General features: G+C 40.1%; 2 protein-coding genes across 6 annotated transcripts in view; one reads left to right on the forward strand and one right to left on the reverse strand.

The window, feature by feature from the left end:
* The window catches only part of MTFR1 (mitochondrial fission regulator 1), a 35,995-nt gene extending 23,214 nt beyond the window's left edge, over positions 1-12,781 (forward strand). For both annotated transcript variants that reach the window (XM_075213582.1, XM_075213583.1), the window contains 3 exons: positions 1,073-1,331; positions 3,557-3,725; positions 8,623-12,781. In XM_075213582.1, coding sequence (XP_075069683.1) covers positions 1,073-1,331; positions 3,557-3,725; positions 8,623-8,703 — 509 coding nt within the window. In that variant the 3' untranslated portion in view covers positions 8,704-12,781. The remainder of the gene's footprint in view (positions 1-1,072; positions 1,332-3,556; positions 3,726-8,622) is intronic.
* A 6,574-nt stretch (positions 12,782-19,355) lies between these two features.
* Positions 19,356-94,198, reverse strand: PDE7A (phosphodiesterase 7A). Of its 4 annotated transcripts, none has more exons than XM_075213584.1 (14): positions 92,823-94,198; positions 46,274-46,334; positions 38,050-38,082; positions 37,578-37,661; positions 34,180-34,331; positions 33,004-33,067; positions 29,550-29,645; positions 27,305-27,405; positions 26,704-26,835; positions 25,486-25,577; positions 24,281-24,425; positions 23,422-23,518; positions 22,773-22,853; positions 19,356-21,358 (listed from the first exon to the last, which is right to left on the reverse strand). In XM_075213584.1, the coding sequence occupies exons 1-14, from the start codon at positions 92,958-92,960 to the stop codon at positions 21,189-21,191; spliced, it is 1,446 nt and encodes a 481-aa protein (XP_075069685.1). In that variant the 5' UTR covers positions 92,961-94,198; the 3' UTR covers positions 19,356-21,188. The 4 variants fall into 4 exon arrangements, with proteins under 4 accessions (XP_075069685.1, XP_075069687.1, XP_075069686.1 ...); XM_075213586.1 differs by lacking the exon at positions 92,823-94,198 and adding an exon at positions 50,388-50,526; XM_075213585.1 differs by lacking the exon at positions 38,050-38,082 and having other exon boundaries at positions 92,823-94,197.
* Positions 94,199-144,179: the final 49,981 nt, after the last annotated feature.

Consider the following 144,179-nt stretch of genomic DNA (forward strand, 5'->3'; position numbering starts at 1 on the left):
GGGCACAGTAATAGCAGAGCTATATGATATGTGCTTATCTACAAGCCGCAGACAAGTTCTAAGGATTCTCAACCAGTACCGTGAATAGGCCGCTATGTTCCAGAGTGCGCGTCTCAATCGCCATAGCGACCTGGTCACTGGGATTTATCCGGCCATTTCTATATTTTGTACAGACTATTTCTAGTTGATTTTTAATTTATCAATTATACACTCTTTGGGAGATTATATCTAAGAGGTACCTAGTAACAGGGTCTCAGCATCAGGTTGCCAGTCATATGCAGTTTTATGAAATACAGATGCTGCTGCATACTATAAGCACTAAGACCATATTTATACTAAGACCATATTTATACATAATTAGAGCCAGATATATATTAAACTCTGGAGTAATATAAACTCTTTTTTACATTTACTAGAATAAACATAAGGTTCTTAATGCACATGTTGCTCAAACTGTGGATGCCCATCTGCCACCTAAAGGTGACCTCTATCAGATATGTATCTACACTAGCAATTTATAATATGGGACTTACCCCATTTAGTGTCTCTGCATTACAAGTAGTATTGGTAGGGACCGGACTGCTCTGATTAAAAACCCCTAAGGATAGATGGGTGGTTTGCTGGGACAAAAAAAAGGCATTTGCAACCTTCAAAATATACAAAATTCCACGGTGGGATGGTCAAATACATTAAATGTGCTACATTACTGTGACTGAAAGTGCAATACACAATCCAAAATATAGATGCAGGTGTACATTATAATATAGATATATATAATCTATGTATATGTAGTCCCTCAGCACTACCTTATACATTGTGACTGAAACCATACCTCCCTCACCCGTAAATGTTGGTCTCTTGTGATAGCGCCTCATTTTCAGCTCACTGATTTCTTGTTATGGCGAGCTTGAGTGTGTTTATAAGTTTTGCTCACCTACCAGTGGCACCAAGAGAGTGAAGGCTTAAGAAGCGAATATGCCTCTTCAAGGCTGCCAGTAAGGAAACAATTGGCTATTTTTAACTCCCATATCACGCAACAGACAATTGAACGGTTTTCTTTATCACATCTTAGGTTCAAGTCCATCATCTTCTGTTGTTCCCGGTAGTGCTCCTCTTCCATCTGCAGCTGTGCCTCCACCTCCACCTCCACCTCCTCCACCTCCTGCTCTTCAGCGAAGTTTCTCTGCAATTGATCTTATTAAAGAGAGGAGAGGAAAGAAAAGCATCTCAGAATTAACTGTTCTAGATGGCACACCAAAGAAGCCTGAGATGCCAAACATGTTGGATGTCCTTAAAGACATGAATAGAGTAAAGTTACGCTCTGTGAAAAGGTAACTCATGTTAATCCATATTTATGTGATACTCTGGACTTATTTAAGATCTGGTTTATGTGTAACATTGGAATCATACACACACGTGTTTCTATATTCGTGGAGAGTGAGTGCTCATTGACTGTTTCCTTTTCAAGCAGTTTAGACTTCTTATCACTTGCTGTTGAATCAGTGGCACAGTGCTGGATTGTCAGGTACCTTGTGCTGTGAATTCTGTGTCATCCACATTGTGGTCAGCTAGGACATCTTATTATGTCTCCTTACATTCCTAGGAACGTATAGTGGATGGGATATACCTTTGGTGCAATTTAACTCATTTCTGCTTAATAAAATGATAGTACTTTAGGAGATATGACAGCCATCACTGAAAATATTACAGTTAAAATGATTTTCCCCAATTATGCTTCCTGTGTGTTAATACTGGACTGGAGAGGTACCACGATGCACAAATTTGTATTTGTAACTATTATTAAAGGGTAGCTCCCATTGAAAGCAAATCTCTCCCCCTCCACCAATAGCCTTTACAGTTATAGAATGGGCTGTGCCCCCATTCTACCTGCCCTATTCAGCACTGGCTGTAGAGAAAAGCAGAGGACTTCTGGTAGGCTCTCCCCTGCCTAACAATGACCGATCTGGACAAGACGCTGCCTGTCTGTGCCTGCCTGATTATTATGTGCTATATGTGATATCACAGTATAGTAGCGTCATATAGTGTGCCATCACATATAGCACATTACCATTTGACTGATATGGACATTTGTGTCTCCGTGGTGCTGCCCCCTGTCTCCGTATTGTGAGGTAGTCCTGTTCCCTCTTCTGCTATGTAACATCTCATCCAGCAATTAACAGAGTAGATAGGAGAGATCGAAGGCACAATTAGGTTTCCACTTTATATTGGGGGTTACCCTTCACATCAAGCGATAGGCATACTATCATTTTATCAAGCAGGACGAGACGGTTTTTAAATGGAAGGGAAATTAAACGTAAAATACAAGTTGCTATATGTAAAATATCCTAATATTCACAAATATATGTAAATGTATTGGGTTCTTATCAAAACTAAGGACAACATACTTTAGTCTGAAAGGACAGTAGAGAGCAATAGCTTGCACTTATCTGCATAGCAAATGTATATGACATTTTTTAAAAATCTCAGGTGTTGTCATGGTATGGAATCCTTTACATATGTATTTGTTCATATTAGTGGATCTTGTATATAAAGCAACTTGAATGATATTGAAGTTATCTCAGCTTGCTCTGAGCACTTCAGTCTGTGTGCTGTGCCTTGTGTGCTTGCTGCCGCTTCATTTTTATGGCTGTGTTCTCACTGACCAAGCAATGTTCTATAAAGTATTCTAATGGGAGGTGATTTATATGTGTTCTGTGCACACTAATGGTTTGACTTGGACAATTTAGTACTGTGAAGGGTTAAATATCTTATGTGTTCTTAGGGGGTCAGACATTGCACATTTCGGTTGATGCGATGTTTGCACATGTTAATTGTGAGGAATTGTTACAGAATTATGAGGGGGTGGGGGGGGGGGGTAAACAAATAGTGGAGAATCCTAAATTTGGCAGTAGTAACCACGGTGCTGCAGCCTCTGCTTGGACTCGGTGCTGTTCTGAAATGATCCGGTAGAAGGGGGACCATTAACTCTACGTTTCAGGCTGAAGCTGTCTAGTAGACTATTCCTTCCTCTGCACAGGATTAGCTGGTGATATTCTCATGAATGGCAAAGTCTTATTGCAGGACCAGTTCTCTTAGGAGTCAACATACCAAAAATATTTTAAGAAAACGTTTCCTCTCTGAGACACAATATGAAAGCATTCTGTTACTAGCACTTTCTATGCAGCCATACAGATGAAGTGCAGGGAAAATAACTTCACTTACTAAATAGTAATATAATAGAAAATTGCTGTTTTGTATAGTTAATGTGGTGGTTTATAAAGAAATGCACAGAGGATTCCAAGCGGTTTTATTCTCCTAATACAGTTCAGGGAGATAATTTGAATTGACACATGGATTAGTTATGAAGTTAGTTTGGCAGAATGTGCACATTTAGCAGTTACACGTACGCTAACACTGACAGACATTGTAATTGCGTTGCCCTTTTGTGAGAATTGTCTACAATTCAGTTCTATGCTGGTAATGTTATCCACCATTTCTTCATGAGAAGACTTTTAATAATCAACATTTTTGCATCTGTTCCTCTATCTTCTTACAGGACACCTGAAGAGCTAAAATGTAAACAAAGTGACCCATCTGACCCAGCAACACTCATTGCAGAAGCACTAAAGAAAAAGTTTGCTTACAGATATCGAAGCGATAGCCATGGGGAATCTGAAAAAAGTCTGCCTAAAATAGAACACAAGAAGGTTATAGAAACTCCTTTGGTATGTGCAGAATAATATAAATATAATCTTTATGGAATGTGGGAACTTAACGATTTTTGTGTATATTGTAATTTTAAAGTAAACTGATTACTGCATTCTATAATTGGAGCAAAGCTGATTCTATGAAATTAGAGACATTGAAGCTTCTGTGCAGAATTGATGTTCTAGATCCACTAAATGCAGCATAGTCTCTGATGTCGGCATGCAATGGGGAAAGGAGGTTGGGTGCACAGTGGAAACCCTCTTAATAAACGGATTTGTCTGAAGAAGCAAAACGTAGGGGTGGCGATTCACCATGCAATATAACATATCAAAAAGAATGCTTTGTGTTTAGATCTAGAGCATAAGTATCCTGCAATTCTGGTAAGAAAATATAGAGCTGTGGGTGTTCTGGCTATCTCTGTAAACTAAAGAAATGCAGGTTGTGTGTGCTGTGGCATTGCCTCTTCCAGAAGTGACACAGTACTATTCTCCCTCAATAAGGTCACTCAGCTGATGGTTGAAAACCCTATCGCAGGTGTCATTGCACAATGTCACATAAATGCTTTTCTCTTTCATCCAGTCTGGGGGACACTGCTTACCATGGGTTGTGGAGTGGAGCACAGGAGTTGGCAACTAGCTTGTTAAGTTTAGCACTGCTGACAGACCCCTCCTCTCTACAATCCCCCTGCCCCTTCCTGTTCAGTTAATTAAAAAGCCCAAGGAGAAAAGGCCAATCAAACAAGAACACACAGAAGAAAAGCAGAAGGGAGGGATCGCAGTGTCCCCCAGACGGAATCAGAGAAACGGATTTAACGTAAGTACATAAATCCTCTTTTCTCTTTCATCCAGCCTGGGGGACACTGCTTACCATGGGGACGTTCTAAAGCAGCCCCCTAAGGGTGGGACCACTCTGAAAGCCCCGCTCGTAGTGCAATACGAGCAAAATTTGCATCCGCAGATGCAATTACATTAAACTGATAAAATTTTGTAAAGGTGTGGACAGAGGACCAGGTGGCTGCCCTGCAAAGCTGGTCTGCAGAAGCCCCATTTCTCGCTGCCCATGACGCCCCTACTGATCTGGTTGAATGGGCCGTAAGTCTCTCTGGCACAGGACGGTTAGCCTTTATGTAAGCTTGCTTAATGGTTGCCGTAATCCATCTTGTAATGGACTGTTTTGAGGCTGGCCAGCCTCTTTTATTAGAATCATAGAGAACAAACAGAGAATCTGTACGTCTAATCTGAGAAATTCTTTTGACATAAATGCGGAGAGCCCTAACCACATCTAACTTTTCCATAGACTGTTGATCAGAATGGGAAGTAGATGAAAAGACCAGAACTACAATTTCCTGGTTCAGATGGAAAGCCGAAACTACTTTAGGAACGAAGGAAGGGAGGGTTCTCAACACCGCTCTGTCCTCGTGGAAAACCAGATATGGTTCCCGGCAAGACAGAGCTCCCAATTCTGAAACCCTACATGCAGATGCAATAGTTAAAAGAAAGACGACCTTCCATGTAAGACACCTAAAATCAAGGAGGTAAGGAGGTCCCCCGAAAGGGCTGACGAAAGGAGCTGACCCGAGGGTTCCGGCCCCTACTAGAGAATATTGTGTATTAGTACTAATATGTATTATTAGTACTAATATGTGTATTAGTACTGCTAGTGTTTTTTTTATTTTATATTCACTTAATTTTATTTTATTAGATTCCTTTTTTAATAGGAAGCTCTTCTTTTGGTGGCAGACAGGGAAGTGTGTTCTATTATAGAGAACACACTTCCAGAACAGCAGCGCAGGCACTGCTCTGTCAGATGAGAGCCAGAGGCTGCGCAAACCCAGCATATTCAAGCCCCACTGACAGAGGAACCGGCCTGGGTGGCCTCCCTGACACAGTTTCCTCTTTAGCACAGATGATATCACAATCTACTCAGTTGCTATCTAGTGTGGCAGCCTCGGCGGCTAATAATGCTAGTTCATTGGACCTCCCTGCTACCACAGGTTCTATTGGAACGTCTATACCAGGACCTTCCTCATTGCTTACGAACCAGGCCCCTGTTCCCACAGAACCGGCATGGTCCGCAGCATCTATAAAGGGTTTGGACAAACTTAAACCAGTTACTTGAATCCCCAAACACCCCGCCTGCTAAAAGGAAGCGGACTAGATCTGCTAATCCCCTTATGGTCCTTTCAGACTCAGAGGGGTTTTCAGAGGAGGAGGGGGAAATAAATTCTGATCCTGACCAGGTTCAACCTTTGGAACAGAAAGAGAACACTAAAAACCAATTTATAAATGATTTGGTTTTAGCGGTGAGACAGGCGTTGGACCTCCCAGAACCGGAGGATCCTACCCCTAGAGACAGAAGTCTGTTTAAGAAGGCCAAGAGGAAGGCTATCCGTTTTCCCCCTTCTGTAGAACTCGGAGATATTGCAGAGGGAGCCTGGAAACAGCCTGATAAACGGCTCTCTGTTCCCAGGAGATTCTCTTCCCTGTATCCATTGCAGGAGGAAGACGTGGCTCGCTGGGAGAGTATTCCGAAGGTAGATATTCCAGTAGCCCGTTTGGCCAGACACACTTTACTACCAGTCCCAGGTTCAGCAACTCTGCAAGATGCCACTGATCGCAGAGTGGAATCACAGCTGAAATCTATATTTGTGGCAGCGGGTTCTTCCTTTAGGCCCACATTTGCTTCAGCTTGGGTTGCTAAAGCCATGGAAACATGGGCAGACCAACTGGCAGAGGTCTTACAGGACTCTGATTTACTTCCCCTGGCTTTACATTTGAAAGAGGCATCAGGGTACCTTTATGAGGCGGCCCAGAACTCAGCGTCTGTGTCCTCCTCTATTCAAGCTGCATCCATTTCAGCTAGAAGAACGTTATGGCTGAAATCCTGGGAAGGAGATTCGGAATCAAAAAAGTCCGTTGAAACCATTCCTTTTTCAGCAGCAGGTTTGTTCGGCCCGGAATTGGATACTATGATCTCACAGGCAACAGGGGGCAAAAGCACTTCCTTGCCGGTATTCTCTAGTAGGGGCCGGAACCCTCGGGTCAGCTCCTTTCGTCAGCCCTTTCGCGGGACCTCCTTACCTCCTTGATTTTAGGTGTCTTACATGGAAGGTCGTCTTTCTTTTAACTATTGCATCTGCACGTAGGGTTTCAGAATTGGGAGCTCTGTCTTGCCGGGAACCATATCTGGTTTTCCACGAGGACAGAGCGGTGTTGAGAACCCTCCCTTCCTTCGTTCCTAAAGTAGTTTCGGCTTTCCATCTGAACCAGGAAATTGTAGTTCTGGTCTTTTCATCTACTTCCCATTCTGATCAACAGTCTATGGAAAAGTTAGATGTGGTTAGGGCTCTCCGCATTTATGTCAAAAGAATTTCTCAGATTAGACGTACAGATTCTCTGTTTGTTCTCTATGATTCTAATAAAAGAGGCTGGCCAGCCTCAAAACAGTCCATTACAAGATGGATTACGGCAACCATTAAGCAAGCTTACATAAAGGCTAACCGTCCTGTGCCAGAGAGACTTACGGCCCATTCAACCAGATCAGTAGGGGCGTCATGGGCAGCGAGAAATGGGGCTTCTGCAGACCAGCTTTGCAGGGCAGCCACCTGGTCCTCTGTCCACACCTTTACAAAATTTTATCAGTTTAATGTATTTGCATCTGCAGATGCAAATTTTGCTCGTATTGCACTACGAGCGGGGCTTTCAGAGTGGTCCCACCCTTAGGGGGCTGCTTTAGAACGTCCCCATGGTAAGCAGTGTCCCCCAGGCTGGATGAAAGAGAAAAGAGGATTTATGTACTTACGTTAAATCCATTTCTCTGATTCCGTCTGGGGGACACTGCGATCCCTCCCTTCTGCTTTTCTTCTGTGTGTTCTTGTTTGATTGGCCTTTTCTCCTTGGGCTTTTTAATCAACTGAACAGGAAGGGGCAGGGGGATTGTAGAGGGGAGGGGTCTGTCAGCAGTGCTAAACTTAACTAGCTAGTTGCCAACTCCCGTGCTCCTCTCCACAACCCATGGTAAGCAGTGTCCCGCAGACGGAATCAGAGAAACGAATTTAACTTAAGTACATAAATCCTCTTTTTTGGGTTCAGTGCTGGTGACTGAGAATGCAGTGTGATGCTCCTCAAATCATTGGGCCCAGCATAACGGAACCACCAGTACCCCTCACTGTTAGAAATAAGCGCTTGTGGCTGTAGGGTTTGTTCAGATTGGCACCACACGTGTACTCATCTGTTTGTCAAAAATATGACAGATGAATCTGAACCTACTGCCTTGCTCAACTATGATATCCTGTTTCTTGGAGTTCTTGTTGGATTGTTTTTTGATGGAATGGACTGTCTGTGCCAATTAATCTGTGGTTTCTCGCCTGTCTTGCATTGCATTTGAACTAATGCACAGATATCGCAGTCCTGGAGTAGGTGGTGCTTCCAGTAACTATTGCCCTTGCCCTGTTGCTAGTGGTGTTTTTCCCTTTGAGTTTTATGCTGACATCGACTTAGACACCATTGCTTGTGAAACATTAGCAAGTAGAGCTGTCTTTGACATGGAAACATTCAACAAACGTACCCCGACTATCCCCCCTCTATCAAAATCATTAAGATCTCTGGATGCTGCCATGCTAACCAATAATTCTAGGCAATTAGGGCAGTCCATCATATTTATATATGACCCTAAACTGTGCTGGGATGTTGTTTGCTTAATTAACACATGAACACTTGCTTTCAGTATACTTGGTGTCCCTAATTTACCCAGGTCTTTCCATTTTTGTCCATCATCTGTATTTGTCACCTGTGTCCTCTTGTACAGGTTTTGTTAGGTTATTTTGTCTACAATAGGAAGTGCTATGGACCATGTTGAATTATATACACACTATAACTTTTACATTTATTGATACATATTTATTTTCTTTTTCAGTTTGGACCCCATATGCTGAAATCAACAGGGAAAATGAAGAGCCTTATTGAATCAACAAATCCATGCACAGAATTGTTATAGCAGAGAATCAATCACCTGTAATCTACAGTAATGTCCCTTAAGGGAACTTGTGAACGGTTCACAATCAATGTAACACTAACTCTTGCTATACAGAATTGTTTTAGTGCTTAATAATTAAGTGCTAGTTGTACTAGTAATATATATTTGCAGATTTTGGTTTTACTGGTACTATTTAAGCGATAAGATATACACTGTTCCTGTTACGATAGGGGAGCGAACTTTCCTGTAGATATTTTGTTTGGACAGATGTCTTTCCTTTTAAAATAAGGCACTTTGTGAGGTGAAGTCTTAAGAAGTGTATTGAAGACGCTTAAACATTTTAGGAGATATGTGGCTGTGTACAAGTCATTGAATCTGGATTTTAGAGGATAGTGAAAAGGAATAATTTATATATGGCCTTTCTCCAAAAAAGGCAGAAAGTCTTGAACCACATATATGTATTGTGGAAACTCTGGAAGTATCCAAACAATGATCACTTCTAAACACATACTTGGGGTATAGTTTATTTGTTTTCCCCAACAAAATCCATTACTCTTCGCAATCCAACGCTAGACATAGTGGTGTTTTGCCTGCCGGTTCTGTTACACATCTTATGTATTAGGTTACATATCTATATAAATGAGAAAATACAGCAGTATTTGTTTTAAATAGCAATGCAGGAACCCTGATGTGTTGTTAGATTAACCTTGTTATAATGTAACACATTACCTGCATAGTCTTGTTTTAGTTTAAGGTCTTCTATCAAATGTTTTTCTCAACATCATATCCTGATTTTGATCTGTCATTTTCATTGTGTCCATGTAAAATTGGTCCTCACATCCCCATAGGCTGCACATGATACATTGGGGTCTGAACGTCCTCTTGGTGGCCCGGCCCAGGATTTACCTAAAATAGGTATGTTTCCACAGGTGAAACCTAACAATGCCAGACCTGTAGCTGGGCTTTCTAGGGGATGGAGATACGAGTAGGGATATCACACATGGTCTATAACACTATATGAGGTAGGAAATCCCTTACATGTACACATAGAAATACCAGCAATGTTCACAAAGTTATATAGGATATTGTTTTCTATTTGTTTTTGTCTACTGCTATTTGATGCCTATCCATTGGTGACACTTATACCAATTTCAAGCCATTTAAATGTATTATATTAAGGGCTTAAAACCTTTTTAAAATATCCAAAACACAAACATCTGTTTTCTGCCTACTGTATTTTACAGGTTCATTTATCTGTTGTTGGGTAAAGGGAACAGATACACAAAACATTGACACGTAGTTTGATGTGGCCGATCTCAGAACTCTTATAATAATCACACATGTCGCCATATCTATTGAATGATTACATCCCATAATAAACACTTCTGTTATACTTCTTTTCTATCATGGAACATTTGTTACTGTATGAAATGTGAATGATACATATCAGTGTAAAACCAATACTTATCTTATTCTTAGCTGCTTAGAGACTTGTTCTATTGAAATACAATACAAATAGATATTGTTTTGGGTCCTCCAGACTATTACACCAGGCTGCAGCTCAGTCCAGTAAAGCCAAGGTGTCATCATGTCACCTGTGTGTTCCAAGTAATGTCAGATTGGGCGTTCTACATGGGAAACCGCACACAACTAATGTACTATGAGTTAAGGAAAGCAAAAGTAGGATGTGCCATTAAAAATGTGCATTGTGCGCAAAGATAACTGCTCCCTAATGGTAATACTATTGGGGAATGTTAGTGAGCACCATTAGGTCCATATACCCAATGTATTACATATAATGGCTGCAATGTTTGCTAAATAGGGTGATACCAGTCACTATAAGCAGGTTGTATTCTGAAAAGCTGGGTCTGAAACCGTATGTACTGCCACCCTTTTAAATGTAATTCAAAGTACCTCAGCACATAACCTAAATTTATTCCTATATTTATTTATTTAATGAACATGCTGGGGAGCTTGGCAAACATTTAAAGGGGTTGTGTAATAAAACCGTTACAGACCAGTAAAGTGTTTAGAAACTCTGATGTAATAAAGGCTTTATGAGGGTGGTATTTGGAGTTTAGTAGAGAGATGTGTAAAAGAAGGTGTTGTATGTTACCAGGAAGGACTAATGGATGTGGAGCAATATAAGTAACTTGCTTGCAAGATGGTGCATATACCTGATAATAGTATAGTGGGTCTTATGATATGTAATTACAGATGCAGCAATAACATGACTCAGCTTGAAGATAAAACATTGAAGTCCCCACTGGCATATTAACAAATGTGCGCATTTAAATTATAGCCTGAAAACTATTACGCTTGAACTGAATACATCCGTATATATGAGCTATGGAATTAAATGAGTAAGAAAATAGCCCCTTGGGAGTATAACGTTCCCTGTAATGGTACTTATGGATGTATATTGCAGTGATTATGGGCAGCAGGTGATTGATAGATTACAGACTTCTGTTGAGGGAATTGCAAAATATTGTATACATGGAGTGGTGAAATTAATTACATGGTATTAAAACTTTTTGACTTATTTAAGTGTTAACATAGTAACACTGAAAGCACTTGGATATATTTTCCCTAACTTGCAGCGTTACTGTTATCTTTAGCGTAAGTACAGAATTGCCTTTTCGTTATACTGCAGAAAAGATGTGGAGTGTTGTAAAATCGTGCACATTTATACTTAAACACTGTTATACATTTTACATATTTCTTCCATGCTAAAACATTGCAGAAACTAGTGCTAGTTGCATTAGAACAGTGGTTGTAAACCCTTCATGTCTACACCTCATTTCAGTTTTGGTAAATGTTTAAATATTACATTATATTGTGGGGGGGGGGGGGGAGAGAGATGTTCCTGGGCACCTGCCTTGGACCTCAGAGTGTCATTGACAGCCAGCTTCTGGGTATGAGCTTGTGAATATCAGCACTGGGACCACCAGCTGCCAAAGTAAATTTACCATTGGCAGTCGGCAGCAGGTTAATATACAAAATAAATACTGTAATGCTTTGTGCTGATACTTTGGATAAAGTTGTGTTTTCAGTATATGCTTTGGAGGGATGAGAGATTCTCACTTCATAAAGTCAAAACACTGCGTGACCCAACATGATCATCAGCCTGGCTGATGACTTGTTACAGGTAATAGAATCTAGCAGCCGCATGGACATGAATGAAGCGGTGTGTAAAAGATCTTCTGTATATACAGTAGGTTGTGGTGTTTGAACTATAGACTTATTTTTTGTTTCCCCACAAAATGTAAACTATAAAACTCAGATTGTAATAACTCTAATAAAGGCATCTCCCAGCCTGGTGGAACTGTGCTGGAAAATGTGTAAATGCAAAGATTGCAGCAGAGCCAAGTTCTTGCTGAGGAAATGAAAATTTCTCTCCACTCAAAGCACCTTAAACTTAAACCTCTTAGATCCCGTTGCACACAGTTTGGTTACAATGGCTTAATTGTTCAAAAGCTTATGTATGATTAAATCACTGGTAGTATAAAGATGCCTTTCATATCAATCTCAGAAAACATATTTTCAGTGCACTTAAAGGTTTATTATATTAAGTAAACATTAAAAGAACTTAACTCGTGGAAGTAACACATAAATAATTGGTACCAAATATCTATTTTGAGAGGAAAATTGTAGTTAAAATACCATTTCATGTGACCTGCACAACGTGTGCACCCCATTCACATAACAAGCTGATTTAATAACTTTCTATGGTTTTTACAGTGAAAATAAATAAATATTTTTGTGTCTCACTGGTAGATCAGATAAATGAATGGGTTAAATGGCCTCTAGCAATATAGCCGATTGCCGAATAAGTCAAACTTGTATATGAACTGGTTTGGAGCACATGTTTATATACAGATGACCAGTTGTTTGTTTATTGCTGGCACTTTATAAAACACTACAGTTTGTGATTTTACTTTTACAGGAAAAGAAACTGGAATATTTTTACATATTTTCTTTCACACATTTAGTATTATGTATATTGAGCTTTGTATAGACTGTATAATTTGAACACTGTATGTATGGATTACAGGTACCATGTAGTTTGAAACAATAAAATATTGCAGACTTCATATAATCTGAGTGATTGGAAAAATTTTGTACAACTTGTGAAAGTGTTTTAATTTAGACCAGACAATGTGAAAGCAACAGGGGGGGGGGGGGGGGTGTTATAATTTTTATATATTTATATTTTAATGTGGAGACAATTATGCCATGTTTTGAAGGGGGTTTCAAACAATCGATGCAAACTGTGCCTGGAGCTTCTCAGGAAGGAAGTTTCACGGAACACTAAGACAATGTAGCTCATACTCCTCCATTCCATTTAATTCAGACTGGTCTTACACTGTTCACTTCTGGAGAACTGCTGCTATTTATCCAGGGCCCTCTGCCTCCCATGTAGTCCTGTAGTGGGGTCTGTATTGTATGTGGCAGATGATAAGATGGTCACGGCTCCTGTCTAATTAGCTATAGTACATATCCACAGAGCTGGCATTTGTGATTTTTTCTCTCTAGTCATGTTGACAGCTCTCTAATACAATCTGTCATCGGGGTTCCAGCATAAGCTGAATACAACTACTGGTGGGAGTTCCAGTGTGGGATCCCTACTGAAGGACTACTTTGGGGATAAAGTAGCAGGGGTTGTACAAAAGAAGGAAATCTCAAAGCGCTCTCAAAATCCAGTCACCGCATCTTAAACAAAAAAAGAGGCCTTGCACTCACCATGTCCTTATTAAAGACAACTGAACTATTAGCACGTGCATTCAAGTCTCATCTGCTGCCTCTTTCATTATAACCGTTGATAACAGGCATACTTCATTTAATTCTATTCGGCATGTGTCCATTAGCTAATCACTTAGTAATGCTGTCATTGCACTGGAGGCCTGTTTCTTCCAGGACTTCTTTCAAAAGCCTTAGTCCTTAACAATACAGCACCCGCCTGATCCTCTCTTCTTGTGTCTTACATCTTCCCCCATCTGCCAATGATTATTTAAAAAATATATTGAGGAATCTAAAAGTGTGTTTAAAATGGTCTTTGATAGAATGACTACCAAATGTTACTCTTCTATTTTAAAAGTGCTTAGAATATAAAAATGTCCATTTTGGATCTTAAACGTATTTCTCTAGAAAACGTGGGAGGAAATTACGTTTTTATAGTTATTCTCTATTCACTTCAGCTAACTGTACATTGTAAAATGTAGACAATTAAAACCACACCCATGTTTAATCCTTGTTGGAAGAGGCCAAAACAATGGCAACAGAATATGGAGGACAATTCTAAAGGAAAAATTGCAGTTACTCCTCTTTTATAGACTTATCCCATGAGAAAGGAAGGATTATATTGGTTTCTGAGCAGCAACATGTCTAAGTAGTCACAACATCAAAGATGCACCACCACTTTGATAAAGAGAAAAGTATAACTTTGCATACTGTTTGGGCCGCATGAACCATTCAACTCTCTTTTTCTTGGAGTCCCTATACTAGGGTTTTATTTTACTGTGGAGGGGGCTGTGGTCATACCAGGCTGGCAATTTCATATTGTACAAAAAAAGTCTTAAAAAAGGGCCATTTAAAGTTTGTGGGTTTTTTTGTTTGTATATGTGTATATATATATATATATATATTTTTTTTCTTTATTGAATACTGTGGTTGTCAATATAAACTGGTACAATAAATTCATTAACAAATATTTAGATATAGAAACCATTGAATATTAACAAAATAACATTAGGAACACCAGAGCATTCCCTTTAATATAAAACATAAGAATAATTTAGAGCCAGAGACCAGAATCTGAGAAGTGACTTGCAGGTGATAGGAAGGGAAGGAGTTTAGGCACTCTGGATGGATAGGAGAGATTGGAATTTAAGGAATGACATGACTATATAGATGCAACCACCTGAACCTTATGGACATGAAAACTGACCTTTGTCAATGGATAATATTTAATAGTTTAATAGTTATAATAGTTTGAGGCGCAGAGGATCTCAAATTGAAATAAATGCCTACCAAAAGTCCTTACTCCTCCAGCAGACCTAAGGAAATGCTGCAGCTAGATATAGCTCAAGAGCTCCTGTTCCTTATGAGGGTATTTTACCTCTTCAGGAACCAAGTTACCTGGGCAGATGCAGGTGTCATAAAACTATCTTCTGAAAGTCTCCTGAAAGAGGCCAGGAGGGAAGTCTAGATTGAGCAAAATGGGGACTAAAAGGGAAATTTGTTTCAAGCATCAAGTGGGGGACCTATAGTTGGGTATTTTGGAAAGCCATAAATAAGATGTGTAGTGGGGGTTCCAGAGTAGAGTAACATGTAACTGATGAATGCAGGAAAATAGTGCAAAGTAGGCAGAGCACTGCAAAATAAGCAACGTTATTTTTTTTTTTTTAAAGTTTTATTTTTGCAAGGTCATAATAACAAAAGAACGGTCAGCAAAGTGAATACACTTAAGACAATAATAAAGCGAAAATCACAGCAGGTTATCGAATCTACGACCAGCGTAGAGCATGTAAGACATTAAGTCAACCGAACTATTAAACTAAGAAGTAACAAATGACCTGAGTTTTGTAAAAGGAATAAACGAGAAAAGAGAGTGGACAGAAAAAGGAGCAAAAGAAGAGAAAGAAAAAAGAAAGAAGGTAAGAGGTGACTAGATCCAGTGAAGGAGGAGGGAGAGGTCCTAAGAAGAGCTGTGATATTAGAATTGGATTATAAAAAAGGTGGACACGCCTGAGAGTGTAATAACCACAGGTCCCAAACCCTGGTGAAGGCTTTCGAGGTATTCCGAATAATACTGGTCATATATTCCATCCGTTGCGTTTGCCAGACTATTAATTATAGACTGCATGAAGGGAGGGGATTGCGTGCGCTAATCTGCCGCTATTTGGCAAGTCGCTGCCGAGACAATGTGTCTGATCAATTTGTGTTGATGTCGGGTTACCGAGGGAGCCCCCACAGGGAGAAGAAAAAAAATGTAGGTTCCAGTGGTATGTCCACCTGGAGGATTGAATTAATCAAGTCTCTAATCTCAACCCAGAAGCCTGACAGTTTTTGGCACAACCACCAAATGTGGAGGACTGTGCCCTCATGGGAGCACCCTCGCCAGCACCGATCAGACGAGTCAGGAAGAATTTTGGACAGGCGCGAAGGCACATAGTACCATCGGTATAAGATGTTATAAACATTCTCTTTGATTCTGACGCATATGGAGCTAGAGGCCGCATTCTCATAGATCTCGGACCACTCCTCATCTAACAGGTCTTCACCAAGGTCCCATTCCCAGGCTAGTTCATGGGGAGCCCTAAGAGTTGAAGAGGGGGAAGCAAGCTCGTAGTAGAGCGATATTAAACCCTTAGTTGATGATTGGCGTAAACAGAGGGCTTCGAAGGTAGAAAGAGGTCGGGATAGAAGGTGATCTTTAACCACATTATGAAAGTGGCGAAGTTGCAAAAACTGGTAAAAGGAGCAACGTTATTTCATATGAAGCCAAGCCGGTCAGTACACACCAAGAATATGTCCTGACGCAGCTGAGCACAACTCAGAGCAACAGACTGGTGCGGAGAAAGTGCCTTGTGTGTACCCTAAATGTGGTCAAATGATGACATCGTACCTTGGCAGTGGTCAGCCACCACAGGTGGATGCAATCAGGAAGCCAATCGTAATAGGGATCAATGATGCCTATGGCATATTTACAATAGAGATAATTTATCCATAATAATAAGCTCTCACTGATTCCAGTATATGTTTAATGCAGCTAACTGCACTGGAGGTAAAACAAAATACACTTTAACACTGAAATTTCCTTTGAACCTCATTTTATCTCACATCGCAATAAAAAGGGGGTTGTGGTTGCTCTTTGAATTGTAGTACAAATGGGCAAACTACTGCATACATTTCAAACTCCTACATGACACCTATTCTTATCAGCAAGTTCTCCATAGCAAGTTTCCAGGTAGCAAAGATAGGGAATTTATTTTCACTATACACACCATTTTTTACTAAGTTTGTGGCACTCCTGCACGACGGGAGCATTCTTGAAGATAGTTTGGACAGCTCTGGAGAAAGTTGCACACTCCTGAAGACTTCCTTCACTTTAAGTTCATACTTGTCTCTTACATAATAGTCTCTTACAGTTCTGCTCTCTCATTCTCTAAACAATCCTCCTTTAAGGCTCTCATTTCCCCCCAATCTTTCAAACCCCTGTTGCCTTTTTTTTTTTTTTGACAACTATAACTCCCTCCTCTCCCCTCCCTCACTCACCTCATCACTCTTTGCTACCCACTTACTTCCAAAATTGAGTCAATACATCAGGACATCTCCCATTAGTCCCTTCTTGCTCCTTCCTCCCTACCTATTTTCTCCCTACTTATCCTTCAACCTCTACTGCCTTCGATACCTTAACCACACCTCATTTTGCAAACTCAAATCTATAGATCTCTGTAACATTGTCCTCTCCTGGTTTTCCTCTTACCTCACCAACTGCTACTTCTCAGTCTCTACACAATACTTCACACCCCCCCCTCTCCCCTTACCTGTCAGAGTTCCCAAGGTTCCATTCTTGGCCCCCTGTCATTCTCCTTGTACACCTCCTCCCTTGGCCTCCAGTACCACCTCTATGCTGAAGATACCCAAATCCATCTTTCATCCTCTGATCTCTCGCCTTCACTGAGGTCTCGTGTCTCCTGCGGTCTCATGACCATTTCATCTTGGATGTACCAGTGCCTTCTTAAACTCAATATTTCAAAGACTGAACTAATAGTCTACCCCTCCCCCTCTATTTCTGCTAATACTACTACCCTCCTTTCTGTCCTTCAAGTCTGAAGGAGAGGGAGATGTCTGATGACCCCGAGGCATCAAACCTCACATTCTGTCCCTCTCAAAATCCTGCTGCTGCCACCTTTGAAACATATCAAAGATATATATATATATATATATGCCCTTTTACACCTCGGAAGCCACCAATACTCTTATTTACTCACTTGTAATCTCTCACCTTGATTACTGCAACCTCCTTCTCTCTGGGCAACATGACTCTCTCATTTTGCCCCTCTTAAGTCTATCCTCAATGCTGCTTCCCACCTTTTTTCTCTCCCACCATTCGCTACATTGGCTAGCTGTGGCCAACAGAAATAAACTTCTCATCCTCACCTTAATCACCTCAATCAATCCCCCCCCCCCACATCTCCAAAAACCCATCTCTATCTACACTGCTTGCTACCACTTCTGCTCAGCCAATGACCGCCTCCTACTCCCACCTCCAGGACATCTCCCTCTTCCTATACAGTGTAAGCTCTCACAAGCAGAACCCTCTTTCCTGGTGTTTTCCATCTACTACTCATTCACCCTCTGCACCTCATGGGCTGCTTCTCTAGCCCTGTTTTCTTAAGCTCAGGCCTACATCATGCTGGTAATTGCCATCACTTTCACCGATTGCCCTGTAAATAATTTGATCTGCATTAACGTCTTATCTGTACATTTGTTTATTCAGTAGGTCTGGTCTTTGTATTTTGTTCTTTATGTGTCATGTAAATGTGTAATGGATCACTGCTTTCTGTATATGTCATGTACGATGCGGTTGACCTTTTGTGGCGCCTTATGAATGAAAAAAAAAAGCATATTTATAAATTTGTCGTTTTACAAGTAAATGAAATATAAAATACATCTTTCTTTGTATGTTAGCCATTTTCCTTATTAATTTTTAATGTTGGCCTCAAACATGCAAAATAATCTGGATAATTTGAATCGGATTTGGACTATGTGACCAGTCATTAAGTTCCAAATTACACATATCTGGACAGACAGCAGTGATCCAATCCAATCAGGCTAATGGAAACTGCTGCACACGTAAAGTCATCACTAACGTTTAAATAGTAAGATTATATGTGCCAATGGGAGAGACAAAGTGGTAAATCAAGTTCAATGAAACTGTAATTATTAAGATGGGTCTGCACACAGTGCAATGGCTGGTTAAGTAAGAAGGTCAACTTTGCACTATGTACAAGGACCGGTTAGAGAATGCCAGCTATGTGCAAATAGTTAGAGAACACAATGGTTTCAGTCTGAAGTTTGATCATAGTGTATCTTATTTGTGCACAGTAGCATCCTAATACTTCTATTTGGGATATTCCAGTACCCTCCATCATGTACATGCAAGGCCACTTTAATTCTCAATCTTGAGCTGAAGGACAGTTTAATGTCTGTGCAGCTTGGGACATGCTGTGATGTTTTAAATTTCAGTCCCTAGAAAAAGCTTTTGGACTGTTATGACAAAAGACCCAATGTATGTTTGGACATGGTATTAAAAACTTTCCATATACATCAGTGAATTCAACAAGCTGCATAAATTTATCCTGAGGACGTTAATGTGGGAAAAATAAACCAAAACAGTTTACTTCTCGATTGACACACTATAATATGCAGGAGACAATTCCTACATGGTTCTTCAACAGCTCGAAAGTATTTTACCACGTTGGTGAATTAGTTGTGGTGGGTGAATATGATGGGAGTTGTGCTTCATGAGCAATTTGTCACCTGTGTTTTTCCACTTGCAATAAATAAATATATGATAAAGATAACTGTCCGTCATAAGTGATGGTGGAATCGACAACCGAGAAACAGCCCTCGTTAAATATGGATAGTAAGACACAAAATAAAGATTTGTTTTGGTTTTATTTTTATTCATCAAAACTAAACCAGCAACAGGCACGTATTAAAATGAGTATAGCAAAGCCGTGTACAAATGGCTTTACGCCTAAGCCATCTCCCCCCTCCCACCCAAAAAAATGTCTGTTGCAACAAACTGTAAACAGATGATAAACAGTCTTTAAACAGCAATAACAAAGAAAATACAAATTGGCTAAAAAAGCACCAGTTTTTTTCTTTTTTTATCTAGATAACAGTTGTGCTCACTATACTTAAAACAAATTACTAAATAATGGAATGTTTTAAGTTTAAAATTAGTCCTGGAACTGGTCCTAAAAACAAAGTTATCGTACAACAAAATCCCACAAAACTATTTCACTAAAAGAAAGAATAAAAAAGGGAGAACAAAAAAAATAAAAATGCACATATCCAGAGAAAAATAAAAACAACACGTTTGGTCACTTAGCTTTGTGCATAGATTAAGGCATTTTAGCAATTTGTTACAATTCACTAATCCTTTAGCTGTGACAACTGAACCAAAGTTATAGACCACGGGTGGCTGAGCCAGCACGCCGGCTGCTGCTAACCTACAACTCCCACTATCTAGAAAAGATTGGTAAAAATAATGGAAGCGGTCGTCCAGCAGAAGCTTTTGTGTGGAAACTTCCAAACCTGTGGTAATAGACACATAATCTATCGCATGCACACACGCACACAATATAGGCCTCTCACTCAAACAAACAGGCACACTGCAGCAAAAAAAGGCATTTGTACCCTTGTCCGAACGACAATTTCCTTCCCTCTTTATTTCAGATTGGCAAATACCCTGAGCTGAATATGGTGTTTACATTAAATCCACCTTTTCCGTGCAGTTCAAGTGTTCAGTAGTGGAAAAAGAAAATAAAAAAATCCCAGCATGCAATGCGTTTCACGGTAGCTTTGCAAAAACAGCCTGGACACAGTCCTCGCATTCTGCCTTATAAAATAAAAATGATGAAATAAAAACGCTGCTGAATATTCCACCTGACTCTGGATTGAAGCCTAGCTGTGAGCTAGTGGAAATATTGCAAAATGCGAAAAGATCTGTGATATCCAAAATGGAGTTTTGTAGCATTAAGGGAGAGGAAGGATTGCAGTCAACATTTGTTCTCTTAAATAACCATACAAAAAACAAAAATCCAGTTAGTGGTTCCTTCACAACCATGCTTCAAGGCAAGTTTCAGTCAGTATTTTCAGTGTATTTGTAAACAGCATTCCTTGCCGAGGCAGCAAAGCAGTGTGGGAGCTTCACATTTCCAAACAAGAATTCAACACAAAGTGGAAGTTATTAGTCATTAAATTCTGGCAAATTCCCACCAGTAGCTAGAAAAAAAAAAACATTTTTTCCAATTCTAACAAAAATGTTTCCTTTAATGTTTAAAGAAAAAAAAAAAAGTTCTCTTAAAAACAAAAAAACAAAATCTCAAACCTGTGGCACATGAAGAAACTTCCTGCAGTTTTCAGACAGACAGTCATTGCTGTGCTTTGCATATTCAAGCTTTGATACAAAAGCCAACTGAGGTATGTGCATATTGCTCTATGTTCAGGTCTTCTTGTGTAAAGGAAAAAAAACAAACCCCCCCCCCCCAAAAAAAAAAACAGAAGTAAAAGAATAATAACAAAAAAATGAATAAAGAACATTAAAGGAAATCTTGGAGATCAATAATGCTGGCATTATTTTTTTTTCTAAAATATGTAACCTTGGCAATCAGGATCAATTTCTCTCTCACCAAGACCTTTTGTGATCACTCACTGCTATGATACATGCCCTAGGTTCATGGTGCACAATCTTCCTGAGGTAAAATAGGTCAGTCATCAAACCCAGGGTCGGCCTCTTCGCTACTGGACCGTTCCTGCAGCATTCCCTTCCAGCTGGCTTTATTCAGCCCCACGTGGCCTAGCATGGTCTGTGACAGCCTGGTGTTGCTTAATCGGGCCCATTCTACAAACAATGGTTCCACCAGATAGGTGATGAAACCTTGAGAAACAAAAGGAAGGAAAGATGTAAGATACAGCCCACCAGAGTCCAAGAATATTGTCTACAGATATATAAAACATTTTGGGTGTAGAAGTAACTAGTTCGTGCATATAGAATTTTTTATTTAATTGCAGCAGTTATGTAGGATCTGTCACACATAACAATACACTTACCTATTCCCTCCACTATTCACTAAGCTTGCTGGTCTTCAATGTATTCCTTTACTAAAGCTATACACTGAGTGGTATAGCGAGCTACCACGTTTCAGTGGCGTCTACAGAACACTCTATTGTTAGCAAATTGCACCAACACGTGTGTGTGGACTATGCAGAAAATACAATACTTAACCAGACCACCCACCGCAATAAAATACACATCATTGTGTTGGGGGAATAACTTGCTAGCAGAATACTTGTTAATATGGTATGAAGCCAAACTGCATAGATTACACTTGTCTAATACAGATTTAATTCTTTCTGGCTCAGACCACTACATATTATCAAGAAGGTAATACATTCTGTATTGCAAAATCTAAGGATTTTTATCACCATTAAAAAGCACAAGGTCACAGGAAAACTGAATACCTCCCAAAGGATATTAAAAATCATCAATTACTCGCGATGTCCTATCAAACATCACGGCTGTGCAAATTTTCAGGTACTACAATACCTCAACATCACAGCAGAGTGCTTTTGCGACCATTCTGGGGCATCCGCGACTAATTGAATATCCCCTTTTTAAAATAGACGGATCATTATTCCTTCTAATAGTGTACACAAGCAGCAGTTTGACAAATATATTATGCTACCAGTTAATAAAAATTCTATTTCACAACAATTATTTTTTTTGTGCTCAATTTTTGCTCATGTATTTTAAATGAGAGGAAAGAAGTTGTCACAAAATTGTGCTGACACAATAGGAGGTAGCTGTGGTAGGTTCAAATCAGAGTGTACAGGACTTTAATGTGGGTTGGAAGTTACTCCTTAGCAGACCACTTGCTGCCTGGCCTTAGAGTGCATTTTGATTGGCGTGTGTTTTAGGTGGAGTAAAGTCCATGACAAAAGTAAATCCTGCTTTTTCAACTTTACTTTATAACTTGCTCCTGAAATTCTGTGTACTAAAGCAGAGAAATGGTAAAAAACCCTCTGCATGAACAATATATATATTATCTTTGTAACTCTCAGACATGGACGAGTTATGCTCTAAAACACACACCATAGTGGAGGATAATACCATCTATGGAAATCAGAGAGTGACAAAGATGAAGATACATCTATATTTATACAAGTATTTACACCATTCATGTATTTTATTCTTATTTCAGCTACTCCATGCCTGCTTGGATGCCGGGGTAATAACGCATATTCTGCAGTGTAATGTACTACACACATTCATCCATCAAGGTGATTCTTACCAATCTGGATGTTGGCTTTGTTTGATGTATTCCGATCACACAGAGGACTGAGGTCCAGATTACATTTCCTTTCTACATCCCCTAATAAAGAAATTCAAATATCATTAGTCTTTCTTCATTGATCCATTTGTATAATGCATAAAATATATACAGGTAATGGACACATTTCAGACTTCACCTTCTGCAAAGTACAAGAATAAAGAGCCATTATTGTCTGCTAAACGCCTTCATCTGCAATGTGCTGATACCACTATTAGCCAACTGGGGACCACATTCCCATATACTAAACAAAAGGAATAACTTGGACATTGTTGCGGAAAGGGTACTTTTGACTTTCTATCTAAATTTTATAAACTACGTACCTCCAGAGCAGTCACAAATAATTTCGAATGATCTCTTATCTGCACCAAGTTCCATTTCAGGGAATATTAATATCAACACAAAGGTTACAAGAGAGTTAGGGTGTGATATGTATAAATATGTTCTCGGTGTATGCTTTCACTGGTTGAAATAGATAAGATAGCCAAGGCCATGTCCTCTATGTTCCTTCAGTGATCCCCTGCATGCCCATACTCTGTGTTCCATTTGACCACAATGAATATTGTAACAACGTTCCACAAGGTCTAATTACACCTTGCCATTTACTTGCCTTGGTAGAAGAATTCTTCTGTTACTTTCTCGCTCCACTGCTTGCTGAGCTCCCAGGTTCGGCATGGGTTAGAGATGTCCGCACACTTTAAGGCCATCTATCAGAGAGACACATACTTGAAACACACAGGAATGTTTTAGGACATTAAAAAAAGCTTTGTAATGGCAACTATGGTTCTCACATTCACATATTGGTCCATATGTACAGTCAAGCTCTGCCCATTTAGATAATATGACGTGTGTGTGTGTGTATGTATGTATGTATGTATGTATGTATGTATGTATGTATGTATGTATGTATGTATGTGTATGGGGAGGGGGGAATGGGAGTTTTTTTTCTTCTTTATAACTTTTCAATAAGACTACTGCTGTAAATAAAGAGCTTTAAATTCCTTTTATTAAAATAAAAAAAAAAAAAAAAAAAAAAAAAAGACAAAAACCACAAAGGCTTTAACTAATTTGCCGATTTCTCTTCTTGAAATATGTCAGCAGCATACTAACCCTAACTGGATGGAATGTAAGGAACATAAATGTATCTATACAGCGGTCTATGCTGTGCTGCACTTGTTCTCACGGCCTGCAGCCATGTATGCGTTACAGAGTCCTCCGTCTCCTCTTCCAAGCCCAATATACCACGGCTGCCTATGATGTGCCACATTTGCAGCCTAATATAAAAGATCAATGGATCTCTATACAGCACTATTTCCCCAGTGATTTTTCGCATGTTGCGCATTCTTTGGAATGCTACTAATAGCAGCTCGTTTGTGGACGTGACCAACGTGTGAGGACTAGATGCGAGTCTATGAATACAAGCACTTTCAGATCACACTCATTACTCAATGTATTACACGCCAACATACCTGCAAAATAAAATGGCGATCTCCAGCATTCTCCAGGCATAAGTCCTCTCTGTCCAGATGGGTTCTGAACTGCGACAGGTATTCATTTTGCCGACTAATGTCTGTAGCAAGAATGATTGAGCCCAACTGGCTTTCCATACGTTGCCTAGAATACAATGATGTATTAAGTTTAGTGTTGACATGAGAGAGATTAAAGCCATTATGAAACTACATTGCATTTTTGAGCTGTTGTCACTCACACAGAGCTATATAAATAACATTGTGTGATCAACTATATAAAATATTTTTTTCTTCCAAAAGTATAAATGTTCCTAAAATAAGTGCTCCAAAATAGCATACTAAGTTGTACCAGAAAATGTGTGTATAAATCATATACCAAGACAAACTTGCTCCATGACATATAGACTGATATTAAATTTATGATAATATATTTTAGCATTATAATAGTAGGTTTGTTCAGTATACAGACCACAGAGGCCAGAATAGGAGAAATGTAACTGGCAGACGCAAGGGAATTGGTCACTCCATATATTAATACGGAATCAAAGTTTGCATTAAATCTGTCTGCTTTCAAGACTAAAGGCCCAATTCATTAAGGATCTTAAATGAAGAGGTATCTTATTTCAGTCTCCTGGACAAAACCATGTTACAATGCAAGGGGTGCAAACTAGTTTTCTGTTTTGCACATAAGTTAAATACTGACTGTTTTTACAAAGTAGCACACAAATATCACCTTTAGATTTCAGTGTACAAATAAGCTACCAAGTATTTGTGTGTTACATGAAAAAACAGTCAGTATTTAACTGATGTGCAAAACAGAAAACTAGTTTGCACCCCTTGCATTGTAACATGGTTTTGTCCAGGAGACTGAAATAAGATACCTCTTCATTTAAGATCCTTAATGAATCAGGCCCTAAATCACTTATTAGTCTTCTCCCCAATTCTGGTTTCTGTAAGTTCAGAAAGTGAAAGTAGTACTAGTCTCAAAAATATAACAGAGGATTGTATACTTCAAGCAGATGATTGTCCATGGATAAGAAGGTAACACCCTTGTAGTTTTGATTTTTGCTTGACACATTCCATAAGATACTTGGCAGATTGCATTCAGACTGTCGGTGATAGTGGATTGCTATACGTCACATAACATTGAGACACCTAAACATTTCCGATTGACCAATGGGGGTCCAGCATAAGGCACCACCTACCTCTCCTCCATACTCAAGTGTGTAAACAAACCAGATTCTCGCAACAAGCCCACTGCGGATCTCCAGTGGTGGTTTTCTAATACTGAGGTATTCTACAAAGCAATAAATTAACAGCATCACTAAGGAGAATTTGCCAAGTAAATTGGCATTACTGAAAAATCATTGATCTACTGACAACATAACTGAACGTATTCTGGAATTAATAGTCAACAGCACGTAAGGAGTATGTTAAAATATAGCCCCATGTTACATATATATTAAATCCATTTAGACATACCTGTCAGTATTTAAAGATAAACAATAAACCTAAATGTAATAATTATCTAACCATGTGTAAAATGATGTTACACAGGCTTAGACGCTGTATAAGACTTGCAGTGCACAGACACGGGCAGTTGTACATCCGCTAATGGAGTGCTGGATTGCACCAAGTAAATGCTGCAGGTAAAAACTAGGCATTGACGATGCCATTATTAAATGCAGCAGCTATAGGACCTATACCTTTAGTAGACTTCTCCCAGGACAAAAATAAAACAGCAGCGTTCATTATACACCAGGCAATTGCAAAAGTACAAACAGAATAATTAATTAATGCATTTATCAGATGGTTGCATCATCAGATAAATATCCTTAATCATACTTGCCAACTCTCTCGGAATGTCCGGGAGACTCCCGAAATTCGGGCAGGTCTCCCGGACTCCCGGGAGAGTAGGCAAGTATCCCGCATACGGTAACTTGCTCCTCAAAATGACGCAATTCGCAGTGAATCACGTCATTTTGGCCCTGCACCCCATGACAATAGAGCGTTTTGTCGCGGGGGCGGGGCCAAAATGAGGCGATTCACCGCTCCACGCCCCTCCCGCCCTCCAACCATGCCCCCCCCGCCCGGGATCTCCCAGAATTAAGTTTCCAAAAGTTGGCAAGTATGTCCTTAATATGTTCACTGTGTCTGGAAGAGGCCTGGCCAATCTGTGGCTCTCCAGTGAAACTACAGGCCTCAGAATGCTTTGCCAGTAGATAGTCAGCAAAAAGTTAGAAGGGCATGCTGGGACTTGTAGTTTGACAACACCTGGAGAGCCACAGGTTGGCCAGGCCTACTCTAAAAGTTGCCCGGTTTCTAGATGTTAGTAAGAGGTTAGTATCCATTAATCAGCATTTGGAAGGTTCTCTTTAATTCTCAATATCTTAAGATATGGCTATATAAAGTCACACTGTTACCTTGTATAAAGTTGCTAAGTAGTGGTTTGTTTTTATTAAAAAAGACTGATTTACACCGGGATGATCCAGGTCGTGCGTTGCAGCTGCAATTAAACCCAATAGGACATCCCACGACGTGAGAGCCTTGGCAAGCTGGAAGAAACAATAGTGACAGATAATGGTTTGCAGCAAATATCATTTTGATGGTGCTGTGTTTACAGCTCTATAATAAAGGCAAAGATACAGTATCCTCAGGCTGGCAAAAAAGTTACAATTAAACTGATCAGGCACATTAGCCATCATAGATCCCGAACAGATCAGTGCAAAACTGAGAGTGCGAGTACAAATCTCCAGTCCCAAATCTTTATTTTCGCAATAAGGTTTAAGCCTTTTTGTAGCTGATCAGGAGAGTCCCAGTTTTCTCAAGTAGTTGTCTGAAGTCCCTACTATCCCCAAAACCGTTATTTTTCCCATTCATATTTTGTTAATTTTCTTTTAGTAATTTAAAAAAAATGTACAAACAAGGAAGGAGTCAGCAAAACTATATTGCGAGCCAACACAATGATACATTGTGTGTGTGTTATTTTCTCCAAGTCTCGCAATATCCAGCAGGTGCACTTACCTTGGGTTCTTTTAAATAACAGTACATGGCCTGAGTCACATCTGCAGCGTGCACCGCATTGTGATATGGATTCTGACTGTGGTAGTCTTCTTGAACCATAACTACAGAAGAAAAAAAAAAAAAAAGGAGAGATGACCAATGACCTGGTGAAGCACTGGAAGGTTTAAATGTATTTTGTTTTTATTATAGGGCCACTAAACTAAAAGATGTTGCTTTAAAACTTTGCTGAGTTTATCAGATCACCATTACATGGAGAACATAGGGGGTAGCGTAGCTATATACACACACAACTTCCCCTCATTCTGGTGCACCCAGGCAGCAGGGAGGATAAGAGGAACGCATACAACATATTCACATGTTGCAGGTTTAGGTTAAAGCATCTCTCGGAACTTGGGAGCGACCTACTTACTAAAGACAATATAAAGGGACTTTAAGGAATTAGAACACCCTCACAATTCTGCTGCAAAACATAAAAATTCCTTGTTACATCTAAACATAGGAATACTTGTTTTCTATGCGCAACAGGTATCGATTCTACAGGTCTAACAAAGGCCGTTCTGCAGATTCTTAACTGGTGGTGGGCAACAGGTGGAAGCATTTCCCAAGCTATAGTGATAGCTAGCTTTATAGCACAGAATATATATATACTATAGCTATAGTGATAGCTAGCTCTATAGCACAGAATATATATATACTATAGCTATAGTGATAGCTAGCTCTATAGCACAGTATATATATACTATAGCTATAGTGATAGCTAGCTCTATAGCACAGAATATATATACTATAGCTATAGTGATAGCTAGCTCTATAGCACAGAATATATATACTATAGCTATAGTGATAGCTAGCTCTATAGCACAGAATATATATACTATAGCTATAGTGATAGCTAGCTCTATAGCACAGAATATATATACTATAGCTATAGTGATAGCTAGCTCTATAGCACAGAATATATATACTATAGCTATAGTGATAGCTAGCTTTATAGCACAGAATATATATTATAGCTATAGTGATAGCTAGCTCTATAGCACAGAATATATATACTATAGCTATAGTGATAGCTAGCTCTATAGCACAGAATATATATACTATAGCTATAGTGATAGCTAGCTCTATAGCACAGAATATATATTATAGCTAAAGTGATAGCTAGCTCTATAGCACAGAATATATATACTATAGCTATAGTGATAGCTAGCTCTATAGCACAGAATATATATACTATAGCTACTTACTTTACTTGTTTCTCAAGTTGACAGAATAAGGAATTTGACATTTTTGGTACATATAGTTTTTAGTTTTTTTTCAAAATAGGCGTATTTCACATCTTTTTGCAAATAAACACGCTACAAACTAGATGCTGTGCTTTGAAGTAATAAAGATATTTTAGACTTTTACAGGCACAAAAAGAAAGTAACACAACCCTTCCTTTTCAATGCAGTTTCACCTCCTACATACAGCTATACAGATAACCCAAAAAAAAGTGAAAGGATAATTGGCGCCTACATAAATGGAAGCACTTAGAAGAAATATGCAACACAATGTCAATATAAATATATCCTTGTCTCAATTCCAAGACAGTGAAGGGCCATGGATGAACTTTGTAGACCATCTACAAAGAATATTTATTCTATGTGCTTCAATTTAAGTAGGCGCCTATAATCCTTTTACCTTATTTATATAAATGCCGCGATTTGTACAATATACTGATCTACAGACATTCACCAACACATTCAGGATACTGGTCCAGGGCCATCTTTTCCATTGGGCATGATGGGCAGCTGCCCGGGGGCCCCACGGGCAAGGGGGCCCCATAGGCACAGCTCTTAATGAGAATAAATAATCCTGCAAAAGAAAAAAACCTACAAAAAAACCTACAAGGGTCACTGAGCAAGTACATTTATCTATCTCTATATATCTATATCTGTATCTGTATACATCTATATTTAGGGGCCCTGGTGCACTGCTTTGCCCTGGGGCCCATAACGTTGTTAAGATGGCCCTGTACTGGTCAGGTGGCTTTAAGGAGTCTTATAGAAGGTGATGATGTTAGTTTGTTGTAAGTTTGTTAATGGTTATGCATTAATACAAAATATAAAAATATATATATAGTCCACTGTGTATTTTGCAATCAAAGTTTAGCACCTGTTAATAAAAACCATTTAAAATCTCTTTATAAAATTTCATACAGTATCTTCTTGCAAGAATGGCTGATATTGCAGCATTTATTACTTACCTAAAAATCTCCGTAGTTTCACCATGTCCAAGTGGAAGTGATCTATTAGACCATGATGACTCAAGAGATGAAAGGTTAGGGTGACAAGACTGTTTCCTAAAAGAAAACATAGACCTAATTAGTCTGCACTCCAGGTATTCACCTGGTGGTCAGTGTGAAAAAGTTTGTAGTCTTCAGTCTCACAATATAAATCATGAGCAGGTGCAGAGGTGAAAACCATGGGGCCAGTGGCCCCAATTTACAATATCCATCAACATGTCCACTTCCTGTAGATAAGGCTCCGCCCACACATACACCTGACCAATGCCTCAGCACCTGGTTTCTTTCTGCATGGCAGCACAGTGGCCTAGTGGTTAGCACTTCTGCCTCACAGCACTGGGGTCATGAGTTCAATTCCCGACCATGGCCTTATCTGTGTGGAGTTTGTATGTTCTCCCTGTGTTTGCGTGGGTTTCCTCTGGGTGCTCCGGTTTCCTCCCACACTCCAAAAACATACAGGTAGGTTCATTGGCTGCTATCAAAATTGACACTAGTCTCTCCCTCTCTGTCTGTCTGTATGTGAGTGTGTATCTATATTAGGGAATTTAGACTAAGCTCCAGTGGGGCAGGGAGTGATGTGAATGAGTTCTCTGTACAGCGCTGCAAAATTAGTGGCGCTATATAAATAAATGATGATGATGATGATGATGAAATAACAATTTCCCTCTACTTCTCCCTCTGCCTAAAATGCCACATGACAGGTACAATAGAAACACACGTAATGGACGAATGTTTATATACGAAATACAAACATTAAATAAATGGATATTTAGACGTGGCAGTATGGTGTAACTGAAATGCTGGTTTCAGAAAAATAATTTTAGCCCTAATTTTAGATTATTTTTTTACACTATTTAGTAAAATACAAAAAGCATATTATATGATAGTACTGAATATGTATTTGTACATTGCAAAATAATGGTAAAAAGCATCTAAAATGAGGCCCCCACATCTGAACATGGTTTTGCTAGTCACCTCTTGAGCAGCTCTCTGGACAGACATACACACATTCACTCGCTGACCACCATGGATAACACAACTAGAATCATCATTTATAAGCCATTCTGGGCTGTGGTAATATCTGATCATGCGGGATAATGGTTAAATATGTAAACATGATGAAATAGCATACATGGCTTGTGTTGTACTGTGCTATGCTAGATTGTGTGGAACAGATGTTAGTAAAGTGTTCTCTATGTTTTGTGAGTACTGTACTGTAGTGCTTGTTACTCAAATCTGTTATAGATGTTTTGTAGAGACGAAATATATGGTTTATTGGGATTTTAGTAAACCTGTATTGTGCAGTTTAGTAAGAACCGGGCTTGTTGCTATAGTTACAAAGGTTGCACTGTATGTTTGGAGTTTTAGTATTAATATTGCTAATACTGGCTGTATAGTTTAGTACAGATTATTGTGCAATATACTCAGCCATTTAACAAGCATAAAGGGTTAATGTTATACTGTATTTGCTTATTACTGTATTTGTTCTGCATTTAAAATACTGTGTACTGAATCCACATACCTTGAGTGCTCTGATAGGAATTGCAATGGATTAGCACAGGCAATTAGGACTGAACGGTATAAATACGGCACCAAGTATTGCATAATCTGTGGGATTGTTTTAGATTTCATTTTTTTTATATGCAGACAATACACAAGATGGTCATCAATGGGCCATGTGCTTTGTTAACATGGCAGCGGTAACATTATATTGAGGCAGACAGGTTAGCAGTAATATGGTATTGGTCGCAAGTGATCTGCATTGTATTGGTCATGCTAGGATATCGTTGCTGTGGCCGAATCACTTATAGATAAATTATCGTATACATTTTAAATAGTGCAGTGCCCCGATGGATATGATTGCAAATGTACTGGTTTTTGTATGGATTTCTGAGGCTGCACGCCATGTTGGAGGAAACTTGTTTTTGTAACTTCTGAAGGCAGGCAATTCCATGCTCATTAAGTCTTTTCATCTGCGTCTTTTTAGTCTGAATGCACAGCAGGGGGGGTCATTACATTTCTATATTGTGTAGCTTTTTCATCCTGTGTCTTCGAGAGATGAGAAACCTCTGAATAAGGTAAACAGCAAGTGATTTGGGAAATCACAGATTGATGTAAATTGTATTAAAGTTTAAAACAGCTGTAATATCTCAGACTTTGTGGTGCCAGCTAGAATTAGGGGTCTGGGTTACCCCCTGCCAACATGTGTGTGAAAGGGTTTAAAAAAAAAAAAAAAAAAGCCCTATTGGACCATGTTATTTATTATTCCATCTGTAACTTCTATATGATCACTAGTACCTCAAACTACCGTGTATCAGTCCTTCTTGCGCTAACAAAACAGCACTGCTTAAGGATCCTGTTTTGATGCCTATTTATCTGCTCTGCTGTAATTCCTGTGACCTACAGATTAGAACATCCATTAATCCATTATTGGGCTGTTCTGAGGTTGGGACCCAGCATTTAATAACAATGCTCTACCTCTATCAATGCTCTGCCTTTTACACTGGCCAGTGTAAAAGGCCTGGGGTACCATCCACAGCAACCCTGATCTAAAGGAAGAGGTCAGGGTTACCAGCCCTCGGGCCTAGCAAGGGGGTGCTCTAGAAGAAGCTATACTAGGTGCAGTTGAAGGAGCCTAACAGTGGACCTTCTACTGCATTTAGAGGGGTGCAATTGGGATAAAGAAAGGGGATGGTGGAAAGGAAAGACCAGCCAGTCCCCAGCAACACGGACAGGGTGGCATAGGGGGTCCATCCTGTCACAGCTGCAATCTCCTATAGAAATTCTGAAATAATGTAGCCAACATGGGAATTGTAATGAATTCTGGGAAACACACACACACACGAGTAAAACATACACAATTAGTAATAAAAAGGTATTGTAAACTATTATATGTACTGTGTGTGTAAGATTATGCTATTGAAATGATATTGTTACATTATTGTACAAGTAAAGATTATATTTCATACATATATATCTGTGCTGTGATTCTGAATTATATACTGTCTTGATACAGGAAATATTATATATAGAACTCTGTGTGGAAGTTTATTTAGTATAAAGAACTGGAGGAGTCTCATAAAAGGAAATGGGTAAAAGTGTGTGGTTATTGTATCAAGGAACAAAGTATGAAATTGAGGTGTAAACGTGGAATATTTAACATATAATAACTAAACTACAGTTAGTGTAAGTTTGATGTTATTTAAGTGATAAAGGACTGGAGTGTGTGGTCTAAGTAGAAGTGTTGAAGTGTGTAAAAAACATGTATTTTCTGTGCCACAATAAAATATTTACCATAAGGCTTTTCTCTGGTGAAACAGAAAACCAATTCATCATTGCATTGTTGTTCTCTTATTGGGTGGGGAAGCAACAGGCAGACAAACCATCACAAAAGGCTTAAAAACTATTATCTTACCATTTGTCAACCTATCAAAAAGAAAGATATCGAAATTCCAGTTTCCGACTTTTTCCAGCATACACTGAAATCAAGCAGAGAGAGCGTTACTAGGTCCACCCCATATACACATTCACTTATACAGCAACTGTAATTCAGTATTGAAAAATGTAAGTTTAGTAATCGACTGAGAAACAAAATCTGTGTAACGTTATTAACACACCATTCTCTTAGTGTGGGCTGTCATGTGGGCTGCAGAGTCTCTAAAAGTAATCTCATGTGATCATTCAAAGCTGAAAGATGGCAGACATTCACAGTGGGCATACCCCTGCCAGTGCATGTAATGTTACATTTCCATTCACAGTAAATGAATATTTCTACCTGTCCAGAAGATTAAGTGAATTTAGAGGAAACAATAGGGCTATAATGGATAGTGATTACAATTTATAATAAGTTACTGTTCTGCTTTCACAAAATCACGTCGGCGCTGGCAGTAAATGCAGCATATTGTGTTTAGGAAAATAGAAGTGAAAACATTATAGCAAACGCGTATGTGCATTTTTCATTTATTCAGAGCTATGAAAAAACTTGGGAAAAAAAACATTCAATATGTGTGAATTGATACTTTGTTTTTGTGCATTATAGTTCCTTTTCACTTATACCCCTTTCATACTGAAGCCTCGACACAGGTTTTTGCCGGATCGAGGCTGCAGTATGAATAGCTCCAAGACCAATTCCCGGGTCGGCCGCACTATGAATGGCGAGACCCGGGTTTTTCCACTCCGGTCTACCCGGGGATTAACAGGGTCTACCCGGGGATTTGACAGGTAAGAGCATCTGCCGCCCGGGCAATATCCCGGGTTCATATACCCAGAGCCGCAGTATGAAAACGGTAATAGTCCTGGTAACAGCAGTTTAATACCCTTAAAGCTTCGGTAATGCATTTAAGACACACGCTCCCCAATGTTTCATTTATGGTGAAGGAGTCTAGATGACAATGTAATGGGGCAAGTCATTGTTTATCGAACAGAAAGTAGGAGAGACAACTTTCTCTATCCAACAATGCAAATTAAATATTTGGAGGGTTTGCTTGTTTAAGATGGTATCCCCCACTCTAATTACATACATTTATAATCATTAGGTGTGCACGGGATAAACCAATTGTGAAGAGCACAGAGAAATAACACCTGTACAAACCTTGGCTTGCCCATTGTAATCATCGTCCAACACGTACAATGAATTCTGTGCAGCGACACCGCGGAAAAATCGGGAGGACCTTAGATACCGTTGAAAACTTAACAACCTCCTGATGTTTCTTGCAGACAAGGAGATTTCAATCTCTGAATTAGCTAGGGATGAAAACAAATGGATAATTACAGAAGGATTTAAAATAGTCCATAACTTTAGGTGGGGTAAAATAACCAATTATCTCTAAGGTTAATTACACTGCAGTCGCACCAAAGTATTATTGTCAAAGGTTACTATACACACTGGGCACAAACTTTGTGAAGTCCAGGGAAAATAAAAAAAAAAAATACATGTAGCTTTAAAAATAATAGCTCCTGGGGTAGGAACAAAACACAGAACACCTATTGTTTAATCACTTTCTACTAAGACCCAATAAAACTACTGAAGGATCTATGATAATCGCCATCATTTCACAATACATATCCGCAAATAAAGGCGATTTCCACCCCTCACACAGGTTTTTTTTAGTTAAAAAACAGATTAAACAATCAGCTCCTCTGTAGTATTTAGGGACAGCAGGTTCAATAATGTTTTTCAGTGAGCCTTATTTTCTGTCATAATCAACTTAAAAAGAAAAGGAAGGTACCAAGCTATGTCCCTGACATAGAAGTAGAGAGATTGGTTTAAACCAATAGAAAATAATTTAAAATAAAATACAACGTAACCCACAATGTTTTTTACATATACAAGTAAAATACTGAATTTGTGTTGCTACTAGAAGAGGCGATATATAGATATATATATAGATATAGATATAGATATAGATAGATATAGATAGATATAGATAGATATAGATATAGATAGATATATATATATATATATATATATATTAGAGCCCCATTCCTGGACAACAGGGCTGACGCTCTAGATACATTTTAGTGATTACTCCATGTAATGGGTTTGTAAAGTCAATTGAATGCATGCCATGGTACATTTGAGAAACATAAACAAACACATTAAATATATAGTGAAGTCATAACGCTCTGTACAACAGCATTGTGGAGTTACTTGCGGCCATACCTCTCCTCATCTGTGCTATGGTGTAAGCTGCAAGTCTGCTGAGCACCCACAGAAATCTTACAACCGACAAATACAAGCGGTTAACATGACACCATGACACCGCCACACACCACTCAGGGTCACAGTCACTAATCTGCTCCCTGCACCTTGAAAAATTGTTTTTAAATTAAAATACCATTGTCAAACTGCTAAAACAAAAGCTCAGTCACACAAATCAAAGAGGACTAGACCAACATTGATTTCTATTGTTTTCCTGGTTAATAAAACTACAATAGATGATCAATAGCCGCTCCTGTGGAGAGAAAGGTATGTATGTATGTATGTATGTATGTATGTATGTATGTATGTATGTATGTATGTGTATATATATATATATATATATATATATATAGAATATATATATATATATAGAATATATATATATATATATATATATATATATATATATATATATATATATATATATATATATATATATATATATATATATATATATTTAATATTCATATTCTTTTGGGGGCAATAGAGCTTCTCCATCACCTGACTGTAGACCTCATAGTGAGAATGAGTGACTGTTTCCTCTTATACACACACATGGGTGATGGAAAAACCTCAAAGAGATTTAGTATATTAAACTCATAGCTAATATATATTAGATGAATGCTTTGAAGCCTGGAAGTGACCTATACTTTTAAGATCTAACAGTCAAATAATTGACTGAAGAAAGATCCAATGCGTCTTTGTACATACAAAGCTATGGAAACCAGTAGGACACCAGACCACTTGTGTATACTGGCAATGACAGAAAGGAGAAGTAGTTGGGAGGAAAAAGTGGTTGTTGACCTTTTGCTTTTGTCCCTCACACTCCTCATTTATGGTGTTATTATATTATTATGCCATCTCCTGGACATGCTTCTACCAGCCTACAGATTAGTAGAGTTGTGAGGTGTAGTGGAAGCTGGCCCAGAGTGCGCTCTCTATCCCGACAGCCCGTCTCTTCTTCCAAGTTCAGCTGTCAAACTGCACTACGTTCCCTCCCAGGGTTCCACTCCATGACACAGCTCTACAAATGTGGGGGCTGTAGGAAGTCTGCCCTGGAGAGAGGATGGGCTGGGTATGAATGCCCTTGCCTGGGTGGGCAGGGTTTCAGGGGAACCCTCTTTGGCTTACTACATAATGCACAAGGTACTGATACGATCCCATCGTCACAGAAACTGCACTGGACGACAGTAAATAACTGGTGATCCATAGTAGTCTACATGGCAAAGTAAAATAGCAATAATAGAAACAATATAAGAATAAACGGCAACCATCCAATTACATATCTAGGAGGCATGAAGCCTATTAAAAAGCAATTTGTCAGGGTCTAAGGTTTGCTCCTGCATTCTTGTCCTGTATTATATGAAAAGATGAATCACTGCTGTGTTTATATATCTGACCAATGTGGGTGTGCAGATTAAACCCAGTTTACATATAAAATGATGCCCGTTTTAGACACTCTGATACGGACATGCTCTTGCTTATTACATTGTTTAGCAGTAGGTCTCATTTCTGTGTAAATGACCAGTGGACGAAGTGGAGATTTAGAAGTGGTGGTATGGAAAATGTAACAGGAGTATAAGTGAATGGAATGTGATGGTGTTACAATGAAGGCAGCAGGAGAAGTGGCGGTATGGCGTACCACCGTACATGGACCCAATGTACATGAATAAAAATTGGGGTCTCAGTCCCAAATCTGACCTACCACAGAAATTCTCTCCTCCATCCCACCTATTGCCCCCAAAACAAGTGTTTACACAGGAGATAAATTATTAAATAACACCAGTATGGAGCATGGGAAGAACCCGGAGGAAAACCATGTGATCATTATCGACAAACCTATAAACTACAAACAAATGGAACCCTGGTAGGGACTTAACCCGAGGCCCCAAGTGCTGTGAGGCATCAATGCTAACCTCTGTACCTCCAGTTTCCTCAGTGGTAATTGAACTTTTGATAAAACTTCAATATTAAATAGCTTTTACGCAATAATGTAACTTTTATTCACTTTGCTTGCCTGCACTGAGACTGCAATATTGTTACAACACAAACATTTAACCAGGTTATAGCAATAATCTCCATACAGCAAAATGTCAATGGATGTTGTCACAAAACTGCTTTGTGGTTACTGAATGTAACAGTCTGAAATTAAATATGTATGAAGTTTGAGCTCTGTGCTCCAATATAGCGTCTGGAAGACAGAATCATAAAGACAACAGTGACATCCAGTGGTAAAACAGATGAAGTACATGATATAGGTCTGAGATTAACTGTTTCAAATTACTTACAGTGCAAAATACGAAAATCAATATAAGGGTGAGAGCCTCGTCTTTCAGATTCAAATCCGGCTCTGCTTCTCACTCTGACATCCCCTGTAAAATAAATACATTTTGCAGGAAGAACACATTAATCAGCAATACGGCACACCCGCCCATCACAACCTTGCACAATTCCAACATTGTACTTTCAGACATGCAACTGCATGCTCCTAAATTGTCATTAAAATTACTGCCTGCGCAAACCAGATCAAAGCATGTGCTAAGCATTCAGATGAGCCCAAAACTATATACGCTCCTAGTATAATGGTACAAGGCACCTTATTGCGAAAAACAAGATCACTTCATTCAGTATTACTTGGCCTGCAGGGATGCCCACAAACAGGAGAGTCTGCATAGTGTGCAAGGCTCAGCACCTAGGGATGGCAGCTATTAGCAGGTCAGCAGATCCCACTAAATAATGGCCCCACTAGCATTTACTTACTTGCACTCAGCTGTTTGAATATTACACAAGAGCCTATCAAAATACCAAAACTCAGTATTAACATATTACAGTGTCAAATAGTCAACCACTGCAGGGTAACATGTACTTTTAGAGAAGAATGTTTAGAAATAAAAATAAAATTTTGGTTTAGTTTTTAAAAAAAAAAATCATGTACTATATTACAAATAAAACAAACAATCAATAGTATTACAATGAAAAGTACATAGTTTGTAAGTACACTTTAACACCAATGATTTACATTGTCTAGGTTACAGGCAACTGGCGCACTCAGAAGCCCAGGAAACATATCGCACTTATTGCTTAATATTATGCCTTACTGTGAATGGTAAATCCTGCAGTAAGTTAAAGGAACAAAATTAGAAAGAACAGACTGATTCCCTGCAAGTCTGAGTGTGTCTGTCTCGGTCTGAGTGTGTCTGTCTCGGTCTGAGTGTGTCTGTCTCGGTCTGAGTGTGTCTGTCTCGGTCTGAGTGTGTCTGTCTCGGTCTGAGTGTGTCTGTCTCGGTCTGAGTGTGCCTGTCTCGGTCTGAGTGTGCCTGTCTCGGTCTGAGTGTGCCTGTCTCGGTCTGAGTGTGCCTGTCTCGGTCTGAGTGTGTGTGTGTGTGTGTCTCTGTGTGTGTGTCTGTAAAATTATAAACGGAGGGTTACTAGCTATAGAAAAATATAGACGTCCTATTCAAAGCCAACTGGGTAGAACTCGCTGCCCAAATATGTGCAGGCCATGTGACTCAATTTGGTTGATTTCCACCAAATAAGGGCATTGCAGTATGTATGCCAAAATCACGCAACCAACATCTGATCAAACTGGACAGGGTGGAAAAAAAAAAATCAGGTAAACTGGAGACACATTGATGGCATACTGCAAAATAGATTTAGTGCAATGAGCCAGTCACAAGTATTTATAAACCTGGTATACTTGCACGTGTCAATGGATCCTAAGTGTGTGGTGGTAGTGGAAATAAAAACTGCTGCCAAGATTTGAAAAACCTAGTTTTGCCATCCTTTTGAATGTGGTATAGTAGTTAAGCATTTGTAACTGAAACACAAGGAAACCCAGACTTCAATAAGTGGGCTGCATTCTATAATTAACTAAGGTGCAACTAGGAGTACTACATATACTTTAGGATTATTGTATATAATAATTATTCCATTTTGCTTTTATTTGCTTCTGTTTTAAAGTAATCCTAGGGTTATATTTACTAAAACTTCTAAAAAAGGAAAAAGTGGAGGTGCTGCCCATCGCTACCAGATTCTATCATTTTCGGTGGGCAACAGGCAGTCCCTAGTTTGTCCAGCCTTTACATGCAGCACCCTAGATGGCTGCTCCCAATCATATTCTCTGCAGAGAATGAGGCAAGAATCTGGGCAGCGGGCTTCCATACCACCTTCTCTGCACAGTGCAGGAGGTCATACCTGGAAGAGGGAGTGCAGTGACCTCGCCCTCCTGTGCGGCCCTCTGGAGGGCTGTACGTCCAGTAAATCTACTTTGTATAGGCTGCTGTGTCTGTAAATGATCTAATCCCAGAGCACATAGGATACCTGCTGTGATGCTACCGCCAGTTTTCTTTATATTTGAGAGAAAAGGGACAATTGGGGAAAAAAATTGGAACAACCGAATTTAGATTTAAAAAAAAAAAAAAAAAAAAAAAAAGCGAGCTGCATTTCCCAGCAATCCCAGAGCTCTAGAACTTACTGCTAATGTATGTGCTCCTATTCACTCCCTCCAGGACTAGCGCATACCAGCCAATGTTTGAAATGGTAAAAGTGGGATAATTAAAATGTGAGATAATCTAGTTATAAACCAGTACATGCCTCAAACTTCGTCACATGTTAATTTAAAAACAAGTTACAAAGAACATCAGTAAGAACACCGGAAAACACTAAAGAAACAACTCTACAGGCAGCATGTAGCAAAGTGTTAGGGACAAGAAGATTTATGTCCAAAAGAGGGAAACTGCTCAGACATTCTGTAGTTACATAGTGGATGGGTTGTTTAAACAAAAAAACAAAACAAAAAACAGACACCAGTCCATCAAGATCAACCTATATTGTAGGGTTGGGTACGGAATAATGACACTCATTATTGCAACACTACTTACCCAGAAGTGGAGAGACCGAAGGGCTACTTCCCCGACCAGCGTGCAGGACGACTTCTGTGTAATGCGACTGGAAGTGATGTCGATACCTGAAGAAGGCGGTGCCAGCTGATGACATCACCGATGACTGTGATGTGGTCATCTGTGCTGCGTCGCGGTTATCGGTGAAGTCATCAGCTGGCGTCGCCTTCTTCAGGGATCGTCATCACTTCCAGTCGTAATACACAGAAGTCGTCCTGCACGCTGGTCGGGGAAGGAGCCCTTCGGTCTCTCCACGTCAGGGTAAGTAGTGTCGGGGTAGTCGGCATCGATATGCTGACTACCACCGATTTTGTATCTCCTGTGATCCCCCTCTTATTTGTAATTGATCCAGACAAAGCAACAACAAATCTGTTTCAATTGGGAGAAATCCCTCCTGACCCAATATTGCAGTCCTATTTCTCCCTGGATCCACTACCACACTACCCTTCATTTTAATTAGCGGTCGTAACCCTGGATACCCTTTTCCGCTAAAAAATGTCTAACGCAATGGATTCCAAACTTTTTCAGTTCAAGGCACCCTTAGGGTCTCCATAATTTTTTTAAAGGCACCCTTAAGCCAAAATAGTTACCAAGTAGTCCCCCGCCTTGCTTACCACTGGCCCTGGCCGAGGCACCCTTGTGAGATTGCCGAGGCACCCCAGGGATCCTAGGCGCACAGTTTGGGAACCACTGGTCTAACCTTTTCTTAAGATATGGAATTCACTGCCAGGGAAGTTTCTGATGGCAGATTCAATTTATATGTTTGACTACCCTTTCTGTAAAGAACTCCTTCCTTTGCTGGTCGTGAAACGTCCTTGCCTCTAACCTTAGGGGTTGACAGTCTGTCCTGCGTGCAGTCTTTGGGGGTAAAGTTAAAAGTTCTCTGTATTGACCCTTTATGTATTTGTGCATAGTAATTAGTAAAGAGTCGTCGAAGAGGGGATATAAAGTAAACATGTCTAAACTTTTTCATAACTTAATGACTCCATACCCTTTATCAATTTTGTAGTCTCTCTCTGAACCCTTTCAGGTTCCAAACGGTCTTTTTTTTATAGAGTACTGGCAAGAACTGTACTTCGTATTCAAGATGAGGTCTTACCAACGATTTATATAGTGGCAGATTTACACAGTCTTTCCTTGCATCTATGCCCCTTTTTATTGGCCCTTGCAGCTACTGCTTGACATTGAGCACTGTTGCCAAGTCTACGAGCACTCCCAAATCCTTTACATTTAAATGGGATAAATTTAGGGGACTCTGTAATTGAATAGATTGCATGCTTGTTTTTGATCCCTAAATGCATAATTTTACATTCAATGTAAAATTTCATCTTCCATTTGGCCGCCCAATCCTCAAGTTTATTCAAGTCCCTCTGTAGAGAAACTACATCTTACTCTGATTTTATTACCTTACAAAGTTTAGTGTCATCTGCAAAATTGGAAACTTTACTCTCTAAACCATCACCACGGTCATTAATAATTAGATTAAAAACTGCTTGCGTAATACAAGGCCTAGGGGTATATTTAGCAAGAATGGCAGAGCAGCAGTGAATGGGTGGGATTAGGAAGGGAGAATGGGGCAGCCAAGAACCACCGTGGGTGTGGCTATCCCCCCAGCTTGACATCCACCCCAATGCTGCCTGTCGAAATGTTGGGAGGTGTGACGAAAAGAGTTTGATAACACTTTAACCAGCCTGTCTCTTGTTTCTCACATAACATGGATTATAGCAAGTACTTTTTATAGCCCTTGCTTCTGTTCCCCAGCTCAACAGAGTACAACTGCAGTGTCTAATGAAGTGGATAAGGGGACATTGTAGCTCATTGTAAATATGCATATTGTTTATTGTATATTGTATATTGTTGATGCGGCGGTGAGGTTGTTATTCATTGTCCTTAAAGTGAAGCCGGGGGGTTATGGGTAGGGATCAGGTTGCAAGATACTGGTGATGGGGAAGGCTAATTAGTATCCATTGTTCTCACAAGACCACTCCAGACTTTTGGTCTACAATCTGGCAGAGGAGTTTCTGTGGAAGTACAGCTTATCTCCACTCCTCTCTCCAGCCCCCTAGATCCAGGACTCAATGTTTAACAAGGAGAGGCCCAGGGGTTTGCCCAGGGAGGGGAAAGCACTGTGGAAATTTGACTTTAGATATAAGGAGCCACTCCAGGGAAAAAGGTGGTGGCTCTACCAGTGAAATACATGGGCAGATCCATGGGTCATCAACTCTGGACAAGCCAGGTGACCGTTACTCCTTAAGCTAGTGGCGTAAGGGACAGATCATGTAGTAAACTTGCCTGACATTTATTTAATGCGTGTACATAATATTCTAGTGATGTTTTTATTACAATAAATGAACTGTTGTACTTTTCTAACTGCATTTGCCCGAGTGACTAATAAGAACCTTAGAAGGTACTGGGTAGGCTTCCCTGGCCTAGGAAGGCACCTGTGGGTGGCCAGCCAGAGTGAAGTGGGTAGAATTGGGCCAGAAAACCCAGTATCTTCACAGGAGGCATTAATAAAATACTATGGGTGATATAGATTGTGGGCAGCAAGAGAGCACAAAAGGACTATGTACACTAGGTCCTAAAAAACTACAATGTATTTTCCTTAGTTTTCAACCCCCCTACCCACCCTTTTGTTAAACAGACATAATAATAAAAAACAAAACCATGAAATGTGCACCCCAAACTTGAAAACGGTCTTGGTCATAAATGGGTAGAGAGGGGACCTTCTGATCATCACAGGGTTAATTGTGTGCTATACTTTATATCAGTCACAGTCTGCTCTCTCACTGTAGGTCTTATTTCCAGAACACCGATTATGTCAGTGGTATTTGTGCCCTTCTAGGGCTTGTTCTCACTTGTATTTCTAAGAGCACTTTGATTAGACTGTGCTGTGGTAGTGTGTTGGTCATGTGGTGAATAGGTTTTTGTTTCTACATTAGTAGTTTTCCATACTGATAATTGCATGCTTTATTTTCATTATAAACCTGGAGTATTAACTGGTGTCACTACAGGGATTAAAGAACACTACATAAGGCTCTGTTCCCATGCAAAACACACCACGCCTACAGCTGGCCACTAAAATTATATTATGTCTATATATCTACACATATGCACACACACATACATACCACAATCAGTGAACAATTGATTCCAATTGGATATTTCAGTAATATAAACGGACCAAAACGTGCCTATAAAAATTAACCATGAAGTACTTACAGAAACGAAAAATTGAAGGAGGTTGGAATCGCCTTCATATCTCCACATGAATATTGTTTAACATTTGCACAAGTAACATTCACTTTTTATTTTTTTCCAATCAGTTAAATTTAACAAGTAAACAATTCTACAAATATTAAAACAATGTCTGCAGGATATAAAGTGAAAGATAGTGAAACATGCAATATGAAACAAAGGAGAAAAAGAGGGTGAGTAAAAGGGACACTCTAGGACAAATGGATGGATATATATGTACTCATTAAAACTAAATTTTATTGATAGTCATTAAAAATGAAAATTCATGCCAATAATGGAAAAGCTAGCGAACTATTAAAAACAAAAAACAAACCGTAAAAATAAAATTGCAGATCAGCAGCAAAATTTCTCTGTGGTCATATTCTAGGTGGATAATTAAATAACCTATGTCTGAATATAGCCATCACACTCATGTAGAATTAATAATATAAAAGAGACTTCTATCATAATCTCTAAGTGAGAAAAAATAAAAAGTGAAGTATAGAGTTAATACCCCAGGATGAGTAGAATCTTAAGGCAGTAGTATATATATATATATATATATATATATATATATATATATATATATATATATATATATCACTATAATTATAAATTTGTTCCTTATCCACTGCTCCAGATCGGATCAGAATCAGGTGTTTAAATAATCAACAACACATGACATAACCTCTGAATCTCCTATGATGGTAAAATGAAAGGAGACTGAGGGCTAGATTTACTAAGCTGCGGGTTTGAAAAAGTGGGGATGTTGCCTATAGCAACCAGATTCTAGCTTTCATTTATTTAGTACCTTCTACAAAATAACTAGAATCTGATTGGTTGCTATAGGCAACATCCCCACTTTTTCAAACCCGCAGCTTAGTAAATCTAGCCCTCAGTCTCTTATAAATTTGTGTTTTATTGATGCAAGTGCTAAATGACTAATACTTCAAGCATCCCTAATCTTAATTTGTTAAGTAAATGAATAATAATAATAATGTTTCATTTAATATAAGGGGACAGCAGGTAGAGCGCTATAGAAAGAATAATAAAGAAAATTGTATCTTTGTCCCCAAATAGAGAATTCTCATTTTTAATGACCATCAATAAAATTTAGATTTAATGAATACATATATATCCATCCATTTGTCCTAGAGTGCCCCTTTAACTCACCCTCTTTCTCCATAGTTTTGTATGTGTTTCTGGTACAAGAGTGCACCACTCAGGGATATATATCTATTGGGAAACCTTGTGTAATGAGCTAGATTATTAACTACTTATTATAGGATATATGGTTTTGGATTTACCTAGTGGAGATATGTTTTTTCTCCTTTAAACATGCAATATGACCAGAAGTAACATCTCAAAACAGTTCCTAATTTGGAGGGACTGTCCTAATTTATGGGCCTAGGAAGAGGCACGGCCTGTCATAATGTAGCTACGGTTTGGGCGACTCTGGGCACGGGCTTGGCAGATCATTGGAGGTTGTTTCTGTCCCAATGTTGCCTTCTCAAATGTTGGTAGATACGCAAAATATTCATGTACTGTGTGTCCTTATGCTCAGAAGAACGAGACTATTAATTTCTGGTGAACATTTCTAGGGTTGCACTAATTGGGCAATAGTAACCGAGAGAAGAACCATTGCTAAATTTGTTTGTTTTTCAACATACAACGCAATATATAGGTTTCAAAGGTGTTAAAGGGTCCATCTAGGACAATAACAGTCACTGCAAGCTCTTTATTCCATAATGCTCCCAGGGTGTGAAGGAGCGACCACTCCGTGATGAGATCATGGGGGCATGACTGGCTACAGAAGAATCCAGGATGAGTTATCATGACCAATGTCCACAATGTCCTGTCCAGTGGCGCCTTTTTTCTGCGCACACTCAGTAAGCGATCTGCTCTGCGCAGTACCACATATGGCTTGCAAAGAGTGTCTATGTGTTGGCAATGCAGTCACCCTACACACATGGGCACCAAGGTGTGTTCTTTCTGAATAACTCTTACAGTATGCAGTATTGCATTGGTTATTGAGACTTAGAATACAACACTATTTTGCACTTTATGGTTTCAAATAAGTTTCTGCCTGGCTTAGAACTTCACAAGAGTAGTAGCAATATTGCAACAAACCTTCAAACCGGTTAGTATAACTTGAGGATTTTAGCGTGGTAGGAGGGCGTTAGGCGGGATAATGAACAGTATAAAGTTGTAGAAGAGACACCGGAAGATATCAGTAATGAAAGCTAATGTACCAACACACAGACATTGTATTGTATCATCTATGAGGAACTGTTCTATGTACTGTGTGTAAGATTATGTGAAGGAGAAGAAAATCACAAATGAAGCTCAACATCTGTATGAAATCCTAAATTATGATTTGATTGGAGGAAGTAATGTAATAAACACTTCATACCAGCAGTTAAAAAGAAAATGTAATTTTGGCGAGAGGAGAGAAATAGTAATAGCTTTTTCACTTAAAAACATAAAAAACAAAAACACTTTTGCAAAAAAACTTAAGACTTGTCTAATTGCCAATAACAAATGTAATTATATAATGGAATGAATGGGCCCTTTATATTAAAAGAAAGAAAATTCCAGGCTTAGTTTAATAATAAGAAAAATATTTTAACTAGTGTTCATATACCAAGGGCATTGGGGGTTCTACAAATCAAAGTGTCCCTTCATTTAAAGCAATCATTTTCTGAACCGCTTTATTTGTGACATGGTCATTCTACAGTATAAAGCAGGCATTACTTACTCTGTAGTTATAGGGGAAACAATATGTAATAGTCATTACACATACACACATGTTCATTTTTGCACAATTTCATACTAAAATGTTTGCTTACCTAGCATACGAATGTACAAAGCGGTTTGGTCAGAGCTGTCATAAGAAATTGCCCCGCGCCTCTGCAGAAAAAGATCAGAACAAAAAAAAGTGTAAATTATGCTTAGATTTTACCACAAAAAAATATCACTGAAATAAATGGTGATACATTGCATTAAAGAACAGGATCAAGTAAACCCTTATGGTTTACATTTTAATAAATCAGTTATTTATGCAAATAAACTTTAACCCCATTTCCACCGACCCACCCAGTACAAAAATTCAAGATCTTAATTATATACAGACAGGAGGAATCACTTTAGCTAATGTTGATTAGTCCAGGTAAACAGAGATAGACAGTTAAGGTTGCGCTTAACCTTAAGGCTAGGTACACACTACAGTGTTTATCATCTGATTGGCCCGATAATCTGTTGAAAACGACTGATTGACCCGATATTACAGTAGTGTGTACTCTGGAATAGTGAACGATCATCATTCCAAAGCAAATGAAATTGTTGATCGTTCAGCAATGGAAGACGGTCGTTCCAATTCTGCGGTGTGTACATACGCACCATTAGGATCTCCAAAGAGTGTACAGATGAACAGCACAGATCTGAATGTAAACCATGTATAGTGTGTACACATGAATTGGCATGCTGATCGGGGCTTTTCTTTTGTTAGTCTGTCATTGGTAAAATCATTATCATTCTAAACACACTGGGGAAAAATTTCTGCAGTGTGTACAAAGTTTTACTTAATGAGTCCTTGATAGATTTACTTGTTTGCTATTCAGAGGTAAAAAGGATAAAATGGGATTTCGGCTGTCTTAAAAAAAATAAAAAATAATAATATGGACATGCTGGAAGAAAAATCCTTGTAGAAAAAAAATCTGCCTCTTAGTTCACGGATGACCACCATCTAATTGCTACCTATGTAGGTGTTGTTATAATGCGAGAATACTTGATATTTACACAAGAACACCCGTGTTACAACATATGAAACACATGAAGAACTAATTGCTGCTCCTATACATGTGGAAGTACCAATTACCCGGGTCCCTTTTTTATTAGAAGTGGATCAAGCAGTAGTAAGTACATCAAGGACTTGTTTATCAGAATACAAAGATCAGGCAGAAGACTATTTGTACAGACAGCATAAGAGCACAGATTCTACCAGAAGTGCAAAATGGTTAGAAAAACATGAGTAGTTAGTTGAACATGCACACTGTGTGCTGAGATGTACCAGTATTGTAGACATAATGGTATTGATAATGTGGGAAGGGGAGGGGGGAGGATAGATACAGCCTGGTTATTTAACAGTTTAGTTTGCGATTGATAATCAAATGTCTGGTAATTAAGAAGGAGAAAGCTTTTTACTTCCAGGCCTTGAGTTTAATCTCTTATTAAATCATGCAGTTTGCTTAATCAGCAGATTAACTCTGGGGCACAAACTTTTCACCTTCGAGGTTACAGCGTGAACTGGATTTGACTTGAGATTAGGCCACTTCTGCTTAGCAAATGTTCAGTTTAACAGAACTTTATTTTTTTGTAAAAAGATAGGCTTTTGGTTCTACATTTGTTCTGGGTGTCCCCTGCCAATGGTTTTACAGGGCTGGGTATTTTGAATGCCACAAATTAAGGTGGCACTGACAATAAATTAAATTATGCAACCTCAAAATTGCAAGTTGCTTTGCAGATGTCGCTGCAAAGCAATTCACTATATATATATATATATATATATATATCATATTTTTATAAAATTTATTTTGTAAAATACTATAGCAGGGAGGTCTAGACCAGTGGTGGTCAACAGGTGGCCTGTGGGCCGCCAGGTGTAAGACTCCGCCTGCAGCTCCAACTCTGTGCCCACTTTGACTTATTCTCCGCTTTATAAGAATGCAGAGCAGACCAATCAGGAGCAGCTGATTTCCATGTCACGTGACCTTCTCTGCACACTGCAAGGGAGGTCACACAGCACAACCAATCAGAGCAGGAGGAGGTTTTTCAGTACTTCTTTTTTTTTTTTTATATATTTATGAACCGGTGTTTATATAGTGCCTACATATTCCGCAGTGGTTTATAGAGAATATTTAATCTTTCACATTCGTTTCTATCCCAGTGAAGCTTACAATCTATATTTCCAACCATACGGAGATGGTGGTGGAGAAAACGTGTGCGAGATTTGGTCATACCTCCTTTACCAACGCAAATGTCTTCATGTGGGACAGGTGGCGCTTACCTGTGTATTCCTGTTGTGTCAAAAGGGCGTTATGAAGATGGTGCAGATGGAACAGTATCTGTTAGGGAAAGGGGAACCGTGTTCTCATGTGACCTTCCATTTGTACCCAGATTGACCACAGCTGGTTATTGGGTAATTGGCGTGAATGACCAGATAATTGCACGTTGCCACCTTAAGACAGTCTGTGACTCCACATTGTCAAGTCTGCAGACTTGCACACCATAGGTCTACTGTGCATAATAGATTGTTCAATTATGTGAACTCTAATTTTGCCTAGTTTTAGTTACCAATCACTAAAATGCATATATATATATAATATATATATATATATATATATATATATATATATATATATATATATATATATATATATATATATATATATATATATATATATATATATATATATTTATATTTTTGGTTTCAAATTACAGACACACTTGAAAACAAAATGAATAGTGCTGTAACATTTAAAGATGGCATCAAGAAAAATAACAGCAATAACCTTACAGAAACAAAGGGAATATAATAGTTTAAAACTTCACTTATCACCATGTATAGGCTTTGAACAAAAATATTTCCATCAGCATTTTGATATTTCCAAGTTCATTATAACAATAGTATTGATGGGTGTATAAAAAAAAAGGGAACATTGTACACATATTAAATACGGATTCTGGATTTAACTTAAAAAAAGCAAAACAAAAAACCACCACCACACACACCCCAGAAAAATCCCTGTGGAGGGCTTTCGAAGTATTTTTGGTTATATGAAAAAAAAACAAAGACAGAAATCAGATCAGTGCTCAGGATACCCCCCATACCATTCAGGCTGTTTCCACGCTCTCTACCAGTACTTTCACTATCACTGCTGTTCCTCCTTTACACAGAAACAAGATTCACTTCTCCGATATAGTGATCTCAGTGCCCTAAGGAGGATCCCAGAGAAATTGCAAACTGGTAGTGGTCCCCCCTAGACTCAGACACCACTGCAGTCAGCGGTGATGAGGAAACACTAAAACAGATTTATTGCTCCTATAAATGATAAGTGCAACAGGTGGGGAGCAGTATGGGGGGATTGGAACTTTTCTTCAGTAACATGAAAGAGTTAGATGCCTCCCCTGATCCTGAGGTGGGACCCTGATTACCAACATTAACTATCGATCACCAGACTTATTACCTCTACATTATGCTGGAGGAAGGGGGCAGTACACAAAAGTTAAAGGAATAATAAAATTATTTAATTTAAACGGGGTGGTGTTCTGCCAACCCCCTCATCTGTCTAAAATATATATATATATATATATATATATATATATATATATATATATATATATATATATATATATATATATATATATATATATATATATATATATATTTTAATTTTTTCTTCATTTATTTAGGATATACAATTTGTTTTGATCTGCAGTTCCTTGATTGATTAGTCTTGCAATTCGGATGTACAGGTATCATGATCCTGGAGAATACACTGCCACCCGCTACTGCATGTAGCAGAGTTCCATTCTCTAATCACCATAGCAAGTTACCAAGTCTGCAGCTACAATCACCTCTCTTTTAAAGTCACCTATGTATCCTTATTCAGCCATGCTAGACAATCATAGGCAATAAGAGCAATATAGCTTTTATATAGGACACTGACCATGTTGGTATGTTTATGTTATGGACTTAAGCAACACTGGAACCACACCTATGTGGAAGCCCTTACTTTAAATATGCTTGGTGTACTTTAATTACCCTTTTCTTTTTTGCACATACATACATACATACATACATACATACATACATACATAGAATAAGCACATGTTTCCTTTTTAAGCAAATCCAACAGTTGGCTGCCAAACCACTAGGAGAAAACACTGCATATTTTTGCCTACCTTAGAAGTAATCCACTGCATAAGTATCAAAGCTACTCCCCAGAGTAATGTAATTCCCATCGAATCACACAAAGCACTGCATCATAGTCTGTTTTCGTACCCCAGACAGAGGAACGGGCTTTCAGGGCACTCTAAATAACAAGTAACGTGTGACATTAACCAGAATGGCTCCAAGTGATTTGAGCTCCAAAGCAGCTGCACTAATACTGCAGTCACTTGGTTACTGTGGGCGGTGTCCTTGTATGAAAATGCACCATACTGCACTGAAACTTGCAGTAACACGAAGAGAGAGTACAGACAGTGCTGAAACTAAATGACACTCAGCCAAATAGCTCCATAGAGGTTTAGAGTTTCACACTTGCAGAAAATATTCATTAGCAGCTGGAAAAAAAACAGATGTAAACAAATGTCCCTCATTTACCTAGTGATTCAAATATACCTACCTGATGTACGTAGCCAAATATGAAACAAGCAGCAGATTTTTAGAACAGTTATCTAAACGGCCTGAGCCTTCATTACTGCCAAAGCTTTTTTTATTTTTAGACCTTCGCTGCCCCAAGAAACTCCTTCTCTTCTAATGTAGATTACCTTAACAAGGAGAATTCCACCAAAACTAAAAGAAATGTAGCATGGAGCTGGCACTGGTGAACCGAATCACCCCTACACATATGATCCTCGTTGCTTCCTGACACTGGGAAATGTGTGCCAACAGACATTGGTGACAGACAGGCAGCAGAGGGGCGCAGACAATGGGGTGAGAAGAGGAAAGGACCGACTTCGGGATGATCATCACAGGAGGCAGAGATGGCCGAACGCATGGGTTGGGGGCAGAATTAGTGGAACACAGGCACAAGGGCACTTTGTTGATAATATGGCAGCCACTTGAAACAGTGAACAAAAGTACAAGTTTCGTTTTTGGTGGAATTAGAGAAAGATTTTTAAATAAGAAAAATGTTGCATACCAGCACTCTTCTGATCTGGCAGGTCTCCCAAGGTCTCTTAAAAATGTTGCTTTTTGCCCTTTTGCTTAAGACCCACTACAGTATTGTCTGGTCATAGACAGACTACCTTGGAACTCCGGCCAGATGGCAGACATCCCGAAAGTCTGAGTTGCTAAGTACAACTGGATTTGTGACCCAGGGGTGCCTGAAGTACACTTGGAGCATTGAAACCACACAATTTATTAGGACAGTTTGCACTATACTTTAGTTTTTAGTTGCATTTGAAATCTTTTATCAGACTTCTGACTGGCCAGGGCAATATTTAGAATTTAGGCCAAAGGCTGGGGCTGTATCCTATGAGCCTATATTTTTAGGTCCTCTTGAGGAGGACCCAAGACTAAACTTTGCACTCTGAATGTTTGAGGTAGGTGCAGACAATACACAATTTATTTTATGGGGGTACATAGCTTGTTTGCTGCTGCTGCTAGCATCATAAAACAGAAGCTTCCATCCATCCAATATTTAAGCTGAAACTACAACTCAACTCATCGTAGTCTTAATGGATAAAGCCGAAAAAGCTATGATGATATTTACCAAAAGGCTCTACAAAGTAATGGTAAATTCTAACTCTATGCTAGCATGTAAACTAAGTACAAACACACAACCACAAAACCCCCATCCGTAAACTTAATAAGTCCAATACTTATAAAAGGAAGTAATGAACAATTTTGGCAATTACTCTAGAAAAAGTTAAACTATATACAATGAGGGAAAACAATAAAAAAATATAAAAAAACATCCACCAAAACATCACTCATATATTATCTCATTCCTTTACTCTTGCAAGTTTTTAGCTGTCAACAGAGCTAACTGAAATCCTTAAATTCAACGTTTCTCAAGAGGAAATTCATGAAGTAGCCAAGTCACCCATTTCCCCAAAGTTAACAGTCAAGGTATAGCACTCTTGCAACGTAAGAGTTAATCAAAATAAAGTATTGCACTTTTTTTTAATTAATTACCATACATTAACAATGCCATGGATGTTAGCTATCCTAGGCTACAACCTGACACTAGAGGCACTGTGGAAGAGATGATCTTACTAGGCTCAGATCACAGCATACAGAACACACCGATGAGGACATCACTGGAGTTTCCTGCCCCTTAACAAGGACGCAGTTGCCCATCGGAATGTCATAGCCCACAATTTTTGAAGTTGGGGGAGGGGTTCAGGTATATGTGCCAAATGGGGGGGGGGACGGTCATTCATAACAGGGGTGTGCGGACATCACTTCAAAAGGCATGTTTAGCTCTTGAGAGCTGGCCCACCCCAGTCACCTCCAAAACACAGGTTTAATGCTGCAAACGGGACGAGGACCTTCAATCTGGTCTGTCCCCCTTAAAACTAGTTCAGCTGGAGTTATGGGATGGTTAGATTTATAAAGTTCCCCTTTAATCCAGAACGATACAGTTGTTTCTTATGTAACTTCTGAACTTGTGAGTGGGAGATTTGTTGCTACATGTATCAACGCTGTGCTCTCACTGGCCCCTGCCTTCCCTATTCAGTAAAGTACAACTGGGCAGATAGCCAAGATGACCTTTTTCACACTGTCAGTTCTCTACAAAGCAATTAAACCCTTTGTGCTGCAGATAACCTCTTCAGGTTAAGTCTTCCAACTAAAAGGAGAGAAGAAAATGTATAGATGGAAAATAGTGATTTAAACACAGAAGTGTAAATAGACATCTTTTACCTTTTCCATTCTATCGCTACTCATATTCTGACCAATGGTTCCATTATTCAGTAGCCAAAAGTATGGAAACATTTACTATATAAGACGACAATGTTTACAAATCATTTTCTGAGCTCCATGTAGCACAATTAAAAACAGCAGCACTGGCTACAATTTAAGAGAACACTACCAAAGCTTGATTATATTTTAAGGTTGGTCTGTAGAAAACAGATGTCCGTACATTTAAACAACCTCTGATCTGTTGAAATATATTTCTCTACATTGTGGAACTTCAATTGTCTCCTTTGTAGCTTATCTGCCTTAGTCTTAATAATCTGCCTTAATAGATTTATTAGTAGTAATCTTTCAAGGTGTTGCAGATGGTTAGCTGCATTAGGTATCTATTAGCCAATAGTGTTGCCTATAGCCAAACACCAGGTGAATTAAGATATAAACCAAAACAGCTGCTGGGCATGGCTCAGTAGAAACCGTGTTATACCGCATACACATGGTTTCAAAATCAATTAAACTGGGACCTAGATTAAAAGTTGGCTACACGTCATCTGTTTGCTGGAATAAATTAGCAAGAAGCCGAATGCATGGACTAGTCAAACAGTCTACCGATAGGTTTTAGGACTATGGGAAGAATCTTCTGGAGGAAACCCACACAGATACAGGGAGAACATACAAACTCCACACAGGAATCAAACCCATGGTCCTTGCAATTTGAGTCAGCAATGCAAACTATTGTCCCAACATGCTGATCAATCTGAAGAAAAAAAAAAAAAAAAAAAAAAGAGAAAGTACCCCTAACAGGGTTTCCCCAGCCTCATTTCATCTAGGAAAAAGCATTCTATTAAATACACCATGTTCTGTCCTGGGCAGCTCAGCTATGCAGGCTGGAGGAGGAGTAGAGGGAGCCTGTTCGTGGCATGAATATAGTGTAGTCTCGTAGCTCAAGCCAAGACAGGCAGTCAAATATGTTGGCATAAGGTATTATGTATCAAAACAAACAAGTAACAGAAAAAAAATTAATAAATAAATAAATATGGGGATAGATTCACTTTAAATCTGAAGCTGGATATCCACATAAATCTAATAAAAAAAGTTAGATAGATAATGAGGATTAAATAGTATAAAAAACAGCTTACATGAATAACTTTAGAACAGGCAGCAAGCATTTTATCAATGTGATTTGTCTTGCACTCAAACTTAAATACATTTTACTCTATATTTAGGGTTTTGAAAACATAAAAACAAATGTAATACAAAACACACTAATACACAGCGGAGCAGTTATTTTGTGGGCTGAACTTATTCATCACCCGTTCATTAGGAACCAGTGTCAGTGTGGAATTTTTGAGAACAGCAACAGGAAAGTTTAAAACTGGCAAAACCTTTATATACACCCTCCCCAGTAGGGTGTGTATACACCAAAGTATAGCAGCTAGGCAATTAAGTTCTACTTAAGATTTATTTTTTCTAAAAAAGGAGGACATTCATGAAAACTGCTGAGAGAAAAAAAAAAAGTTTGCTTTGTTCTTTTAGAACAGTTAATGAAAGTAAAATAAACCCGATAGATTGCTATGGACATCACCTTTTTCTTTTCCAATAGTTTTCAGAAATATCCCTTGGAAAGTTAAACGGTGTACAGCTTAGAGAAAAAGAACAAGCGTCTGAAAAACGTGAACAAATGCGACTTACAAGGCAAGGCAAACCAATAGGCTGCAGATGTGCATTATTAAACACAATCCTGGTTAAAATTGTGAATCAGTATCATTGAATGACTGGAGAGGGGGGTGGGGAGTTGATCACTGGGACTGCCTCCCCGCCATCCACAAGGACACCTGTCAGTCTTGGCACCAGTCTTTATCCATGTACAGAAGATTTGCATGTAGAACACTTGCCCAAATTTAGACCAACCTTATTTACGTTGACATCAGTGCTTAGAATTTTGGAATCCAAAACGGACAGAAATAGCTCCACTGCAGTGCATGGTATACAAGCACTGTGGAGAATCTTGTGTGTGATGAGAGACAATACATCACATTAACATAATCATACAGGCTAACACATACAAGAATCGGGAGGGTTACTGTTCAATTGGCTAAGAAAGTACCAAAAAACTTTGTCACAGAACCCAGATTCCCTTGGACTTGCAGAAAAGGTATTTGAGCTGTAAATTTGCAGTCCTTCTCCAACCTTGCTAATTGTGTCCAAATATCATTAAAAAGTTTGATCATGTTAGACATAGATCTGGCAGCTCTATTCAATCAGCTGCATCAGCAAGGAAATCATTAAACATATGAAGTGATTATGTCTACTAAAACATATAACATACTGTAAATTATGGAGCTACCAGGCTGATGTACAGACCATAAGACTTTCTGCCACATCTCTGCAGAATGGCGTCGATAGAATCTGGCGACTGTTTTGTGGATAAAAATGTAGGTTATCATCAGCCAGGGCTCCTACCTGCTTCTCTTCCATAAAAGTCAATTTTTGTGGAATGCCCTTAAGATTGTTGACCAATGTACATCATCCATCATAGCAGCCAACACTTGTAGCTCTTTCAGCATCAGTCTCTGAGAAGTGCCCTTCTTGTTCAGCAACTATAGTCACACTGCCTAGATCAGACCTCCCACCTAAAACTTAGTTCCATACTTCCATTTCTGCACAATAGACTGCACCGAGATGAGGAATGATTACTTATTTATTGGGCCCCAGAGATTCCGTAGTGCTGGATACAGAAGCAAGTAATAGACGAGGTAATACACATAAGTAGCACCGATAAGTGAGTAATGCGATGAAGGTCTCACACGGAGTAGAGCACGATATGACAGGATATACGAGGGAGTCAGACAGAAGACAGACATGGGACAATAGATACAGAGGACCCTGCCCATGAAAGCTTACATTCTAGAGGAAGCAGTGGCGAGAGACCGTAGGAGCAACTGGGAGAAAATGGAGGTGATGGATAAGAAGCTCAGGAGGTGGTAGGATAGGCGAGCTTGAACAATTGGATTTTGAGTAAGCATTTGAAGGACTGAAAGTTGGGGGAAAGTTGAGTGAGGTTAGGTATAAAGTTCCAAAGAATCGGTGCAGCACGGCAGAAGTTTTGGAGGTGAGCATGGGAAGAGGTAATGAAAGGTGAATTGAGACGGTGCGGAGTGGTTGGGTAGGTATGTACCTCGAGACAAGGTCAGAGATGTCAGGGGGAAAAGTGTTGAGAACGGTTTTGCAAGCGAGTGTAAGGAACTTGAATTTAATTCCGAAACTGATAGAGCGCCAATGAAGTTATTTACAAAGAGGAATAGTGGATGAGGAGTGATGAGAGAGGAAAATGAGCCTAGCTGCAGCATTCTGGATGGACTGAAGGTCAGAAAAGTGAGAGGCAGAAAGGCCAGTGAGAAGGAGGTTGCAATAGTCGAGACTAAAAATGATGAGTGAATTGACCAGGATTATGATTGCATCCTGAGAGAGGAAGGGATGTGATGTTACGGAGGAGGAAGTGGCAAGATTTTTTGAGGGACTGGATATGAGGGGTAAAGATGAGTTAAGGGTGACTCCAAGGCAGCAGTCTTGGGTGACAGGAGAGAGAGTAATGTTATCAACCAAGAGGGAGATATGGGGGAAAATAGCAACACTGACAGGGCGAAAGATGAACTCGGATTTAGTTATGTTGAGTTTGAGGAAGCAATGTGACATCAAGAGAGTTACAGCCGAGAGACAGCTAGATACTTGGATTAGGAAGGTGGGGAGGGGTCAGGAGATGAAATACATATTTGTATGTCATCAGCATAGAGGTGGCATTGGAGGCCATATGATTGAAAAAGCTTACTTAGAGAGGTGGTGTAGAGAGAGAAGAGCAGAGGGCCAAGAACAAATCCTTGGGGGGAACTCAAACAGAAAGAGGTCAGAAGCAAAGACGCTAAAAGAGTGGTCAGAGAGGTAGGAGGCAAATCAGGAGAGATGTTATGTGAAGTCCGAAGGGTGAAGAGAGGAGAATGGTCGACGATGTCAAAAGCAGCAGAGAGGTCGAGAAGTATGAGAAGGGAGACGTGACCTTTGGAATTAACGGAGAGTAAGTTGTTTGTTACTTTAGTGAGGGTAGTTTGAGTTGAGTGAAGGGAACAGAAGCCAGGCTGGAGAGGGTGAAGACTGGGAAGAGAGCAAGATGGTCAGATAATTGAAGAAAAGTTGTTAGAGAATTTTAGAAGAAGCAAAGATATGGGGTAATAGTTAGAGAGAGGATGAGTCAATGGGGGATTTCTTGAGAACAGGGGACATGAGAGCATGCTTGAAGGAAGAGGAGAAGATACCAGTGGAGAGAGAGGTTAAAGAGATGAGCAAGGTGACAACAGGCATTGAGAGAGGGACCAGGGTCAAGAGGACAGGTTGTAGAAGAAGAGGAGGGGAGAAGAGAGGATCTCGGGCACAATTACAGGATTGTAGGATCCAAGGGTGGCGGATTGAGTAATAGAGAGGACGGGTGGGGGAGCAGAACAGAGAACAGATATCATTGTGGCTAGAGTAAATTTTGTAGGTGGTAAAGTCGAAAGCAGAGTGACGAGGTGGGGAAGGATACAGAATTAATGATAGCAAAGAGGTGCCTAGGTTTTTGGACAAGGAGTAGATGAGGGATGTGAAATAGGTTTGTTTGCCAAGAGAGAGGGCTAATTAGAGGAGGAGCAAGAGCACTTTTGGAGGATATGAGTAAGAGGGGAGCACCAGGGTTGGGGTTTAGATTGGCAGAGACTAAGTGGGGTGGCTGGGGCTGCAGTATCAAAGGCAGAGTGGCCTTCTTCTCGCTGATTTCTACCATCCCTTTCACCATCTATCCCAGACTTAATCGGATTTGCTTTACCTGTGTTTGTATATATTTTTTGTATCATGTTGTGTCTTGGTTCTGTTTTCTGTATATGTTATGTACGGCGCTGTGGACCCTTTGTGGCGCCTTATAAGTCAAAGATATTATTAAGTAATAATAATAATAATAATAATAATAATAATAAAGAGCGACAGCAGTGTTGAAGCACATTAGGGAGGGAATGGGAGCGAAGAGAGGTTTGAGGAAGGACGCAAAGATGATGTGATGAGTTCAATGCCTATATGTGAATGTGAGCAACCTTGGGAGAGAGGGTAAAGGAAAGGAGATTGTGGTGGTGGGGGGGGGGGGGGGGACAGGATTAGAGAAGTTGGAAATGCCACACAGATGGGAGAACACTAGGTCCAGGGAGTGACCTATCACGGTGGGTGGCAGAATTTATCCACTGGGAGAGGCCATAGGAGGATGTGAGAGTTAGGAGTTTAGAAGCAGCAGTAGTAAGAGTTGGCAGAGATGCTAAAAATCACTGATAATAGAGGGAAGATCAGAAGATAGGAATTGGGAAGATAGGCAGCAAAGTTAACAAGAAATTGTGAGTAAGGGCCAGGGGGACCATAGGTGACAGCAACATATAGGTGGAGAGGGGAGAAGAGGCAATTTGAGTGAACTTCAAATGAGAAGGAAAGTGAGAGTTCAAGGGTGATAACACTGAAGGTGTAGCCAGGAGACAGTATGACACCTACATCACCTCCTTGGCTGCCCCCAGGATGGGGAGTGTGAGAGAAGGAGAGGCCCCCGTGGAGAGATCCATGTTTCACTAAGGACCAGGAGACCCAAGGAATGGGAGAGGATGAGGTCATGAATGGCAGTGAGCTTATTGCAGACAAATCTTGCATTCCAGAGTGTGCAGGACAGGAGAAGGTGTGAGAGGAAGGACGGGAATAAGGGTGGCGGGATTGGATGTCCAGGGACTAAAAGGCGATATGTGGTGTAAGGGACAGTAACAGCAGATAGAGGGGATAGACTTGTACATATAGTATGGAGTAATGATGTGGGGAGCCATGTGGGGAAGTGGGTGGAAGCGTTGAATAGAGAGTAAGAAGAGAGATGTACTAATTGGGGTTTTTGCAGAGTCATGAAATAGGAAAGTGAGCCAAAGTCTAGTCCAAAACCAGTTCAAACTCAGTTTCAACTGATGGCAAGCAAAGCTTTGCGTAGCCTTGAAAATATAATTATTAGATAGAAGACAGAAACAGCTGTTGCTGAAGGAGGGAGGGGCTGAGCAAGTAGTACAGCAGGCTGAGTAAACAGAAGGGATGTTGCAGGGAAACAAATTGACACAATCACATTTTCTTGAGAAGAGAATAAAATAATTTCAAATAATACTTTCTGATCAATGCCTTTCCAATGGTTTGTACCTTTCCCCAGATGTGTGCCTCTCTAGAATATCTCCAACTTATTTGGATCATGCTTTGTCTTCATTTTTAATTTATTTTATCTTAATTTTTTAATAGTTTCTATCATGCTGTAGGACCATGCAGAAAGAGGGATGTTCTTATTTATATACAAGAGAAAAAAAAAAAGTGTAAAAGATCAACAAAGGATTGACTAATTTCTTACATATATGGGGCCAGAGTCATTAAAGGAGAGCAAAGCATAAAAAAAAACGAGTAACTTTGCACCTTGGCAAAACCACATTGCATTGGAGGCGGAAGGTAAATGTACAACGTGGAGAAAGATTTATAGTTGAGGTAGAGTATGTCCTAGATAAACTTTACATTTCAGTGTAAAAATAAAACCATCAAGTATTTGTGTGCTAGATAAAAGCAGCAAGCAGCCTTCTGTGCAAAATAATAAACTAGGGCCTGATTCATTAAGGATCTTAAAGGAAGAGGATCCTTATTTTAGTCTTCTGGACAAAACCATGTTACAATGCAAGGGGTGCAAATGAGTGTTCTGTTTTACACATAAGTTAAATACTGACTGTTTTTTCATGTAACACACAAATACTTGATAGCTTATTTGTACACTGAAATTTAAAGTTGATATTTGTGTGCTACATGAAAAAACAGGCAGTATTTAACTTATGTGCAAAACAGAATACTAATTTGCACCCCTTGCATTGTAACATGGCTTTGTCCAGGAGACTGAAATAAGGATCCTCTTCATTTAAGATCCTTAATGAATCAGGCCCCTAATTTGCACCCCTTGCACTGTAACATGGTTACTCATTTTTTGCTTTGCTCTCCTTAATGACTCAGGCCCATGAAGTCAATGAACAAATAGTTAAACTTTTGAAGTAATGTATTGCACCTGAGCAAATTTGGCAAGCAGCAACAATGGGTAAGAATCCGTTGTGGTTTTTTTACTGTAATGATTTAGTTTCTTTATTTTTAATACTGTGTGGACAGTTTTTCCTGATTTGATATAATACTAAATACGTTTTGTATCAGTGCAAAAAAAATCCTACTTAAATTTAAACAGGAATCTGTGCTGAGAGATGAAAACAGATAGATTATATGTGTAGTATACACAGCCTGCACCAATTATACTAGCCTATGCCCAACATATAAAACGTCTTTGCCCCCAAAACATATATACCCACATGTGCTCCATGAAAAATCCCTGCACACCAAAAAATAATTGTATTACACAGGTCTGTCCCCATAACACAGTACAGCGCATGTGTCTCCATTATAAAGTGCAGCACTTGTACATACAGTGCTTTGTGTAGCAATAAGGGTAGAATTGCTCTTACTGTTCCTATGTCCTATCTTACCTTTTTAAGCACCTTTAAAATCATGGGACTGAAGGGAAACATCTCTGATTGAATTGCACTTTTCTTGCAAGAGCATCCAGTGCTACTACGTCAACCTGAATAACATACTTATTTATTAAGAACATTGGCGAGCCTGTATCCTACCGTTTCATCCCCTGGAGAGAAAATCCTGCTGGTGTCATTTGAAGGTCTAAAGCAGGCCTGTCCAACCTGCGGCCCTCCAGATGTTGTGAAACTACAAGTCCCAGCATGCTCTTCCAGCTATCAATAGGTTGTCTACTGGCAAAGTATGCTGGGGCTTGTAGTTTCACAACACCTGGAGGGCCGCAGGTTGGACAGGCCTGGTCTAAAGGACCCCCGAAAATCCTAATTATTCAAAAAAAGTCTTGAGGTCCCCCGCTAGAGTGTATCTTTTATAACATCACTCTGGTCTGTATATTTTGTCCCTCTATAATTACTATGTGTTTTCCATATACTCAGACCCTCTCAATAAAAACATTAGGTAGCCATCCTGGTTTGTCCCCTAAAACAGAGGACAATGGAATCCAGGTTTTGGACAGAAGAGGTGCTCAATAGGAAGTGACACTAGTCTGCTCTTTGACGAAACATCTACTATCCAGGAGCAGAACCATCATTCATTTATTGAATCCATTGATACCTCAGAAATAAACTCTGATGGTCTTTATATCTTGAACCATCTTCAGTAGATCACGTCTATTAAATTCAATCTTGTATATTTAATGTAAGATAATGTCCGAAACACGCAATGCCCTGGGGGTTCCTGCCATAGCCACTGCAATCACTATAGTTGAAAAAGTATTCGTCTTGTACCAGTTTTAGTCTTCCTACCCACCAATCTTTAAAAGAGTTCACATCTTCTAATGGGATAATAGTTTTCATGGAACTTGCTCTAGTTACATCAAACTAGGGTAGTGGGTGTATCCCAGACTCTGGTTCCCCCCTACCACAAAAGAGAACACATAGCATAAAGAGGATATAAACCACTATATCCTCAAATAGAAGAAAAACAAAACTAGGGGCAGTTTTTCCCTTCAACCCTGCAGTGCAGCAGTTCAATTTCAATGCCAGGTATACAAGAAGATCCATGCTACGTTTGCAGTTAGGAGCTTGCATGTAGCTCTTGCAAAAAAAGCTCCCAGGTTCCAAAAATGCACCAGGGCGGCTTCTAATGGGTGTTGGTGACATGACACGCCCACACTCACAATGTAAAAAGACAACAAAATAAATAAATAAAAAAAAAAAAAAAGGGCAGATGCCTTTCCTATTCTAAACCGCCCTTGAAGAATGGTTCCTAACTGAAAAGAAAATAAAAAACAAACAAAAAATAAAAAAAACAAAACTTGTTGACCCGACTCATTACGAGGACAAGAAAAGAAAGCGCTAGGAAGGAGAAGCGATGACCCTTTACCAGTGATGGGCAACCCGAAACACTCCAGGGAACGCATGGTGCTGCCCTCTAACCTTCAAAAATGCCCACACATTACCCGTAATATCTGTGTTAAAGTAAACCATACATCTAAATCAAAGGAAGAGACACCTATCTGTACAAAATATATCAGGCATTTTAAACAAGTGTTACAAGTTACAACAAAGAAATCTGAGAAAGCAGGAAGGAGCTGGGGCCGCCAGTGAAAGCTCGGCGGGCCGCCAGTGAAAGCTCGGCGGGCCGCCAGTGAAAGCTCGGCGGGCCGCCAGTGAAAGCTCGGCGGGCCGCCAGTGAAAGCTCGGCGGGCCGCCAGTGAAAGCTCGGTGGGCCGCTTGTTGGCCATCACTGCTTTATACCCTCAAGTGTGTGTCTTCTTGCCTGTATATGGACATGGAGGACGAGAAAATTACTTTCCGCCAAGCACTGCCACCTCATACACTTGAGGGAAATCAAGGTGTACGGTGCTACCGAAGAGGATTTTAGTCTTATTTGGAAATGTGCAGCATTAACCCCCTTTACATATTTGTTCACTTTCCTCTTACAGCATTTTAAACTCAAATATACCAGTTGATACTAGAGAGAATTTCCTGGGCATTTCAACAAAAATTGGACTTTGCAGTAGTCTGTGTGTTGTAGTTAAGATGTATGAAATAAATAATTCAATTAATTAGACAGGTAATGCTGCTAGAATGTTAACACAGCTATGTAATAAATGCTGTATATGCTCCTGAGTACTGCAGTCTTGAATACCAGTAGTCCGAGAGCATCCCCAGATATTTCCCGTATTAGAATCTAGGAAGAGGAGCATTAAAGGTTTGCAAACCCTTCTACAAGGCTACAGACATGTTGATTTAGGCTACTTTACCTTCCATGCACTGTGATTGGTCCGATTCTCCAGGGAGTGTACACTTTTTCCCCAAATTTTAGGAAATTCAGGAGTGATTGGCAAATTAATTCTATAAAAATTGGATGAATTCCCAAATCAGCCATCTATGCCTCTCCCTAATCACGAGCATTCAGGAAGACATCAGTGGAAGTTGCTTTCTAGGCAATGAATGATTTAACTGCGGTCTGGACAGTTGTATACACACTTATTAAGTTGTAATATTTACATTAAGCCATAGGGTAAAGCAATGTTATGTGGCCTGTGCTGACCTTGATTATACAAATGTTTGCGCAGTGCACTAAAAGCCTATACACAGTGTTTGTTTACTCTTATGAAATAAGTTGAAAGATGAAGTCTAATATTTGAACCTGTCAAAGCAGCTGTGGAAACTGTAAGAATGTAGTGTACACAAAGCAGGCACTTCAAACATTGCTGCAGGAGAGACATGATTTTTAATAAAAATGCTCTGTAATCATAATAATGACTGTGCTGGCGATCATGGTACGAATCCCACCAGAAATTCTCTCTGAACAAATGACGAGAGTTTGCCTGTGTCCCAGTCACTAAAAATTAAGACGTAACCTCAACTCAACAAGGAAAGTGCGCCAGACACAAGATCACTGTTCTATTGCAGCCAACAAGCACTGCAGTGGCCAAGTAATTCTATAGCTCTGGCTCACAAATAGAGGTTATGTCCATATGTTCTTTTACTGCATGAAAAAAAAAACAAAAAAAAAAAAACACCTTAATTAGGGATGTTATTTTCCAATTAACTCCCATTACTGAATATTTGCTGGAGAATGGAGAGCCTTGTTTTAAAGGGAATATATATATGTCAATCCTCTTAGTAGTACATCTTATAAGAGGTACATGTGAAACAGTTATATCACTGAAATAATGTATTTTTGAGCATCAGCATTATGTTGCAATTAAAACATTGGGGGTCAGGAGACTTTTTGATAAGCACGTTGCTACAGGACACGTGAATCAGGATACCTGTTCTTTTTGTGCTTCTTGTTCACCAATATTTTGTAAGTGCAATCTATTATTTGTAATAATAAGCTTTTAACAGCACTTGATCTATTAGAATCTTTCCTTTCAGTGCTCCACGTTAAGTTGTATTACGTGGCAGTTCTCTACAGGGATTAACTCCCCACTGAAAGTGAAGCGCAACAGATTTCTATCAGAGTGCTGTGACCAGGGCACTCTCCCGGGACTACACACGTCCGCTATATAAAGTTAACAATGATATTTGCCACAATTTGTTTTAAGGGTTTAAGAATTAAAAAAAAAAAATTAAAAAAAAAAATGATAATGCGAAACAACTTCACGACATAAAAATAAATACATCTGTAATTCTAGAAATTGTAATAAGACTGACTGTTCTATGGTGGTCTCCCTCAATGGTATAATTCAACTTTTGTGGAAAATATGGAACTCAAATTATACAAAAAACACGAAAAATTGAAACAAAAGTGGATAATAGGGGAGAGAAAACAAAACAGAACTGAGCCTGAACTCATGATACAGAGTATGTACGTCAATAGTCAATAAGGGACAGATGACTAAGATTATCTTCTCTTGTAATCACTATCATGTTGGATAAAAGCTTAGGATCAGTTGGGTAAACATTACCAGCAGGTTATAACCCCATCTATGATTTATTGACAAAGCGTAAACAAAGCCCATTAGAGAAAAAAAAAAAAAAGTAAAACAAAAAAAATATGTATAATTAAAAATCGATGCAACAAAGTTTTGTCACAAGTATTTACATAAAACACAGACACGTGCCACATGTAAGGAGTTAAATGCATATTAAAATCAAGCAATGCTGCTTGGTTCCCATTTTGATCTAAAATACACCATGTTAAATCAATAAGGACAAGGATTGCCTGCCTCCAGTACATAGGATTGTAGCACATGGCTTAACATAGTCTGGTTTCTTTATATTACAAAATTAACTATTGGGATCTTCTATGTAGGAATATTATAGATCAGCATAACACCAAGCACACCTTTATTCCAAAACCTGCAAAGAAGTGATTATATAAATACAGTGTCATGATAGCCACTCTCTACAAATGGATGAAGTGTTCAGACCTCAAAAAGGTAGACAAATCCTGCAAAGCATGTATCTGATAGGGACGGAAGTCTCATTGCATAGTTTGTTTGCTTTTCTACTTTCTGTAGTTCTACTTGTACAGACAAATTATTTTATCTGCCATGAGCATGTGAAGGAAATGTAGTCGTTTTTGTCAATTATAAAAACTACGTTCTCCCCAGAAAAAATTTGCCAACAGGGTGGGGGCAGTATAATACTTTGCAATAACCTGCCAGGACTGGTCAGACTGGTGGTCAGACACATACACACTGCTGGCTGTAGTGCTCACATAGTGCCTCTTATACTAGGAGAAACAATGGTTTATTCTTTTATAGTAGGACTGTGTTGTGCTGGGGAGAACAGTAAGATAAATCAGCTGTAATTTTCTTATGCAGCTAATAAAATGTAAAACTTAAAAAAAACAAAAAACATTTAGAAGCAGTAGATAGTATCCGTAAGTATATAACACCTTTATACACCATCCCCATGTCAGCATAGCAATGTAAATATGTAATCAAAATTGTACAAGTGCCTACACACTGAGCACGAACCATTATTTGCAGAAAGGCAGCCAGGCTATTCACTAGGAACTTGAGAAGTTACTGATACTCATTAGGATTCATAAGAATCTGGAACTGAATGCTGGATTTGGTCAAAACCTAGTATGAACAGGAACATAATGGTGAAATGACATTACCAAAACTAGTTAGTTAGTTAGTGCTCTTGGATCAGTCCTTCAGATACCCCATGCAAATTAACCCCTTAGTTTGAGCTGATGACAGCACTTCTAAATAAACCTTTACTTATATAAAGGCAATTTAAAAGATCTATTTCCTATAGACAAAGTGTGTGCGTGTTAAATTCTCAGCTTATTCTCAGATTAAAAATCTCTATGAATGATGGAATGTTGTCAGAAAAATTCTGAAGTGTGTAGGTATGTCAGACGCGAAACTCCAGTTGGGTCAAATAATCAAAGTCTAAGGGCTAGATTTACTAAGCTGCGGGTTTGAAAAAGTGGGGATGTTGCCTGTAGCAACCTATCAGATTATAGCTATCATTTATTTAGTACTTTCTACAAAATGACAGCTAGAATCTGATTGGTTGCTATAGGCAACATCCCCACTTTTTCAAACCCGCAGCTTAGTAAATTTACCCCCAAGACTGTGTTGGCCACGAAAAATAACCATCGTCATCACAAACAGTAATACATTTAATAAACAACTGTCAAACTGTGATATAAATGTAAATGTACATGAACACCTACTTATCAAACGAATAATGAGGTTTGGAGCACAAACAGTCACAGATTACCAAGTACTTTGCCTGAATTCTGAAAGCATACTGTTCTGACTGCGTGGGTCTAGGAAGACGCGCAGAATTGACACAAACACGTGACACTGACGGGAAAAGTTGACTGAACTCACACAAACTATTCTATCGTATTCAGTGAATTTAAGCAATTTAACCAAATAAAAAAAAAATAATGCAGGCCGCGTTCCACTTGTTTTCCCATAGTAATGCGAGGCCGCAAAAATATGCGTTTGGGTCGCACACGTCCCGTGAGTTTGACAAGCCTGGTGTAGGCAGATCTCCATAGAAATTAGAATTACAATCTTTTCAGCTGATTGTTGTAACAGATGAAGAGCACAGATCTGAAGATAAATCTTGTAAACCGTGTATAGTGTGTACATATGAATCGGCATGCTGATCGGGACTTTGTCTTTGGTAAAATCATTAAAAGATATTGCATCGGGAGAAATTTTCTGTAGTGTGTACCCAGTGTAAAGCCATGTAATGCCATGCAGGACAGCAAGTTATCAGGAGGAAAACTCGGTCATGTTTCATGGTGTTCAACAGGGAAAGCACGCTGACATTTTATACCGGACAGAGCATTCTGTTTAGTTTCTTTTAGGTCCTGGACTCTTTGCTGTCTCATATAGCTGTTACGGACATCTGAACTTATAAGATTGGAGGTCCAGGAGTGCAACACCCCTCCTCCCCACACACACAGATCCCCCCATCTAACTTATGATCTGTAAACATTGATGTGTGGTATGGCTTTTCAAGATAAGCCATTTCTAACAATTTTGCATCAAGGGGGTTGAACAAATAGGCATATAAGATCCACTTAGAACACCCAGATTAGAGCCAACTAATTGAAATAAAGAATTAAGGGAAAAAAAGAAAAAACAAAACAACATCCACAATTTTCAAAACAAAAACGGATTTATTTCAGCTCTTAGACCAAGGAGCTCTGGGTTCCAGTAATCTAGTGGTACTTCCACATCCAGTATTTGCTGCACCAACCATGTGACCAAGAGCCGTTAAACCATCATTGGAAAGACACAAGGGACAAGCTAAACGACTTAGCCCAACCTGCCGTAACATGACGGACATCAACCGGTTGAGAGTTCACAAAAATGATTTGCTCCCAGTCCTCTGTGAAGGAATCAGTAAATCTTTTGTACCTCATGTTTCCCTGATTGCACAGTAGAGAGTGTCATGCAACTAGCATAAAAATGTCATGGAGCCCAAAAGTACAAAAGTAACCTAAATGAATTCATCCGTTATACGGCTGCCAAGAGTGAAGGTAAACTGACTGCAAAGTGAACAGAACTTGACTAGATAATTCATTATTAAATGAAAATTGCCAGAGATAATATTATCTGCCTGTTTTAGAAAGGAAACTGCTGAAAAAACAGGAAGTAAAGGAAAATCTCTAAAGCAATATATTTTCCAATATATTGGCAAGTAAAATACAGTTAAAAAGGTTTATTCACTATAACCAGTATGTCTGGCATAGGTATAAAAGATATTCTGTCCTTAAATATATTAAAAGGCATCATATAAAATATTAATATTTACTGAAGTACAAGGTAATATTTCTTTTTCTAAATAGCATTGCTTGCACAATCACACTTGTATTTGCATTTGTAATGTACATATTTTGCTAGATAAAAGTGAAACATTTTTCCTTCACAAATATTTAATGTGTCACTCAAACAAATACATTTTATTCTCTTACTTCTGCCCTAACCACAGATCATATCTTGGTAACCTTCAAAATATGATAAGACAACCAACCATAGTGTGCACTATTTAACAGACTGGCACGTTACCCAGAGTGGTTTACAATAATCTGTAGGCTTCATCATTACAAAACTGTGATATGCTCCTTGCTGCTAGGACAAATATTTGCCTTTAGAACTTACTTTTAGCAAATCGGTCCAGCAGAATCAGATTAATATGACAGGGCAGTACACTGGCACAGTGGTTAGCATTGCTGCCTCACAGCACCTGGGTCGGGAGTCGGACCCAACCAGTGTTTGCATTATTTTCTGCCAGTTTCTTCCCACTGTCTAAAAACATACTGATAGGTTTATTTGGCATCTGACAAAAACAGACCCTAGTAAGTTTGTGGTAGCGGCGCACGGAGGATTGTCGGGGGGGCGGACGCTTCCTTGTCAGCGCCGCGGCTGCTGTATAGGACAGTGGCCACTTAGTTAGCGCAGGGGGGGTTTCTAGAGACTCAGAAACCCCCCCCCCCTGTGTGCGCCACTGTGTGGGGTAGGGAAATTAGATTGTAAGCTCCAATGGGGCAGAGTCTGATGTGAGAGACTACACATTCACCATCACCACCATTTATTTATATAGCGAAACTAATTCTGCAGCTCTGTACAGAGAACTCATTCACATCAGTCCCTGCCCCATTGGAGCTTACAGTCTAAGGAAGGAGGGAGAGAGAGCGCGCGAGCGACTAGGGTCAATTTGATAGAAGCCAATTAACCTACCAGTATGTTTTTGGAGTGTTGGAGGAAACCGGAGCACCCGGAGGAAACCCACGCAAACACGGGGAGAACATACAAACTCCTCACAGATAAGGCCATGGTCAGGAATTGAACTCATGACCTCAGTGCTGTGAGGCAGAAGTGCTAACAACTGAGCCACCGTGCTATACAGCGAGCGTAATCATTGGTGCCATATAAGCAATTTACATAAAGTGAGTTCCTCAATAGAGTTGTAAAGGAAGGATGTATTCATACTTACACAGAACACTTTGGTGGGTGCAAGACTAGGGAAGACTTCACTACTTAAAAGGAATAAACTAACAATTAAAAATAAATTAAAAAAAAACCACACATATACATATACACACATACATATACACACACACACCTCAATCTGGAATATAAATATTTAAAAAGACTAGAAATCATTCTAAAAGCCCTAGCAACAACAAAGAGCACCACACACCATTGTAATGATGAGCCCTTCATATTATTCTAAACCACGCTGGGTAACATGCCAAGCTGGCGTAGTTCTACTGACGCACTTTTATTATTTCACTGACAATAGAAAGAAACCAGAGAACAAAACCGTTAAAATGAGGAACAGCAGATTACACAGAGATGCACCAAATTAACTCATCTGTTTCCAGAAGGTCTTAGGCAATGTTCTTGCTTACCGTAAATGAAAACAAGAAGCATATGCTGGAATTAGTCCGTTTCAGACACAAAGCACAGGGGGGTGCTACACATTTAAGCTATAGTACAATATGTATTTAAAAAAAAAAAAAGTTCTCAAATAATACAGTGTTTTAAAGGGTTTACAATATCTCCTTTGTTCTGTACTGGTTTAGTGGTCCATTTGCAAACAAAACCAACATACTCCAGCCTCAAGATATACCTTGTATAATAGATTTGTGACAGTTTCTCTTTTAAGCTAAAGCTCTTTTGAGTATATAGCAGAGCAGGGTGGGTGGCATCTCTTTCATTGGTTTGCCCACAAGGGGGACAGATAAGTTGCTCAGTAAGGTAAATAACCTACTAAGTAGCATAGAAGGCAGCGCCTCAATATTGGTGTAATACTCCTTACTGGGGTAGAGCCGTGCCATTGAACAGAAGGAGCCATCATTTACATGGTGGACGTGGGGCTTCCCATTCTATTCAGGTTATTTAGCCTGCTTAAAAACATGTTACTTTCATGAGTAATAGAGACTCTACTTGGTAAACGTGAGCGTGTGTGCGTGCGTATTAAACCCCATTAGCTATAAGAAGACAACGTCCTGTGCTATCTGGTCATAAGGCCACCTGCTAAGCGAACCTTTCTGTAAAGTACAAGGACAGATTTGGCTGTTCCAGCATTGCACTAGGCAATCGGATAGTAATGTAGGTGTAACCGGTCCCCTCTACCCTGTGCCGATAGGTCACATCACGCTGATCCAAGTGCATCAGTTGGTCAGATATTCTACCCAGATAGACCAATAATGATCCAAACCAAATGGTTTTGTATTGGTCAAGATAGGACAGACAACAGTATAAGGTCCAGCCTGTTTGGCCAAAAATTACCAGAATGACCCTTAGTTCAGTTCTTGGGCACCCAAATGTTAGAACACTGATCAGTCACTGCAGTCGTTCCTTCCATATGGAGCTGTCCGTATTAGGAAGGAGAGGTGATCCAGGTCTCTCCTGCCTAATATGGGCCAATTCATAGTGAAAGGAGAGTGCTTAGTGCAGTACTGCAGATATTCAAAATGTATTGTAAGAGAAAGTAAGAAATATTCATCAACCCTCTGCAGGATGTTTCGTCAGGCTGACTTCAGTCATCATTTCTTTATATAGCGCCAGCAGATTCCATAGCGCTTTACAATTGGCAACAAACAGTAATAAAACAATACATACATACGTAAAGATAAGTCCTTCCAAGAAGTCAGTCAGACCGAGGGAGAATAATAACCCTACACAATTTGTAGATTTAAGTACAAGAAGAACTGGAATATAAATGCATTGCTCTTCTAATTGGTCTATCCACCAAACCATGTTTGACCAATCAACAAAGAGGAATCAAATCTTCCCAACTAGTGCATCAGTGGTTATAATATAATCACCGGGGTCAAATTCCTTGAGAGAGAAGTAACAGCATGGAGCCGGAAAGGATTATATTCAAACAGCAGTATTGCTTACAGGCAGTAAAGCACTATTTGGGCTCAAAAATTAACAGATTGAAGAATAAAAAGCCTGTTGGATATCCATATTTGAATTTATCCTGAATCACTTCAATCTCTTCAACAGTCGGTGACTATCAGCCGTTTGTTGTTATTGCAATGGTAACAATCCATTTAGGATTACTGGGGAGGGTACTGGTCTATGGTACAATCTTCAAAATCAGTTGTCTACTTGACTATTCAGGTTTCCCTAGATTAATGGTTGTAAAAGTATGGTATCCAGTTTACCTCAGCCATAAAGTGTCACCAAAAGAATTTTTAATTTTTTTTTTTTTAAACGTTAAAGTTGACAGGAATCCTGCTCACTCACGAGGGTTGGCTGCATGTCCGTTATGTGCAGGGGAGGGCTGGCAAAGTTCAGCCCGGGGGGGGGGGGGGGCAAAACTGAACTCAGCAGCCTATTTTAAAGGACAAAAAATGCTGGTGGCCCATTGACCCAGCCCAAGATAGCCCTCTATGGGTCCGGCCCGGGGGACAGATGCCCCCCTGCCCCCCAGCTCAGCCTGCCCCTGGTTATGTGCAATGCAGCAGATTATTGCTAGACTGAGCTGGCTTTCACATTCCGGCATGGTTATTGAGAAGTGTCATGCACCAATGAAACAATACATGAGAAGAAAAGGATATAAGGGGGTGTGACTATGCAAATAAAATTGGCAGTACTGGTCAGAATTCAACTTTCGTCTGGAGCTGTGAGACTAGCAAGAACCCTGGGTTAGTAGTAACTATTTAATGGTATTTCAGGACCTGCACCAATGGCATCCAGCAAATCAAAGCATTAATGGCGGCTCTATGGAGACTGGGAACAAAATCTGAAGCAAGTTTTATAACGCAGGCCCACCAACCTGCTAGGAAAGCTCTGAAGCTAAAAAAGGAGGAAGACTATGTTGTCAGGAGCTGCAAATTAAATTTGTTTAAAAAAAAGATAACGCCTGTATTATATAGTATAAATATAGATTCCACCCACCTCAAAATCAGTTCTGAAATGGTAAACAATAAATGCAAGAATACCATAAATTTTGGTTCATAAGCTCAGTAGGTCAATATTTTTCACAATACAACACTACACAACTACTTCTTCTAAGCGCACTTGTACAATATAAATTACTTTATACATATAGTGTCAGGTAGAAACTGGAGATGGCTGCACTACACTGGATCTATGTTTTAAAAGACTTCAAAAAGGACCCTAATTATTAAAATAGCAAGTGGCAGCATACCCAAGATGCAAGGATTGCAGAGTCCTGAAGGTGAGAAGTGTGTATAAAACATTATCTAGGTAACTTTATTACAGAGACGACTTTATAATAATCTAGCCATTATCAGGTACATATTTGCTAGGAATTTGCAGCATGGAGTTATGTGGCGTTTTAACTAGTGATTTTGGAGATTTAACCACAAAATCAGCAATAATCAGACAAAATAATTTAAAGTGCAAAAGCCAGTCAGTCATTCAATAAAGGAAATAAATGCATCCATTGACATTAAGATATATTAAGAAATGATTCTTAAGACTTAGGGACCAGTAGACTTTTTTTGTTTTAAAATGCCATCTTATTTTGATTTTTTTTGCCATACCAAGCTATGAAAGGATTACTTTGATGCAAACAGTACCACGACTGGGCAAACTGACCAGCCAGAGAACCTGAGCAGTGTGACTGGCTTAAGCCTACCAGTTATACAAGTGCTCTTTGCTAGGATAAACAAGGTCTACTAGTAGAGACAAACACCTGCAATAAACATACTGAGCTACTAACAAGTCCCTTCCTGCCGGCCTGTCACATACTGTGCCAGCTTAATATTAGGTGCAGACGTCAATAACTACGCATCAGGGAGAGCACCTGGATGTGGTATCTAGAGCCGCCTTCATTCACATACATTTCATAGACCGTGCTTCTTGCTGTCTCTGGACCTTTATTCTACATTGATGTAATCCAATCCTGTCAGATCAGAAACCTAGGGGTATATTTACTAAACTGCGGCATTGAAAAAGTGGAGATGTTGCCTATAGCAACCAGATTCTAGCTGTCATTTTGTAGAATGCACTAAATAAATGGTAACTAGAATCTGATTTGTTGCTATGGGCAACATCTCCACTTTTTCAAACCCGCAGTTTAGTAAATATACCCCTCTAGAGTCTGCCAACAAAGTAGCTACGAGAGGGTTGCATACATGCATGTAAGGTAGAATGTTCACTTCTGCCTCATTCAACATGAAGTTTTGGCTGGAGATAAGTATTTTTTGGGCTACATACACAATGGTGATTGCAATGTGTTTTGTAAATAGCATCTTAATGCCATTGCATATATTATGCATTTACAGACACGTTCAATCTGGGGTTTTTTTTTTTTGTTTTTTTTTTTAAAAAGCGCGACTGAAAAAAGGACTATGCTATTTTGTTAAAGCCAAACACATGCAAAACCTTCTTAAGTGCATCTCTTGGTACAATGATATTTCCCCATCCGTTTACATGTGCTTAACTTGCGTTAAAAACTGATCTTACATGCTGGAATTTAATGCAAGTGTACAGTATATATAGCCACAGAATGGACAGACTTTTCTTAGAGTATATTTAGTATAAACTACTTTATGCAGCAATAATAGGAGAATAGCTACATAAATAGGGGGAGAAAAGAATGATATATACACAAGGAAGAAACTCCCTGTCTACAGGTTATAAATTTATTAAGGCTGCAAGATTGTGTGTAAATTAAATCAGGTAAACTCCAATAAACACTGTACTAGCTACTGTGCCCAATTCCTCTGCTTTTTGTAAAATTTTTCATGTGCTGTGAAATTAGATTTTATAATTGTGTGTGTATATATATATATATATATATATATATATATATATATATATATATATATATATATATATATATATATATATATATATAATAAAATCTAAAGACAAAACAGTGTATAACCACAGAAATTAAGGAAATTGTGCAACGGAATCGGAAGTTTATTATTAAATTGTTTGAGCAACATAAGACTTTTGAAGCAAAATATGTATACTGTATTTTTGGTGAACATGGGAGATAGAATAAAAATAAAATGCACTCCCCACATATGCAGACACTATAGTGGTCATACAATATAGGGAACTCAAAATGTAGTAACTGTCCATTTAGATAAGGTCTCCATAGACTGCATATTTGTCATTTTATTTTAATTTGGATGATCTTAGAGAAAATCAATGTAATAGGAAGGAAAAAAACAACCAATATTAATACTTTTTGGAGTAAAACTACTTTAAATGCAGTGATCAGAAGGATGACCCTGTGTCACATTGTGGAAGCAACTCAGAAATGGTTACAGATGTCTAAATATCTTAAGATATGTCAAAGACTACATACTTTAGAAATATAAAAAAAAAACAAAAAAAAAACCACAGGTATTAAACACAGAATTTTTGCCGTCCTGTAACAAAAGCAACTACGAACCATAACCTTGGGGGGAAAAAAAATTGTTTCGTTTCTCAAACCCCATAGATTAGGAAATAATTCATCTCTAGAAGCCATGTGTGGCTCATTAACACAGTGGCCAAAAAAAATATTGACATCTGTTGGGGTCCCAAACCTCCACCACACACACGCAAGTACAAATACAACGCAATAGTATAAATACAAACATACAGAAACATAACGTCATAAAGGGAAGCAACCCAACTTGGTGGAAATGGAGAGACACATTATGGTTCATAGATGTCTGCATGTCATTTCTCTATTATTTAATTGCCAGTCTACAAGAGTAATTTAAAACCACCTCTAGTTTTGGAGATCATTCTAGATCACAGAGAACGAGAGACAGAGTTTCTGCCTGGAGGATGGGAGTCCATGGTGACTGGGGAGGAGGCCGACTGTAGTGTAAGAATAATGAGCCATATATTACTTGTGACAGGGTCCAAGTGTATCAAGGGCAGGGGAGGGCTGGCAAATTTTAGCCCGTAGGGCAACACTCGGCTCAGCAGCCTATTAGGAACATTTGAAAAGAAAAAAATTGCAGATGGCCCAGCCCAAGGTAGGTCACTATGGGACTGGTCAAATGCTCCCCTTGCTCCTGATCAAGAAACTGAGAGGAGTCAGGCTGTGAGTAGACTGCTACAATAAATATAATAATAATAATACTATTTTAATAAATAAGACACACACACACACACACACACACACACACACACACACACACAGTGGTCAAGGCGGAAATTTAGAAGCGGTGGTATGGGAAATGTAAGTGAATAGACTTAGATCGTTTTACAATGAAGGCAGTATATCATACCACCAGATACAACTATCCAGACATGTTATTTTAACGCATACTTAATTAGCATATCATAACTAACATGTGATACTATGGACAGCACGGTGGCTTAGAGGTTAGCACTTCTGCCTCACGGCACTGGGGTCATGAGTTCAATTCCCGACCATGGCCTTATCTGTGCGGAGTTTGTATGTTCTCACTGTGTTTGTGTGGGTTTCCTCCGGGTGCTATTTGGAACCAAGCCCAATATATACGAATAGAACTATAATAAGGATATTAGAAGCTACGGTCTAGTTCCTTAGAGTTGAGCACCTTAGCGATTAGAGATCCTTATATTTAACATTTGGTAGTAGTATTCCATATACAACCTCTCAAAGCATAATTTGGTTATGGTACATGATTAATTGAAGATTGTAAGTAAAATGGTAATACTGGGTTTGGAGATCACATCAATGATTGGAATGACAACTGAACAATACTGTGGCATTGTGGAAATAAATTATTTGAGCCAGTTTGAGTTACTTTGTAAAAGTGGGCAATTCAATGAAAACAAAACCAAACACTTGAATAGCTGACCAGTAAAATATTTATCTAGATTTAGAAAATGATTAATATCGTCTATAAAAGAGTAGTTTTGGTATGATTAATTGGTGTGAGGATATTTACAATTGCATTATGTTGTAATGAAAAACTCCATATGGACCCATTTAATCTGGTTGTATGGTTCAGTAATTTAGATTTTACAGTTAAACAATATATAACAAATGAAAACATTGTCATGATAGGTAAAACAATGAAGAAGAGGAGCCAATAAGTTTTGCATGGTTTGTGAGACTATAAGTAATGCACTGTAGGCAGTGAACATTGTATTACTGTACTTATGCCAGGTTACTTTGTCTCTCTACACGTCCGCACTGTCAGGACAAAACTGGTTCTGTGAGTATTCATCCACTTGTTTAGCTGTGAGACCAAGTCAAAGTGTGTACATCCAGTGCAGACATCAAATGAGTATGCGGAACACAGGGAATAATCATTCAGATTAGTTTACGTCCCAATGGAGCTTACATTCTAAATACTCATTGCACAAAAACACACTAGGAGGAAACCCATGTATGAGAACGAACGCCTTTCAGAATTGAACCCATGATCCAAGCACTGGAAGGCCTCAAGGCTAGTCGCCATATCTCCTGTAGAGGTCAATCAATGCACTTTAACCAACGGTGCACTTCCCCTCTGTTCCACAGTCAAGTAAACGGAACGCAGGACAGACATTAAAAAGATGCACGTTTGTACATGGCGCCAATATTAAATTCATCGGCGGACATTAAAAATGCTCACACGTAATAAGGATACATAGCACCAGGTTACTATTAATAACCTCTGCCCCTGTTTGAGCAGGGATACGTGTATTGATATGGATCTCTAATGCAGCTGGCTATACACTTTCTATAAATATGACAGACATTGCATCACACATGGCCGAGAAGCAATAATTTTGCCCAATCAACATCCAATGTGGATTTAAATCAGTTAAACTGGAAAACGTGGTTGGCCTACGACAGAATCGGTGTGTGCGCATGTGGTTAAAAGCCGATCACAATGCACTGGGCCTCTTGCAATTTGTTTTTTCACTCAAAATGACGATACCAGTAAAATACGGACATGCATGTGTATTGCCACTTATTGTAAGGCTTTTCCAACACAAATATAAAAGTATAATACAAAATTAAGTAAAAACCAAGAGCTATGCATTGTCTAACTTTTACTATATTTAAATGCCATACAGAAAGAAAATAAAAGGGCACCAGGGAATTTGCCTATAACACATTACTTTCTGAATCAGAGGATAAGCTGCTCATAGCTTTGCTGTTATATTAAGAAAGCAGCTTGTCCATTTATTATCCAGATTTAAAAACACCACACCTCCTCCCCGCTATAATAAAGCCAACAAATTACTGAGAGAGGTGTTACAGAAGTGTGATGTGTCCATTCAACAAGTTTATGTAATTCTCAATTAGTTTTCTCCAGTATTTAAACATAATTATGCAGTTAGAAGTCTTAGGGGGAGATTGAATTAACAGCAAAGTACCACAGGAACCTTGTGGAACGTGCTCCTGCGCGAACTTCCGGCTAATACGGTACTGAAATCTTTGCTTCTATAAAAAGGTGCGAGCAAAGTTTTCAAGCTGGACATCACCACGCAGCCTCTTAGTATGATGCTCCAGCGACAAGTTACATAGAATGGAATCTCCCACATAGGATGTGTGCACACAAGCGGTTTTATGGTTCGTGTTATTTATTACCAAAAATACACTTATGCATTTTATGGCTTTTCAATTGTTTTTGTTACATGTAAAAACCACAAGATTTTAAGACACACATTCTGCTTTTTAGATCAGTCCCAAATGTTAAAAACTTGTTTAAAAATAGATACAGACCATGTTCATGATTATGGGTTTCACCACAGGACAACATTGTCTGTGTTTTTGGTTTGTGCAGATTGCTCAGTCAGCACTACACAGGTGTATGGCGTTACAATTCTGACCTGCTCCATACAACTCTTCTAGAAGGTTCCGAACATGTGACTGGAACAACACAGGAATGTTTTTACTGTAAGTATAGGGTGCAGGTATTCTCTTCCTCTCACTAACCAGACTGTTCCTACGAGAGTCAGTTACATGTCTAACTGTAGAACGGTTTGATCTTTGGGTCTGTTGGTTTTTGATAAAAAAAAAAAAAAAGCCATTATAGCATTAATTGACAGCTCGTTAAACTGATATAATTCTTGTAGCAACATTGATTATCATGCCAATATAACTTGCTTTAAATGGTGAGATGCATGCAGTGGAATTTTGTAGCATGTGTGGGTATTTTTGGATATATCGCTTTTGGCCTGTTTTTTTTCACTCTTGAAATTAAGGACAATATCTGGCACTTTTGAAGGTTGCAGGACTGCTCGTACAACCCTTGAAGTAGATCAGGCTGCCCATCACTGCCTAAAGCTAGGTACACACTACGCGGTTTTCGTCCAATAATCGGCTCAATCAGCCGACATACGACTGCTCGGTAAAAAGTGGGGTCAGTGTGTGTAGCGACACGCTGGTCGAAAGTCTGCCCAAATGGACGATTATCGCCTCATTTGGTTGGTCGTACCGTTTAATATTTTCGTTCCAATCTCGTTTCCGTTGTGTAGTGTGTATAAACTTCAGACCGATCCACAACAGCGAGTACGAAATTACAGTCATTGCTCACGACAACATGGCTGTAAAAAGTCGCTAACGGGACAGCTGGTCTTCCCTTTATCGTCCTAAACAAGGCTTGTGTGTATGCAGTCCATGGACCGAGCGATCAGAACATCTATCGCATGTAAAATCGATCGGCATAAAAAGTTGGTGGAAAATTCTGTAGTGTGTACCCAGCTTTACATTGCAGTGGCTGCTTACAATTATCCATTTGTTAGCGCCCATAAAAGGTCAACTGGTTTTTGTCTGTATAACCCTCACAGCTGCTGCAGAAATGCACTGTAAGAGCTTAAATAAGATCCTGTTCTCCAACTCCAATGACTAAATTACTATGAAAGAGCCAAAGCAGCGGAACAATTGACTAAGTATTCAATTCTATAGCGAGTGACACCAGATAGCTATTCACAGACCACAATAGGAGCAATTCCTCAATCGTGAAGAAAATGCAAAACCTCCAAGTGGCCTTCATAAGCTCTATTACTTTTTTTTGGGAAAGCATTAAAATATATGTCCTTGGCTGTAACTTTCCTTGAAATTGCAAGCAAGGTTTCAGATCAATAAAACAGTCTATGAGGAATTGGCATCAGGTATACATCCTTATTGCATGTTCAGTCAGGTTCCATAAAACAAAGCCCTCTGTTTAGATAAACATGAAAATTAATATGCAAAAGAGGATGGACGCACCAATTAAAAAAAAGAAAAAAAAAAGGGAAATACTAATGAAAGAACCAAAATTTCCCTATGTCCTTGTTGCAGAGTGATAGCCAAGCCGATAGGACTTTTTATCCATATTTGTTTTTGCTGTATTAATAAACTTGTGTAAAGCTGATCTTGGCAGGAGTGACCTTTACCCGATTACGCAGTGGAAGGCAAAGAGCTCTGTACCTTACTGTATCAGCTGGTCTTTTTCCATCCAAATGCAGTTATACGAATCCAGATCTCCACGTGGTTTCAAATTCTAATAAAAAAAATAAAATTCTAAGCTTTTTTTTTTAGCTAACAAAAAACAAAATAGACAAGTACTGGGAAACTGATATGGTAGAATGTTAGACGACTTCCTGTCATGTTGATAGATAAGAAATACTGAATCATCAGATTTCTTTAGATTCATTACAAGTCCTTGAGTGCTGCCTCGATTTGTGCGGTTTGGAAATTCCGTTGAGAGAATCATGGCAGAATACAGTTAGTTCTGCGAGTGCCACGCGCTTTGAAAAATAAAAAATAAATAAATTATATGTAGACCTAAAATACAAGTTGACCAAGCATGAAAGGGCATCTTATTTAAATATATATGTAATAGTATTAAGAACATCAAGATGTCCAGTGTAATATATATCTATATATCTATCTATATTATATTATATTATATATCTATGCTATTGTCCTTGCTTTACGACTAGTTTACGCACTGAAAAGTTCTGTTGTGTATACGAATAACCCCCGCGATCGAACAGATCTCAAACATCTTCGGTTGGGATATGCTCCTGAAAGTTTTGTAAATTAAGCAGTAGTTGATGCAGTTTATGTTTACCTGCCCTTTTAGATTATATTTACAGAAATAAAAAAAAAAAATGAAACCTATACTTAATGGGAAAAACCATAAATTTGAAGAGAAGGGATACGTGGCAATTGGCATCCTTTCCAAGCATCCATGGCCCATAAGAGAACATTTAGGTCTCATTCCCACATACATACTGCAGAAAGGAGAAACATGCATGAAAACTATAGTTGACTTTAATGGTGCGCCACCGTGAAAAATAGATGGGAGTCTCTTCACACTTCTTCCATGCAAATGCCATTTTCAGCCGCTAAAGCTAAATTTAAAATAAAATAGGATAAAAAGGTTTCTTCTGGGATTATTCCACCACTGCATTCTTCAATTTTAAATGTAGTGTGACTTATTGCTCATGCTTTAAACACACATTACCAGTACATTGTATTTGCAAAATCCATCGATTTTCATGCGTTGAACATATGTGATAAGTTACAACAACCTGTTGTCATCGCTACCAGAGGAAAAACAGAAGAGAGACCACTTCAATAAAGTAGCACCTAAGTTTCAATGCTAAGTTTTCCCACACTAGCCGGGGTAAAGCTGTGTATTGGTCTGGGAGGAATCAGAGTTTAGACACGTGTATTTCAATATTCCTCAAACAACACTCATGGCAAAGCGTTGAGCTTCAGGGTCAGCTGAAAGTCATGCTAACCTTATACCCTCTTATTACAATGAAAGGTTGGTGTTGCTTGAGTCAGAGGGACATATTGGTGGACATAAACAGCCGCACGCTGGTCACTGCACAGCAATAGATCCGGAGTGCATGCAGATAAGAGCATGTACATGTGGTGGCAGGGAAAAAACTCAAACAAACGGCATGGGTCAGAAAGAGTTAGTATTGACCAATACTTTAATCATCATCATCAGTAATTTATATAGCGCCACTAATTCCGCAGCGCTGTACAGAGAACTCACTCACATCAGTCCCTGCCCCATTGGAGCTTGCAGTCTAAATTCCCTAACATGCATACACACACAGACTAGGGTCAATTTTGTTAGCAGCCAATTAACCTACTAGTATGTTTTTGGAGTGTGGGAGGAAACCGGAGCACCCGGAGGAAACCCACGCGAACATGGGGAGAACATACAAACTCCTCACAGATAAGGCCGTGGTCAGGAATCGAACTCATGACCCCAGTGCTGAGGCGCAGAAGTGCTAACCACTGAGCCACTGTGCTGCCCTTTGTATTTGTTTGTTGGAGTTCGGTTGTAAACCAGACTCACAACAGAAAACTCCTGTAAAAACAATACTGGAATTTATGCAGATTACCAGGATTACACTTTTGCAACGGTCTCAAAACTACAGCACTAATTAGAACACAAACGTTACACATCAGAGGATTCCTTGTCTAATAGAAAGATTTCAGAAAATCTTTCTACATGGAAGCTCCATTTCCCGATCCAGTGATTTTGAAGGGGCACCACCATGATGATGTGGGTGTTTATTTAAGATTTCTATTGAACTCCTATTTTTCTCTTTACCGCTTTATTGTTGAAACAAGTATGTCCAAGGGAGTGCTTCTGTTATCTTTGTAACATTTCTCCCTTAGCCTCAACACTTATTATTTGTTGTGTTGTAAAAAAAAATAAAAAATAAAAATAAAAAAAATATTACAAAATAAAAAATAAATAAAAACCACACACCACACCACAAGCCATGAGATCTGAAAACAGAGTACTTACATGCAACCCATGTATTAGGATATTTTAGCCATGAAGAATGGTTATGTCTATTTTACAGAACGTTTCAAGAATTCAAGAAAAGTGTTTGACATGAAATATGTAAGCAAAATAGAAGACCACTTGCTGCCAACCATTACACAATAAATGAAAAGCCATTACAAATGCACACAGCTCACGACCCACATGATGCTACAGGACAAACGGTTGATCCACTTTTTACTACAGCATTTTCTGCTGAACTGAAATCATGGAATTCCTATTGTGTGGGGATGACGTCAGGTGCACCAGCCCAGTCACACAGATGAACAAAGACGGAGAAACACATGTGGAAAGAGGGTGGGGGATGTGGTGTTTATCACAGTATGCCTTTATTTCTGCCAACAATATGCTAGCTCTACACTTGCTGTTTTTAATTTCCAATAAGAAGGATATTAAAATAGGCCTCTGCGTAAGCAACGATATATACTGTGACACGGACACCCTTATGATGCACACGCACACATGACAACCTCTCGCTTGTACTTTGTGCTATGAGCTACTTTGCCATCCTGACAATTAAAGCAAAACGTCCACACACTTTCTTGTGGCCCTAATACTAAGTTAACAACGACCAACTCTCTAGTCATCAGCCAAGTTGCTCGGCGTTGGTCACACTGCATAATGACAACAACTTAGACTTAACTACTTTACACTCCTTTCACAATTCTAGTTTGATTGGCAGGTGACACTCCCACCTGGTATTTATAGAGGAGGTCTCTTCAGGTGCTCTGCTTGACTAGTCTCACTGCAGACACACCCTGTCAGCTACACACTCTATACTATCATTTTGTTACACATGTCCTCCACCTGTATATCTTTAAACTATATGCACTGCTGCACAAATGTGTAACCCTGTTTGCAACCTTGCTCTGCAGACTGTCAGCTGAATACTTCACTCCTTACTTAAGAGGCCTGTGGCATATCCATCAGACTACAATGATGCACTTCAGAATGTCCATTTCACAGATGACCCTATTAATTGTAAACATTACAGCCCCCTGAATAATGAGATTTTTTTCTAAAGTTACAGCAATTCCAAAGTGAAATGTTAACAACTTTCAGCTATGTTTTTCAGATGGCCGTGACTTACCCAAACACTCAGAGTTGTCCTACTAAAGCAAGCAAAAAAACAAACAAAAAAAACCCAAACAACTTAATGGTAGACACCCTCAATTTAATACCTGTTTTGGGACAATGATAGCTGAAGTAAACAATGGGACTGTACAAAGGAAATTATAACAATTACAATTTTAATTATTAGAAGAAAAAAAAAAAAAAAAAAAAGAAGAGAAGTTCCATACATTGACAGAGCTTGAAATGCACTTGAGTGTATGAACTTTTTCAAATTAAAAGCAGAACAGTCATGACAAATCTTTAGCTAGAAATCATTTGCCACTAGCTGTCAAAAAAAATTCTGCCTTACCTAGTGCAACTTTTTGTGATCAAATATTTCATGCAACCCTCAATCGATGAAAGAGGGCACAACAATTGGCTGCTACCTATCTGAAGGCAGTAAACAAGGAACCAGAAAGACCTCAGGGACGGGGAAAGGGGGGGGGGGGGGATGTCGCATGGTTGGCCCTCTAGCCATCAAATGGGCCACACATTACCCTTCGTAAGAAATTAAAACGATGCATTTAATCAAAGAGACACAGATCATTATTAAGATATACACTATTTGGACAGAAGTATTTGGTAACACCTGTTAATTATTGAACCGAGGTGTTTCAATCAGACCCGTTACCAGAGGTGTATAAAATCAAGCACCTAGCCGTGCAGTCTCCATTTGCAAACTTTTGTGATACAAAATGGGTCATTCTGAAGAGTTCAGTGACTTTAAGCATAGTAATGTGATAGGATACCACCTTTGCAATAAGACGGTTCTTGAAAATTCATCCCTTCTGTGATATTAGAATGTGGAAACGTTTAGGAACAACAGCAACTCAGCCACGAAGCAGAAGGCCACGCAAAATCACAGAGCGGGATCAACGACTGCCAAGACGCATGAAGCCTAAAAATTGACAACACTCTGCCAATTCTATAGCTGAAGAGTTCCGAACTTCCACTGGCAATAATGCAAGCACAAAAACCGTGCGGTGGGTGCATAATGGTATGTGAGGATTGCATGCAGCTGTTCAGCCATGGAAACCCATTCTAAGGCCAATCATTATATGCAGTGGTGTAAAGTACACAGAAACTGGACATTTGGCAGTCAGATGCGCGAGTCTGGGTTTGGCGGATGCCGGGAGAACGCTACCTGCCTGACTGCATTATGCCAACTGTAAAGTTTGGGGAAGGAGGGATAATGATATGGGGCTGTTCTTCAGGGTTTGGGCTAGGCCCCTTACCTCCAGTGAAGGGCAATCTTAATGCTTCAGCATACCAAGTCATTTTGGACAATGCTATGCTTCCAACTTTGTGGCAACAGTTTTGGGAAGGCCCTTTTCTATTCCAATATGACTGTGCCCCAGTGCACAAAACTAGGACTACAAAGACATGGTTTGAGGAGTTGGCGTGGAAGAACATGACTGGCCCGCACAGAGCCCCGACCTCAACCCCATCCAACAAGGTGGATTAAAGAGGAAATAAACCCCAAAGTCTTGTAAAATTCTTAACATTTATAGTATGTTGTGGACCCAAAAGTCCGCATTTGTCCAAATAAATTATCCCCAGGATCTTGAAAACTACATGCAGAAAGAGCATATGTTGTTACCACTTCACATTATCGAAATCAGTTCAGTACTTTGCTGAAATCAGGCCATGATAAAAGTTCTGTCCCATCACCATGATGACATCATAGCCAAACTCCACATCTGCTAAACTCTGCATGCTGCCATTCTAAAGCTGAAACACTAACATTCTGTGTGTGAGACAAGGAATTAACAAGTCCCAATTAGTATTGTGTTACACAGCTTCACCAGAGCTCTTTGCTAGAAAAATTAGATATTAGACATGAAAACTCGGGACTGCCTTCAACTACAATATTACAATGTGAGAACACATGCTGATGATTGTCTCTGTCTAGATATAGTTTAGGATCCTGCAGAGAGTTCATTTTAATGTACAATTACATGTCAGAAGCATGAAGAGGAAACAATGATGAGTGCTATCCCTGCACCTCTGTACAAAACTATAGGGCTGTATTGGCTAACCTGTGACACTCCAGTTGTTGTGAAACTACAAGTCCCAGAGTACCCTTCCAGCAATAAGCTTCTATATATTGGCAAAGCATGCTGGGACTTGTAGTTTCACAACACCTGGAATGTCACAGGTTAGCCAACACCGATATAGGGTAATACAGTGTTACTACTCTACTCCATTATGGCCAGCTGAAGCCACACCCTGAGCTTGACTAGGTTGTATGAAACCTATTGCAGGTCAAAAAGATAACATTTTCAGTCAGTTAACTGCTGTGGCATTATTGGCCATGCCCATGTATGAAGAAGCCACCAAATCAGACCGGGCACACCACTAGCCAACAGAAAACTAATCTCTTCCCTCCAACATTGTAAACTACTGCAAATGGATCAAAGAGCATGGAGGACATAGCTAGATAACTCTAAATACTAATTTCATGTACATTAAGTTCAGTAATACAAAGCCTTTAATAAATATTACTGTCAGTTATTGGCTCTGCTCATTACTACAGAACAAAGCCTACAATGGAGTACATACACGGCAGTATATCATGAGAAATATTAAAAACAAACTAACTCACAAGACTCCCCATGCCTCAATTACATACATTGATGCTATTGCTTGCTACATCCCAATTTGAGCTTGTATATATTTTTCCCATATTGTACAAGCAGCCTGCCGAGCCATGTAGCCAACGATTCTAAAAAACAATACTGTTCCTGCCTAACTTTTGGCAATCATTCCTAATGAGGACAATGGGTGAACATTTTCTGATTCATAAAAACATTGTTTATTTGTCCCACTGGCTTCTGAACCCTACATTATCCATTAAGTGTATAATTTATAAAGATATTTATCAATATATACACAGGGCTTCCTCTTTATAAACACCCTCTTCACCTGCCACCCAGGTACAATAAAAAGATTATCACATTTTATTCATTATACTCCCTTAGTTGTAATGGTAGTAGTGGTCAAACTGTGTAGTCTGACAGTTTGCAAAATTCTTCAGGCACCTTTGCCTGGAGAACACAGGTTATGCAATTCTAGGACTGGGGGCAAGACTTGTTATATGTATTGCACAGGAAGCAATCTACTTTGTAAGGTACTTTTCCAAATAACCCATATGTGCACAGCTACTGCAGTCTATGGATGACTAAAGAAACAGTCTAAACATCGTAACTTCTCACTTGTTATGTTTCTAGTTAAATAACTAAGTTGAAGGGAAAGAAATAAAAAAATAACGTAATATAGGGCAAGCATACATTTGCATTATACAAAATGCTCTTCATGAGGATGTATATTTCATGTACAACATCCTTATGATGTTTCTACAGAAAGAGAAAAGGCATTTAATATGAAATATTTTCTCAATGTTACAGTCTGGTTTTCTTACTATTTCAATTGAAAACAGAGGCATTTATTTCCATAGATTTATTCAATACACAAGGTCAGTGGGAAAGATTTGAGCAATATACACTGATCAGCCACAACATTAAAACCACTAATAAGTGAAGCGAGTAACACTGATTATCTTGTTACAACTCAATGTGAGCTTGCACCTGTCAAGGGGTGGGATATGGTAGGCAGCAAGTGAACAGTCAGTTCTTGAAGTTGATGTGTTGGAAGCAGGAAAAATGGGTAAGCTTAAGGATCTGAGAGACTTTGAAAAGGGCCAAATTGTGATGGTGAGACGACTGGGTCAGAACATCTCCAAACTTCCTGTGGGGCCAAGGCTAGCCCGTCTAGTTCAATCCCACAGAAAAGCCAAGATACAGGGGTCAGAAGCCACAGGGCAGTGTAGCTTTCTGCATAGGGGGCTGCATAGCCACAGACCAGTCAGAGTACCCATATTGACCGCTGTACACTGCCAAAAGATTCTACAATGGGCTCGACCATGGAGCAATGGAAGAAGGTAGACTGGTCTGATGAATCAAGTTTTCTTTTACATCATGTGGATGGTTGAGCGAAGTTGCGTCATTTACTTGGGGAAAATATGGCACCAGGATGTACTATAGGAAGAAGGCAAGCTGGCGGAGGCAGTGTTATGCTCTGGACAATGTCCTACAGGAAAACCTTGAGTCCTGGCATTCATGTGGATGTTACGTTGACACATACCACATACCTACACATTGTTGCAGACCAAGTACACCACTCGACGGCAACTGTATTCACTGATGGCAGTGCCCTCTTTCAGTGGGTTAGTGCACTCTGCCACACTGCAAAAATATTTCAGGAAGGGTTTGAGGAACATGACAAAAAGTTCAAGGTGTTGGTCTGGTCTTCAAATTCCCCAGATTTCAATCCGATTAAGCGTCTGTGGGATGTGCTGGAAAAACAAGTCTGAGCCATGGAGGCCCCACCTCACAACTTACATGACTTAAAGGATCTGCTGCTAATGTCTTGGTGACAGATACCAAAGGACACCTTCAGAGGTCTTGTGGAGCCCATGCCTCGATGGGTCAGAGCTGTTTTGGCAGCACTAGGGGGACCTACACAAGCTGGGCTGGCGGGCATCTGCCCCCTGGGCTCGTTCCATAGGTCATCTGCATTTTTCCCCCCATTAAAATATGCTGCTGAGACGAGTCTTGCTTCCCCAGAGCTAAACAATTTGCCAGCCCTCCCCTAAACAGGCAGGTGGTTTTAAAGTTGTGGCTGATCGGTGCATGTTCCAGAACAGAGACAAGCTGACAACACTTGACATCTTAATCAAAAGCACATGTTAAACAGAAACCTTAACCAGGTGAAAGAGATGAAATCCACGACCTAGCACCAACCTACAGCAATTGACCACATGGCCTAGTCTCAACCTGCAAACACAGTTGTTTACACATGTAGCCATGTACTGTTAAAAACAGGCAGCGCCCACATGTGAACCCCTGCTATTATTTACCATTCGAGGGTTACTAAAACATATGAAATAATGATTATTTACACAACAGCACTGTATGACATTTACAAACATCACACACAGCAGACACTGGCCCGAACCTGAATTGCCATGGTTGTTAAAATAATGACTGCAACAGCACTGAATGATTAAATGTGCACTGAGAGCAGAGTTTATTACAATGCACCATGGCTTCACCCTAATGAAAAATCTGTACCATTTAGGCATGGGGATACATACGCGCACAGTTGCTTTTTTTTGGGTTGATGGTGTGAAAAGAGCCAACTGCTTGACCCGACTGCCAGGATCCCTGCCCAGTTTGGCCACACATTTCGGTGAAGTAGCTGGATCTTTTTGGATTAACCCAAGGGCATCCCTGAACTTGCAATTCCCTTGTGCCCAAATGGTAATTTTGAATCATATTCTGCCTGCCTTAAACTATAGATTGCCTTCTATAAAAGAGATATTGATAGCATTCAAATGCATGTAAACTTCCCATATCTTGACAGAACTTCAGATATTTGACTATCTGCATTTAGTGAGCAGTTTAGTAGAAACTCTTATCCAGTTATCCATTTTTGGCTAAAGTTAGTTATAAGGGAAAGTGCTTGTCCTTCAATGCACGAAACCTGAATCCAATATCAGGCAAACCTATTGGATCACAATTTGACAATTACACAGTTCAACATAAAAATTATTGTGTGTAATGTATGAGCTGGGGATCAGGACATTTCTTTGTCAATGACTGTATTTTTTTTTTTATTTTTATCACTTGCGTTATTTCCCATTTCCAAGAGAATACTGCATGGAGCGAGTAGTAATCCTTGAAAGGCACCAATTTAGAACATGGCCTTGTGCGCTGGATAAATGTTGGAAAACAAATTGTTTTCTCCATTGTATTACAGATTTGATATTATATTCTGGGTCCTAAACCGTAAACGAACATATGAAGTTTTTCATATTCACTCTATCTGACCTCAGCAGCAATTTATGCAAGCAAGAAATACAGCATTGAACAACAAATAAATGTGGACACATAGGCCATACACATTGGAGGAGACTCAATTCTGAACAAAGTGCCGCCCTCATATTATCCGCTCCCAATGCCACCAGTACAATGCAATTCTGGGACCTGCCATGTTTATTGTGTCTGGAAATAGGACAATATTATGCACATTTTTTTTTTTATTGCTTGCACCACCTCATAGCTGCTAGAATTGAATTGCACAGACAACACACAAGATGGCACATTGCGCACAATTAAATCTCTCCCATTATACTGGTCTGAATTATGTTCACTAAACTAAAATAAATAGAGTAGGATTGTTGTTTGACTAAGGAGTGGTGAACCTATTAAAGAAAGTTACACCCCTCCCCCAAAAAGTGAAGGATCAATGCTTGCCACACACTGCAATATTTACAGAGACATTGCTTACTCTGCAGTTTGTGTGGTCGCAAAACAAACCCAATGCCCGAAAATAATCCAATAAAAGGCAACTATCATTATCAGACCCACTTGTGAATTCAGTTGTAAGATGTTGGTTATTGGCCTGTTCGCGCTGTCATCTTTCCACTGAATTTAAAAAAAAAAAAAAAAAAATGCCCAAAAAGATCTTGCCCCCAATGGCTGAAAAGCCAGCTCTCATCCAATTTGGCCACTTACACTGCTCCGTTCAAGCATCAGGATTGTATAGTGCAGTGGAGCCCAAACTTTTTCAGTACAAGGCACCCTTAGGATTTCCATCATGTTTTCCGAGGCACCCCTAAGCCAAAAAATAATTACCAAATAGCCCCACGCCTTGCTTACCACTGGCCCTGGCCGAGGCACCCCGTGAGATCGCAGAGGCACCCCAGGGAGCCTAGGCGCACAGTTTGGGAACCACTGGTATAGTGTGTGGCAAGAGATCTACATAGAAACTCAGGAGCAAGGCTAATGTGAATAAAGATTCATGCAGCATGGTGACTCAGTGGTTAGCACTTCTGCCTCACAGCACTGGGGTCATGAGTTTGATTCCCGACCATGGCCTTATCTGTGTGGAGTTTGTATGTTCTCCCCGTGTTTGCGTGGGTTTCCTCCGGGTGCTCCGGTTTCCTCCCACACTCCAAAAACATTCTAGTAGGTTAATTGGCTGCTATCAAAATTGACCCTAGTCTCTCTCTGTCTGTGTGTGTGTATGTTAAGGAATTTAGACCGTAAGCTCCAATGGGGCAGGGACTGATGTGAATGAGTCATCTGTACAGCGCTGCGGAATTAGTGGCGCTATATAAATAACTGATGATTTGGAACTGGCATCCAAATCCTCTCAGCCTGTTTGTTGTGCTCATCTCAACGTTTACCCCATGTTTTAATCAGTGACCCTGAAAGATCGGGCAAACAATGCTTGGGTTTACTTTGAGTCCTACAGCTCTACCTAAAATTAGTTATTAAACCTTTAATATGACAGTACAATGGTAAACGTAATCATGAATCTTAGACTGCATTATTATTTATTTGTCCTGCCAATTAGTAATTATTGACGCCAGTGATCTTACAAATTCCTAGATAATTGATAGGCTGAAATCTCACAAGACACCCATCTCCATTGTGTGCACTTTTTACATATACAAGCAATTTCCACCAACCATTTTTGGACTGCAACAGGAGCACGGAAACGCCAAAAGAAATAAAAGTGATGCACAAAGACAAACAACTGCAGAGCCGATTAATGTGAACCTTGCATTCTAGAGCTACGAACAAGTTGAAACTAAGAAAGCTAAATAGAGGCAACGTGTGTTCCTAGTGTTGCCAAAGTTTAGTTTTGCAGAAACTATGCAATTCAGTCCAGCATCACCAAATCATAAAAAAATGTATTTTAAAAAAATAAATAAAATAAAAAAATAAAAATAACATAAGAAAACATCCCTTCTAACTTTTCTGGCCATGCAGGATAAAACTGAGCATGTAGAAGCATGAGAAATTTGGTTTACATTATTTTTCACAATCTATCAGGTTCCTATACTGTTTGCAGACCTAAAGTAACTTTACTGTGGATCAGTTTAACTATGTCATTCAGCAATGTAACTAATATTTTAAAATGAAAACGCAACACTTTCCTTAATCTATGCAAGGTGCAAATATTTCACTTTGGGTGGTCCCAAAACAACCACCATTGCTGATAATCTGATAAAAGGCGATTGTAGCATTATCAGCTCTGCTGGTGAACGCAGTTGTAAGGTGGCAAGCTACTGACCTGTTTGCATGCTCATCTTACAACCGCAATAAGGCATTGACCCAAATTGTGCCTTTGAATAAGCTCTGTGATGCTTGGTTCATTTGTCAAATAAGTTACTTTTTTTTAATAACTTTTGTTCATTTTTAACACAAATTTGTAAATTATGGTTAAACGAAAAGAAGGGGGGACACTAGATTTTAAAATATTAAATGCATGATCATTAGCATGTTCATTGGGACACAATAGGTAGAACTGATTAAGGAGCACTCCCCTAAACAGTATAGCAACTAATGTTTGGATCCCAAACCAGAGGTTAAGAACCTTGAAAAATAGATCACTCCAGGTTAGAGGTACAAAGTAGAGCAAGTTTGCACTCAACTTTTACCAGACAGGAAAAGCAAACGCAATAAATTTTTGGCTCAGTCGAATAGTAATGCAATTTTACTCAAGTTTACTTGTTAACTCCTCAGCATTCAACCCAGTCTTGCGGCACACTTGGCTGGTAACAGCTCAAGTTCCGGTATGTTATAGCCAAATAAAGATCCAAGTACAATGCATACTTCTTTTCATGTGGCTCAGTTTGACACTGCTTTGATGTACTTCTTTTGAGACACTAGCATGAGATTGTTAAAAATCAGGAACCAAGTAACCATAGAACAAGGTCAGGCTGAATCTTAAATTTGTCTAACGCAGACTTTTGTTCTACATTACTCTGTCTGCCAATTTTGAAGAAAAAAAAAAAAATAGCCAAGAGTGTGGTTATGAGATTCTCTTTCACCTTGGCAGAGTCAACAGCATGCCAGTCGCACAGAGTAAAAACATATGCAAGTATAAAGCATGAAATATGTATTATTGGTTTACAAAGTAGAAAACAAATCAGCTTTCCCCCCCCCCCATCTTTCACCATACACCCTGGCAAAGTTATTGTACATTTCCATATACACGTTGGGCATATTTTCATAAACGGGAAAAAGCAGTTAACCACTTTTGAATTGTTCTTTGTTCAATAAAAATCCTTACCAATCATATTAATACTATTATATTAACAGCAATTTAAATGTACTTCTTAGGAAAGGTGCACTTTGAGTTGACAAACTATGCAGCGGTGTTATAAATGTTGCAATGTTGGCACATATATCATAATTATTAAAGATGGAAAAAAAAAAAGTTTAACAGCCTACTACTTTACTTCTAACAGCAACACTTTTAAGAACAACTGTTTATTGTTGAGTACACCAGACATATGCCGATATTAATGGTATGAAAAATAACACTTTGCTTAACCTTACAGTATAACTTAAAAACATGACTGTATAATACTTAAACATACATTTTGAATTACGGGTATGTAAACACTAAACAATAGCTGAAAAGTCGCAGTAGAATTCCAGCCTACTTGAAAACATCCACTATGAGGACACATCATGCAATAAAGTAAAGTTGACTTTCCTTTAACCGAAACTAATCTAAACAAGCATTGCAAAATACTCTTGTATCACCATATAGATCTTGGAAACACACAAAAAAAAAAAACTTTACAGCGGTTACATAGGATTTAAAAGTTTTAAAATGGAGCTCAAGTGACTGGCAAAAAGTCCAAAAGAGCACAAACAAAACAAAAACACCCCCATCCCCCCTCCCCCATAACTTGGAAAAGAAGATACTGTTCCCACTCTGAGTTGCTTGCCCCCATAAAGGTCTCTTACCTGAGAAAGCTGCCTGGGGTTGGGGCATCCAAATAGTGCCGAGCTGGAACTGAAGCTGATGGCACCTCTGCGGCTTAGGACATGCTTCGGTACCGGCCTGTCCAGGGGCAGCACCGGCAACTGGTAACATACTTCCATTGAACAATGCCTCAGGGGGGCAACTCACCAAGAAACACAAGAAGAGACAGACACAAAAGCAAAAGTATACTGATAAACCTGTGTCTCAAGAAGACTATGGGTCAAAAGGAGGTATAAATAATATTCCTAGACAAATGTGACACCATCTCTACCAAATCACCCATCAATCTCTCTTTTCCTCCTTGCCCAAAATTTGTATCTATAAAAACAAAGTCATGCATTGCAATCTTAAAAAGAACAAAACCCCCCCCCCAAAAAAAAAAATCACTGGATGTGATGAAGCTGAGGATGGGTATTCCTGGAGAGGTCAGACAGAGAATGCCACTCAGCAGGGCGGTGGGGAGTAACAGAGGGGTGTGATCCGTGGGGTTTGTTTTGCTAAAATAATCCAGGAGGTGAATAATGAATGAGTCAGGACAGATGCCCCCTCTCTAGTGCCAGTTCTCTGCAGCAGACAGGTGGCGGGGCGGTCAGACAGGTAGGTCTCTATCCTGCAAGTGTCTGTGATGGAGGGCTCCTCAGAGGGAGTGGTGTGGCCCTGCAGGGCCCGTGTTCACAGTGCCCGGGCCCCCTGAGCGTGCAGCGGGAGCAGCCCGGGGCTGGCACTGATGTGATGAGAACGGGGTGTACGGGCAGCTTTCTCTTCTCCTCCCTCCGTGTAGGCGCAGCACTCCCATCTTCTCCGCTGTGTCACTGCCACATCTCCCCAGCTCTGGGCGAGATACAGGCCGCGACAATGCAGGTCGGGGCCTCCGCAGGCTGTAACCACCGGGCGACTGCTTCACTGGCAGCCCCAGCCCGAGATAGAGGGAGCCCCGGGACGGGTCACTGGATACAGGATGTGTAGTGACTGCAATGGTCTATTGTGAATCATTGAGCTCCTCCTGTTCTCCCACACTGAGCCCTACATGCACACTGCTATCTGCTCCCGGGGGTGGAGGGGGGTATGGAGCCTTTGTGTGAACCAGATTCCCGCAGCTCTCTCCCTGCAGCTACAATTAGGAGACAGCCCTCCCTCTCCCTGGAGGAACATGCTCACCCCCCTCTGCCTGTATCCCCCGTATTATCCTGCACGTCGTTGCCTCACAAATAAAAGAAAATGCAAATTAAAAAAAAAAAAGAAAAGGGGGGAGAAAGAGCTGTAACCCGTGTGCACGCCTCTCAGCAGCTGCCCATACCGCCGGCTGCAGTCACCACACTACAGGCTGCCTTCCAGGGACTTAAAGGACACTTGCTGACATCACAGTCATGTGACCGGGCTCGGGAGTGACACCGCTGTACCATGTGACCCGGTGCTGTAAGATACAGGGCTCCGCTTGGTCTCTGGCTCTTGTGAAATCACAAGACCTAGCATGCTGAGATCTGTAGTTCCACAGCAGCTAGAGAGCCATTGCCACATGCTCCACCACCTCTGCGGAAGAGACAGAGCATTACACTGCCTATGTCGGGTCAATTAGCATCAGACATGATTGATGGTTTATGAATTTGAGATTTTGCAAGTTTACTTATTTTGGTGCTCATTTGTGAATTTCTGTTTCAGGTATGAACCAGAACCTTTCTGAAACGTTACATGATATTTAGTTTCCCTTCACTATCAAGTATACGCCAGCTTTGGCTTAATCCCTTGAAGTGGCATTCCCATATACTCAGTCACGCTTCACTGACTAAGGGGTTGGGGGCATCTGCCCCTGGGCCAGTCCCATAGTGTGCTACCTTGGGCTAGGTCACTGTGTCTTCTGCATTTTTTTCCTTTAAAACAGACCTGTCCAACCTGTGGCCCTCCAGATGTTGTGAAACTACAAGTCCCAGCATGCCCTTCCAGCTATCAGCAGGTTGTCTACTGGCAAAGCATGCTGGGGCTTGTAGCTTCACAACACCTGGAGGGCCGCAGGTTGGACAGGCCTGCTTTAAAATGTTGAGTTTTCCCCCCTTGCTAAAGGGCCTATTTATACAGCCTTTAATCATGTGGAAACTGCTCTTTCCTAATGGTCTAGGCCAGTGGTTCCCAAACTTTTGCAGTTCGCGGCACCCTTAGAGTCTCCAAATTTTTTTCAAGGCACCCCTCCAAAATAATTACTGAGCAGTCCTGTTTTAAAAGTAGTTGGGTCAAAAAATTGTATTTAGGTCACGACAGAAATACTTATTAAGTTGTATGCAAAAATGCCCCTTTGCATCCAGGCACACTGCCCCCTCTGCAACCAGGCACACTGCCCCCTCTGCAACCAAGCACACTGCCCTCTCTCACGTTGCCCCTCTGCCCTCTGTCCCCTCCTCTGCCCTCTGTCACCCTCCTCTGCCCTCTCTCACGCTGTCACCCTCCTCTGCCCTCTCTCCCGCTGTCACCCTCCTCTGCCATCTGCCCCCTCCTCTGCCATCTGCCCTCCTCCTCTGCTCTCTGTCACCCTCCTCTGCCCTCTCTCACGCTGTCACCCTCCTCTGCCATCTGCCCTCCTCCCCTGCTCTCTGTCCCCCTCCTCTGCCCTCTGTCCCCCTCCTCTGCCCTCTGTCCCCCTCCTCTTCTCTTTTCTCCTCCGCTGCCCTCTGTCCCCCTCCTCTGCCCTCCTCCGCTGCCCTCTGTCCCCCTCCGCTGCCCTTTGTCCCCCTCCGCTGCCCTCTGCCCCCCTCCTCTGCTCTCTGTCCCCCTCCTCTGCCATCTGACCCCCGCCTCTGCCACCCTCCTCTGCCATCTGTCCCCCTCCTCCTCTGCTCTGTCCCCCTCCTCTGCCATGTCACCCTCCTCTGCCATCTGTCCCCCTCCACTGCCATCTGCCCTCCTCCTCTGCCCCGCGCCAGGCGCCAGCTATAGAAAAAAAGAAAGCAAACAAACTTACCAATCCGCGTGGCGCTAGGACCCTGCAGCCTCCTCTCTCGCGCAGCTGTCACTGACGTCGATATTCAGTGACAGCTGCGGGAGAGGAGGCTGCAGGGTCCTAGCGCCGCGCGGATTGGTAAGTTTCAGTTTGCTTTCTTTTTTCTAGGGCTGGCCCACGGCACCCCAGTGACAGCGCCGCGGCACCCCTGGGAGCCGCGGCGCACACTTTGGGAACCGCCGGTCTAGGCATTTATAAGTATAGTACCGAATTGGGAAGTTCCTACGGCAGGAGATATCGTAGCTTTATTCTGCATTAGGCAAACTATTGCATAATACTGCAGACCCCATCATTTTCAATGGGACTGCCATTTGGATAACTTTAAATAGTAAATTGCCCCATTAAGTCATCTGTCATCGCTGTGATACTTAACGGGGCAAAAATCTGAAGATTGTTAAATAGGCCCTTGAGTGCCTTCACTTAGTGGAGCACTGGGAATTGCATGCTGAAATGTTTTCTGGGGGGGGCTCCTCAGTTTCAGGTACTATAGTACAAATAAATCATTTTCATTAACCACGTTAAAATGGCTATAGAGGGGAGTAAGCTGGAGGACCAAGAAGAAACTGCAAACTCCCTAATTGTGACAATTTGTTGGTCTACGCAAATACGCATTCCACCGCAGGATCACAAAGCATTCGGCTTTTGGCTGGGGCTGTGAGATGAACCACAGAGCTCTGGAAAAAATTACTGCACAGAGTTTTTTTTTTACAATAAAATGTACTGAATAAATAGGCAATGGGTATGGCAAAAACACAATATTAAGGTATTGGTAATATAAAAATATTTATTAAAAACATTTACAGATTGCAAAAAATTATTCTGTTAATAAACACTTAAAACCCCTCTAACTAAAATGGACTTAGTGACTATGCACAATTTTCCACCATTATATGTAATGCAATACACAGTTAGTACATTCTCTATAAAGGTAATTTTTAACCTTATTTCGGGTGAGATTACTCCAAATCCTCGTAGTGTCAGTATTCTCTGTCTGAGAAACACTGACGCGTTTTGTCTCTATAGGAGACCTTTTGAAAGAGTGTTAGCCTATCAGAATAATGCTTGAATTAGCAGATCAATTAGTTAGCAAAAGATTATATTGTTACAGACTGGCTAACAAAAACGGCGTTCATAGTAGCAACTGCAAGAAGAGTGTTTGGATGATGTGTTAAACTCACAATCTATGGATTTTTCACATAATAATCAGTGGCGCACGCAGGGGGGGTTTCTGGGTCTCCCCCCCCCCCTGCTAAAAAGTGCCCTACATGTCGGCACTGTAGTAAACAGCAGCTGCGGCGCTGTCTAAGAAGCGTCCGAGGCGGTGCTGTATTGTATACAGCACCGCCGCGGACGCTTCTTTGACAGCGCCGCGGCTGCTGTATACTACAGTGCAGCAAAAACGGCGCTGCCGCGCATTCGCGGCAGGTCTCTAGAATTTTTATTTTTTTCCGGAGGCGGAAAAAAATTATATAGAAACAAATCAATTATAAAAACATAGATTAATATCTGCATTGACAAATAAAATTTGTACCAGTAGCTTCCTATGGATATTTTATTCATGTATAACAGCAGCAAAGATAAGGTTCTAAGTGAACTGCCATGTAATCCAATTATTTCATCTGCGTGACTATATGGTTCCAGCATCTACAACATCTAACGTCTGTTTAATCCACTATTATCATCTAACGTGGCTATATGGTTGCAACATCTAACATTATTATAAAACCAACAAATCAGTATATTACCCCATTTAAAGGATCCAGAAAAAACATACAAAAAATGACAAATGTATAAAGGAATACATAATATAACTCTTCTTTGGGTCCATTTTTTGTAAAGACATAGAATATGAGCCTAAGCAGATGATATTAACAATTTATACTAAAATAGTGCTCTAACTTCCACTAAAGGAGCCCACTAGATATCTTATTGTTCATAAGGGAGATGCAAAGTTAAGATCTTTTACATGGAACAGCAAAAGTTCTCATTAGAATCAGAGAGCAATAAATTGTATCAACCAAAACAATCACCTCATTTAATCATATACTTTCAATGCAACAGCTTTAAAGATTATTATAAATGGGATTCAAACTCAAGGGACACATTAAGACCCTCTGGAAGTAAAAAACGCAGTCTGACTGTAGGAGAGAGTCCTTCTGGGTATTCAGTCTTCAGGATTCCTAAACCTATCACCTCCACGGTGGGTAGTGACAACATGTTGAACCCCCTGTAATAGAGAAACCTATAGGACCCCCATTGTGTTCAATAGCAAAGTGTCTAAAGACCGTATTTCATAAATGTGTTAAGAATTTTTTAGTCTGTTTTCTCTAAATCTGGTTTTAACAGTTCTAGTTGTTCTGCCTACATACTGCAGGCCACATGGGCACTGCAGTACGTAAATCACATAAGTAGGGGGGAATTCAATTCCCCCCGAAGTACCGCAGCATAAAAACTATTACCGTTATTACGGTAATATTAACCCAGCTTTCTGTTTGCAGCTGGCGTTAAAACTATAGTAATAATGGTATTTACGCGCACTATTACCGTAATAACGGTAATAGTGCGCAGGCCGCGTTACTTTTGCAAGTAACATGGCCAATTGAATTCCCCCCGTAGTGTCACAATTATTGAACTCTTTGATAGGAAAATCTTCTTTGGTTATATTTAAGGTTATTTTCAAGGGTTTTTTTTAGAGATGAAACTACAAGTGAGACATCTCGTTTTATTGCATTTGTAACCTCCATCTATCTTTAACGGTAACCATGTTTTTCCATTTTGTTCCTATGAGGAACTAGGAGCTAATACATTTTTCAAACTTCTGTTCTCTTTAAAACTAACACACGGTCTGTCTTCCAATATAGTATTTAACACTGGATCCTGAGTAAGGATCCCAAAATGTTTTCTAACAATGTTCCTAATACGTATGAACTTATTGTTAAATTTAGCGATGAATGGTATAAAATTATCATTCAAAAACTGTCCCTCTTGGTACTAACATACATCTTCTATTAATATTTCTCATGGGAACCATTACTAAGAATCTCATCAGGTTATCCCCTCCTTAAAAAATCATTCCACATTATCTTTGCCTGATTTTGAAAGTCTTCTTCCAAGGTACAATTATGTTTTATCCTATTTAATTGATTTTTAGGGATGTTATTCACCCATGGTCTGTAATGACTACTCTCATAATGAAGAAAATTGTTTGAGTCTACTGATTTTCTATAGCTAGTGGAAATAATTTTAGAGCCCAGAGTAGAGAGAGTTAGAATGAGGGAAATCACCATAGTGGAACTAAAAGAGTGTGTAAAAATTAAATTCCAATCATTAGTATTAAAATGCTGAACAAATTTACGTGCTGAATGTTGATCCCCATCGCAAATAATAAATAAATCTGCAAAATAGCGGCCATAGTTAGCACAAATCTTGTGCCCATTGCCATCCCTATCACCTATAAGCAACACAGTGAATCAAATGAAAAAATAATTGCGTGTTAGAATAAAAATAATGGAATCTCAAATAAACAAACCTTGCTTTTCTATGACATCCAAATCGCAACGAAAATTTTGTTTTCACTGTTTCAGTCGCTATATAGTGAGGAATACATGTATAATGGGCTTTATTATCAAGGGTCAGATATGATGAGTCTTTCCACTCAATGTAATATTCAAGATTTACATTGTATTATGAATATAGGTTTGCAAAATGATAACATATTTTTGTAAAAATGTATCTACATAATGTGAAAGACTACACGTTAGTGAACCAATCCCAGAAATGATAGGTCTACCAGGGGGTAACAAAAGTGATTTGTGAATTTTGGAGAGATGATACAATAGGGGTGTAATTCTTGTATTCCCTTATAGATTTGTAATTTTTTGCATGCTTTTTCTGGCTCCCTTAAGTGGGGTAATATACTGATATGGGGGTTTTATAATTATGTTAAATGTCGTAATGATATAGCCACATTAGATGATACGAGTGGATTATATGAAAGTTAGATGTATATGCCATAACCATGTAGTCACAGCAAGTGATATGATTGGATTACATGGCAGTTCACTTGGAACTTCCTCTTTGCTGTTGTTTTGCATGAATAAAATATTCATAGGAAGCTACTGGTACAATTTTTATTTGTGAATGTAGATAAGAGTCTATGTTTTCATAATTTGATTTGTTTCTATATCTTTATTATGCGTAATATCCATAGAGATTGAGTTTTACACAACATCCAAACAGATAGTTGTTACTATGAAAGCCGTTTTCGTTAGCTAGCCTGTAACAATTTAACCTTGTAATTGTTAATTAATTGATCTGCTAATTCAAGCTTCATTCTGATTGGCTATTCGAAGTTGTAAAAAATGACTATGTTCCCTCGTTAAAACTCTTTGAAAAACTCTCATATAGAGACAAAACGGTATTCTCAGACGGGGAGTACTGACACTACAAGTATTCCTGTTAAACAGGAAGAGGTCCAACTACACTAAGTGAGTATCACTGAAACATCCCTAAGTGAATCCATACAGGATACTTATGTATCTAGCATCCTAAAGGGTGCACTCAAACACATGAAGACGTAGTCATCAAGAAAAGATGTGAAAATCGTGGCACTCCAGCTTGTTCAATCACTGATTGAACATTCCAGAGTGCCCTGATTTTCACATCTTTTCTTTCTTTCTTTTCTTGATGACCACAAATATTCCACCTGCAATACTTTAACGGAGTTATCTCACCTGTGATTGCACAGATACGCTGGAAGGATTTGGTTCATTTCTGAACTTGGGATAGTGAAAAGATCACACACTTGGAGACTGCTGTGTTATTATTATACTTTATTTATAAGGCACCATAAGATTTCCGCTGCACTGTACAGAATACAAACTGTTGACCATACAGGGTAAAACAGTACAGAACAATAAAAGAGTAAAACCAAAACTCCAATAGCTCCCAGCATAGCTAATACCATGAGGTTGGAGGAGAAGAAATGGTAAAGAGACAGAAGGGAAGAGGGTCCTGCTCGTAAGAGCTTACATACTAAAGGGAGGGAAACAGACAGCAGGCACAAGGGGAATCAGTGGAGGGGATCACGCCCAAGAGGAGCGCGTACAAGAAAGAGGGAGGTGAGGAGCACAAGCATGGAGAAGGTTAGGTGGATGGCTGGTAGGCTTTAAGGAACAGATGAATTTTAAGTGCCGATTTGAAGGAGCACAGATTAGGGGACAGTCGGATAGAACATGGGAGGTCTTTCCAGTGGAGGGGGGGGCCCGAGAGAAATCTTTGATTCTGGCGTGGGATGAGATGATCAGAGTGGAGGAGAGGCGACGGTTATTGGCCGATCACATGGAGTGGGAGGGAGTGTGAATGGAGAGGAGGTTGGAGATATAAGGGGCATTGGATTGGGAGAGGGCCTTTAGGTGAGGGTGAGGAGTTTAAAAAGGATTCTTTAGGGGAAGGGGAGTCAGTGTAAGGCAAGGCAGAGAGGGGGGGGGGGCAGAAGAACTGCTTGAAAGGAAGATAGGTGCTATATCTAAATGTTTTTAATAAATGTTTTTTTATTACCAGTACCTTCATACTGTGTTTTTGACATATCCATTGCCTAATTATTCAGCGAAGGACATTTTATATTTTATTGTGTGCAGTTTTCTATTTGGGTGGAGCACAGACTCCTCTGATTGCACTGCAGCCAATTCTTATTAGCTATTTGTTTTATACTGACCAACTATATAGTCACTTCTAAACTATTGTTATGGTAATTTATCATCAAACAAATCACTGCAAGTGAGCAGTACTGCTTGCAGGTGTTATTTTTTAGGTTTTCTATATCATTTTTGTGTTATTTGGGCTCCTACCCTTATTATACATGTTTTTTATCTGGAGATTATTTATTTCATTGCAATCAATATGGCAGAATTTACATATTATAACAGTAGAAAGACAATGTTATAATGTTTGGGATAATTCCTCTTTCACTTTGGGGGTTACAACTAATGAGGAATTTAATAAAGGGTTTTTTTTTTTACTAAATTAGAACATCTATTGAAGGATGAAATGAGACACTGGTGGGATAGTGTTTTGTTACACAAGTATATTGAGAGTAAACAAATATTATTATTATTATTATTATTATCGTTTATTTGTTTGGCGCCACAAGGTTTTTGCAGCGCCGTACACGGAACAAACAGTACACTATACAGGGTAAAACAATACAGAACAATAAACACAAAGTACCAGAACTTCAGAAACTCCAGGCAGGCAAATACTGTAAAGACGGAGCGGAAGAACAGGTGTGGAGACAGGAGGGGAGAGGGGCCCTGCTCATACGAGCTTACATCCTAAGGGAGGGTAAACAAATCAGGCACAGAAGGGAGCCAGTTAAGCAAAGGGGAGAGAAGAGGAGCCAGGGGAGAAACAGAAGAGGTGAGAGGTTAAGTGGATGGTTGGTAGGCCTTAAGGAACAGGTGAGTTTTAAGTGCCCGCTTGAAGTAGCACAGATTGGGTGAGAGACGGATGGAGCGAGGGAGGTCGTTCCAGTGAAGGGGGGCAGCTCGGGAGAAGTCTTGTATTCTAGAGTGGGAAGAGGTGATCAGAGTGGAGGAGAGGCGGCGATCATTGGCCGAGCGCAGGGAGCGGGCGGGAGTGTGAATGGAGAGGAGGTTAGAGATATAAGGGGCAGTAGACTGGGAGAGAGCCTTGTAAGTGGTGGTAAGGAGTTTGAAAAGGATTCTGTAGGGGAAATACCTAGAGGATTGAGAATATTTAAGTCTCTCTCTATACAAGATGATCCTCAGTTATTAGAAAACTGGACAAAAATATTGGACAAATGCTCAGTTTCACTGACGCAACTTTTGATTTAATACAGGGGAAAAACCTCACCTTTTAAAGATACATCCGCTTTTACAGAGAGAGATCAAGCAACGAATCATAGAGTAGAACAATATGAGAAAGAACTTAGAGAAAACAAAAATAATAAACACAAAAGGGATAAAAAGGATTATCAAAATGGGCAAGTTGAAAAAACAAACATACAGGGGTCTCCCGCGACAAATATGCTGTTTTGTCGCGGGGTGGGTCCGAAATGACGCGATTCACCCCATCGCGTCATTTTAGCCCCACAATTGCGGGATGCGGCAGATTTGCCAGCTCTCCCGGGAGTCTATGAGACCGACCCGAATTTAGGGTCCTACTGTCTCTTACCACCCCTCCCTCTAGAATGTAAGCTCTCATGGGCAGTCCTCTCTACCTATTGTCCCATGTCTGTCTACTGTCTGACTCCCTTGTTCGTCCTGTCATGTATTTTGCTACACTCTGTGTGAGTCCACTCACACTTTTCTGTACCGCTTATGTGTATTATCCCATCTGTTTGTTACTTGCTTCTGTAACCAGCACTACAGAATCTATGGTGCCTTATAAATAAATAAAATAATAATAATAACAGTAATAATAATAGTCACCTCAGAAGCAATTGGTTAAAAAGTGTGGTTAATGCCGTCTCAACTAAAAATATACACCGAACAGTGCTTAAGCTTCAAATAATAAGAAACCCCTGTTATAGGAGTATAAACACCAAAAATCACTTAAAAATGAATATAGTGGTAATCTCAAGAAAACATTTTAATAACATCTAACAAATTACATCAACAGCAATGATCATTGTTAACTTTGGTATGTGCAATTTAAGACAAAAAAAAATTGGTAAATCCTCATAGTGATCATGTGTTGAACTTGGTGATACAAGTTAAGTATATGGAAAGTCTGTTTCAAAACAAAACTGGAAGCCACATAAACGGAGATCCCTAACAAGTCTGCTCGCAATAAAACAAACTCTACAAAAGCTGATATAAGACAGCTTCCTCCGCGGTGAAAGTGTAGTTTCACTGCATGTCACATATTTAAATACCCAAAGGCAAAAACAGTCTCTATCAAGATGACTTTCACTGATAGAATGTTGCATTATAAGTTATACATCCAGTGGGGTCTCAGATCAATAGACAATTAGCAACTGTAAGACGAAGTAAACCCAATTCTTAGAGTCTACTTCATCTTTCCGCACATTTTTATAAGGGGTAGTCTTGGAAAAGATATGTTGACTGTACTATGTAATGAATTATTGCTGTAATTCATCCACTGTATGGCTCAACGTGCTGTGTGTGTTGAGTTAAGCTGGGTATTATTATTATTATTATTATGATTATTATTATTAATTTTTATTTATAGGGCGCCACTAGTTGTCCGTAGCGCCGTGCAGGGACAAACGAAATTACAATACTAGGAGAGACAGCACAGTACAGTAAACAATAAGCACAGTAACACCGTGAGCTCAAAGCACAGCAAGGGCGGGGGAGGGGAGAGGGGAAGGTCTGCATACGACAGAGCCCAAGAGGGAGGGCACGGATGATAGAGAGACCCCCAGGGGGGGGGAGAAAAGGGAGCAGGAGGGGACGGGGGGAAGAGGGTCCTCGAGGAGGAGGGCAAGGTTGCTGGAGAGCAGAGTTAACAGTGGTGAAGACAGGAGGAGAGGTGACCCTGCTCATGGAGCGTACTATCTAAGGGGTACACATCTATGCAATTATCGTGCAGATCACATGTTTCATGACCATTTGGTCAGATATTGCAAGAGTGTGTACATGCTCCCACCATCATGGCACCAAAACACTTTGCACCGTTTGAGCCTGTTTTCTATTCTTCCTGAAATTCACGATCAACGATGGAACGATATCTGGCAAATTTGGAAGTGTGTTCGCTCTACCAACCATCTGTCCAACACTTCTGCTGATAGCTCCACCAACAGCGTCACTGTGGGCATGCATATATAAATCTATATGTTGTATCTTACGTACTCTGTTGTCTAAATGTACAATGTAAGCACATGGAAATACAGTGCTGTTTTCATAGCAATCCATAGTAAACGTACTTTGCATGTTCTATATGTCATCGATTTGTTCCTGTATCCAAATGTATAGAACATGATTTGTAAATACATGTATAAATACATACTCTCTATAAAGTCTCATTAATTAACTGATGAGCTAAATTTCTAAATGTCTAAATTTATTAAATGTTGTTTATTATAAAACTTATTGTTATTTTGCCTGTGCTTATATATTTATAAAACATATGAGGAATAACTCTGTCCCTTATATATACAAAAAAATATAAGACAAAGTACATGTGGTTTGAAGAGAACAGAATAAACTTTATTGTACTCACTGCTGGACAGCACCCAAAGGGGCTACACATCAGCCAGGCTTATCGTCTTAATGACATTCCTCCAATCACTTATCAAATCACTGCACTTGTAATCTGCCCATTCACCTACCAGCTCCGCCCACAGAATTGACTCCAACTTTAAAAGGCAAGAAGTTGCAGTGTATAGCAATGACATTTCCCTGAGGAAGTCCCGTTACTTATTGGGGGCGAAACGTGTTGGAGTAATTGCTTTAACTACACCTGATAAACTGAGAAACCCTACCTAACACAGTGAGAACATTAATATATTTTCACCAGCTATAACCCCCGTCCTCAAAGCCAAAATTTGAGCGGCAACCTCTCTGTCCAAAGGAATAGTCGGGACAAGGGCGGACCGAATGCACATGTGCGAAAGTCAGATTGTGAGACACGGACCGTAGGACCTCTACATTGACGATACATCACCACCCAGGTCCACAGGGGAAGTAAAAAGAAGGTCGGCTGAAGGATCTAAACACAGGGTACAATATCTGACTACAGCCTGTAAGTGTATGCTCCTACACTATTTCCCAAAACCTAGTGCATATTGCCAGCAGTCTGGTTATACAAAAACTTTAAAAAATGCTATCTTGGGACATTCATTTGTAAAATACAAGTAGAACCAAATACCAGTAAAAAAAAAATCAACTGGCGCTGAAATTCTACCAGTTTGCACTGTCTCAAATAATCTTTAGTGTTATTATTTTATCATGGAACCAGTATATTCTTAATTCCATCAAAGTTCTAGCTCTCTCTGAAAAACACGCATTCCCTTGTATCAGGATCAGGTTGGCTGCTCCCTTTCAGTCTCTCCTGTTTGTTCAACCAGGAATATAAAATCTGTAAAAAAAAGTAAAAAGAAAAATGCTCCATCTAGTGCAATTCTCCTAATCTCTACAGCCTTATTCAGATCAATAAAAATTGCATACCATATGAATGATCAGATTTAGCTCATCTTGTATATTATGATGATTCACTGTATATCATTAAGCTATCTGCTCCATATATCCAAGGATGTTGACATAAAATCAACAGAGAAAAAGATAACAATAATGAATATGGCCTTTTTCTAAAAATCCACCCCTGCACAAACCACAATTTTAAAGAGTATTAATACCGAGAAATCTCTTTTCACAGCACCTTTCCAAAATCAGTTTGTGAAAATTCACTGTGGAAACCACCTTTCCGTGAAAAACCACTCCAGAGTTTGTACAAGGTGATAAATGTGTAAATTACCTACGTACCAACAATAATATCATAAGCTGCATGTCTCCTCTCAAACAGGCTTTCTTTAAATTTCAAACTTGTTTAGTGTGTTCTTCTGCAGATATTGGTGTTTCCAAATACACATATCAAAAATAACATAGTGTAATACCTTTAAAAAATGAAGCTATTGGAGTCTTGGGGCTAGATTTACTAAGCTGCGAGTTTGAAAAAGTGGGGATGTTGCCTATAGCAACCAATCAGATTCTAGCTGTCATTTAGTAGAAGGTACTAAATAAATGACAGCTAGAATCTGATTGGTTGCTATAGGCAACATCCCCACTTTTTCAAACCCGCAGCTTAGTAAATCTAGCCCTAGGTATTACTTGTTCATCTGTACTGTTGTACCCTGTAGTGTTTACTGTTTGTATTATGTACGGTGCTGCGGAAACCTTCTGGCGCCCTATAAATAAAGGATAACAATAATAATAACTGGAGGTTGCTCTAATTATTTATGTATTTTGGGTAAAAAACAGGTATAACTGGATTATTTTGCATCATATAGTGACATTTTTCTTTATTAATTAGTTCTCTGAGTAAACCATTTACTAATAATAATCTCAATTCTATCACAAAATTTTAAATGTGATATTTTTAAAAAATCTTTTAGGAAATATTATCAGTTAATAGTCTATATGCTTCAGCTTCATAATCTTCTCTATTCATAATAACTAAGCTTCTGCCTTTATCTGCTCTTTTAATTATTAACTCAGCGTTATTTTTTACATTTTTCAATTCCCTTTTTTACTGAAAGATATTATTATTTTTCTTATAAGTATTCAAATTCCCATCCTCCTTTAGTAAAACACTGTCTGTATGGATCATAGAGCAATAAGAAATCTTCATATTGTTCCAGGGAAACAGCTGTAGAGCCTGTGATCAGATAAGTCTATGTTTCAAGTTTTTTTATACTTTGATAGAATACAATTTACACATTTCTCACCTTGTACAAACTTAGGAGTGGTTTTTCACGGAAAGGTGGTGTCTGCAGTGGATTTTCACAGATTGATTTTAGAAAGGTGCTGTGAAATGAGATTTTTCGGTAGTAATACGCTTTATAACTGTGGCTTGTGCATGGTGTATTTTTACAAAAAGGCAATATTGCACTATTGTTGTACATTACACCTTGATATTTGTAGAAGATAGTTGTATTTGACATAGTGGATCACCATAAAATACAGATGAGTGAAACCTGATCAGTCATATGGTATGCAATTATATATATATATATATATATATATATATATATATATATATAAATATATATATGTTATGGCCTTTTCCAAGTCATTTTGGGCAATGCTATCCAACTTTGTGGCAACAGTTTGGGGAAGGCCTTTTTCTATTCCAACATGACTGTCTGTGCCCCAGTGCACAAACCACGGACTGCAACGACATGGTTTGATGAGTTGGGTGTGGAAGAGCAGAAACGCGTAAGACGTAATATAATGAAATTGGCTGACTATTGGATTTGGAAAAGTTTGGAAGTCTAAAGACCCAGGTCTCTTATTGGAAATAAATGCACATGCTTGTAGTCCACTCTATGATAATCCAATTGTGAGGAAACCGGGAGTTCTGAAAGCTAAGGGAGCTGAATTAGTGGATTTATACCGCCAACACACAGACCCTGAATGGAACGGTCTTAATTAAGAACAGACCGGATAGTGGTAGTTTATGTTCTGTTAATTTGTGCAATTGAATGTTGAATGAGAACTATGTTGTTCTAGACTTCCGAAATAACCATTGATATAATTGTGGTTGATAACTGATTAGTAAAATTTCCCCCTATGGAAGCCGGAAACTCTGAAAGCTAAAGTAGTTGAATTAGTGTATAACAGCAGCAGATATACACCGCCAACACACGCTACACAGGCCTTGAATGGAACGGGCTTAATTAAAAACATACTGGATGATGGCATTTATGTTTTTTCATTAATATATTTCATTGATTTCTTGCTCAAATGAATGAGCGCTGTATTGCTCTAGACTTTATAAAGTAGCCATTGAAACAACTGGGTGATTGAAAACTGAACAATAAAAACTTCCCCCTATGTGTACTAAATGGGGAGAGGGGAGAAGTTGTGGGTTAACACAAATGATCTTCCAGGTTCCTAATTGGTATTTTTATATACTGTTTCCTTTATACTTATGTTTCTATGTTTTGTAATGTTTATTAAAATGTTTAAACACATACTGACAAGTATTAATATATGGTGGTACCTTGGAGTCCGAATGAATTGGATGCGCTTCTTTAAAATCGTCAATTGGCCTGCACAGAGCTATGACATCATCGAACACCTTTAGGATGAACTGGAACAGAGATCATGAGCCAGGCCTCCACGTCCAACATCACTGCCTGTCCTCATAAATGCTCTTCAGAATGAATGGGAACAAATTCCCTCAGAAACACTCCAACACCTTGTGGAAAGCCTTCCAAGAAGAGTGGAAGCTGTTATCACTGCAAAAGTGGACCAACTTCATATTAAAGTATATGTATTTGAATACAATGTCAATACAGTTCCTTTTGGTGTAATGGTCAAGCGTCCGAATACTGTTGTCCATATAGCTTGTCTGTATATATATATATATGTCACAAATACTAGATCAAGTCTTTTGGGGATGTGTGGGCAAATTTGGGGATGTGTGGGCAAATTAGGTCCTTTAATTTTATTCTCGTCATGGAGGGGTGTCTGTTCCAATGCCTCACCATCAGACATTTTGCTATTTTTTCCAATGTTCACAAAGATTAAGTCATAATTTGCATCCATTATGACCATCAGGATAATAGTGAATAATTCCTTGAAATTGTAGAAATAGAAACCTGTTTTAGAGTGGCATAATTCTGACATGTTTCCCATCTATGGCCCCACCACAATTGGGGAAATTCCACATTTCTTCAAATTCTTCAGCCATAACTTGCCATTCATCAACCTTTGATGGGAACTAAACAGGAAAGATTGTTGTAATGTTAAATCAATACATGCATCTATTGTTATCATACTATTTTACTTCATAATTGAATTAAACAGCCATCTGCATTCATCGAAGAGGTGGTTTCCAAAGTGGTGGAGGATACTGTGGAGACACCACCTCCCACTCAGCTGAGCTTAGAAGCCACTCAGCAGCCCACCTAGCAACCCACTCAGCAACACGGTCAACAACCTGGCAGGAGAGGAAAGAAAAGCCCATGGGAGGTGGACAACATAGAGGTCATGAGGCATCAGATACTGGACTGAGTATGACATTATGTGTGCGACCATAGTAAAAAACGTAAACACTTGGATGCTGAAAACAGGGCCGAGGCAGAACGATTGACTATGGAGGTCCTTTACAGTGGTAAGAGAGGGCAACTCACAGGGCCGTTTTACCAGCATTATATGCCCCTGGGCAAAGCAGTGCACTGGGGCCCTACCTACACAACCACTCACAGGAATAAAAATGTAAATTATCGATATACATGTACATGTACATTATTTTTTAAATCCGTAAAGTTCTTCTAATATTTTGATGAAGACAACGTACCCGTACTAATTGTACAGTACAATTAGTACATGTACCTTGTTTTCGTCAAGGTCCTTGCTTTAGAATAGAAAAGGGTCTTCCCCAAACTGTTGCCACAAAGTTGGAAGCATAGCATTGTCCAAAATGACTTGGTATACTGAAGCAGTAAGATTGCCTTTCACTGGAGATAAGGGGCCTAGCCCAAACCCTGAAAGACAGCCCCATACCATTATCCCTTCTCCACCAAACTCCACATGTTGGCATAATGCGGTCAGGCAGGTACCGTTCTCCCGGCATCCGCCAAACCCAGACTTGCTCATCTGACTGTCAAACAGAGAAGCGTGATTCGTCACTCCACAGAACACATTTTCACTGCTTCACAGTCCAGTGTCGGTGTGCTTTACACCACTCCATCCGACACTTGGCATTGGTCTTGGTGATTTGAGGCTTGCATTCAGCTGCTTGGCCATGTAAACCCATTCCATTAAGCTACCACACAGTTTTTGTGCTTACATTAATGCTAGTGGACTCTTCAGCTATGGAATCAGCAGAGCGTTGCCGACTTTTACGCACCATGCGCCTTAGCAGTCATTGATCCCGCTCTGTAATTTACGTGGTCTTCCACTTCGTGGCTCATTTGCTGTTGTTCCTAAATGCTTCCACTTTCTAATAATATCACAGTTGACTGTTGAATATCCAGCAGGGGTGAAATTTCACGAACCGTCTTATTACAAAGGTGGCATCCTATCACAGTACCACGCTGTTAGGAACCCCTCCAGCCGGCACAACACAACCCGGAGTCTACTCTGCCAGTCAGGTGTTCACTGGAGCCCCTGATGGTGGGGACAGACTGGGCTGCAGACTGACAGAGGGTCGTGAAGTGTGTACCGGCTGGGGAGAACCCAGGCAAGAAGAGTCAGGTCCACGCAGAGGTCAAAAGGTCGGCAGCAGGTAACAGAAACGATGAACAAGCTGAGGTCAGAGGTCACAGGCAAAGTAGCAGAACGGGTAAACGAGCCAAGGATCAGGGTCACAGGAAACATAAGCGAAGTCAAATACGAAGCCAAGGGTCATACACGGGAAGTCAAAACGTATATACAGGAACAGGAACTGGAGCAAGCAGGTCAGCAGACTGGAGCACAGAAGCTATAACTGGCAATGAGGCAGCAGACCTCATTGCCTTAAATACAACCCATAACCAATCAGAACCTGCCCCTAGACAAGGCCACACTTGTAGGCTAATTGCCAGCACCTAGCAAGACCAATCAGGGCTTAGCCCTGAAATCCACACCTGCAGGCTAATGCCTGCTAATTCAGCCACAGGCTAAATCTGCCTGATTGTCCCTAGAGCGCATGCGCGCCTGGCTGCCAGGACACGGCGCTGAGGAAGCGTCCGACCGTTGCCTTGGCAACGGTCGGGAGTTGGAAGGAAATGACGTCAGGTCGTCATGGTGACGGCCGGGACGTTGGGACCTACAGGAAGCGAGCCGCGGCGGCTGTGAGTACCGCCGCGGCTCGTGACACACGCTTGAAGTCACTGAGCTCTTCAGAACGACCCATTTTGTATCACAGATGTTTGCAAATGGAGACTGCATAGCTAGGTGCTTGATTTTATACACCTCTGGCAACGGGTCTGATTGAAACACATCAATTCAATAATTAACAGGTGTGGCAAATACATTTGTTAATATAGTGTATCTGTAGACTGTGTACAGAGTCACAATTTTTTCAGAACATGGTTATGAGAGATGAAGATTGCAGATCTGAAAGTAAATTGTGCAGGTGTGTAAGCATGAATCGGTATGTTCATTGGAATTTTCAGTCATTGGTAAAATCATTACTCTGGCACCTAAAATCATTCCACAGTCAAAATTACTTAGATCACACATCCCCATTCTGGTGTCTGGTCTGAACAACAACCGAACCCCTTGACCATGCCTGCATACATTAAGCTGTTGCTACATGATTGGTTGCTGTCAATAAGGTGGCCACTGATCGTGCATGTGTGTGTGTTCATGTGTATGTATATATATATATATATATATATATATATATGGTGCACACACAAACTACTTCTTGCTATATACTTTGCTTTACTGTCAGGGTTGCAAAGTGATTGACAACATGTTCTACACACTTTCTCATGACCCTAATGCTAAATTAACAGTGACCAGCTCCCTAGACACCGGCTACTATCTGGCATTGGTCACACACGAACAATGAAAAAGGCAGGTTTAAATAGTTTACACTCCTCCCACAGCTCTAGCTTGATAGAGAGGTGACACTCCCACCTTGCCTTTAAAAGGAGTTTTCCACAGATGTTCTGCTTGATTACTCTCACTGCAGACCCACCCTGTCAGCTCGCTGTTAGCTGTGGAAAAGAGGCTTCTAAACCAGGTCAAAATATGTGAGTTAAATCGCACTCTATGCTATTATTTTGTCACACTTATGTCCTCCACCCGTGTCTTTTAAACTAGGTGCACTGCTGTACAATGTTTATACAGTGTGTGTATATATATATATATATATATATATATATATATATATATAAAAAAAAATATATATATATATATATATATATATATATATATATATTTATATATATTATACCAAGAGGTAGTAGCGGAGGGCATCTACAGCCCATTTGATGGCAAGGCAGTCCTGTTTAGCTGTCGCATGCTTCTTGTCTCCGGGTAAGAGCTTACGACTTAAATACAGGATGGGTTTCTCCTCTCCATCCACTTCTTGTGACAGAACCGCGCAGAGACCTAGTACCCACCCTACTCCCTAGATGCTTTGACAGCTTTTGTAGATGCCCTAGAAAATTTAATTTAGCAAACCATGGGGCTGATGACGAATTCGATGCAATTAAAAATAACGCACTTATGTTCATATGCAGAGGATTAAGCAACTGAAAAAATGTATCTGGCTCTGCATCAGTAGCATGTGTACCAACAATGCACATAAGTCTGTATATAGCTTTTTGAATATCGTTGACTTGCATTTTTTTGCACTTGGAGATACAGGCCAGGCTTAGGCAAGCACAAGCTATATACAGTAAGGACAGGTTGATGTAATTCTGCCGCTTCCAGCTGCGCAACATCGCACGCATTCGGCCCTTCCTCTCCCAAGATGCCACCAAAGCCCTTGTCCACTCTCTTATTATCTCCCGCTTGGACTACTGTAACCTCCTCCTTACTGGCCTCCCCCGCTCTCATCTCGCTCCCCTTCGCTCCGTACTCAATGCAGCCGCTCGGCTCATTTTCCTTTCTCGCCGCTCCTCTTCTGTCTCCCCCTCTACCAATCCCTCCACTGGCTCCCCATCCCCTACAGAATCGTGTTCAAGCTCCTCACTCTTACTTTTAAGGCCCTCTCCAACTCCACTGCTCCCTACATCTCCAACCTCATCTCCATTCACGCTCCATCCCGCCCTCTTCGTTCGGCTAACGACCGCCGCCTCTCTTCCCCCCTGGTTACCTCCTCCCATGCTCGCATTCAAGACTTCTCCCGCGCTGCCCCCCTCCACTGGAACCAGCTCCCCCGCTCCATCAGAACTTCCCCCAACTTGTCCAGCTTCAAACGGGCCTTAAAAACCCACCTCTTCCTTAAAGCCCTTCAGTCCCCCACCCATTGACCTCCTCCCAGTCTCCCCCTACCCCCCTCCCTCTCCTGTCCCCCTCCTACTTCCCTCCTTTTCATTCTCCTCTCCCCCCCCTCCGTCTCTGCCTCTGTCATCCCCATTCCCTCCTCCTACCATTGTGTCTCTGTCCGTCCTACCCTCCCCTTAGATTGTACGCTCCTCCGAGCAGGGCCTCCTCTCCTTCTGTTCTCCACCACCTTAACTCTGCTCTCCAGCTCCTTGTCTCCTCCGCGAGGTCCTCCGGCCCCTGTCTCTACCCCGCTGGGGGCTCTCACCTCTAATCTAGCTGTTCATTGAGCTTCTGAGTTACTGTGATTTCTGTTAACTGTACTGTGCTGTCTCACCCTGTATCGTGTTTCTGTCTGTCCCTGTACGGCGCTACGGATACCTAGTGGCGCCCTATAAATAAAAATTAATAATAATAATAATAATTGTGACATAATTAGACCATGCGGTGCTGCAGGGCTAATGCTGATGTTTCCATTTAGACTACTGTAGGAAAAAATTCCCATTTGATTTTTAAATGTGAAAACAATAGATGTTTGTATTTAATTAAATTTGTGTTTTAATTTTATATTGAAAATACAACCTTCCCATTTATTACTACCTGTCCAGACAATATTATCTCTTGTACACATGACACATTATTTAATTCCTATATATACTAACACTGTCAAGCCACATCTCTACCCAGTCTGCACCTTTACCTATGTGCGTTCAGGAAGCAAATACATTGAGCCAAAATTTAGAAATCCCAAAAACTCTTTGGGCTAGATTTATTAAACCGTGGGTTTGAAAAAGTGGAGATGTTGCCTATAGCAACCAATCAGATTCATTTATTTAGTGCACTCTACAAAATGACAGCTAGAATCTGATTGGTTGCTATAGGCAACATCTCAACTTCTTCAAACCCGCGGTTTAGTAAATCTAGCCCTTTGTCTTATACACTTTTTAACATGCTTTCACATTTTGATATTTTGTATATTTTTTTACCCATATATTTATTTTTTATCCATTATTTTCTTTGGTCAGTTTTTCAGACTACATTTGTTGTTCTGATAGACTGACAGGAATATGCACAGTAAAAACAACATACTGAGGCTTCATGCACACTGGCTTCTGCATTGTGTTAACATACAGTATGTGCTTAATATACAGTTGATATGTGTTTTTAAAACATACATCTGTGAAAAACAGGAAATTGTTATCTTCTTCAAGCCAAACACATAAGTAAATGCTTTTTAACTAAGTGGCATAGTGGTTAGCATTGTTGCACCACCACGCTGGGGTCATGGGTTCGAGTCTACCTAGGGCCCTATCTGTGTGGAGTTCGTATGTTTTCCACTTGTTTGCTTGCATTTCCTCCAGGTGCTCCAGTTTCCTCCCACACTCCAAAGACATACTAGTAGGTTAATTGGCTTCTGACAAAAATTACCTCTAGTGTGTGTGTTAGTGTGGTAGGGAATACAGATTGTAAACTCCACTGGGGCAGGGACTGATGTGAATGATTACATATTCTCTGAAAAGCACTGCAAAATATGTAAGCACTATCTAAATATGTATAATAATAATAATCTCTGCATTTATAATGCACTCCCTTTGAGACGAATGTCATTGCAATGCAAGTTAAACACACATAAAACAAAGATACTTACTGTCTTAATTGATACAATAATTTGTATTTTAATAGGGTATAATTTTAAAGCCAGTGTTTATGTAGCCTAAATACAGTTGTAAACAACATTTAAAATAAAGGAAGGAACTAAAACAAAACACTATAATCCCCTGCATGACCACACAAACTTCTCAGAAGCTGAGAACAAAGCTTATTTGTAGCGTGTTTTGTAGCTCACAAAGCTTAAACCTTTAGGCAGTTGTTGTACGCTTCTAGTTTTTTTCCAAGTAAACTTTTATAAAGGCAGTTTCTATGTAGTCCCATAAGTACTGATGACAGATAAGAATTCATTGATCCGCTAACTCTAGTCTGGACCTGTTAAATCTTGCTGGTTTTCTAAGTGTAATTATTCAGGCAATGTAGATTTTCCTTTAAAAAAAAGCAATAGGCCTAAAATACAGAAGACAAAACAAACAAGAATAACAAAGCAATAATAATAATAATTGTAATATTAATGATAAACAATGAAACCTCCAAAGTCGACTCGCAGTTGAAAACTTTTTACTACATTTTCTTTTCTCTGAATTTAGAAAAAGCCGTGGCATAGGGTGGCACTAATTTCTGGAACTGAAAGCCCAAACAGGGTTGGCTCACGTGCTTGCTCAAAAGCTCAGTGGGGGACTGACAATGAGTTTGGACTAATATTTCAGAGCCCCACTCACCTCTTGGCCCCAGTTGCACTGCCCAGCCATAGTTTCCCCCCTGGTACCAAGCAAGCTGTATGCTACTGGGTTGGTGGCATTGTGGCACAGTGGTTATCACTACTGTCACTCAGCGCTGTGGCATTGGATGTCACTCTGGCAGGGTGCAGTGTGTGGAGAGGACGTATGCCCCCTGTTCTCATGTGGTTTTTCTTCCTGGTGCTCAAGTTTCCTTCCATGGCCCAAAGGTACTGGCTTCTATTAAATGAGTCTGTGTGTGTTTGTTTGATTGTTTGTATGTCTGTGGTAGGGAAGTTAGATGGATGCGCCTGAATGCAATTCTTTGTTTTTACAGCGCCTTGGAATATATTGGCCCCTCAGGAAGCAGGATCCGAGCAATAAATACTTGTCTACATAAGTGCATTTCTGTGAATAATTTGCGATGGGTCTGGTAATGGCTGCGGTTATTTATTTTGTGAGTATAAAATGTTTCACAAAAGTGTACTTATTTACCATTTTACTGATAGAGCTGCAGCTATAGCTTTTCTCTTTGATCATACTACAGTGCTTGCCAATGACTCCACACGGTGATAGTGGTTATTGGGCAGCCTGATGATCCTTCCGTTATTATCTGTTTGATTCAGATTTTAATTGTTCTAGGTTAATGTTTGTAGGGCCACATGCTATGCCAGTGGTTCCCAAACTTTTGCAGTCTGCGGCCCCCCTTAGAGTCTCCATAATTTTTTCGAGGCACCCCTCCAAAATAATAACCGAGCAGTCACGTTTTATAAGCAGTTGGGGCAAAAAATACGTATGTAGTTCAGGACAGAAATACTTATTTAGTTGTATGCAAAAATAATACACATAAATCCTAGGGAAAAGAATATTTTTATATATTTTTTTAATTATATTTCTGTCAAAGAATAACTTACAGCTAACTCACACTGTGCCTCCTCTGCCTCTCCGCTGACTCTGTGCCCACTCTGCCTCTCCGCTGACTCTGTGCCCCCTCTGCCTCTCCGCTGACTCTGTGCCCGGGAAAGAGAAAAGAGAAAACAAACAAACAAAAAAAAAAAATTAACAATCCGTCGGCGCCCGGGACCCAGCATCCTCCTCTCTCCTGCCGCTTGTCACTGAATGTCGCCGCCGGATTGGTAAGTTTGTGGGGGGGGAGGGTTTCCCTCTTCCCCTGGCTGCGGCACCCCTGTGACAGCGCCGCGGAACCCTGGGGAACCGCGGCGCACACTTTGGGAACCACCGTGCTATGCAATAAAGGCCGTCTAGATATAATTTCGTGTGATACTTGGGGCTTACAATATACATGTCACAAGCAGTGTCTTCTAGGCACACATAAAACTGCAACACTCTGCACGATCTGACCACTGAGCACGGACAGGTGAGTATTATTGTGTATTTTAAATATTTCACTTTAAAATATTTACTGTTACAATCAGAATAATGACATTTGTATTGATAATGTATTTAAATGAATGTTTTATTTTGTAAGGCAGATGGTCCCTTTAATAAGTGAGCAGGCACTGGAATCCGTTACGGACTGTAACTACCATAAGGGAGAATAATCAGTTAAAAGAATAAACTGTATTAATTTTAAATAATATCACAATAAGGATCACTTATGAAAGTGGGAAAGCTCAGTACCAATGCTGTCCTGGGATTTACACGTTTACTTCCGCACGGATCCATTTTACTGGCATGATTTTGTGCTGCATCTGCGGAGATGCAAAAGTGTGCCCTGTCCAGTGTGCCCTGTCCAGTGTGCACTGTCCGTTGCAAGGAGTTGGGCAAATCAGCAGAGTTCATTGATGAGGGTGAATGAAGCACATGAGTCCATCTATTTCTGCATCACCAAGCAAAACTGAATTTTCTTTTTGCAGGATGAACTTATTTAAAATTGATGAGATGGAAAACACACATTTAGGAGGGAGATCCCCCTTTACAGAAGGGCGCACATGTTTTTTTCTTCCCACAAATGGACTTGATTTTTCCACCATCTTTGATCAGGTCTCTTCTTATAATTTTAGTGGAAAGCTAATTCCTAGGTGTAGTTCCAGCAATGCAATAAAAACATCTCTGTTTTATGATAAGAACAAAAACATGTAAATGAATGTAGTGTCTTATGGTAAAGTGTTGGTATTTGGACTTTTCACCCTTTCGACCATGCACATTTTTTAGGTAGATCCCCAAACTTACAATTTAGAAAGAATTTCGTGGGACAATCACAAAGACCTGGAAGTAGATGTGCACCTTGAAATCTGCATTTTTTGCACTTTTGTAAATGTTCCTTAGTGTTTTAATTGCCCGCTAAGCACTTAAATGTACACTTATTTATTGATATAATTTTTTCCCTTTTCAAAGTCTGCAGATGCGGGAACAATATGGAGATAATGCAAGAGCTCTCTGAAAAAAATGTTAGTTGCAGCTTTTATAATCTATAGAGGTATCGATTGCAAGGGTTTGGAGGGGGGAGGGGAAATACGAAGCGCAATACATTGGTGTGCTAAAAAGTAGGTAATAAATAGTAAAATATAAGAAATAAGATAAATTGCATAAGTTTATGCAATAAGTCAGGACACAAGCAGAAGTTTATATGCCGAGTAGGTAGATTTTTAATGTAAAAAACAAGCATTCAGTGTTCATATTAAATGTGAGCAGACAATGAATAAAACTATTTTAGAAGTGAATTGCGTTTTGAATATAATAGTTTAAAATCTGTGGCAGGCACTGATGCAGATTATAAGTGCAGAAATGACTCTAGGGGGTATATTTACTAAACTGGGTTCGGAAAAGTGGAGATGTTGCCTATAGCAACCAATCAGATTCTAGCTGTCATTTATTTAATGCATTCTACAAAATGAAAGCTAGAATCTGATTGGTTGCTATAGGCAACATCTCTATTTTTTCAAACCTGCAGTTTAGTAAATCTAGCCCTTACCCTACAAATGTTTCCTTTCACATTTGCTCAGTCTTCTCCATCTTCTGCCTGGTGCTGTGGTTTTTCTTTGTTGACCGCTGGCTCCCTGGGTTCTTCAATGTTGTTCTCAGTGTCGTTGGAAAGCACGTGGAACGCGAAAGAGGATGTATGGAAGCCGACGCAGACCACAAAGGTGGAAATTTTTTATCTGATATGTTTCATTTGATGATACAGACTTTTTTAAGGACATTGGTGTTTAGAAAAGAGGGCTTTAAATAGTGTCTTCTAGTGGAATATAAAACAGGCCTCTCTGAACATATAAAGGATAGTTGGGCATCTTGTGACCTCCCAACAATCCTTGATGATCATTATGCGATAAGGTAGATCTGTATTCTACTGACCAAAGTTTGGAAAATGAGCAAGTTAGAAAATCTGCTTTGTTCTGTCTAGATGAGAGGTGCCCAAGTTCAGTCCTCAAGGGCTACCAACAGTTCATGTTTACAGGATTTCTTTAATCACGCACAGGTGAGTTAATCTATTTGTCTGGGTCAGTAATTATTCCACATGCTTCTACAGACAGAAATCCTGAAAACATGAACTGTTAGTAGCCCTTGAGGACTGAACCTCTGATCTAGATCCTAATTTTCACCAGCATTTGCTTTTCCCGTCTAAGAAGCCCAAGGAAGTTAGATTTTCTCACCTTTCAGAGGAAGAAAGGAGAACCCTGGGCTTGTGTCTTTATTATGAGACTAAGGGCTAGATTTACTAAGCTGCGGGTTTGAAAAAGTGGGGATGTTGCCTATAGCAACCAATCAGGTTTTAGTTGTCATTTTGTAGAAAGTACTAAATAAATGAAAGCTAGAATCTGATTGGTTGCTATAGGCAACATCCCCACTTTTTCAAACCCGCAGCTTAGTAAATCTAGCCCAAAGGGTCACTTTCAATGCCCTCTTAAGCCAGAAAACTTGAGTACCTAGGTGGAGTTGGAGAGGTCATACTAGGTGAAAATGTATTTTCTCCAATAAATAATAATTACTTACATTTTCTGTCATGGTTAAAAAACCAAACAAACAGTGTAACTTTCACGAATTGGAAGGGAACCTATTGGGTTCCCTCCCTCATGTCTTCAATATGGTTTAACAGCAGAATTGTTTAATGTGTTCTCACCCACTATGTACCCCTTCAACCCTTCCCCTTTTTATTTTTGTGTCCTTTCCTTACCCCCCCCCCCCCCATCCCTTTCTACTTTCTGTACCCCATAATTTCTGAAAAATTAATAATAAAAAAAACAAACAAACCTTTTCCACCTCTGCTTTCCTGGATTCAGGGATTCTGAAAATATTTTTAAATACAGCTTGTACAGAAATTACAGACATCTAGAATCCCCACTATTTTCCAGACTCTATACTATCAAGTCACTAGATTTTAATACAATTCATTGTAGCTTTGTTCCAGGAGATTGTATTCAAATCTGGCCTGTCCCACTTATTTTTAAGTTGGAGTTCTGTATAAAGAACAAATATCCTTTTGTGTTATGTTTAAAGAAACATATTCCAATACTTGATTGGACAAATTCTTTGACTGCCTGCCTGGAAATAGTTGGTTGTGCCACCTCAATATGTTCGGAATACTGACATGTTCGGTAAGTGCAAAGCTAAACTCACCTTGAAAAAGACCCCTTTGATTTAGGTTGAAACGCGTCGGAAAGTATCTGTCAAGTGATATAGAAACTACTACCAGCATTAATTACACGGATGGGAACTGTGGACTGTCATTCATTCCTGGACCTTTTGACAACATCTATAAATATGCTTGCTGTTCGCACCTGTCTGATAGGAATAACTACATACCCCTTATGTTCTTTTGGATTTAAAATTCTTAAACCTGTATGTTTCTAGTGTTTAATAAAATTGCATTGATTTTATTCAAAAATGTATTGCACTAGATATTTGTATTTATTTTTTTCTGCATGGTGATGTCTCATATGAGATAATTGCATTCATGAATTTTTCTGAATATCTATAGATACTCCAATCAGAACTGACAAGAATATTGACATATGAAAAACCACTCTACCATATCCGCATTGCTACCTTTATCTTCTGAGCATCCATCTAGTCTCGCTCATCGCTCTCCCTAGAGGAGTGGGACCTGCGGTTAGAGAGCCGCTAAGTCCATATCCCCTTGCAGGGATCCCTGGTGAAAACCTCTCTTCCATTAGACTCTGCGCCTCTCAGGGGGTAGTATTCACCTGAGCAGACTTCGAGCCTATTTCCACTCATCGTGAAAATCAAGATCAGAAATCAAGATTAGCTACCATTAGACTAATCTTCAATTCGTTCTCTCTCCACTGATGAATAAATTGTAAACGTTTGTCTGTGCAGACACTTTAAGCCAAATTTATAGATTTATGGTCTGCCAAGTAAAAACCTTACCTTATATTATTTACAAAAATATCAATGTATATAAATGGAAGTGTTTCTTTATGCCCCAGTGCTCAATAACTTTTAGGAAGTAAGGATGTATACAATAAAAGATGGTTTGCTTTAGATTTAAATCAAATTTGAGGTTTAAACTAGTGGGAAACAAAATTAATTTTATTGGAGATATAGACCCCAAGAGCAGTAAGTTGTTTATTGATCCTCATATTGTTTTTAGGTTATATTTTATACATACTATAGAAACAAACACATAGACAAACTGATGTATCTTTCAAAAATTATTTCTATTATGTTATTTAAAGCTAATTTTTGAGTCTTGTTCAAGCTGAATAAAATAATGCCATGTGTGGAACATATTTTTAGTTATTGCTTGGTAAGTCTATGCTCATATTCTGCCAAAGTAATGATAATATGATTTCTCTCCGGCAGGTACAAATTAATGGAAATGCCAAGACCTATGGCGGCAGAATGGCAAGCTGTCCGTTTCATCGTTTAACCACATTTTGTTCTTTTGGTTGCCTATTTGCATAAACAGTCTATGGCAGGGTTTCCCAAACCCAGTCCTCAGGGCTCCCTAACAGTGCAGGTTTTCCATATCTCCTTGCTGGAGCACAGGTGTATTCATTACTGACTGACACATTGTAACAGATCCACAGGTGGTCCTAATTATGTCACATGTGATCCGGAAAACCTGCACTGTTAGGGAGCCCTGAGGACTGGGTTTGGGAAACCCTGGTCTATGGTCTTTCATACAGAGAACTAGCCATTGCTGTGATATGTCCTCTATTTGTTAGGTACAGAAAAAAAATGTTTGCCTGGGATAGGGAAAGATAGAAAATGCTAACAGGTAGCATGCTAAGCAGTGCTCAGTCACCTCTTTCTCCTTCACAGACTTCCTCTTTAATTACTGGTAGAACATATTTATAGATTTTATACAGATGGCATGTGGTGAAGGTTTGGAGCATGCAGCTCTGCGGTGATGTGGGTAGATAAATAGAGTGGCATCAAAACGAGACCTACGATGGCAAAATAATTAAATCCGGGTCCTATTGCATTGGATGAAATATATTCGTTCCAAAGATTCTCTGGAATGTTGGAATAAATACTACATTTAAATCTTTGTGTTCTAGATTTTTTCATCCCAGATATAAGTATACACTTTTACTGCACTGACATGGAAACTTTTTTTCCCTCTGGATATAAACTATTGAAGTATTGCAATCAGTCTAATAACGGAAGACCAAGCAATTTGTCAACTCCAACTCAAAGCAAAAAACACTAAAATAGCACAAAAGGGAGGCTGTATATCTGTAACTGAGTGTAAGGAGGGCTCATGTAGTCATTTGATTTTCTCATATATAGGGCAACTGTTATTATGAAACAAAATAGGCATGATATACATTCTATAGGCACCGTTCCTTCCTTCCATGTGGGTGCCAAATTCAGTAAAATAGCAATTTGAGCCTATTCCCACTCATCATGAGAATCAAGAAGCATCAGAAATCTGGATTATATATGAAAGTTAGGACAAAAATAACTTCTATCCTGGCAAATCTGGGCACATAAAAGCTTAATCAGTGTTTGAGATACTTTTTCAGCCACACTTGAGCCGTAGATGCTGCCCTCAGGTCACTATTTGTAGCTATCCTAACTAGGGATGAGCGCGCTCGGATTTCTGAAATCCGAGCCCACCCGAACGTTGCGGATCCGAGTCGGATCCGAGACAGATCCGGGTATTGGCGCCAAATTCAAAAGTGAAACTGAGGCTCTGACTCATAATCCCGTTGTCGGATCTCGCGATACTCGGATCCTATAAATTCCCCGCTAGTCGCCGCCATCTTCACTCGGGCATTGATCAGGGTAGAGGGAGGGTGTGTTAGGTGGTCCTCTGTGCTGTTTAGTTCTGTGCTGTTTAGTTCTGTGCTGTTTAGTGCTGTGCTGTGCTGTGCTGTTTAGTGCTGTGCTGTTTAGTGCTGTGCTGTGCTGTTTAGTGCTGTGCTGTGCTGTGCTGTGCTGTGCTGTGCTGTGCTGTGTTCTGCAGTATCAGTCCAGTGGTGCTGTGTGCTGTGCTCTGTCCTTCTGAGGTCAGTGGTGCTGCTGGGTCCTGTGCTGTGTCCTGTTCAGTCCAGTGGTGCTGTGTCCTGTGCTCTGTGCTTCTAAGGGCATAGTTATTTCCCCAATATTCCCCTGTGTTTAAAAAAATAAAAAAAAGTTTTTTTATAAAATACCAAAAACTACTTTAATATTTTTTAATTACCACAAAATTTTCACAACCAATCCTGCAGTATAAGCCCATTGGTACTGCAATATTACCAAGTTCACACATTCAGCAGTAAAAGTCCAGTGGTACTGCAATATTACAAAGTTTACACATTCTGCAGTATCAGTCCAGTGGTGCTGTGTCCTGTGCTCTGTCCTGCTGAGTTCCGTAGTGCTGCTGGGTCCTGTGCCGTGTCCTGTTCAGTCCAGTGGTGCTGTGTCCTGTGCTCTGTGCTTCTAAGGGCATAGTTATTTCCCCATTATTCCCAAGTTTGTAAAAAATAAAAAAAAAGTAAAAAAAAATAAAAAATTAAAAAAAAAAAAAAAATATATAATAATAATAACCAAATTTGCAAAACCAATCCAGCATTATAAGTCCATTGGTACTGCAATATTACCAAGTTCACACATTCTGCAGTATCAGTCCAGTGGTGCTGTGTCCTGTGCTCTGTCCTGCTGAGTTCCGTAGTGCTGCTGGGTCCTGTGCCGTGTCCTGTTCAGTCCAGTGGTGCTGTGTCCTGTGCTCTGTGCTTCTAAGGGCATAGTTATTTCCCCATTATTCCCAAGTTTTTAAAAAATAAAAAAAAAGTAAAAAATAATAAAAAATTTAAAAAAAAAAAAATATATAATAATTATAACCAAATTTGCAAAACCAATCCAGCAGTATAAGTCCATTGGTACTGCAATATTACCAAGTTCACACATTCTGCAGTATCAGTCCAGTGGTGCTGTGTCCTGTGCTCTGTCCTGCTGAGTTCCGTAGTGCTGCTGGGTCCTGTGCCGTGTCCTGTTCAGTCCAGTGGTGCTGTGTCCTGTGCTCTGTGCTTCTAAGGGCATAGTTATTTCCCCATTATTCCCAAGTTTTTAAAAAATAAAAAAAAAGTAAAAAATAATAAAAAATTTAAAAAAAAAAAAATATATAATAATTATAACCAAATTTGCAAAACCAATCCAGCAGTATAAGTCCATTGGTACTGCAATATTACCAAGTTCACACATTCTGCAGTATCAGTCCAGTGGTGCTGTGTCCTGTGCTCTGTCCTGCTGAGTTCCGTAGTGCTGCTGGGTCCTGTGCCGTGTCCTGTTCAGTCCAGTGGTGCTGTGTCCTGTGCTCTGTGCTTCTAAGGGCATAGTTATTTCCCCACTATTCCCAAGTTTTTTAAAAATAAAAAAAAAGTAAAAAAAAATAAAAAATAAAAAAAATATATAATAATTATAACCAAATTTGCAAAACCAATCCAGCAGTATAAGTCCATTGGTACTGCAATATTACCAAGTTCACACATTCTGCAGTATCTTGTGCTACATATAATGGAGACCAAAAATTTGGAGGATAAAGTAGGGAAAGATCAAGACCCACTTCCTCCTAATGCTGAAGCTGCTGCCACTAGTCATGACATAGACGATGAAATGCCATCAACGTCGTCTTCCAAGCCCGATGCCCAATCTCGTAGTACCGGGCATGTAAAATCCAAAAAGCCCAAGTTAAGAAAAAGTAGCAAAAAGAGAAACTTAAAATCATCTGAAGAGAAACGTAAAGTTGCCAATATGCCATTTACGACACGGAGTGGCAAGGAACGGCTTAGGCCCTGGCCCGTGTTCATGACTAGTGGTTCAGCTTCACCCACGGATCTTAGCCCTCCTCCTCCTCCCCCCCCCTACAAAAAATTGAAGAGAGTTATGCTGTCAGCAACAAAACAGCAAACAACTCTGCCTTCTAAAGAGAAATTATCACAAATCCCCAAGGCGAGTCCAAGGGTGTTGGTGGTTGTCAAGCCTGACCTTCCCATCACTGTACGGGAAGAGGTGGCTCGGGAGGAGGCTATTGATGATGTAGCTGGCGCTGTGGAGGAACTTGATGATGAGGATGGTGATGTGGTTATTGTAAATGAGGCACCAGGGGGGGAAACAGCTGATGTCCATGGGATGAAAAAGCCCATCGTCATGCCTGGTCAGAAGACCAAAAAATGCACCTCTTCGGTCTGGAGTTATTTTTATCCAAATCCAGACAACCAATGTATGGCAATATGTAGCTTATGTAAAGCTCAAATAAGCAGGGGTAAGGATCTTGCCCACCTAGGAACATCCTCCCTTATACGTCACCTGAATAACCTTCATAGTTCAGTGGTTAGTTCAGGAACTGGGGCTAGGACCCTCATCGGTACAGGGACACCTAAATCCCGTGGTCCAGTTGGATACACACCAGCAACACCCTCCTCGTCAACTTCCTCCACAATCTCCATCAGATTCAGTCCTGCAGCCCAAGTCACCAGCCAGACTGAGTCCTCCTCAATACGGGATTCATCCGAGGAATCCTACAGCGGTACGCCTACTACTGCCACTGCTGCTGTTGCTGCTGTTAGTCGGTCATCTTCCCAGAGGGGAAGTCGTAAGACCGCTAAGTCTTTCACCAAACAATTGACCGTCCAACAGTCGTTTGCCATGACCACCAAATACGATAGTAGTCACCCTATTGCAAAGCGTATAACTGCGGCTGTAACTGCAATGTTGGTGTTAGACGTGCGCCCGGTGTCCGCCATCAGTGGAGTGGGATTTAGAGGGTTGATGGAGGTATTGTGTCCCCGGTACCAAATCCCCTCGAGATTCCACTTCACTAGGCAGGCGATACCAAAAATGTACAGAGAAGTACGATCAAGTGTCCTCAGTGCTCTTAAAAATGCGGTTGTACCCACTGTCCACTTAACCACGGACATGTGGACAAGTGGTTCTGGGCAAACGAAGGACTATATGACTGTGACAGCCCACTGGGTAGATGCATCCCCTTCCGCAGCAACAGCAACAGCTGCATCAGTAGCAGCATCTACAAAATGGCTGCTCATGCAAAGGCAGGCAACATTGTGCATTACAGGCTTTAATAAGAGGCACAACGCTGACAACATATTAGAGAAAATGAGGGAAATTATCTCCCAGTGGCTTACCCCACTTAGACTCTCATGGGGATTTGTGGTGTCAGACAATGCCAGTAACATTGTGCGGGCATTAAATATGGGCAATTTCCAGCACGTCCCATGTTTTGCCCACACCATTAATTTGGTGGTGCAGCATTACCTCAAGAGTGACAGGGGTGTGCAGGAGATGCTTGCGGTGGCCCGCAAAATTGCTGGACACTTTCGGCATTCAGCCAGTGCCTACCGCAGACTAGAGGCACATCAAAAAAGCTTGAATCTGCCCTGCCATCACCTCAAACAAGAGGTTGTGACGCGCTGGAACTCCACCCTCTATATGCTGCAGAGGATGGAGGAGCAGCAAAAGGCCATTCAGGCCTACACAGCCACCTACGACATAGGCAAAGGAGTGGGGATGCGCCTGAGTCAAGCGCAGTGGAGACTGATTTCCGTGTTGTGCAAGGTTCTGCAGCCATTTGAACTTGCCACACGAGAAGTCAGTTCCGACACTGCCAGCTTGAGTCAGGTCATTCCCCTGATCAGGCTGTTGCAGAAGCAGCTGGAGAAAGTGAGGGAGGAGCTGGTAAGCCATTGCGATTACAGCAAGCATGTAGCTCTTGTGGATGTAGCCCTTCGTACGCTTTGCCAGGATCCGAGGGTGGTCACTCTTTTAAAGTCAGAGGAATACATTCTGGCCACCGTGCTCGATCCTCGGTTTAAAGCGTATGTTGTGTCTCTGTTTCCGGCGGACACAAATCTACAGCGGTGCAAAGACCTGCTGGTCAGGAGATTGTCCTCTGAAGAGGACCGTGACATGCCAACAGCTCCACCCTCATTTTCTTCCACATCTATGGCTGCGAGGAAAAAGCTCAGTTTTCCCAAAAGAGGCACTGGCGGGGATGCTGATAACATCTGGTCCGGACTGAAGGACCTGCCAACCATTGCAGACATGTCTACTCTCGCTGCATTGGATGCTGTCACAATAGAAAAAATTGTGGATGATTACTTTGCTGACACCATCCAAGTAGACATGTCAGACAGTCCATATTGTTACTGGCAGGAAAAAAAGGCAGTTTGGAAGCCCCTGTACAAACTGGCTCTATTTTACCTGAGTTGTCCCCCCTCCAGTGTGTACTCGGAAAGAGTTTTTAGTGCAGCGGGGAACCTGGTCAGTGAGCGGCGAAGGAGGTTGCTTCCTCACAACGTTGAAAAAATGATGTTTATAAAAATGAATAATCAATTCCTCAATGAAGTACAGCACTGCCCTCCAGATACTACAGAGGGACCTGTGGTTGTGGAGTCCAGCGGGGACGAATTGATAATGTGTGATGAGGAGGAAGTACACACTGTAGGGGGAGAGGAATCAGAGGTTGAGGATGAGGACGACATCTTGCCTCAGTAGAGCCTGTTTAGTCTGTACAGGGAGAGATGAATAGCTTTTTTGGTGTGGGGGCCCAAACAAACCAATCATTTCAGTCAAAGTTGTTTGGTAGGCCCTGTCGCTGAAATGATTGGTTTGTTAAAGTGTGCATATCCTATTTCAACAACAGACCTCTCAACTGCAGCTCATCCCTCCTCTGCGGGGATAATGTCTCCTGTGCTCTGACACGTCACTCTGTGTACTCTCAGCCTCAGGATCTGACACTACAGCTACCATGCCTCTTGTAGCAGCCCTCACTCCAGGGCCTCTTCCATGTGCAGTGTCCCCCTCTCTCTTGGGTTCACTATAGTGGCATGGAGTTCTCCCCCTCATCCAGGGCACACATTCCTTGCCCTGGCTCAGTCACCACGCTCAGACTTCCAGGCAATGCTGGGGGAGCCTGGGAGCTTCCACCCCAGGTCCCCAGCTACAACTCTCCTCTCCTGTGTCTTCTCTCTCTTTCTGACACTTTAAAGATCGTGCCTTTAAATGAAAAAGTCAGTCTTCATTGCACGACTATGTGCAAGTGCAACAGGGACATTTTTTTGGGTTTACAAAGTCAAACAATAACACTACGACCCTGTCTGTCTGGGGTCTGTCAATGACGAATTGTCTGGAGCATGTTTTGAGGAGGTATTGTGGCCCCGGTATCAAATTGGGTACTGGGGCCACCCCACTATGCAGTCCAGATACTTGTTTGGTGGAATTCCGACACGTGGAGGGTTTTTTAATTATATTGTGGCCTCGGTACCAAATTGTGTACCGGGGCCACTACACTACGCAGTCAAGATACTTGTTTGGTGGAATTCAGACCAGTTGAGGGTTTTATTATTATATTGTGTGGACCACTCTATCTATACCACACTACAACTCTATACCACTCTATTTCCTACTTTAATTCTATTTAATTCTATTTCCTACTTTAATTCTATTACTAATTAATTACCATAAAGAGGAACAAAAAAAACCAATTTTACCAAAAGTATAATATGACTTAGACTTACAAACACTACACTTGAAAGATCGTGCCTTTAAATGAAAAAGTCAGTCTTCATTGCACGACTATGTGCAAGTGCAACAGGGACATTTTTTTGGGTTTACAAAGTCAAACAATAACACTACGACCCTGTCTGTCTGGGGTCTGTCAATGACGAATTGTCTGGAGCATGTTTTGAGGAGGTATTGTGGCCCCGGTATCAAATTGGGTACCGGGGCCACCCCACTATGCAGTCCAGATACTTGTTTGGTGGAATTCCGACACGTGGAGGGTTTTTTAATTATATTGTGGCCTCGGTACCAAATTGTGTACCGGGGCCACCACACTACGCAGTCAAGATACTTGTTTGGTGGAATTCAGACCAGTTGAGGGTTTTATTATTATATTGTGTGGACCACTCTATCTATACCACACTACAACTCTATACCACTCTATTTCCTACTTTAATTCTATTTAATTCTATTTCCTACTTTAATTCTATTACTAATTAATTACCATAAAGAGGAACAAAAAAAACCAATTTTACCAAAAGTATAATATGACTTAGACTTACAAACACTACACTTGAAAGATCGTGCCTTTAAATGAAAAAGTCAGTCTTCATTGCACGACTATGTGCAAGTGCAACAGGGACATTTTTTTGGGTTTACAAAGTCAAACAATAACACTACGACCCTGTCTGTCTGGGGTCTGTCAATGACGAATTGTCTGGAGCATGTTTTGAGGAGGTATTGTGGCCCCGGTATCAAATTGGGTACCGGGGCCACCCCACTATGCAGTCCAGATACTTGTTTGGTGGAATTCCGACACGTGGAGGGTTTTTTAATTATATTGTGGCCTCGGTACCAAATTGTGTACCGGGGCCACCACACTACGCAGTCAAGATACTTGTTTGGTGGAATTCAGACCAGTTGAGGGTTTTATTATTATATTGTGTGGACCACTCTATCTATACCACACTACAACTCTATACCACTCTATTTCCTACTTTAATTCTATTTAATTCTATTTCCTACTTTAATTCTATTACTAATTAATTAACATAAAGAGGAACAAAAAAAACCAATTTTACCAAAAGTATAATATGACTTAGACTTACAAACACTACACTTGAAAGATCGTGCCTTTAAATGAAAAAGTAAGTCTTCATTGCACGACTATGTGCAACAGGGACAGTTTTTTTCTTTACAAAGTCAACTAATAACACTTGGACCCTGTCTGTCTTTAACATACTTGATGGGATCTCAATGACGAATTGTCTGTAGCATGTTTGGAGGAGGTATTGTGGCCCCGGTATCAAGTTGGGTACCGGGGCCACCCCACTACGCAGTCCAGATACTTGTTTGGTGGAATTCTGACACGTGGAGGGTGTATTTATTTTATTGTGGCCCCGGTATCAAATTGGGTACCGGGGCCACCCCACTACGCAGTCCAGATACTTGTTTGGTGGAATTCTGACACGTGGAGGGTGTATTTATTTTATTGTGGCCCCGGTATCAAGTTGGGTACCGGGGCCACCCCACTACGCAGTCCAGATACTTGTTTGGTGGAATTCTGACACGTGGAGGGTTTTTTAATTATATTGTGGCCTCGGTACCAAATTGTGTACCGGGGCCACCACACTACGCAGTCAAGATAGATAGATGCGTATCATAGATAAAGTACATTCAGTGGTGTGGGGCAAATTGAAAAATATTCAAAATGCACTGACATTATCAAAAACAAGAGGTTGTCACACGCTAAAACTCCAACATGTATATGATGGAGAGGATGGAGGAGCAGCCGTATGTGTAGTGTAATGCAGACCTGTTGAAGGTTTTTTATATATTTTATTGTGGTGCCCAGTGCCCACTCCTCTAGGCAGTCCAGGTACATTTATTGGTGCGATTCATAAAAGTTCAGGGTTTTTAATATATCTTGTGGTGACCCACTCCTCTACGCAGTCCAGGTACATTTATTGGTGCGATTCATAAAAGTTCAGGGTTTTTAATATATTGTGGTGACCCACTCCTCTACGCAGTCCAGGTACATTTATTGGTGCGATTCATAAAAGTTCAGGGTTTTTAATATATTGTGGTGACCCACTCCTCTACGCAGTCCAGGTACATTTATTGGTGCGATTCATAAAAGTTCAGGGTTTTTAATATATTGTGGTGACCCACTCCTCTACGCAGTCCAGGTACATTTATTGGTGCGAATCAAACAAGTTGATGGTTTTCTTATTATATATATTGTGGTGACCCACTCCTCTACGCAGTCCAGGTACATTTATTGGTGCGATTCATAAAAGTTCAGGGTTTTTAAGATATTGTGGTGACCCACTCCTCTACGCAGTCCAGGTACAATTATTGGTGCGAATCATAAAAGTTCAGGGTTTTTAATATATTGTGGTGACCCACTCCTCTACGCAGTCCAGGTACATTTATTGGTGCGAATCAAACAAGTTGATGGTTTTCTTATTATATATATTGTGGTGACCCACTCCTCTACGCAGTCCAGGTACATTTATTGGTGCGATTCATAAAAGTTCAGGGTTTTTAATATATTGTGGTGACCCACTCCTCTACGCAGTCCAGGTACATTTATTGGTGCGAATCAAACAAGTTGGTGGTTTTCTTATTATATATATTGTGGTGACCCACTCCTCTACGCAGTCCAGGTACATTTATTGGTGCGATTCATAAAAGTTCAGGGTTTTTAATATATTGTGGTGACCCACTCCTCTACGCAGTCCAGGTACATTTATTGGTGCGAATCAAACTAGTTGATGGTTTTCTTATTATATATATTGTGGTGACCCACTCCTCTACGCAGTCCAGGTACATTTATTGGTGCGATTCATAAAAGTTCAGGGTTTTTAATATATTGTGGTGACCCACTCCTCTACGCAGTCCAGGTACATTTATTGGTGCGAATCAAACTAGTTGATGGTTTTCTTATTATATATATTGTGGTGACCCACTCCTCTACGCAGTCCAGGTACATTTATTGGTGCGATTCATAAAAGTTCAGTGTTTTTAATATATTGTGGTGACCCACTCCTCTACGCAGTCCAGGTACAATTATTGGTGCGAATCATAAAAGTTCAGGGTTTTTAAGATATTGTGGTGACCCACTCCTCTACGCAGTCCAGAAAGATACCTTTTTGCAACGTTTTGGACTAATAACTATATTGTGAGGTGTTCAGAATACACTGTAAATTAGTGGAAATGCTTGTTATTGAATGTTATTGAGGTTAATAATAGCCTAGGAGTGAAAATAAGCCCAAAAACTTGATTTTTAAACTTTTTATGTTTTTTTCAAAAAAAATCCGAATCCAATACCTTAAATCCGAACCGAGACCTTTCGTCAAGTGTTTTGCGAGACAAATCCGAACCTCAAAAATAACGAAAATCCGGATCCAAAACACAAAACACGAGACCTCAAAAGTCGCCGGTGCACATCCCTAATCCTAACACAGTACTACTGCCAGGTTTCACAGTAGTCCAATCAGCCACAAATTAGGTGATAGCTATAAATACTTTACAGTGATTAAATTAGTTGGTAAATTAATATGGAAAGGATAGAATAGAAGCAAAGTGAAAAGTCACTTCTATCTTAAGAGTTTATAGATTAGATGTAAGGGAGGATAAATAATAACAGAGTGACAATCACTCATAATGGAGGGATTGTGATCAACCCTGGAATTGGGGAAAGAGAACAGCAGTCTAGGGATACAGTATTACAGGGTTGACAGACTGCCTCTTGTTTAATCATCCTACCATAGGCAGATTAAGACCTCATAGGCCCTAGTACTGGTTAGCCCTTCACCTTCCGTAGTGAATAGATAGAGTGCAGCAGGAGGTCGGCCCCGCTGCACTCTTTGTATAGCCACTGAGCCTGCGGTCATGCTATTAACCCTATATGTGATGGCCTGGAGGTATAAGCAGAATTCAGTAGCTCCCTCTTCCCCCCTGAATCTGGCCGAGCCTGCCTATAAGGCTGGTGGGCCCCCCAGAAGGCTGCTTACACAGCCTACCAGGTAATACAGCCCAGTCACATCCTCCAATGTGCATTGCCCTTCCGGTTAATGCTGAGAGACCTGAAAGTAGTGGTCTACTGTCAATACTCGCTGGATTCTGAACGGCCATCAATGCAACCAATGGTGGATCCAGATGGGGGCTATTGCCCCCCTCCTCCAGCAGGATGCAATGTGCAGCCTGCAAATGTTAGGAGTAAAAGAATGGGCAGGGCACTAAACAACCCCTACTAAACAAAAAAAAATCTACATCCGCCCCTCAATGCAACCAGTGATATTTTTGTTTCCTCCCTAACAGTTCAGCTAGTATAGACAAAGTGTTAGTAGAACAATATTTTACTATTTTAAGGTCTGGAGAAGCATCTCACCATGGGTTGATATATAACCACCCATGACTACAAGACTTATGTAGGGAATTAGTCATTCTTTGCTAATGATGGTTGAAGGGTACTTAGGCAGCCTCAGAATCTCCTTATCCTAGGTAGTGAGATTACATACAGTGGCATCTATCTTAACAGCAACTAACACTCTTTTTTTCTTTCCACTAAATGAAAGTAAAATGATTTACAAATAATTAGTATTCTCCTGCAACCTTACAGGTGCAATGTAGCACATAAATGGCTTGTCATTACACAGCTGAGAGAAGCTGCAGCCCAGAGAGCAGCCAGTGTGCGGCACCAAGAGGTGGAGGGACCGAGGAGAACTTTGATCCGCAGTGCATTGCATCAGTGGCTAGTTCCAGGGGAGGGGCCAGCCACCATGAAGCAGAGCATAGAGCAGTATCTTATAAGTGTAATACGGATCATGTACTAGCCACCTAGACCCTCAATGCTGCCCACAGGTGATGGCAACGCTCAGGCCCCCCTATGTCGACTACTGGGTGATCCGGCACTGTGTCTTACTTATTATTCTTAAAAGTTATTATTTATGTTAGTGCACATCTACTGTGGCGGAGAAGAGGGTGTGTTGGTGTACAACTGCCAGCAAGCATAAAAACATTCCATGATCATTTTCAGTTACTTTTGAATGACAATTATTTTATACAGACAAGATGTGGTAGAGATTGGTGTCTTGTTCAACTATGAACTAGTGGGTCAAAAAATGTAACTCTGTTCCTGAATGTGATATCGGATTCTTCATGTGTTTTTTAAGTATTGTTTTAAAAAGGGATTTGACGGTGTTGATGAGAATAAGTAAGGTGTGTTGAAGTGCAGTGTGTCTCAGAGGTAAGGCATGGCAGAGAAATGTTTTGTGCACATGATGACGGTGTATTGGTGTGACGTGTGGAAAGGAGACTAGTACTGGCATAGCTCAGGTATAAGGTAGGAGGACAGTGGAAGCTCTACGGGAACTCAGGATTTTGTTCACGCAGGAAAGACAACTTTATTTAGTCTGTCCTCCAATTAGATGCGTTTCCTACACTGGAATAAGTAGATAGCACTATATTGTTATTCTCTTCTTTTTTTCACTGTGCAATAATCTGGTTTATTTTAGTGTGTAATCAGTTACACCCTGAGTGGCCCTGTACCCCTCTTTATTGTCAACAAGTAATGGGCAATGTGTTATATCAGGATCAAACTATTTACAGGAAATATTGGTTTATTTAGTTTAAAAGCACAGTCAGTACACGGGTCATGGAAGAAAGCAGGTCTGATCACCTTCCTGTAGGTCATTTGACCAAAACATAAATATACAGTATGTTTATCCAGAAATTGACAGGTTGCCTGCAGCTGATACAAACTGAACTTCTATTTTTCCATTACCAAGACAAATATTATAATATAGTTCATACCTTGTATTACTGTTAAAGGGATGAAACTTTCAGTGTGGGAACTGACTAATCTCATTTTGAACCAAGCGTAGAAAATGAAAATATTAAACATTTAAACTACATTAGATTTATGTTTTATGGCTTGTAATGTGCTAAACTGGAAACACATATTTCTTATATATTTTTCCTATAGTTATTTCTTCTCAATGAGAACTGTCTATAACCTCTGTTACAGTGGGTCATATTTAGCAATATACGATAAAAGCAAATACATTTCTATGTTAAGTAATTTTTAAACCATTTTGGCTGTTGCAAATAAAAAGGAAAAACTCATAGCTACAATTCCAAGTTTTTGCACTTGAACTGGCACTTACCTGAAAGAGTTAACTTGTTTTTCAAACCCGACCAATGATGTGGAGGGGAGGGTCTTGGGTTCTTTTATAGTGGGTTTCATTTCCTGGTTGAGTCATTCTGCCTTGCAAGATCCCACCCACCCACACCTGGTTTTGGTTGATAGGGTAGGATGGTTTTCATTTATTAAGTCATTTTACATGGCCTAGGTAAGGCATAGTGGAGAGGAAGTCAAATTATTGTTTCATTTGAACTCTACTAATACCATAGTAGTGTTCAATTTTTTTAATAACCGAGTCCTGAATTATTCTGAGAAGTCTGGAAGTTGTTTTTATCCGAAGCGTCGGTAGTCAGTTCCAATATCAATTACCTTGGTGTTATTCTATTGTTAATGTACAACAATCAGTAATTTTTTTAGCAACAATAAAAAAATCCTACTTAATGGCCTCTTATAAGTAAGCTTCTTAGATTGTGGCTTCACATTTTCCCCTGTTCCCACTCTTCCCAGCATGATACTGCCCCTGTTACATGCAGCCCTGTCCTCACTGAAATGATCACACAAGTGAGGTCACTGCTGTGGAAATTCTGATCATCTCATTGGTTACAGGTTGTACTATCCTCGTCTACTTCAAAACTGGTTTCATAATGGATGTGCAGGAGGTTAAGATTGAGCTCAGAATGGTAATGTGACCTTATTCAAACTTATCCTAATAAAAAATAGTCTTTATCAGATCTTTAGTTTTTCCGCATTGAACCTGATTGAACATGCCCAGAGACCTCAGGCTAATTGTGTAGGTTGTTGCCTTTCAGTTAGCATTGTTGAACTGACTTTGTAGTGGCAAACGTGCCAGACATACACTAATTGTTATGTACACCTGCTAATCTGTGGTAACTGACTCTGGGGAATCTCAGTTTGTCCTCACCCCTCCCTGAACCATCATAATCCTCCCTTTAATCCTTGTGTTATGTTTTCTCTACTTAAAGTAAACTCTGCCTTTTTAAGTTGTAATGTCCTTTACATATCTGAGGTCAGATCTCTTTGCGTTCTCTAGAGTAGCATTATGTAATTTAGGCATATCAGGCTATCCACCTGTTTTTGTGTGATATATTTTATTGCTAGACATTGTAACTAAGGACTGTTAAAGGTACAACAATGCATCCCAACAAAGTGCTGCAGGTTTTATAAGTTTGTTTTTCAATTTATGCCAAACCTAGATAGCTTGATGGCCAATAAAACGGTTATGTCTAGCCAGTTGTATTGAGGTAAAAAAAACGAATTACTCTTGTGCACTAAGAAAACTGGTATTTTTAACTGGTGATAATCATATTCCCGACAGAAGAAATACCGACACTAATCCTGCCGACATGAAAATGGCGATAGGGTAAATTCTGGCATTTCAGTTTGCCAGTCACTGATAAAATACCGACATTGTGATTGGCATAGTCACAATGCTGACATAAAAATCAGCAATGCCTGCGGATCCAGCGACTGCGCCAGCGATAAACAGTATAAATAATAAATAAATACATAAAAAAAAGCGTGCAAGTCTTGACTTTAAACACATCGCTGTTTTAAATTTTGTTATTCCCAATAACTGAATTGGTGAAGGCCATTTAATAGCAACAGTTTATACATGACCTGCCTGTTCTGGTGAATATTGGGGTCCCATGTCAGGTTTACCTTAATCACACAGTTATGATTTTTAAACTAATACATTAGGGAAGGCATTACCCATCCTTGCTCCCAGTAGCCCCAATTTCTACAGGACAGTTGCCATTTCACAGACTTTTATGTTAGTTCTCAGAGCTGAATCCAGGAGTAGGATTTACAGCCGTCCACCTACTGAACGTACATATCATACATATTGTGCCCAGCATGGACACAGAGGGGCATATTCAATTGTTTACTTTCTCCGTCACGGAAAAAGTATTACTGTTATTACGGTAATACTAAGCATGAAAAGTACCGTAATAACAGTATTTACGCGTTCTATTACCGTAATGGCGGTAATAGTGCACAGGGCGCGTTACTTTAGGCTGTAACGCCAACAATTGAATATGCCCAAGAGTATGGTTGCTACCTGCTAATCTGTGGCTGTTTATTATTGAAAGCAGCTATGCAGCTGATATACAGGTGACTAGACTGATCTCTGATTACTTGTTGCCACATTGCTCCGATTTATTGGTAACAAACGGTACATAATGTTGCCATTTAGTAGAACATGGCTGTTGATATTTCTGTCTATGTAGCAGATATTTTTATAGGGCAGAACATAAAACTCCCAAATGCCGTCATTGCGTTGGGTGGGCTAAGTAAACTATTAGCAGCACTGTATGTTATAGCAGACTTTACCTGTCTACTTACCTGCCTATTTTGAAAGACAATCCTCAGATAGCTTAAGCTGGGTACACACTACACGGTTTTCATCCAATAATCGGCTCAATCAGCCGACATACGACCGCTCGTTCAAAAGTCGGGTCTGTGTGTGTAGTGACACAATGGTCGAAAGTCTGCCCAAATGGACGATTGTCGCCTCATTTGGTTGGTCGTACCGTTTAATATTTTCGTTCCAATCTCGTTTCCGCTGTGCAGTGTGTATAAACTTCCGACCGATCCACAACAGTGAGTATGAAATTACAGTCATTGCTCACGACAACATGGCTGTAAAAAGTCGCTAAAGGGACGTCCGCTCTTCCCTTTATCGTCCTAAACAAGGCTAGTGTGTATGCAGTCCATGGACCAAGCGATCGGACCATTGATCGCATGTAAAATCGCTCGGCATAAAAAGTTGGTTGAAATTTATGTAGTGTGTACCCAGCTTAAGAGTGAGCACTGGTTTGCTAAGTTGATGCTATATAACTTTCACATCTGTAAATATATGCTTCTTGCATGGAGTTGTAATATGTGTTTCATTAACGGAATCTCATCACATATCCTCTAAAGATAAGCAAAGTTGCTGCAGATTTTCAGCCAAATCAAAGTTTGTGAAGAAAGGCCGTTTTACAGCAGGTCAATGTTTTGACCATCAAAATTCTGCTTTTGTTTCACCATTCCGCACTGTGGCCTCAGTCAAAGGGTGAACAGTCCTATTGCTGCTGGAAATGGGATGTTTTAGCAGTGGTTGGGAGGTAAACTTGAAAAGCAGAACCAGGGTCACCATAGAGATAAGTAGTCCCTATTACTCTGAATATTTTCCACCATGGCAATTGGATATCACCGGGTTTTCAGATCCACCACGCATGTGTGAGTCGGCTAGCCTGACATGCATACGCATATGCTCCAAGACTGGCCTGACGATCTGGAAGTGAAGCCTTATTGCTCCCGGCCAGGAGTGGTAAATGATACTCAGCTGCTCCTACAATATTTTAGTAATAACTTGCAGCTATAGCAGATTTTATATCGCTGTGATAAATGGCAATAACAAAATTGTATCACCGCCTATTAGTAAATTGGGGCCACTTTCTAACTTATAATGACAATCTGTGACTTTAAAAGTAAAAAGGAGTCAGATGGTGACTTTTGAGAAAAAAATTATATTATGTTCAAAGATTATAATATGGTAACATTTTACAAAGATTGGAATCAGCCTTTAGGTGTCAGTGGCATCTAACCTTGTATAAAACCATGTGAACGCAGGCCTTTCTGGGGGGGCACGCAGGGAACGCAGGGGGGGTTTCTGGAGACCCAGAAACCCCCCCTGTGTGCGCCCCTGAGGCAACATTCATAGAAACGTGTCTTGTACAAATAGTCTGCTTTTACACAGATTGGTTTCACAAGGCAATGTTGACATATATACATACGGGTACATAGCTATTTGTATATATTGTAAATACCATAGTAGAACATACTTACTTCTGGCTATAGTGTTGATATTTATATGTTAACAATAGAAACAAAGTACTATGGCGTAAAAAGACTAATGGACCTGACTATTGTTACTTTTCTTTAAATTCATAGCATTATTCTGTTTTCCCTTTGTATCTGTCTAAGGTGAAACATAATCATGTATAGTAACTTTCCTTTGACAGGATTTATAGTGGCTTCTATAAGACTCTTGTGACAGTCACTCATTGTTTTATCCCTGTCCGATAATTAATTAATCTTCTTAGAGGGAGGTCTTTCATTCTCCCATGTGATAGTGTACTCACAATACAAGGGCTAGGAGGCATGGCCTAGTTGCAGTGGAACATAGTCATTATAGAAAAGGTATGATGTCATTGGGGGTGTAGCGGGTACGGAGGGTCTGAAGATATGACAGCGGAGGCAAAGGGAAAGCAGTGGCAAGCCCATAATATGAATAACTTGAATTATTGCCTGGACAGAGAGATAATGTAAATACATGTATTGCATAGACATTCTCTGTTAAATTAGGAATTTTAGGTCTAAATATCATACTGTTTGGCAGTCAGATGGGTGAGTTTGGGTTTGGAGGATGCCGGGAGAACATTACCTGTCTGACTGCATTATGCCATCTGTGAAGTGAAGGAGGGATAATGGTATGGTGCTGTTCTTCAGGGTTTGGGCTACTCTCCTTATCTCCAGTGAAGGGCAATCTTAATGCTTCAGAATACCAAGTCATTTTGGACAATGCTATACTTCCAACTATGTGGCAACAGTTTGGGGAAGGCCCTATTTTATTCCAACATGATTGTGCCCCAGTGCACAAAGCAAGGACTACAAAGACATGGATTGATGAGTTTGGAGTGGAAGAATTTGACTGACCTGCACAGAGCACTGACCTCAACCCCATCAAACACCTTTAAGATGAACTGGAACAGAGATAGTGAGCCAGGCCTTCTTGTCTAACATCAGTGCCTGACCTCATAAATGCTCTACAGAATGAATGGGCACAAATTGTCACATAAACACTCCATCATCTTGTGGAAAGTCTCCCAAGAAGAGTGGAAGATGTTATCGCTGCAAAAGGGGGTCCAACTACATATTTTTGTCCATATAGTGTTTGTATATACACATATATATATATACATACATTATATATATATATATATATATATATATATATATATATATATATAAATATTCATATATATTTATATACACATATATACATATAACATGTACACATATATATATATATATATATATATATATATATATATATGATCCATAGTTTTTCAACAAATGAACAGGCCAACACCAGCAATAAGAAAAATACAAAGTTTAATAGAAAGAAATAGAAAGATACATCACAGTAGTATGCCCTGTCCAACAATCGTTTCAGTTAAAATCTCAAAAGTTTGTAAGTTTGTGTCAGGTGTGGAAAAAATGCTGTAAAATGATAATGCTTTCAAAATTAGAAATGTTAATAGTTTATTTTTATCAATTAACAAAATGCAGATGAGTGAACAAAAGAGAAATCTAAATCAAATCAATCAAATCAATATTTGGTGTGACTACCCTTTGCCTCAATCAATGCCTCAATTCTTATAGGTACACTTGCACACAGTTTTTGAAGGAACACAGCAGGGAGGTTGTTTCAAACATGTTGGAGAACTAACCACATATCATCTGTGGATGTAGGCTTGCTCATATCCTTCTATCTCTTCATTTAATCCCAGACAGGCTCAATGATTTTGAGATCAGGGCTCTGTGGGGGCCATATCATCACTTCCAGGACTCCTTGTTCTTCTTTACGCTGAAGATATTTCTTAATGACATTGGCTGTATGTTTGGGGTACGTCACCATTAATCCTGATCAAATCCCCAACTCCATTTGCTGAAATGCAGCCCTAAACTTGCAAGGAACCTTCACCATGCTTCACTGTTACCTGCAGACACTCATTATTGTACCACTCTCCCTATGAACAGTCTGGGAATGCTGAAGTTTGTAGTACTACAAGCACCAGCATACACAGGGCTGCAAGGACATGCTGCCAATTGGGGAACCACAATGTATTACAATGCTATATAATATACCTGTGAAGATACAGGGGTAATGGTACCTCAATGTGTGCTAAATAAATCATCTAGGCAAATTGTGGGTGAAAGATATTCTTCACACTTCTACCCACATAATAGAGACTAATCTCAATGCCTTCCGGCTTTTAGTGGGTTCACAACGTAGCAAAGACCTCATGATCCACTTGCGGTGAACTTTTGCCTAACCGGAGCCGTAACCCCACATCAACACTGTCCAAGAGTGAGAGAGCAATACACCACACATGATCTTTATATAGATCTAAAACCAGTCTCCATCCCAACCATAAATTCAAATAAGCACTTGAACACTGCACCAATCTTGGGTGGAAGTTTGGGCAGGGCTAGATGGACTGGGCCATTTAGAATATTCATGGTGAATGTGTCCAGCTCTTTTTTCCATGGAATTCAAAAATGACATATCTATCATTTTCAGGACATTTGAAAGTATATAATAAATAGTCATTACATACTTAATATGTAATAGCATAAGATAGCTCTAACCTTAGGGGCAATTAATGTTCTCATATTAATATCCAATCAAAATTTAACACCACAATATGCATTAAACTAGCTATTTCAACACAGTACCCTTTTACACTGACAAATTCTATAGAAAGTTAACTGCACAAATAAACAGGTTCACAAAAGAACACCTATCGCAATGTGATGATAATATCCTCCTCCCCCTAGGCTTATCTGAGACAAAAAACTAATTATCATGTGCTTTTCTGTGTTCAGACTCTTAAAAATACAATATAAGCTTTGGAGTTAAGATACTGAACCACCCACTTAGTACTAATAATAGGGGTAATAATATCTGTGACCTCCTCTCCTGGCAGTATTTATGAATGTGTAAAACCACAATCTTATTATACAGGTTATACACTATATCCAATACAAAGGGTCGCCATCAGGGGGGTACGGCCAGTACTGCTGTGAGGGACCCGGACAGACTAGCCTTCTCCGCGATGCTGCAGCTCTGCCTACCAGACTCTGATAGGCTGGGAGTGCGGGGCTCGGTGACGTCATCACCGTGTGCGCCACACTCCCAGTGTATGAGTGACCGGGAGGCAGAGCTGCAGCACCGCAGAGGACAAGGTAAGTAAATAAGCTCTTGTCTTTTTTGAGGGGGGGGGGGAGAGGGAGAGCCCGGGGGACCATAACTGTGGAGGGAGGGGGGAGAGGGAGAGCCTGGGGGACCATAATTGTGGATGGAGGGAGCAGGGGAGGACAGGGAGAGCCTGGGGGACCTGATCTGTGGAGAGAGAGGGGGGAAGAGGGAGACCTTAACTGTGGAAGTTGGGGAGAGGGGGACCTTAATTGTGGAAAGGGGGAGGGAGAGTGGGACCTTAATTGTGGAAGGGGGTTGAGGGGGACCTTAATTGTGGAGGGGAAGGGAGAGGGGGATCTTAATTGTGGAGGGGTGGAGAGGGAGAAGAGGATGTTAACTGTGATTGGAGGGGGAGAGGGGACCTTAACTGTGATTGGGGGGCAGAGGGGGACCTTAACTGTGGGGGGGAGAGGGGGACCTTAACTGTGATTGGGGGGAGAGGGGAACCTTAACTGTGGGGGGGAGAGTGGGACCTTAACTGTGATTGGGGGCAGAGAGGGACCTTAACTGTGCGGGAGAGAGGGGGACCTTAACTGTGATTGGGGGGCAGAGGGGGACCTTAACTGTGGTGGGAGAGGGGGACCTTAACTGTGATTGGGGGGAAGAGGGGAACATTAACTGTAGGGGGGTGGAGGGGGACATTTACTGTGATTGCGGGAAGGGGAGAGGGGGACATTTACTTTGGAGGGAGGGGAACATTTACTGTGATGAGGGAGTGGGGGGAATGTACTGTGATGAGGGATAGGGGGCGCATGTATGGCGAAGATGGAGGCGTGCATATGTATGGGGAGTGGGGCACATGTATGGGGAGGGGGGGCCCCACCAGATTAATTAGTACTGGACCAAGGGGGGGGGCGCCAGATTAATTAGTACTGGGCCCCACAGTTTCTGATGGCAGCCCTGCCAATACATGCAATACAATACAAGCATTGTTAAACCACAGTTTTGGATGAGATATCCGGAAACCCCCGTCTAGTCACAATAGCTGAAATAATGAAACAGTTTGGGCCTGAGTCATTAAGGAGAACAAAGCATTAAAAAGGAGTACCTTTGCACCTTGGCAAAGCCATGTTGCATTGGAGGGGGAGTTAAACTTAAAATGTGGGGACAGATTTATCGTTGGGGTAGGGCATGTCCTAGATAAATTTTCAATTTTGGTGTAAAAATAAAACTATCAAGTATTTGTGTGCTAGATGCAATAACAGCCCGTATTTAACTTATGTGCAAAATAATAAATTAATTTGCACCACTTGCATTGTAATATGGTTTGTCCCAGAGAACATTTACTCCTATTTTTGCCTTACTTTTCTTAATGACTTGGGCCCTTTATCAAATAAAGAAGTCCATCGTCATCTCTTTTGCCCACTGCAGCTAGTTGCCTTGTGGGATGCGCTACTCTAACTAAATAGGCACAGTGCTACTGACAGCCTTCAAAACTTGCCCTGAAGAAATGCACTTTCTGGATGGGTAGTCATACACAGAAACAGACTGACTGCAGCTTAAGCTTTTTAAAATGCATCAGTTCCCATTAAAATGTAATGATATGGGAACTTCAGTTGTCTGTAATAGAGTGGAAAGATTACTTTACTCTTAAGCAGTGCTTTTTTTGTAAGAAAAAAGGTGCCGGAACTCACCTCTTTCTGCCCCCTCATTTTTGTGTAGCCCTCTCTTTCTGCCCCCCTCGTTTTTCTGTAGCCCTCTCTTTCTGCCCCCTCATTTTTCTGTAGCCGTCTCTTTCTGCGCCCCTTGTTTTTCTGTAGCCCTCTCTTTCTGCCCCCTCATTTTTCTTTAGCCCTCTCTTTCTGCTCCCCCTCCCGCACTTTCTGTAGTCTGTACTTACCTTCCATGCTTCTTTTCTCATTTCTCTACTTCATCGCGGGTCTTCTCACTGGCAGCGTCGTGACGTCACAACGCTGCCGGAGCCGAAAGCAGGACACACACTAAGATGCGGTGCTGCACTGTAGCAGCACCGCAGAAAACAAAAATGTTAAAAAGTTAATTAAACTTTGAAAACACATGGAGAAAAGGTGCCGGAACTCTGTACTGAGCATTCTATGACAAAAAAAAGCCCTGCTCTTAAGCAAGCATGTGAATCTTTGGTTAAGCCTGAACAATATTTTACAATTATTTTTCAAATCTAAAAATTAGAACTTTGAAGATTAGCTGTCCTTTAATGATAACAAAATGTATTACTATTATGTTCTAACAGTGTGACACAAGTTTGGAAGGCAAGTGATCCGGTAGGTAATATGTCAAT

This window comes from Mixophyes fleayi, chromosome 5 (assembly GCF_038048845.1).
Source record: "Mixophyes fleayi isolate aMixFle1 chromosome 5, aMixFle1.hap1, whole genome shotgun sequence".
Taxonomy (NCBI): domain Eukaryota; kingdom Metazoa; phylum Chordata; class Amphibia; order Anura; family Limnodynastidae; genus Mixophyes; species Mixophyes fleayi.

Bases quoted from the DNA above. Each gene is read 5' to 3' on its own strand.
- PDE7A (XM_075213584.1), bottom strand. From the start codon at position 92,960: ATGGAAGTATGTTACCAGTTGCCGGTGCTGCCCCTGGACAGGCCGGTA. The intron at 33,068-34,179 runs GTTTGTACAGGT...GCTTGATTTCAG, and splicing joins ATTACAATGGGCAAGCCAAG to TGTATGCTGGAAAAAGTCGG. The intron at 27,406-29,549 runs GTAAGTAATAAA...TTTCTTCTGTAG, and splicing joins GAAACTACGGAGATTTTTAG to TTATGGTTCAAGAAGACTAC.